This window comes from Pungitius pungitius, chromosome 4 (genome assembly GCF_949316345.1).
Source record: "Pungitius pungitius chromosome 4, fPunPun2.1, whole genome shotgun sequence".
Taxonomy (NCBI): domain Eukaryota; kingdom Metazoa; phylum Chordata; class Actinopteri; order Perciformes; family Gasterosteidae; genus Pungitius; species Pungitius pungitius.
In genome coordinates this window covers 25,540,962-25,680,956 of record NC_084903.1, presented here as the reverse complement: position 1 = coordinate 25,680,956, position 139,995 = coordinate 25,540,962, and the positions used below count along the sequence as shown (strand labels likewise).

At 48.2% G+C, this 139,995-nt stretch overlaps 9 protein-coding genes across 18 annotated transcripts; 5 read left to right on the top strand and 4 right to left on the bottom strand.

Moving 5' to 3' along the window:
• Positions 1-22,519: 22,519 nt before the first annotated feature.
• Positions 22,520-23,755, bottom strand: cebpa (CCAAT enhancer binding protein alpha). The gene has a single exon (XM_037454248.2). It carries the CDS (start codon positions 23,560-23,562, stop codon positions 22,726-22,728), a length of 837 nt encoding a protein of 278 aa, XP_037310145.2. The 5' UTR covers positions 23,563-23,755; the 3' UTR covers positions 22,520-22,725.
• Positions 23,756-25,770: 2,015 nt separating this feature from the next.
• On the top strand, positions 25,771-28,474 carry cebpg (CCAAT enhancer binding protein gamma). Its single transcript, XM_037454411.2, has 2 exons — positions 25,771-25,944; positions 26,982-28,474. The coding sequence occupies exon 2, from the start codon at positions 27,067-27,069 to the stop codon at positions 27,520-27,522; it is 456 nt and encodes a 151-aa protein (XP_037310308.1). The 5' UTR covers positions 25,771-25,944; positions 26,982-27,066; the 3' UTR covers positions 27,523-28,474.
• Positions 28,475-39,577: 11,103 nt separating this feature from the next.
• Positions 39,578-62,420, top strand: fhod1 (formin homology 2 domain containing 1). Of its 4 annotated transcripts, none has more exons than XM_062561965.1 (26): positions 39,578-39,930; positions 43,311-43,417; positions 44,566-44,630; positions 48,305-48,372; positions 48,449-48,554; positions 48,710-48,804; positions 49,171-49,282; positions 49,552-49,646; positions 50,035-50,178; positions 50,269-50,879; positions 51,882-51,959; positions 52,298-52,324; positions 52,921-52,971; positions 53,463-53,611; positions 54,309-54,443; positions 54,830-54,993; positions 56,294-57,049; positions 57,360-57,518; positions 58,173-58,355; positions 58,473-58,592; positions 59,524-59,685; positions 59,791-59,981; positions 60,069-60,261; positions 60,626-60,794; positions 61,200-61,376; positions 61,657-62,420. In XM_062561965.1, exons 1-26 carry the CDS (start codon positions 39,766-39,768, stop codon positions 61,737-61,739), a joined length of 4,365 nt encoding a protein of 1,454 aa, XP_062417949.1. In that variant the 5' UTR covers positions 39,578-39,765; the 3' UTR covers positions 61,740-62,420. The 4 variants fall into 4 exon arrangements, with proteins under 4 accessions (XP_062417949.1, XP_062417951.1, XP_062417952.1 ...); XM_062561966.1 differs by having other exon boundaries at positions 39,581-39,930; positions 57,363-57,518; XM_062561967.1 differs by lacking the exon at positions 52,298-52,324.
• Positions 62,421-62,869: 449 nt separating this feature from the next.
• On the top strand, positions 62,870-72,382 carry slc9a5 (solute carrier family 9 member A5). 2 transcript variants are annotated; one of them, XM_037486424.2, is made up of 16 exons: positions 62,870-63,339; positions 64,973-65,275; positions 65,607-65,770; positions 66,762-66,840; positions 66,918-67,095; positions 67,492-67,712; positions 68,055-68,257; positions 68,430-68,519; positions 68,851-68,921; positions 69,362-69,488; positions 69,569-69,660; positions 70,026-70,152; positions 70,504-70,653; positions 71,114-71,183; positions 71,443-71,562; positions 71,770-72,382. In XM_037486424.2, exons 1-16 carry the CDS (start codon positions 62,988-62,990, stop codon positions 72,321-72,323), a joined length of 2,901 nt encoding a protein of 966 aa, XP_037342321.2. In that variant the 5' UTR covers positions 62,870-62,987; the 3' UTR covers positions 72,324-72,382. The 2 variants fall into 2 exon arrangements, with proteins under 2 accessions (XP_037342321.2, XP_037342330.2); XM_037486433.2 differs by lacking the exon at positions 64,973-65,275.
• Positions 72,383-75,748: 3,366 nt separating this feature from the next.
• On the top strand, positions 75,749-100,552 carry plekhg4 (pleckstrin homology domain containing, family G (with RhoGef domain) member 4). 2 transcript variants are annotated; one of them, XM_062561964.1, is made up of 24 exons: positions 75,749-75,859; positions 82,736-82,870; positions 84,364-86,162; positions 86,396-86,572; positions 86,712-86,832; positions 86,926-87,019; positions 87,095-87,181; positions 87,298-87,414; positions 87,478-87,576; positions 87,648-87,917; positions 88,028-88,150; positions 88,617-88,808; positions 92,764-93,620; positions 93,706-93,955; positions 97,163-97,252; positions 97,375-97,608; positions 97,777-97,947; positions 98,044-98,224; positions 98,291-98,407; positions 98,536-98,677; positions 98,760-98,848; positions 98,933-99,081; positions 99,429-99,486; positions 100,165-100,552. In XM_062561964.1, the coding sequence occupies exons 3-23, from the start codon at positions 84,626-84,628 to the stop codon at positions 99,465-99,467; spliced, it is 5,136 nt and encodes a 1,711-aa protein (XP_062417948.1). In that variant the 5' UTR covers positions 75,749-75,859; positions 82,736-82,870; positions 84,364-84,625; the 3' UTR covers positions 99,468-99,486; positions 100,165-100,552. The 2 variants fall into 2 exon arrangements, with proteins under 2 accessions (XP_062417948.1, XP_062417947.1); XM_062561963.1 differs by lacking the exon at positions 75,749-75,859 and adding an exon at positions 78,117-78,514.
• A 2,729-nt stretch (positions 100,553-103,281) lies between these two features.
• On the bottom strand, positions 103,282-108,966 carry LOC119229932 (ras-related protein Rab-8B). 3 transcript variants are annotated; one of them, XM_062561961.1, is made up of 8 exons: positions 108,727-108,966; positions 107,675-107,735; positions 107,448-107,508; positions 106,113-106,190; positions 105,500-105,589; positions 105,291-105,356; positions 104,945-105,022; positions 103,282-104,020 (listed from the first exon to the last, which is right to left on the bottom strand). In XM_062561961.1, exons 1-8 carry the CDS (start codon positions 108,848-108,850, stop codon positions 103,934-103,936), a joined length of 645 nt encoding a protein of 214 aa, XP_062417945.1. In that variant the 5' UTR covers positions 108,851-108,966; the 3' UTR covers positions 103,282-103,933. The 3 variants fall into 3 exon arrangements, with proteins under 3 accessions (XP_062417945.1, XP_037346703.2, XP_062417946.1); XM_037490806.2 differs by having other exon boundaries at positions 104,972-105,022; positions 108,727-108,965; XM_062561962.1 differs by lacking the exon at positions 103,282-104,020 and adding an exon at positions 104,027-104,419.
• Positions 108,967-109,322: 356 nt separating this feature from the next.
• Positions 109,323-115,587, bottom strand: LOC119229927 (isocitrate dehydrogenase [NAD] subunit alpha, mitochondrial-like). The gene is made up of 11 exons (XM_037490770.2): positions 115,504-115,587; positions 113,490-113,555; positions 112,983-113,066; positions 112,797-112,911; positions 112,205-112,392; positions 110,562-110,695; positions 110,382-110,484; positions 110,200-110,264; positions 110,032-110,116; positions 109,801-109,953; positions 109,323-109,706 (listed from the first exon to the last, which is right to left on the bottom strand). The coding sequence occupies exons 1-11, from the start codon at positions 115,528-115,530 to the stop codon at positions 109,623-109,625; spliced, it is 1,104 nt and encodes a 367-aa protein (XP_037346667.1). The 5' UTR covers positions 115,531-115,587; the 3' UTR covers positions 109,323-109,622.
• Positions 115,588-117,544: 1,957 nt separating this feature from the next.
• LOC119198298 (calcium and integrin-binding family member 2-like) lies at positions 117,545-120,094 on the top strand. Its single transcript, XM_037455279.2, has 6 exons — positions 117,545-117,740; positions 117,980-118,014; positions 118,552-118,663; positions 118,797-118,944; positions 119,260-119,455; positions 119,574-120,094. Exons 1-6 carry the CDS (start codon positions 117,690-117,692, stop codon positions 119,593-119,595), a joined length of 564 nt encoding a protein of 187 aa, XP_037311176.1. The 5' UTR covers positions 117,545-117,689; the 3' UTR covers positions 119,596-120,094.
• Positions 120,095-121,618: 1,524 nt separating this feature from the next.
• On the bottom strand, positions 121,619-132,391 carry hsd11b2 (hydroxysteroid (11-beta) dehydrogenase 2). 3 transcript variants are annotated; one of them, XM_037453466.2, is made up of 5 exons: positions 131,989-132,388; positions 125,461-125,673; positions 124,226-124,411; positions 123,823-123,960; positions 121,621-122,936 (listed from the first exon to the last, which is right to left on the bottom strand). In XM_037453466.2, the coding sequence occupies exons 1-5, from the start codon at positions 132,275-132,277 to the stop codon at positions 122,503-122,505; spliced, it is 1,260 nt and encodes a 419-aa protein (XP_037309363.2). In that variant the 5' UTR covers positions 132,278-132,388; the 3' UTR covers positions 121,621-122,502. The 3 variants fall into 3 exon arrangements, with proteins under 3 accessions (XP_062417944.1, XP_037309363.2, XP_037309371.2); XM_037453474.2 differs by lacking the exon at positions 131,989-132,388 and adding an exon at positions 126,783-128,649; XM_062561960.1 differs by lacking the exon at positions 124,226-124,411 and having other exon boundaries at positions 121,619-122,936; positions 131,989-132,391.
• Between the last annotated feature and the right edge of the window lie 7,604 nt (positions 132,392-139,995).

Genomic DNA, 139,995 nt, shown 5'->3' with positions numbered 1-139,995 from the left:
CGATTGCCCCCCCTCTTCCTCATGCAATCTCAGCTGTTTTTCTTCCAGCTCTCCATCAGCCTCCATCACTCATCCATCACTACTTTCAACACACTTTGAGTGTGTGTTTGGGGAGTCAGCATTGTGACTAGTATCAGCACACAAGTACTTCTATACTTTAATAACATTTTGATACTCTTAGAATTTTACTTCAATAGTTGTCTGTGTACAACCCCTCACCTGTACACATGCATATCAGTAGAGGAATACATTATTATTCATATTTGTATACTGTATATTAATATTTCTACCTCAAGAACTTCAAATACTGCAAATAATGTGTGTTTGAGAATATGAATGTTTGGCTTCAGGAGATTGTTGTTGTGTTGTGTAACTCCTACATCTACTATTCACAGGTATTATATCCATTTTATTCACATATTACATCATCATACGCCTTCATCAAACCAATTGAAGACATAAATTGCAGATGTATATATATTATAGAGGTATATTGTATTTAATATACAGCTATATTATATATGCATATATACAAAACACATATATTACATCCATAACACACCTCTATTACATATATTCGATACAATTCAATTATTTTTCTTTTCTATAGCCCAAAATCGCAAATTACAAATTGACCTCAGATGGCTTTACAGTCTGTACCCTGACATCAGAACAGGAAAAACTCTAAATCCTTCAATGGGAAAAAAGGAATACACACCTACAGTATAATACATATTCATGTCACATCAACAATGTACATCTATTGCTCATATATATAGACTAGTACTCTTGGGGTGTTAAAGTTGTTCTTCCTCAGAAATATAATCAAAATGATTATGTAAGTATTTGTGCAGAGCCACATGAGGACCATGTGTGTTTTGTTGAACCCGTTGCCGTGGGAACCGGAGGCAGAGGGAGGAACGGTGTCAGCATGCAGACTAACGAGGTTTCTTTGTGGAACTTAACTAGGTGACGTCACTGGTGATGAGGTGTCACATGTTCCATAAATCACGACTCGTATCTGCTGCTCGGAGAGGACAGGAATGCTGAGAGTGTGTTTGGTGGCAAAGCTCCCAGATACACAAGCACACATCCATGCTGGGCTCTGATTGGCTGAGCATGAATAAGTCCCGCCCACAATGGAGAGTAGTCTCCATTCGCTGACTTGGTGTTGTAGGCTCTGAGTGCTGTGAGAGGAACTCGGGTTCCAAAGAGAGTCGATCCTCACGTAGCTCCATGTTTACGTGTGCAGACACACACACACACACTCACACACACTGCTCTGAATTCATACACGTGTAGTCACATGTCATTCTACACTCATACATGTAATTACTCAACACACATTGTTACATGCAGCCACACACACACACAGCTTGTGCTGGGCTCCAACTCAAACTGAGTGTGTATTTTTAGGCTGTGAGTCAACACACAGAACAATAAGTCCGGACCGACCGGTCTGCGGCTCCACGCCGATGACCCGCCGCCGCTCACACTATTGGAATTCTGGGAGATTACCAGACGATGGGGGGCGTTTAGAGCGTGCTGCAAATGATAGGCTGTCTGTGGCCAGCGCAGGGGCCCGAGGCTCTGCTGGAGGCCCCCGTGGGCCCGATGGGGCCCGATGGGGCCCGATGGGGCCCGACGGAGACACCGAGCTGCTTGTGATCCAGCGACATCAGCGAATTATGAAAACGCTTCCATTAGGATGGTGATGCTGAATAATATGACTGAATGAATTCTTCAGTGGCTCCCGAGCGTTGTCACAAAGATCCAAACCCAATCATCAGAACATCGGCCTGTGTGGCCCGAACATTCAACACAATGCAACACAAGCGGCACCAACTGTGGATTGTTTAACACACGCCACCAAAAACCATCTCAGCTGATAACAAACAGCTGATTTATGGTGAGTAAATTGGGCCAATGACAGCAGGGAGAGGAGCAGGGAGAGGAGCAGAGAGAGGAGCAGTCAGAGGAGCAGGGAGAGGAGCAGTGAGAGGAGCAGAGAGAGGAGCAGGGAGAGGAGCAGTCAGAGGAGCAGTGAGAGGAGCAGGGAGAGGAGCAGTGAGAGGAGCAGTGAGAGGAGCAGGGAGAGGAGCAGGAGCAGTGAGAGGAGCAGGGAGAGGAGCAGTGAGAGGAGCAGTGAGAGGAGCAGGGAGAGGAGCAGTGAGAGGAGCAGTGAGAGGAGCAGGGAGAGGAGCAGGGAGAGGAGCAGGGAGAGGAGCAGTCAGAGGAGCAGTGAGAGGAGCAGGGAGAGGAGCAGGGAGAGGAGCAGAGAGAGGAGCAGTCAGAGGAGCAGTGAGAGGAGCAGTGAGAGGAGCAGGGAGAGGAGCAGGAGCAGTGAGAGGAGCAGGGAGAGGAGCAGTGAGAGGAGCAGGGAGAGGAGCAGGGAGAGGAGCAGGGAGAGGAGCAGTGAGAGGAGCAGGGAGAGGAGCAGTGAGAGGAGCAGGGAGAGGAGCAGTGAGAGGAGCAGGGAGAGGAGCAGAGAGAGGAGCAGTCAGAGGAGCAGTGAGAGGAGCAGTGAGAGGAGCAGGGAGAGGAGCAGGGAGAGGAGCAGGGAGAGGAGCAGTCAGAGGAGCAGTGAGAGGAGCAGGGAGAGGAGCAGGGAGAGGAGCAGAGAGAGGAGCAGGGAGAGGAGCAGTCAGAGGAGCAGTGAGAGGAGCAGGGAGAGGAGCAGTGAGAGGAGCAGTGAGAGGAGCAGGGAGAGGAGCAGGAGCAGTGAGAGGAGCAGGGAGAGGAGCAGGGAGAGGAGCAGTGAGAGGAGCAGTGAGAGGAGCAGGGAGAGGAGCAGTGAGAGGAGCAGTGAGAGGAGCAGTGAGAGGAGCAGGGAGAGGAGCAGGGAGAGGAGCAGTCAGAGGAGCAGTGAGAGGAGCAGGGAGAGGAGCAGGGAGAGGAGCAGAGAGAGGAGCAGTCAGAGGAGCAGTGAGAGGAGCAGGGAGAGGAGCAGTGAGAGGAGCAGGAGCAGTGAGAGGAGCAGGGAGAGGAGCAGGGAGAGGAGCAGTCAGAGGAGCAGTGAGAGGAGCAGGGAGAGGAGCAGGGAGAGGAGCAGAGAGAGGAGCAGTCAGAGGAGCAGTGAGAGGAGCAGGGAGAGGAGCAGTGAGAGGAGCAGGAGCAGTGAGAGGAGCAGGGAGAGGAGCAGGGAGAGGAGCAGTGAGAGGAGCAGTCAGAGGAGCAGTGAGAGGAGCAGGGAGAGGAGCAGGAGCAGTGAGAGGAGCAGGGAGAGGAGCAGGGAGAGGAGCAGTGAGAGGAGCAGTGAGAGGAGCAGTCAGAGGAGCAGGGAGAGGAGCAGGGAGAGGAGCAGAGAGAGGAGCAGTCAGAGGAGCAGTGAGAGGAGCAGGGAGAGGAGCAGGAGCAGTGAGAGGAGCAGGGAGAGGAGCAGTGAGAGGAGCAGTGAGAGGAGCAGGAGCAGTGAGAGGAGCAGTGAGAGGAGCAGGGAGAGGAGCAGTGAGAGGAGCAGGAGCAGTGAGAGGAGCAGTGAGAGGAGCAGGGAGAGGAGCAGGGAGAGGAGCAGTGAGAGGAGCAGTGAGAGGAGCAGGGAGAGGAGCAGGGAGAGGAGCAGTGAGAGGAGCAGGAGCAGTGAGAGGAGCAGGGAGAGGAGCAGGGAGAGGAGCAGTGAGAGGAGCAGTCAGAGGAGCAGTGAGAGGAGCAGGGAGAGGAGCAGGAGCAGTGAGAGGAGCAGGGAGAGGAGCAGGGAGAGGAGCAGTGAGAGGAGCAGTGAGAGGAGCAGTCAGAGGAGCAGTGAGAGGAGCAGGGAGAGGAGCAGGAGCAGTGAGAGGAGCAGGGAGAGGAGCAGGGAGAGGAGCAGTGAGAGGAGCAGTCAGAGGAGCAGTGAGAGGAGCAGTCAGAGGAGCAGTGAGAGGAGCAGGGAGAGGAGCAGGAGCAGTGAGAGGAGCAGGGAGAGGAGCAGGGAGAGGAGCAGTGAGAGGAGCAGTGAGAGGAGCAGTCAGAGGAGCAGTGAGAGGAGCAGTCAGAGGAGCAGTGAGAGGAGCAGGGAGATGAGCAGGAGCAGTGAGAGGAGCAGGGAGAGGAGCAGGGAGAGGAGCAGTGAGAGGAGCAGTCAGAGGAGCAGTGAGAGGAGCAGTGAGAGGAGCAGGGAGAGGAGCAGGAGCAGTGAGAGGAGCAGGGAGAGGAGCAGTGAGAGGAGCAGGGAGAGGAGCAGGGAGAGGAGCAGGGAGAGGAGCAGTGAGAGGAGCAGGGAGAGGAGCAGTGAGAGGAGCAGTGAGAGGAGCAGTCAGAGGAGCAGTGAGAGGAGCAGGGAGAGGAGCAGGAGCAGTGAGAGGAGCAGGGAGAGGAGCAGGGAGAGGAGCAGTGAGAGGAGCAGTGAGAGGAGCAGTCAGAGGAGCAGTGAGAGGAGCAGTCAGAGGAGCAGTGAGAGGAGCAGGGAGAGGAGCAGGAGCAGTGAGAGGAGCAGGGAGAGGAGCAGGGAGAGGAGCAGTGAGAGGAGCAGTCAGAGGAGCAGTGAGAGGAGCAGTGAGAGGAGCAGGGAGAGGAGCAGGAGCAGTGAGAGGAGCAGGGAGAGGAGCAGTGAGAGGAGCAGGGAGAGGAGCAGGGAGAGGAGCAGGGAGAGGAGCAGTGAGAGGAGCAGGGAGAGGAGCAGTGAGAGGAGCAGGGAGAGGAGCAGTGAGAGGAGCAGTCAGAGGAGCAGTGAGAGGAGCAGGGAGAGGAGCAGGAGCAGTGAGAGGAGCAGGGAGAGGAGCAGGGAGAGGAGCAGTGAGAGGAGCAGGGAGAGGAGCAGTGAGAGGAGCAGTGAGAGGAGCAGTCAGAGGAGCAGTGAGAGGAGCAGGAGCAGTGAGAGGAGCAGGGAGAGGAGCAGGGAGAGGAGCAGTGAGAGGAGCAGTCAGAGGAGCAGTGAGAGGAGCAGTGAGAGGAGCAGGGAGAGGAGCAGGAGCAGTGAGAGGAGCAGGGAGAGGAGCAGTGAGAGGAGCAGGGAGAGGAGCAGGGAGAGGAGCAGTGAGAGGAGCAGGGAGAGGAGCAGTGAGAGGAGCAGGGAGAGGAGCAGTGAGAGGAGCAGGGAGAGGAGCAGAGAGAGGAGCAGTCAGAGGAGCAGTGAGAGGAGCAGTGAGAGGAGCAGGGAGAGCAGCAGGGAGAGGAGCAGGGAGAGGAGCAGTCAGAGGAGCAGTGAGAGGAGCAGGGAGAGGAGCAGGGAGAGGAGCAGAGAGAGGAGCAGTCAGAGGAGCAGTGAGAGGAGCAGTGAGAGGAGCAGGGAGAGGAGCAGGAGCAGTGAGAGGAGCAGGGAGAGGAGCAGTGAGAGGAGCAGGGAGAGGAGCAGGGAGAGGAGCAGGGAGAGGAGCAGTGAGAGGAGCAGGGAGAGGAGCAGGAGCAGTGAGAGGAGCAGTGAGAGGAGCAGGGAGAGGAGCAGGGAGAGGAGCAGTGAGAGGAGCAGTGAGAGGAGCAGGGAGAGGAGCAGGGAGAGGAGCAGTGAGAGGAGCAGGAGCAGTGAGAGGAGCAGGGAGAGGAGCAGGGAGAGGAGCAGTGAGAGGAGCAGTCAGAGGAGCAGTGAGAGGAGCAGGGAGAGGAGCAGGAGCAGTGAGAGGAGCAGGGAGAGGAGCAGGGAGAGGAGCAGTGAGAGGAGCAGTGAGAGGAGCAGTCAGAGGAGCAGTGAGAGGAGCAGGGAGAGGAGCAGGAGCAGTGAGAGGAGCAGGGAGAGGAGCAGGGAGAGGAGCAGTGAGAGGAGCAGTCAGAGGAGCAGTGAGAGGAGCAGTCAGAGGAGCAGTGAGAGGAGCAGGGAGAGGAGCAGGAGCAGTGAGAGGAGCAGGGAGAGGAGCAGGGAGAGGAGCAGTGAGAGGAGCAGTGAGAGGAGCAGTCAGAGGAGCAGTGAGAGGAGCAGTCAGAGGAGCAGTGAGAGGAGCAGGGAGATGAGCAGGAGCAGTGAGAGGAGCAGGGAGAGGAGCAGGGAGAGGAGCAGTGAGAGGAGCAGTCAGAGGAGCAGTGAGAGGAGCAGTGAGAGGAGCAGGGAGAGGAGCAGGAGCAGTGAGAGGAGCAGGGAGAGGAGCAGTGAGAGGAGCAGGGAGAGGAGCAGGGAGAGGAGCAGGGAGAGGAGCAGTGAGAGGAGCAGGGAGAGGAGCAGTGAGAGGAGCAGTGAGAGGAGCAGTCAGAGGAGCAGTGAGAGGAGCAGGGAGAGGAGCAGGAGCAGTGAGAGGAGCAGGGAGAGGAGCAGGGAGAGGAGCAGTGAGAGGAGCAGTGAGAGGAGCAGTCAGAGGAGCAGTGAGAGGAGCAGTCAGAGGAGCAGTGAGAGGAGCAGGGAGAGGAGCAGGAGCAGTGAGAGGAGCAGGGAGAGGAGCAGGGAGAGGAGCAGTGAGAGGAGCAGTCAGAGGAGCAGTGAGAGGAGCAGTGAGAGGAGCAGGGAGAGGAGCAGGAGCAGTGAGAGGAGCAGGGAGAGGAGCAGTGAGAGGAGCAGGGAGAGGAGCAGGGAGAGGAGCAGGGAGAGGAGCAGTGAGAGGAGCAGGGAGAGGAGCAGTGAGAGGAGCAGGGAGAGGAGCAGTGAGAGGAGCAGTCAGAGGAGCAGTGAGAGGAGCAGGGAGAGGAGCAGGAGCAGTGAGAGGAGCAGGGAGAGGAGCAGGGAGAGGAGCAGTGAGAGGAGCAGGGAGAGGAGCAGTGAGAGGAGCAGTGAGAGGAGCAGTCAGAGGAGCAGTGAGAGGAGCAGGAGCAGTGAGAGGAGCAGGGAGAGGAGCAGGGAGAGGAGCAGTGAGAGGAGCAGTGAGAGGAGCAGTCAGAGGAGCAGTGAGAGGAGCAGTCAGAGGAGCAGTGAGAGGAGCAGGGAGAGGAGCAGGAGCAGTGAGAGGAGCAGGGAGAGGAGCAGGGAGAGGAGCAGTGAGAGGAGCAGTCAGAGGAGCAGTGAGAGGAGCAGTGAGAGGAGCAGGGAGAGGAGCAGGAGCAGTGAGAGGAGCAGGGAGAGGAGCAGTGAGAGGAGCAGGGAGAGGAGCAGGGAGAGGAGCAGTGAGAGGAGCAGGGAGAGGAGCAGTGAGAGGAGCAGGGAGAGGAGCAGTGAGAGGAGCAGGGAGAGGAGCAGAGAGAGGAGCAGTCAGAGGAGCAGTGAGAGGAGCAGTGAGAGGAGCAGGGAGAGCAGCAGGGAGAGGAGCAGGGAGAGGAGCAGTCAGAGGAGCAGTGAGAGGAGCAGGGAGAGGAGCAGGGAGAGGAGCAGAGAGAGGAGCAGTCAGAGGAGCAGTGAGAGGAGCAGTGAGAGGAGCAGGGAGAGGAGCAGGAGCAGTGAGAGGAGCAGGGAGAGGAGCAGTGAGAGGAGCAGGGAGAGGAGCAGGGAGAGGAGCAGGGAGAGGAGCAGTGAGAGGAGCAGGGAGAGGAGCAGGGAGAGGAGCAGTGAGAGGAGCAGGAGCAGTGAGAGGAGCAGTGAGAGGAGCAGGGAGAGGAGCAGGGAGAGGAGCAGTGAGATGAGCAGTGAGAGGAGCAGGGAGAGGAGCAGGGAGAGGAGCAGTGAGAGGAGCAGGAGCAGTGAGAGGAGCAGGGAGAGGAGCAGGGAGAGGAGCAGTGAGAGGAGCAGTCAGAGGAGCAGTGAGAGGAGCAGGGAGAGGAGCAGGAGCAGTGAGAGGAGCAGGGAGAGGAGCAGGGAGAGGAGCAGTGAGAGGAGAAGTGAGGTGAGAGGAGCAGTCAGAGGAGCAGTGAGAGGAGCAGGGAGAGGAGCAGGAGCAGTGAGAGGAGCAGGGAGAGGAGCAGGGAGAGGAGCAGTGAGAGGAGCAGTCAGAGGAGCAGTGAGAGGAGCAGTCAGAGGAGCAGTGAGAGGAGCAGGGAGAGGAGCAGGAGCAGTGAGAGGAGCAGGGAGAGGAGCAGGGAGAGGAGCAGTGAGAGGAGCAGTGAGAGGAGCAGTCAGAGGAGCAGTGAGAGGAGCAGTCAGAGGAGCAGTGAGAGGAGCAGGGAGAGGAGCAGGAGCAGTGAGAGGAGCAGGGAGAGGAGCAGGGAGAGGAGCAGTGAGAGGAGCAGTCAGAGGAGCAGTGAGAGGAGCAGTGAGAGGAGCAGGGAGAGGAGCAGGAGCAGTGAGAGGAGCAGGGAGAGGAGCAGTGAGAGGAGCAGGGAGAGGAGCAGGGAGAGGAGCAGGGAGAGGAGCAGTGAGAGGAGCAGGGAGAGGAGCAGTGAGAGGAGCAGTGAGAGGAGCAGTGAGAGGAGCAGGGAGAGGAGCAGGAGCAGTGAGAGGAGCAGGGAGAGGAGCAGGGAGAGGAGCAGGAGCAGTGAGAGGAGCAGGGAGAGGAGCAGGGAGAGGAGCAGGGAGAGGAGCAGTGAGAGGAGCAGGGAGAGGAGCAGGAGCAGTGAGAGGAGCAGTGAGAGGAGCAGGGAGAGGAGCAGGGAGAGGAGCAGTGAGAGGAGCAGTGAGAGGAGCAGGGAGAGGAGCAGGGAGAGGAGCAGTGAGAGGAGCAGGAGCAGTGAGAGGAGCAGGGAGAGGAGCAGGGAGAGGAGCAGTGAGAGGAGCAGTCAGAGGAGCAGTGAGAGGAGCAGGGAGAGGAGCAGGAGCAGTGAGAGGAGCAGGGAGAGGAGCAGGGAGAGGAGCAGTGAGAGGAGCAGTGAGAGGAGCAGTCAGAGGAGCAGTGAGAGGAGCAGGGAGAGGAGCAGGAGCAGTGAGAGGAGCAGGGAGAGGAGCAGGGAGAGGAGCAGTGAGAGGAGCAGTCAGAGGAGCAGTGAGAGGAGCAGTCAGAGGAGCAGTGAGAGGAGCAGGGAGAGGAGCAGGAGCAGTGAGAGGAGCAGGGAGAGGAGCAGGGAGAGGAGCAGTGAGAGGAGCAGTGAGAGGAGCAGTCAGAGGAGCAGTGAGAGGAGCAGTCAGAGGAGCAGTGAGAGGAGCAGGGAGATGAGCAGGAGCAGTGAGAGGAGCAGGGAGAGGAGCAGGGAGAGGAGCAGTGAGAGGAGCAGTCAGAGGAGCAGTGAGAGGAGCAGTGAGAGGAGCAGGGAGAGGAGCAGGAGCAGTGAGAGGAGCAGGGAGAGGAGCAGTGAGAGGAGCAGTGAGAGGAGCAGTCAGAGGAGCAGGGAGAGGAGCAGTGAGAGGAGCAGTCAGAGGAGCAGTGAGAGGAGCAGTGAGAGGAGCAGGGAGAGGAGCAGGAGCAGTGAGAGGAGCAGGGAGAGGAGCAGTGAGAGGAGCAGGGAGAGGAGCAGGGAGAGGAGCAGTGAGAGGAGCAGGGAGAGGAGCAGTGAGAGGAGCAGGGAGAGGAGCAGTGAGAGGAGCAGGGAGAGGAGCAGAGAGAGGAGCAGTCAGAGGAGCAGTGAGAGGAGCAGTGAGAGGAGCAGGGAGAGCAGCAGGGAGAGGAGCAGGGAGAGGAGCAGTCAGAGGAGCAGTGAGAGGAGCAGGGAGAGGAGCAGGGAGAGGAGCAGAGAGAGGAGCAGTCAGAGGAGCAGTGAGAGGAGCAGTGAGAGGAGCAGGGAGAGGAGCAGGAGCAGTGAGAGGAGCAGGGAGAGGAGCAGTGAGAGGAGCAGGGAGAGGAGCAGGGAGAGGAGCAGGGAGAGGAGCAGTGAGAGGAGCAGGGAGAGGAGCAGGGAGAGGAGCAGTGAGAGGAGCAGGAGCAGTGAGAGGAGCAGTGAGAGGAGCAGGGAGAGGAGCAGGGAGAGGAGCAGTGAGAGGAGCAGTGAGAGGAGCAGGGAGAGGAGCAGGGAGAGGAGCAGTGAGAGGAGCAGGAGCAGTGAGAGGAGCAGGGAGAGGAGCAGGGAGAGGAGCAGTGAGAGGAGCAGTCAGAGGAGCAGTGAGAGGAGCAGGGAGAGGAGCAGGAGCAGTGAGAGGAGCAGGGAGAGGAGCAGGGAGAGGAGCAGTGAGAGGAGAAGTGAGGTGAGAGGAGCAGTCAGAGGAGCAGTGAGAGGAGCAGGGAGAGGAGCAGGAGCAGTGAGAGGAGCAGGGAGAGGAGCAGGGAGAGGAGCAGTGAGAGGAGCAGTCAGAGGAGCAGTGAGAGGAGCAGTCAGAGGAGCAGTGAGAGGAGCAGGGAGAGGAGCAGGAGCAGTGAGAGGAGCAGGGAGAGGAGCAGGGAGAGGAGCAGTGAGAGGAGCAGTGAGAGGAGCAGTCAGAGGAGCAGTGAGAGGAGCAGTCAGAGGAGCAGTGAGAGGAGCAGGGAGAGGAGCAGGAGCAGTGAGAGGAGCAGGGAGAGGAGCAGGGAGAGGAGCAGTGAGAGGAGCAGTCAGAGGAGCAGTGAGAGGAGCAGTGAGAGGAGCAGGGAGAGGAGCAGGAGCAGTGAGAGGAGCAGGGAGAGGAGCAGTGAGAGGAGCAGGGAGAGGAGCAGGGAGAGGAGCAGGGAGAGGAGCAGTGAGAGGAGCAGGGAGAGGAGCAGTGAGAGGAGCAGTGAGAGGAGCAGTCAGAGGAGCAGTGAGAGGAGCAGGGAGAGGAGCAGGAGCAGTGAGAGGAGCAGGGAGAGGAGCAGGGAGAGGAGCAGTGAGAGGAGCAGTGAGAGGAGCAGTCAGAGGAGCAGTGAGAGGAGCAGTCAGAGGAGCAGTGAGAGGAGCAGGGAGAGGAGCAGGAGCAGTGAGAGGAGCAGGGAGAGGAGCAGGGAGAGGAGCAGTGAGAGGAGCAGTCAGAGGAGCAGTGAGAGGAGCAGTGAGAGGAGCAGGGAGAGGAGCAGGAGCAGTGAGAGGAGCAGGGAGAGGAGCAGTGAGAGGAGCAGGGAGAGGAGCAGGGAGAGGAGCAGGGAGAGGAGCAGTGAGAGGAGCAGGGAGAGGAGCAGTGAGAGGAGCAGGGAGAGGAGCAGTGAGAGGAGCAGTCAGAGGAGCAGTGAGAGGAGCAGGGAGAGGAGCAGGAGCAGTGAGAGGAGCAGGGAGAGGAGCAGGGAGAGGAGCAGTGAGAGGAGCAGGGAGAGGAGCAGTGAGAGGAGCAGTGAGAGGAGCAGTCAGAGGAGCAGTGAGAGGAGCAGGGAGAGGAGCAGGAGCAGTGAGAGGAGCAGGGAGAGGAGCAGGGAGAGGAGCAGTGAGAGGAGCAGTGAGAGGAGCAGTCAGAGGAGCAGTGAGAGGAGCAGTCAGAGGAGCAGTGAGAGGAGCAGGGAGAGGAGCAGGAGCAGTGAGAGGAGCAGGGAGAGGAGCAGGGAGAGGAGCAGTGAGAGGAGCAGTCAGAGGAGCAGTGAGAGGAGCAGTGAGAGGAGCAGGGAGAGGAGCAGGAGCAGTGAGAGGAGCAGGGAGAGGAGCAGTGAGAGGAGCAGGGAGAGGAGCAGGGAGAGGAGCAGGGAGAGGAGCAGTGAGAGGAGCAGGGAGAGGAGCAGGGAGAGGAGCAGTGAGAGGAGCAGGGAGAGGAGCAGTGAGAGGAGCAGGGAGAGGAGCAGAGAGAGGAGCAGTCAGAGGAGCAGTGAGAGGAGCAGTGAGAGGAGCAGGGAGAGCAGCAGGGAGAGGAGCAGGGAGAGGAGCAGTCAGAGGAGCAGTGAGAGGAGCAGGGAGAGGAGCAGGGAGAGGAGCAGAGAGAGGAGCAGTCAGAGGAGCAGTGAGAGGAGCAGGGAGAGGAGCAGTGAGAGGAGCAGGAGCAGTGAGAGGAGCAGGGAGAGGAGCAGGGAGAGGAGCAGTGAGAGGAGCAGTCAGAGGAGCAGTGAGAGGAGCAGGGAGAGGAGCAGGAGCAGTGAGAGGAGCAAGGAGAGGAGCAGGGAGAGGAGCAGTGAGAGGAGCAGTGAGAGGAGCAGTCAGAGGAGCAGTGAGAGGAGCAGGGAGAGGAGCAGGGAGAGGAGCAGGGAGAGGAGCAGTGAGAGGAGCAGGGAGAGGAGCAGGGAGAGGAGCAGTCAGAGGAGCAGTCAGAGGAGCAGTGAGAGGAGCAGTGAGAGGAGCAGGGAGAGGAGCAGGGAGAGGAGCAGGAGCAGTGAGAGGAGCAGTGAGAGGAGCAGGGAGAGGAGCAGTGAGAGGAGCAGGAGCAGTGAGAGGAGCAGGGAGAGGAGCAGGGAGAGGAGCAGTGAGAGGAGCAGTCAGAGGAGCAGTGAGAGGAGCAGGGAGAGGAGCAGGAGCAGTGAGAGGAGCAAGGAGAGGAGCAGGGAGAGGAGCAGTGAGAGGAGCAGTGAGAGGAGCAGTCAGAGGAGCAGTGAGAGGAGCAGGGAGAGGAGCAGGGAGAGGAGCAGGGAGAGGAGCAGTGAGAGGAGCAGGGAGAGGAGCAGGGAGAGGAGCAGTCAGAGGAGCAGTCAGAGGAGCAGTGAGAGGAGCAGTGAGAGGAGCAGGGAGAGGAGCAGGGAGAGGAGCAGGAGCAGTGAGAGGAGCAGTGAGAGGAGCAGGGAGAGGAGCAGGGAGAGGAGCAGGAGCAGTGAGAGGAGCAGTGAGAGGAGCAGTGAGAGGAGCAGGGAGAGGAGCAGGGAGAGGAGCAGGAGCAGTGAGAGGAGCAGTGAGAGGAGCAGGGAGAGGAGCAGGGAGAGGAGCAGGAGCAGTGAGAGGAGCAGTGAGAGGAGCAGGGAGAGGAGCAGAAGTAATGACATGATGTACATCCAGGCCCTCATGGTTTCATCCACCTGGATGAAGCAGGAGGTGGGGAGAGGCTCCCAGGTGATGTCAGGACGGAGGGAGCGTTGCTCCTCTGGATCTCAGGTGTCAGGTTGGACCTTGGATCCTGAGCCCATCGTTGCTTTCTCAATGATCTTCTTCCACAGCAGGATCAGGAGGATGGAAACATGAAGACCGTTGTTATTAACTGGGACAATATGGCGTTTTATTGGCACTGGTACGTAAGTCTCTTCTTTCCACCTAATCCACCTTTCCTCAAGCCCATAGAGGAGGTGTTGTCTGCATGGAGGTGGGAGGGTAATGGCCCTCAGCCTCATGACCAGATGTCCCTCCTTGGAGCCATGGATGCATCACAGCTCATGATCCCACATACCAAGTGGTTTAATCCCAGCATCACCTTGGAAAATATCAGACGTGATGTTGATGACAACATGTGGTCCAACCCTGAAGATCACGCAGATTAGTCATTTTTGCTTCTTCTAGTCCCCCCTTTTCATCTGAGCTTTGTGCTGTTGTTCTTTTACTTCAGAATGAGCTCTTGTGTGTTTCATGGATATTTTGTTGTATCCTGCCATGTTTCTACTGTAAAGGGAAAAAACTGATTTGCTTTTACTTCAGAATGTTACTGTAAAGTGTAGAAACGGTGGGTTGCATGTTTTACATGAAAATACCTGTCAAACTGAAGCATAAACCTCATAAATGCAGTTTTCTTAATGTCAACAATAGCCAGTATTTTGAAACCTGGTGTACTTTGACTGCACGTACCTTGTGAAGTGTTTTTCTTTGACAGAATACTTTCATTCAGATGTCCAGTGTTTTCCTAAAGTTAGTGTGGGCAGAGAAAGATGCGTTTTATTTTGAAATGAAGAGTTGGTATATATTTAACAAAATGTGTTTTTGAGAAGAATATTTGGCCAATTGTGATTTGAAGGTGTGAGTCTGTGGAAACGTATAATAAACTGTAATGTGTCAACTAAATGACATGAAATGTAGTGTCCATATTAGTAGTATCATTGCTTTTAATGATCATATTAATGTGTGTGTCTGTGTGTAGGTGTGTGTGTGACTATCTCGGTCAGGAATGTAAACGCCCCTGTGGTTTGGCCCCGCCCACCTCAGACACAACCAGGTAATACTGAGGGATGACACCACACACACACACACACACACACACACACACACACACACACACACCTCCAGTCGTTATCATTCAGAGTTATGTGAGGAATGTGTGTGTGTGTGTGAGTGAGCGTGTGTGTGTGTGTGTGTGTGTGTGTGTGTGTGTGTGTGTGTGTGTGTGAGTGAGCGTGTGTGTGTGTGTGTGTGTGTGTGTGAGTGAGCGTGTGTGTGTGTGTGTGTGTGTGTGTGTGTGTGTGCGTGTGTGTGTGCCTGCGTGTGTGTGTGTGTGTGAGTGAGCGTGTGTGTGTGTGTGTGTGTGTCTGTGTGTGTGTGGTGTTAACGCTGATGGACCAACTCCCCTCATTACCTGTCTGGCTGTAATCCACACTGATCCTCACTGAGGCCTCCATCCATCTAAAGATTTACCTGCAGCACCTCCTCAGGAGCAGGAGGAGCTCTTCAGTCGATGAGGAGTCACACAGGAGGTGAGCTTTCAGCTAGCTGCTATTACCCAATCAGTGGGAAGAAGAAAACACACATTCATCTGATGCTGTTCCACAAAGTGTGATAAATATATGAGAAATAACCCTCATGGTCTGAGCGGCACACACTGCGTTAGCATATTAAACCTAGCTTAGCACAAACACTGGCCGCAGAGGGAAACTGCTAGCACTGACGTCCGTTTTTATCTCCTAGTTTAAGCCTTTGTTAAACTGAAGCATACTTTAATGGTGTAAAATGATCCTGTCATTACTTGATGTGTATTCTTACCCTTCAATCACATTATATACTCATGTGTATTATTCATATCCATGTATATTCATGTTGGATATTCATCTTATACATTCTTTTACAGTCATTTAAACTTTTCTTAAAACCTACCAGTGTTTCTTGTGAACATATATTTTGAAAAGGGAAAATTCCAAAAAGCGATTTTAGTCATAAAATGCTTAAAAACATGTATTTTTTTAACAGGAGGACGAATAGACATAAAGGTTTGACAGTTCATTCATATATTTATGATAATATTTAATATTATAGTATATGTAGAAAAACAAAAAGCTTCAGTTTTTGCACTCCACACCAAGCCGCCTGCAAAGCTACCTGTTGTTCTGTTGCCTAGCAACGGCCGTCCGCCTGTCTGAGGCAGCAATCCGTTGTAATGTGCGATAATCCCAAGTAATGACGAGGCGATAATAACGGAACCCAATCAGACGAAGGGCGGGGCCTAATCCACCTGTACCCAATTACAGCGTCTGCACACACACACACACACACAGTACACACACACACACAGTACACACACACACAATACACACACACACACAGTACACACACACACAGTACACACACACACACAGTACACACACACACAGTACACACACACTCGGGGATCTTTTTATTAGTATAATAATAATCATCATTCCATAATGAGTCATCACAGTCAACATGTGACTCACTTTAGACACCTGTTGTCATTCTGAACATTGGGGGAATGTGTCCTCTTTGTCTTCTGTGTCCTCGGTGACATCCATGCAAACATCTACTGCAGGACTTGGGTTCGATTCCAGATGTTAATACACTGAGCCGCTGGAGGTGAAAAATAATTGAGATTAAATGACCAAAGTTCTCCAAACATTCATCATTGGACCTTGTTGGTGAGACTGAACGAGTCCTTTTCAGTGTTCTCACATCCATCAGAACCTCCACAGGGACGCAGTGCTGATGAGGGGCCTCTCAGGCTCATTGGACCACCAATGTTCCCAGCGGGGGGGTTGTTCTGTGTGTGTGTCTGGAGGGGGGGGTCCAGGCATTCTGTGGTCAGTGCCGGTGGGTCACCAGAACCCGCCCCAAACATCTCTAACAATAACAGCCGGGGAGGACGGCGTGTTGGTGTTGGTACATTCCTGGGGTGTGTTTTCCTTCTCCTGTTCTCTGTCTTCAGGGGAGGTGGGCACTGAATGCTGTGGTTTGGTTGGCTGTGGGGGGGGGATATGGCAAATATCCGATTCTCCATCAAAACCTCGGACCAGTGTGAAGACAACTTGTGTTGTGTTTTCTACTTCTTTTTCCTCCCTCCTCCTCATTCCTCCTCCTCTCTCCTCCCTCCTCTCCCCTCTTGTTTTTCTTAAGGAGCCTCTTTGCCAAGAGCTGAAACAATAGCAAAGCTTTCCAAAGCCTCCCTGGCTTTAAACAATGCCATCAATCACAGAGAGAACAGCAAACACACACACACTCCTCACGAGGAGGAAGACGAGGATGAGGGGTATCATGGAAGAAGATGAGGATGAAGACATGGTTATAGATCAAGATGAAGGACAGATGTAGTTGCTTTAGTGAAACATGAAACTGTGTCTGTTACTATTGAATATTGAGTGTTCATTTTAAGTAGATCAATAACATTCATTCTTCTGCACAACATACTCAATTATATTTATAGAACCAGATGAAACCAACCAGCCTAAAGAACCTAAAACCTGCATAACCTTCTGGACGTGAAGCTCAAACTAAACTAAAGCAGAAATATGTAGTGATGTAGTTTCTTTGTAAGCTGCACCTTTGCATCATTTAAGTCGTTTCGGGGTTACAGCTGCCTTCAGGTTTTATTTTGCTTCTTATACTCAAAGAGAGACACAGACATTTCAAGTAAATGAATGTATTCATGTTCCAGAATGTGTTATCTATCTTCTTCTTTGAGAGAATGTGTCACCAACAGAAGAAGAAGAAAGAGAGAGTGTGTGTCTGCCTTCACAGGCCAACTGCTTACTCATGACCGCAGTGACCTGTCAGCCCCATTGCATGCTGGGAGGACATCAAGTCAAAGTCAGGCTTCCTCATTTTCTGGAGAAATGTTGCTGGTCAAAACACTTCCTGTTCAGCAAAGCAGCGCTGAGGTGGGTCAGTGACGTGATGACAGCCAGGTGACCAAGCTACGTGATGGAAGCCCTCATTTCAAACCTTTATGTTCCTTCACTGCACAGAATACTTCACTCTACTTTTAATTATCAGAGGGACTTCAGTTGTTTTCTTTTTAAAAGTGAGACTTTTACACAGTTGCACTTCCACAGTGAATTGTGATAACAAAGGAAACCGGTTGGTTCATCACACAAACAGCTGGAAACCTGCATGGGGATGATCTCACTTCTTCAACATGGCGTCTCAGAGTCGACACCAGATCGTTATCGGCAGAAACAAACTGAGAACCAGTGAACAGAACGGAAACCTGGCAGGCACAGAACACACTGCCTGACCCTGAAAGCATCGCGAGGCGTTCAGAGGGAAGCAGAGATGCTATCAGTCCAGCTGTTCTGGTCCCTCTGCAGCAGCAAAAATGATCCCTGCAGCCAGGAGGCGATTAACGGGATTCAAATCCTGAACCTTCATTCACACGCAGCCACAACTCATGACTTCTATAAATACATTATATTTAAATTCAAGATTGAGCTGCTGGAACAATCCACTTGGAGCCTGTGTGTCTCAATATGGCCGAACTAGAAGCTGAGACAGGGTTTTATTCAGAGATCCTGTGTTCAGTGAGGAGCAGAAGCTAAGACATGTTGGTAAGTGAAGCATAAGGGGAAGACAAGTGCTTTAAATATTTCACATTCCTCTTTGAGGGAGAAGATGCAGATGTGCAGATCAATTTCATTGAACCTCATTCAGAGAATCCAAGCAGCTGTAAACAGGACGCAGGTCAAAGTGGTCGATATCAACATCACACTTGTATTGTCATGGTTCTTATGGAGCAGGAAACGCTGACTGGGGGGTCTTAAGGAGACGGGGGCTGAGTGATGGAGAATTCACATGTTGAGAACATTATTGTAGTACTTATATGATGCCTCTGTTGACAAAAAGTGTGTTATAAATAAAGTCAAATATATCACTATATGGACATGGAAGGGTGGGTTTGTGAAAACATGTCGAAGGTAACGTTTCATTCATCTTCTGTAAGCTAAACAGAATCAACTAAATTGAGTAGTTTAGTTGGGAGGAAGTGGTCGACCTGAAGAGGTCCCTGAGGAGCTGCATGGAGGACGCAGCGTCACCAGGTGCTTGTGTTGAGGGTCTGCAGACATGCTGCTAGCTGAGTCACATGAGCATCCTGCTGCTATTTAACATGCAGCTTTCATTCTAACACGAGTGTTGTTATCGCAGCTTGGAACAAATAATACTAATAATTGTAATAACCCCTGCGTCCATGTGACATTTACGGGTGACTCTATTCTATCGGAGAGCAAACAGTAGAAGCTGTGGGCGGCCTTTGGGACTAAAGTGCTGCTCAGTCACCTCCGTGTGCTCCGACTCGCTGAAAAGAGCCAGTTAATCTTTAAACAGGGACAAACAGAGCAGGTCGACCCACTCCCCACTCAACACGTCAATGAAGAGAAGCACTTTGACTTTACCAACAGGACACGTTCTGCTGCTTGGGAGGAACAATGGAGGAGCTGCACAACACCACACGTTATGTTCACTCACTCCTCAGAGAGGGAGAGTCTCAAACTGTACGAATCACACCAGAAGATCCTGGTCCTCGCTGACCTTGCTGTTTAGGATCCTCCTAAGGTTTGTCCTGCATGTTGTTTGGATTCATTGAGGATTTGCAGTTCAACAGAAAGTCATAGTTGGGATATTTGTGTTCTGGTTTCTGCAAATCCAATTAACCAGATATCTAATCAACCATTCATCTATCAACTGACCAACCGACATACCTACCCACCTATCAACTTATCAACCTATGATCCATGCAACCCAACCATCAACATAACAACCAATAAACTAATCAACCGATCAACTAATAATTCAACATAACAAACAAATGAACCAATTAACCACCGACCCATCAATCAACCATTCAACTAGTCAACCTATTAACAACCACTCCACCCTTTAATTAACCAATCAATGGACCAGTCAACTTATGGGGGCTCAGAGGTTCTGTTGACTTCAGAATACAGACGTTGTACATGGGAGACATGACACGTGACACATGTCATTTAGATGACTCATCAATAAGTGCATTTCAACCGTAGAGATGCAAACTCAGAAGAACAAGAAACAGCTTCATCGAATAAGCCGATTTACAACTTGTTATAGATAAGAGCCACTATAAGTACAATAAAACGTGACGTCATGTGACGAGGAGAAAGCCTTCAGCGTGTGAACCTTAGATTGTGTGAGAAGATCTTTAACATTGGAGTCAGTCCAGACTGTTCTGGGCTCAGAGACAGACCTCTGGACACAACGAGGACATAAAACAGGAGGATAATGTCTTCCATCCAGAACAAGTCCACAGCCAAGACACACATACAACAGGTCGTCCAAGAAACTAATGAAAGACCTGTGTGTCTTCCACAAGATAACAGCACAGACACACTAGGAGAAACAAGGAGTCCGATGCTTGACAACAAGAGACACGTAGAGAGACACATGAGACACGTGGAGAGACACATGAGACACTAAGAGAGACACAAGAGACACGTAGAGAGACACATGAGACACTAAGAGAGACACAAGAGACACGTAGAGAGACACATGAGACACGTAGAGAGACACATGAGACACGTAGAGAGACACAAGAGACACGTAGAGAGACACAAGAGACACGTAGAGAGACACATGAGACACGTAGAGAGACACAAGAGACACGTAGAGAGACACAAGAGACACGTAGAGAGACACATGAGGCTCAAGAGACACTAAGAGAGACACAAGAGACACTAAGAGAGACACAAGAGACACGTAGAGAGACACAAGAGACACGTAGAGAGACACAAGAGACACGTAGAGAGACACATGAGGCTCAAGAGACACTAAGAGAGACACAAGAGACACTAAGAGAGACACAAGAGACACGTAGAGAGACACATGAGACACGTAGAGAGACACATGAGACACTAAGAGAGACACAAGAGACACGTAGAGAGACACATGAGACACGTAGAGAGACACAAGAGACACGTAGAGAGACACAAGAGACACGTAGAGAGACACAAGAGACACGTAGAGAGACACATGAGGCTCAAGAGACACTAAGAGAGACACGTAGAGAGACACATGAGACACGTAGAGAGACACATGAGGCTCAAGAGACACTAAGAGAGACACAAGAGACACGTAGAGAGACACAAAAGACACGTAGAGAGACACAAGAGACACGTAGAGAGACACATGAGAGTCACGAGACACTAAGAGAGACACAAGAGACACGTAGAGAGACACATGAGACACGTAGAGAGACACAAGAGACACGTAGAGAGACACATGAGAGTCACGAGACACTAAGAGAGACACAAGAGACACGTAGAGAGACACATGAGACACGTAGAGAGACACATGAGACACTAAGAGAGACACAAGAGACACGTAGAGAGACACATGAGACACTAAGAGAGACACAAGAGACACGTAGAGAGACACATGAGACACGTAGAGAGACACATGAGACACTAAGAGAGACACAAGAGACACGTAGAGAGACACAAGAGACACGTAGAGAGACACATGAGACACGTAGAGAGACACATGAGGCTCAAGAGACACTAAGAGAGACACAAGAGACACGTAGAGAGACACAAGAGACACGTAGAGAGACACATGAGGCTCAAGAGACACTAAGAGAGACACAAGAGACACGTAGAGAGACACAAGAGACACGTAGAGAGACACATGAGACACGTAGAGAGACACATGAGACACTAAGAGAGACACAAGAGACACGTAGAGAGACACAAGAGACACGTAGAGAGACACATGAGACACGTAGAGAGACACATGAGGCTCAAGAGACACTAAGAGAGACACAAGAGACACGTAGAGAGACACAAGAGACACGTAGAGAGACACATGAGAGTCACGAGACACTAAGAGAGACACAAGAGACACGTAGAGAGACACATGAGACACGTAGAGAGACACATGAGGCTCAAGAGACACTAAGAGAGACACAAGAGACACGTAGAGAGACACAAGAGACACGTAGAGAGACACATGAGACACGTAGAGAGACACATGAGGCTCAAGAGACACTAAGAGAGACACAAGAGACACGTAGAGAGACACAAGAGACACGTAGAGAGACACATGAGACACGTAGAGAGACACATGAGGCTCAAGAGACACTAAGAGAGACACAAGAGACACGTAGAGAGACACAAGAGACACGTAGAGAGACACATGAGAGTCACGAGACACTAAGAGAGACACAAGAGACACGTAGAGAGACACATGAGACACGTAGAGAGACACATGAGGCTCAAGAGACACTAAGAGAGACACAAGAGACACGTAGAGAGACACAAGAGACACGTAGAGAGACACATGAGACACGTAGAGAGACACATGAGGCTCAAGAGACACTAAGAGAGACACAAGAGACACGTAGAGAGACACAAGAGACACGTAGAGAGACACATGAGACACGTAGAGAGACACATGAGGCTCAAGAGACACTAAGAGAGACACAAGAGACACGTAGAGAGACACAAGAGACACGTAGAGAGACACATGAGAGTCACAAGACACTAAGAGAGACACAAGAGACACGTAGAGAGACACATGAGACACGTAGAGAGACACAAGAGACACGTAGAGAGACACATGAGAGTCACGAGACACTAAGAGAGACACAAGAGACACGTAGAGAGACACATGAGACACGTAGAGAGACACATGAGAGTCACGAGACACTAAGAGAGACACAAGAGACACGTAGAGAGACACATGAGACACGTAGAGAGACACATGAGACACGTAGAGAGACACATGAGACACTAAGAGAGACACAAGAGACACGTAGAGAGACACAAGAGGCTCAAGAGACACTAAGAAGACCTTTTTACTGTATTGACTGAGTTAATTTGACCATTTTCATTTAAATATTTTGGTAAATATAGATAGTTTATATGTCATATATGTATATTATATTATACATGTTACATAGTGTATGTACATGCACATATAAAAGGGAGCAAATATTAAAGGCAGGAATGAGCTGTGGTGCAGATTGAATTAACTTGAATCTGTTCATCTGATTGTCACTTTTAGATAAATGAGTAAATAAAACCTGCATTTATAATGAGATGTGTTAGTGTGAGCGCCTCCTACTGGCTGAACGCACACACAGAACAATTCACACTTCAAATAAACAAACCAAGCAGCAAAATGAGATGAAACAAGCTCTTTTATTATAATAATTCAGTTGTTTGGTATTTTATATACATATATCTATGTATACATAGATTGAGACGATAACTTTGACACAAACATGGTTTTAATATCTGTTTGTATAAAAAACAAAGCAAAGAGCACCTCATCAAGGTCAAAGGTCATCTCAGATCAGAAGGCATGTGTGTGTGTGTGTGTGTGTGTGTGTGTAGCAGAGACATGTTGCATAGGATCCTTTTCACATTGATGTTGTTTACAAAAGGTTGAGGACGATGTCCTGTCTTGTTTTCAAACAAATTGTCCACATGAGCTTCTTCTCCCTCTCTGTCCTCTGAAAACCAAACACAACCACTTCCCCTCTTTTAAAGGTCTCTACATGGATGTCTGGACATGAACGTCTAGAGATGAAGGTCTGAAGAATAATATGTGGATTTAAAGGTCTGGTTTTCAGACTGTTTTCCACCTTCGATGTGTTCGTTTTGTCACTTTGACATTTTGTAATTCATGATCTTTCCTATGGACACAAAACGTCAACTTTAAGGGAACAAAGCAAAAAAAGGCTCTTGTTTCTGAGATGAAGAACCACCATCATCATCATCATCCCAATCACAGTTTCTGTTGACACATAAGTACCATTTGAAGTGACCCCCCCATACCATGTGACAGAGAAAGAGACACAGTTTGTAAGGGGACAGGGTACAAAAACAAGCGCTCCTCTGAGGAGCTTCGGGGACGAGCTTATTGGGGCACAAAGAGACAAAGAGACAGGGAGAAAGACAGAGACACAGACAGACCCCAAAAGCATTATGTCCATCAGTCTGAGGATCAGCCAATGAGATGAAGATGTTTCTCATATAAAAACTCTCTCTTTTGTTCAGAAGAAAATGTTCCGGGTATTTTGGGGACTCGTGTGACGTTCCACATACGTTTGTCTCGTGCAACGAACACCAGCTGCCTCGGTCTCCTGTCACGCACGAGGACACATCAGAGAGTGTAAATCCAGCAGTGCACCGGCACAGGTCCGGTCCCGGGTCCCGGGTACCGGGCCCGGGGCCGCGCAGTAGTCCCTCAGCTGGCTTTGAAGGAACCGTCCGGCAGCTGTCGGAAGATCCCCCGTAACGTGTCCAGCTCGCGGGTCAGGTGCTCCACCCGCCGCCTCAGTCTGTCGTTGTCGGAGCTCAGCTCCACCACCTTGTGTTGCGTCTCCATGTTGCGCATCTTGGCCTTGTCCCGGCTCTTGCGCACGGCCACGTTGTTGCGCTCGCGCCGCAGCCGGTACTCCGGGCTGCCCTTGTCCACGTTCTTCTTGGACTTCCCGCCCCCCCCTCGGTGATGCTCCAGCAGCTTCAGGCCGCCCTGCTGCGGGAGGTGCTGCGGGTGGTGGTGCTGCTGGTGGTGGTGGTGCGGACTGGGCACTGGAGTCGGCGGGGGGGTCGGGTGTCCCGGCTGAAGGTGCATGGTGGTCTGCGCGCAGTGCGCGATCTGGTACTGGAGGGGCTGCTGGGAATGCGCGTGTGGGTGGTGGTAAGTGGGGGGCAGACCCGCGTTCACGTCCTCGTCGTCCCGCGGCTCCTGCTTGATGGCCACGGGTCGGATGCGCGGCGGGTTGTGCTCGTAGAGCGGCTCCAGTTTGGACTCCATGTAGTGGGGCATGTAGGGCTGCGGGGGCCCGCACGGACCCGACTCGTACTCCCCGGTCCGCAGCTTGTCCTGCCGGGAGCTGTGGTGGAACAGATCGGCCAGGAAGTCGTCGTTAAAGGCCGACGGGTCGATGTACGCGCTGAGGTCGATGGAGGTCTCGCTATCCCCGATGTCGCCGCCCGGGTCCGACGGGTCCCTGTAGCCGTGCGGCAAGCCGCTCATGGGGGGCCGGGGCGCCACCTCGTACAGGTTGGAGAGCTCCATGGAGAATCTAGAGCCGGGCGTGCATGGAGACGAGCTCCGTGGAACCGGCTTTGGACAAAGTCTAAATGCGCGCAAGGGGGCTCCGAGGTCTGCCGGGCACGCGCACCGAGGAAAAGAACCACTTTTACTTCTGATCCGGATCGAAGTGGATCGGCTTCCTGCGGGACCTGCTGCTGTGACCGGAGGGCTGTCAGAGCGGCTTTATATAGAGAGCGGGAGGGGCGGACACACACACTCACACACACACACTCACACAGACACACACACACACACAAAGACGCACACGCACACACACACCCACACACGCACAGACACACACACACAGACACGCACAGACTCACGCACACGCACGCACAGACACACACACACGCACACACACACACATACACACACAGACACACACACACGCACACACACACACACACATACACACACACACATACACACACACACGCACAGACACACACATACACACACAGACACACACACGCACACACACACACACACACACACACACACACACACACACACACACACACACACACACGCACACACACACACGCACAGACTCACAGACGCGCAGACACTCAAACTAGTCCCACAGAGAGCCAGGGGGAGGTTCTGGGTTCTGGGTCCATAACCCGGTCCACGGAAGTCAGATTAACCAAACACCCTGCGGGAGCGTTATTAACGTGTATTAACGGTTATTACTGGTTATTACGTCCTTGACTCAGAGGTTATGAACCCTGTGCTGTGAGTCCACGTTCAGGATGAAACCCGCATTCTTCTCTGTGTGAAGGGCTCCGTGCGGGGGGAGCGGGGCTCACACGCCGTGCGGGTCGGGAGGAGCCAGAGCGCCCTCTGTCGGCTGGGACCTGAACCCTATGGACACGAACTAAAGCACAACAACAAAGAATATGCAAGTTAGAAATGAAATGGATCTTTTACCTGGTTGTAATGTTACTTCTCACATTAAAGGGATCAGTTTCAGTGAACATCCCATAATGATTCAATGCAAAAGAGGCCATCAAACACACATTATTACTTACTCATATAATATTATATGAATATTAAACATTTATTCCAACAGTTAGTTAGCACTAGTTAGCACTGGTTAGCGGTTAGCAGAGGAGGAGAATCCCTCCAGCTTCAGTCTGTATGATCTCGTAGCTCCTCAGAGGGATCTCCTCAGGTCAGATCTGGGCTTCTTATAATCCTGGTTGCCGTTGGACTGCTTTCACAGTCTAAGCAGCTGCAGAGGTTCTCATATTCAGATAGATACACATTAGTGGCCTCATAAAAATGAAAACACTATTATTTTTACTGTCATTATGTTTATAACTTTAATATTATCAATATCATTATATTCACCAGGACCTGACTGTTAACTTTGCCCCCTCTGACTGTTGGAACCTCGGTGTGACACCTGACCCCCAACATCACAGCATCAACAGGATCCTGTAGGTCCAGGCTCTACAACATCAGGAGAATCCGACCCCTTCTCACTCAGAAGGAGGCGCAGGTACTGATCCAGGCTCTTGAAATCTCCTGGACTATTGTAACTGTCTCCTGGCAGGTCTCCCTGCTCCATTCCACCTCTGCAGCTCATCCAGAATGCAGCAGCTCCACTGGTCTTCAACCTTCCTAAGTTCTCCTACACTGTTCCACTCCTCCTCTCTTCACTGGTTACCAGTGGCTGCCTCATCCAGTTCAAAGCACTGGTTCTCACGTAGCATGCTGTGAATGGATGGGGTCCAGTCTCCATCCAGGACCTGGTGAAACCCTCCATCCCAACCCACACTTCCATTTTTGTGAAGTATATGTGTGATTTGTATTATGGCTTTGAGTTGATTCTTCACCTGTTACATCTTCATACAGTTTTCTCATTAATGCAGAGTATTTCCATTATTTTAAAGTGTACAAATGCATGCCATTGGACATCATATTATAACCATTACAAATACTAGTAGTTCTACATATACATTTTGTAAAATGTGTAGTTTAAGTGGTTTAATTGGACATTCACATGTGAATTCATGCATTTATGAACTAATTAAACAGACCTAATATTACATAAACATATCAACAGAAAAACACAGCACTTCCATTGGTGGAACCAGACGTCAGTTTTAGTGCGAATTGCATCATTCTCTCTCTTCTCGCTCATGATTGGTCAACTATCCCTTTGGCTGCCGCCTGCCGGCCTCTGATTGGCTGAGACCGCACATTACCGTACATGGTAAAGAAGATTTCGCAATCGTCTCCGCTCCATGTTCCAAACAAAAACAGTAAGAGCTCAAACTCGGACGGATTAAACTCCCGTTTTCTACGGTAACTTTCTCTTCTTTGACGGATGGTCGAGTCCGCCGCTGCCCCGTGAAGGTAAGCGGTGTTCTACTCGTATGTGGGAGCGAAGAGGAGCTAACGATTAGCTTTAGCGGCTCGTTAGCATCAGGAGCTAGCTGACGTTATCTGGCCGGCTCAACGCCTAGTGAGCGGACACGAGCGAGAAAAGTGAAAATGTACTTTTGCGTGGGTTGGGAATGAGATTAGACTCCTGAAATCGTTTGTTTGAACGTGTTGGAACGTCACGCTGAGTAAGATGACAGTACATCATCTGTTGGCTGCTTCCGGTCTACTCAAAGTTAGAAAAAGTGCTGTGACATATGGAATTGACGGAGTGCGAGGCGGCTCATCCGGGTCACTGCTTGGTCTGTGGCGGTAATGAGGTGGTCCGACACTATTTTAGCTTTCTTCTTAGCCCTCGCGTGACTGGAGTTCCCCTCTCCGTCGGCACAAAAACAGCCGATGATGATGATGCAACAGCAGGCAATCGCTGGAGCTCTGCTGGTTTCCACCCGGAGTGCTTTCCCTGCGCACCCGCTGCATAGCAACGCGTCGACCAATCACGGCGGCGCGGCTAATTGAGCCAATGACGGCGCTGCGCTGTGATCACGTAGGAGCTGTTCGATCTTTATTACGAATACACCGTGAAACTGATATTGCTCACAACAACGATCAGACGTCCACTCCGTCACTACATGACGTCACGTCGGCCAGGCATGTGTAATTGGCTTCAACGTCACACCAGGGTTTTTCAAATGAAAACGTAGATATACATGATCTAATTTAGAATAAGACATTGACTGATGGGACTGTCACTGCAGATATCCGGCAGTGGAATAAGAACATGGATCCATGTGTATATCCACATGCTGGGAGAGTTTGGAGGTAGTGGTGGAGAAGGAGGACGTTCCTGGGGTCAGCTGTGGCTCTGCAGGCACAGGAACATACTTTACCTTGCGGTAAAGAATAGTGACTGTTAACTGTTGGTAGAGGATAATGGTATTAAAGGGTCTGATGGAACATGTAGTAGCTTTACCTGGAGGTCACTAATGAATTGATTCGTTGTCCTCCAGGCTCCATCGAGTTGAAGGATCTTCTGCTTCCTGGTTCATCCTCTGAGGAGACTCAGACCTCCGCACCTGAAGGCAGCACATCCTGATGAGCCGGCCGTCGCAGGCGAACCTCACAACACACGAGCCCAGCGGTGCGAGCGTCATCCAGAACCAGGCCTCCTCCTCGGCATCCTGCTTGCAGCGGGTCTCCAAGCTCCTCCCCTCAGCTGGCGGCGGCAAGGCCCCGCCCCCCAGCAAGATGAAGAAACCTTCGGCAGAGAAGGACAGCGACGAGTACCGCCAGCGCCGCGAGCGCAACAACCTGGCGGTGAAGAAGAGCCGCATGCGCAGCAAGCAGAAGGCGATGGACACGCAGCAGCGCGTCAACGAGCTGAAGGAGGAGAACGAGCGGCTGGAGGCCAAAATCAAACTGCTGAGCAAAGAGCTGAGCGTGCTCAAAGACCTCTTCCTGGAGCACGCCCACAACCTGGCCGACAACGTGCAGCCGCCCGCCGCCTCCAGCCCCGCCCCCAACGCCGCCTCCGCCAACGGGGGGCAGTGAGGGGGGCGGAGCCAACGGGGATGTTTTGACCTGCCGCTGCTTTTCCTGTCAAGTCTTCCTCGCGCTCTTCTTCATCACTTTGAGTTACTTGCATTTAATCCCCCTCACGGCAAAAATGTTTCCCACAATCCTCCTGGATCCTTAAAAAGGCTTCTGACGTAGCTACACAGATCTTTTAATATAATTTATTGATTTCAGTCTTTGGAGTGAAAGCGAGTCCAATGAACTCGATGGAAGACAATGTTCCATCTGCTCATCACCAGTCCTTTGGGATCCTGCAGCTCCTGAGTTCTTAAAGAATCTTTTAACGCAGGTTGAAGAAGACAAACCTTCAGAGACTCCATCCCAAAGCCAAGCTCCAGTTTGGAGCCCTCAAAGAGCCCACGTGGTGATTAAATGTGACCTGATTTCCACGTGTTCGGGGGGGAAACGAGGTTCATTGATTTAATATAATATCATAGTCCTAGTATCTAATAAGAGTTGGACTTTGTACAGCTCCTCATTACTCCACCTCCACCTGGTGGTGGTGCTGCTTTAATTAAACCCAGCAGGCCACAGATGGAGCTGGGGGGTTTTCTTCAGGAGCTCCTCCTCCGTTGGGTATGTTGTTGTCTGTCTGAGTCCTGCTGCTCAGCACAAAGTTCTGAAGACGTTCTTTGAGGGTCCACTGGGTGGTTGTCCATCATCTAATAACAATGGCTCCCTGTGGGCTCGATGGAGGAACGTGGTGGTGTTTTCTACTCCTCCAGCAGCATGTTGGTTGGTGGAACGTTGTGGTTGGTTGTACCTTTTCTAGCGTGGTGTTTTCTACTCCTCCAGCAGCATGTCCCTGAGAGGCTCTGCATGATGTTCCTTCCGTCTGAATGTTGCTGGGCAGCATTTGTCGCTCAGCTTTTTTATATCACAGGAATCTGGGTAATGTGCATTGTAAATTAAAATTACAACATTTTAACTCTGTTTGTCTTTATTTCCCCGTGTTTAAGTCATGATTAGAACTTTAAGGACAGCTTCAGATCCAGGAGCTTCATGCGAGTGTGTTTTAGTGTACCAGGGGGTGTCTCTTCCCACAATGCTTTGCTCTCTTCCTCTCCACATACAGACATGGAAACATTAAAATGAGCGATGGTTTGTTTAGAATCCACCTCCTCTGAGAACCTGGCAGAGAGCTTCTCACAGCAACATCTGGAACACATGTTCTGGTCCTGGTAGAGCATAACGACACCAGTGTGTGGACCTGCATTCATCACTGAAACTTAAAACCGACTTCTCTGCCTTCTTCCTCCTCCTCCTCTTCCTCTCCGTGCAGCCCGTCTGTTCATGAGGATCATTTGACCTTTGACCCCCTGAAGTGTGTTCTCTCCGTCTTGGCTGCACTTTTCTTGTCTTCTACCCAGAAGACTTTCTGTTGCCATGACAACAATTATGTGGGGCTAACCCTGCCCATCAACATGCAGCTGCTTTAGGGTGTGTGTGTGTGTGATAACTTCCAGCTGTAATATCTACAGAAGCACAGATCGGTGACGTTGGTTCTATCGATCAATACGATCCGTGCACTCGGGGTCCCAGCCAGCTGTAGCTATGGATCTCAAGCAGGATACTGGTGACGTGGCTCCGTGAGGTCTCACCTGTTGAGATGCTCTTCCTCCTCAGACGTGAGGAGGACGAGGCCAACGGTGAAGGTGCTGCCTATCGATCAGCTCCACGTATCTGTAAGTAATCAGAGAGCGAGTGATTGACAGGTTCGGGCGTTGCTTGTCAGGAGGAATTCTGGGAGCAGAAGTTAGATCTTGAGTCTCCTGATTCCTGGAGGACGTGAAGACGTCACTTGGCAGGATTGATTCCACATTTCACAGCTCATAAACAAGATGTCCTCTCTGAGAGGACCTGGAGACACTTCATGTCCTCTCATCTCCCAGACCTCGTTCTGAGGTGACCCGTGTAAGACCATGTCCACTTGTTCAAAGCTGGGAACCTTGCTTGTGAGTGATTGGGTTCTTCTGACTGCATTTCCTGTGTCACATGGGACACATCGTCATGAGCAGATATGCTGCTACGTCTTTGACGTTATTAGTTTTTGAGTAGAACTTTGTTCAATAAAAGAATAAACATGAACTGAATGAAATGGTGAATTCCCCTGATAACCGCCCAAGAAAAGCCAATTCTAAATGGAACCCAGCATGCGCTGCATCTTTAAAATACTGTTTATGATTAATGGTTGGACCTTTTGGACCAAAGGCCGTACAATGGAGGTCAGTGTTTCTCTACTTGTGTGGCTCACACTTTATTTCAATTGTACACATTTTATTGCATTTTATCAGAGGTCATCAGAGGTCAACCATAGGAATACCAATATCTAAGAGAGAAGGAAGGCGTCCAGATGGACCAATCAGAATCCTGTATTCCACAGATGTTCTAAACGTTTGATGTGCTCACACACTAACTCACTCTGAGGAGGAGGAGGAGGAGGAGGAGGAAGTGAAGTGAATATGTGAGATTGCAGCTGGCAGTGTCCCAGTCAGACCAGTAGGACAAGGGGGTCGGCAGAGTGGGGGGGGTCCCTGAACGCCTCACTGGGAGACGCGGTGAGAATAATCAATAAACAGCTCTGTTCAGACCAAATATTGACCTTCTGACAGCAGAGGACACACGGACAGGAGGACACCTGACGCATGTCCCCTGATGGACGCAGCCATCAGTTCCCCATGGAGGACATCACAGATGGAAATGCTTCCTGTCAGCAGCGAGAAGCTCTGTCCAACGTTCCTGATCCTCTGTTATCGATCATCTATTCCTCAGATCAATAAACCAATGAGGACCAACTGGAACGTCCTTTGACTTCATATCGGTTACACACACACGGTGCTGTCGGGACTCTGGACTGGGTCGGAGGTGAGTCTCTCAGACTGATCCGTCAGACAAACAGAGAGCTGCTAACCTTTGACCTTCACAGGGAGTTCTGGTTCACCAACAAAGAGTCCTTCAGAGGCTCCTTAAGGGACCGTCTTTCATGACTTTGCACCCAAGCTACACATGTAGACATATGTGAGCCAATAGATAGGCTGGTTTGTGGTCATGTGACCTCCCTGCTCTGTAACTGCATCGGAGGAACCTGCTGCTGCACAGATGCATTATGGGATTGGATACTTGCTTCATCTCGTGTCTGATGTAGCGGAATCACAACTAGCGCTGCGGCTAGCGTTAGCATCGGGATAATGAAAGCACAATATCAGAACGGGTCATTTAGCTTTAATCCACAGAGACAATAAGAGCATTCAAAAATGTATATAAGAATTTATATCATATTTTTCAAATGCTAACACACTACTTTCAAATCAAACATTTCTGCAGTAATTATTATGAAATATAGAAAATCATCAAGTATTATCAGTCCAAGCTCAAAGCCGACCAGGTGTCTGCTTTGGTCTCCTCACCAAGCTTCAGACATACGTGTTGTGAACATGGTCTCAGCCTCAATCTGCTCAACAGCTACGTCAACAGGTAGCAAGGTAGCACACGTGAGATGGTACACGTTAGCTTTAGTACATTCAAACAAGGACAAATGTGTCGTTCTATAATGAAATCATGTGTGTTCAAACGTTCAATTCAAGCTGTAATGTTCTTTAGGTTGTAGATTTGACTGTTTGGCCCAAATGAATCTTGGTAAAGACCTAAATGCTTTTTGGACCCAGCAGAGACCACAGGGTCTGGGTTCAGGGCCGGATGACTGCCCAGGGACCTTTGAGCAACACGCGCTCATGTGACCTCTACTCGCCTGTCTGTCCTGACGAGTTCAGTGGTGAGAGATTAATATTACCTCATAGTCTCAGGGGTGTGTGTGTGTCTGTGTGTGTCTGTGTGTGTGTGTCTGTGTGTGTCTGAGTGTGTGTGTGTGTGTCTGTGTGTGTGTGTCTGTGTGTGTCTGAGTGTGTGTGTGTGTGTGTCTGTGTGTGTCCGTGTGTGTGTGTGTGTGTGTCTGTGTCTGTGTCTGTGTGTGTGTGTCTGTGTGTGTATGTGTGTGTCCAAGTGTGTGTGTGTGTGTGTGTGTCTGGGTAGCCATTCAGATTCGCCAGCCTGAGGTGGCGTTAATCCCGACCAATCAGGTGGAAGCAGGGATGGACGACGTCCAAGTGGAGACATGAAGGTCAGACTGGGTAAGGCAGCTCCTGCTCTCTGATTGGCTCACAGTTATTAACCCTCTGATTGGCTCAGTGTCACTGAACGCATCGCGACCCTCACAATCAATTCAATTCATTTTATTTTGTAGAGCCCAAAATCACAAATTATCCTCAGAGGGCTTTAAAGTCTGTACACATGCAACATCCTCTGTCCCCAAACCCTCACATCGGCACAGGAACAACTCCCCAAAACATGAAAAAACCCTTCAATGGGGGAAAAAAGGAGGAAACCTTAGGCAGAAGATCAGAGGAGGTTCTTTCTATCAGGATGGAAAGACTACAATGGATGTCATGTGTACAGAATGAACAATGTAAAATATGTACAATACGTTCAATTCCTCTAACAAATGATACAAATAATTTAGTGTACGGCAGGACCACCACAGGGACAACCTCCATCAGATAGATCCTCCATCAGATAGAACTATCATCAGATAGAACCTCCATCAGATGGAACTATCATCAGATAGAACCTCCATCAGATAGAACTATCATCAGATAGAACCTCCATCAGATAGAACTATCATCAAATAGAACCTCCATCAAATAGAACCTCCATCAAATAGAACCTCCATCAGATAGATCCTCCATCAGATAGAACCTCCATCAGATAGAACCTCCATCAGATGGAACTATCATCAGATAGAACCTCCATCAGATGGAACTATCATCAGATAGAACCTCCATCAGATGGAACCTCCATCAGATAGAACTATCATCAGACAGAACCTCCATCAGATGGAACTATCATCAGATAGAACCTCCATCAGATAGAACTATCACCAAATAGAACCTCCATCAGATGGAACTATCATCAGATAGAACCTCCATCAAATAGAACTATGATCAGATAGACCCTCCATCAGATAGAACCACCATCAGATAGAACCTCCATCAGATGGAACCTCCATCAGATAGAACTATCATCAGATGGAACCTCCATCAGATAGAACTATCATCAGATAGAACCTCCATCAGAAAGAACCATCATCAGATAGAACCGCCATCAGATAGAACCTCCATCAGATAGAACTATCACCAAATAGAACCTCCATCAGATGGAACTATCATCAGATAGAACTTCCATCAAATAGAACTATGATCAGATAGACCCTCCATCAGATAGAACCTCCATCAGATAGAACCACCATCAGATAGAACCTCCATCAGATGGAACCTCCATCAGATAGAACTATCATCAGACAGAACCTCCATCAGATGGAACTATCATCAGATAGAACCTCCATCAGATGGAACTATCCTCAGATAGAACCTCCATCAGATAGAACTATCATCAGATAGAACCTCCATCAGAAAGAACCATCATCAGATAGAACCGCCATCAGATAGAACCTCCATCAGATAGAACCTCCATCAGATAGAACCACCATCAGATAGAACCTCCATCAGAAAGAACCATCATCAGATAGAACCGCCATCAGAACCAGCATCAGGTAGAACGATGCTGGTTCTGATGAAAGAAAGAAAGATGTTGGTTCATGACAGTAATATGGATCCTATTTACAGTAATGAAGATGGCAGCAGGTGAGCGGTTTGATGTCATTGCTCCACAGATACCAAGTTGATTCTGTCGTGATATTTTCAGTACAAGCGTCGAATTATCGAATGTCAGTTCTTTTCCTTTCATAAATAGTAAAGCTGAATTATGTTACCTAAAAATTCAGCTTTACCTGTGCTTCTTTTTAGAGGCTCACCCCTCCTGATCACCGATTGGTCAGAACTGACAACTTGAGTAAACAATACAAATAAATCAATAACAATAATAGTAATGCTGCGTTGACATGATGTTTATTATTCCTGTGCATCACTGATTCTTCACATCAAACCAGACCTTCTCCATTAGATCTGATGATTAAATATTCTTCTTCTTATTGGGCGGCGTGTTGTGGTGATGTAACATCGTCCTTTAACCCTTCTCCTCCTCCTCTTCTCCTCCTCCTTCTACCTCTCCATGTCCTTCTCTCACTCCGTCTTCTCCTCCTCATCCTGCTTCTACCTCTCCATGTCCTTCTCTCACTCCGTCTTCTCCTCCTCCTCCTGCTTCTACCTCTCCATGTCCTTCTCTCACTCCGTCTCCTCCACCTCCTCCTTCTACCTCTCCATGTCCTTCTCTCACTCCGTCTTCTCCTCCTCCTCCTGCTTCTACCTCTCCATGTCCTTCTCTCACTCCGTCTCCTCCTCCTCCTCCTTCTACCTCTCCATGTCCTTCTCTCACTCCGTCTCCTCCTCCTCCTGCTTCTACCTCTCCATGTCCTTCTCTCACTCCGTCTTCTCCTCCTCCTCCTGCTTCTACCTCTCCATGTCCTTCACACACACACAGACACACACACACACAGAGTCACCATTAGTGCGCTTCTTTGTGTCTTTAATGGCGATGGAGCTGCAGTGACTCCGCTGGTCGTTGCATCAGCAGGTTTTGAAACTCCTCCTCCGGGGAGCGTGGAGGCGGCGAGCAGGTCGAGACACACACACGCACAGACACACACCCTTACACGAGGCAAGCAGTCCATGGGGATCACTGGGGGGGGGGGGCGGTTGTTGAGCAACAGCAGCGAGCCGAGCCGGTCGAGCGCCACCCTTCACCCAGTTGGTCTGCTCTGTGATTGGCTGAGGATGTCGGGGGAGACGACCCCCTCTGAGCGTGACCAACGCACACTTAGATTGACACGGGTTAGTATTACTGTACAACCTCAAGTTTTTCTGTATAATCCAAAGTGGTACTCTACAAAGCAAAGTATTACTGTACAAAGTGTCACTGTACAATCTGAAGCAAATACACCAACACGTACAGTATGTTAAGCTCTGCGGATCTTCTGAAGAAAGCAGCTTGGTTCAAACACACCAAACCAGCTGGAGTTTAAGGTTTCAACTTTACTGGAAATACTTTCATAATAAAACTGGTTATACAGATTATTTCTGTTTATTGTCTTTCATTTGTTGCATTCTTCGTCTGCTGGTCGTCTGTTGACCCGTTGACCTGTTTACATGATAACCTGTTGACCCGTTGACCTGTTGACCTGTTTACATGATAACCTGTTGACCCGTTGACCTGTTGACCTGTTTACACGTTGATGTGTTGACCCATTGACCTGTTTAAATGATAACCTGTTGACCCGTTGACCTGTTGACCTGTTTACACGTTGATGTGTTGACCCATTGACCTGTTTAAATGATAACCTGTTGACCCGTTGACCTGTTGACCTGTTTACATTTTGATGTGTTGACCCATTGACCTGTTTAAATGATAACCTGTTGACCCGTTGACCTGTTGACCTGTTTACACGTTGATGTGTTGACCCATTGACCTGTTTAAATAATAACCTGTTGACCTGTTTACACGTTGATGTGTTGACCCATTGACCTGTTTAAATGATAACCTGTTGACCCGTTGACCTGTTGACCTGTTTACATGTTGACGTGTTGACCTGTTGACGTGTTGACCTGTTGACCTGTTTACACGTTGACGTGTTGACCTGTTGACCCATTGACCTGTTTAAATGATAACCTGTTGACCTGTTGAGCCGTTCATGTGTTAACTTTTACTGCACGTCGTGTTTAGCTTCCCATGCTCACTTGTTAAATGGATGGGGACAGAATCCAGTACGGACAGGTACGTGAGAACAGACGGACACACATGGATAACGCTACCGTAATCTCTTTATATTATTACTCTTATTATAATTATAACACGGGTAGATGAAATCCAGCGTTCTGATTGGTTAAGAGCGAGTCACAGGGTGCATTATTAAAGCAATGAGGTACGAGAAGAAGGGGGGGTGGGATTTTGCAGGCCATCCATTACTCGTCCTGTCCTCCCCTCACAGCTTCGAACCCTCCCAACCCCCTTATCTCATGCTCTGTGTGTATTTTTATCTTCTCTACAGAAACCGATACAGCGGTTGTGAAACAGCTGGCGAGTCAACTTGTCACTGGACGGGCGGTCAAACTGCCGGCTCAGCATGACGGATGCTGGAGGTCAATGAAGCCTTGTCCCGGTTCTTCTGCTCGCTGTGACCACTGACCCTCCGACATGTCTCCTAACAGAGATCCATCATGTCCACCTGGCTGCTCAGCTCTACCAGTCTGTGTCTCGGACGGGTTCTTCTTCTTGTGAGCACCAAACGCATTCCTCACTGTGTTTGACCACTGGGCTTAGACCTGTACCGCCTCGTGGGCCATTTGCTACCGGGCCGCACAGAAAGAATAAACTTGTAAAATAAAGGATTTTCTAGCAATTACATACCCTTGTCTCTGTCACGTGATGATTAGCAAAAAACCTAAGCCCACAAGCTGTGTGGAGAGCGTCTTTGGAAACCGGAAAAGGCTCCTGAAGAAACAGAAGAGCTACAACTTCAAAAAGAAAACTAAATTTAAAAGGAAGTATTAGGAGTCATCCTGAAATTGCGTGTTTATCGCTCTGCGTTATACCGATGGATGCGATCATATCTTCATTTCGTCGTTTTATCCGGCACAAGTCTGGTCTGCATAATGTTGTCTCACATGAAACCCATCCGTGAGGCCAAAAGGATTGGGACAACTATGATCTCCTGAAGGCTCACTGGAACCATAGAACCTCCTCCATTAGGAGAAACACTACAACCAACATACAACATAGACAAACACTACAAGCCCTTTGCAAAATCAACATGAACCTAGTAGACAAGCACTAGACACATCTAGAACCTAGAACCACCATGTCCTTCTTTTGTTACCACATGAACCTCATGAACAAAGACTGGAACCTCCTGTGTTACTACTGGAACGTAGATGACAAGGACTACAACCACCTAGCACCTCCTGTGTTATAATATACACCTTATGGAAAAACACTAGAACCTCCTAGGACCTCCTCTGTTGTCACAAGAACCTCATAGACAAACTAAACACACCTATAACCGGCTCCGTTATCACAAGAACCTTGTAAAAAAACACTAGATCCATTTAAAACCGTCTTTTCTTCACTGATGAGATCCATTTACTCTGCGTAATTCACCATTTTGAAACATTCTTCTGTGGGCCGTTTGAGGACATTTCAGCTTCCAACATTTGACACTTTGCCCAAAACAACAGCGGTGGACAAAAACACCACAAACTGGGATTTGAGGAATAATAACAAATAATATCAAGGTCATCAGCTGTCAGAGGCATGATGGGACACCTGATGGAATATCTGACGGGACACCTGACAAGACACCTGACGGGACACCTGATGGGACATCTGATGGAACACCTGACGGGAGACCTGATGGGACACCTGCTGGAACACCTGACGGGAGACCTGATGGGACATCTGATGGAACACCTGACGGGAGACCTGATGGGACACCTGATGGGACACCTGCTGGAACACCTGACGGGAGACCTGCTGGAACACCTGATGGGACACCTGATGGGATACATGACAGGACACTCGACGGGACACCTGACGGGACACCTGACGGGACACCGGCTTGGAAGGAATGAATCAAATAAGGTTATCAGTTTGGCCTTTCTGTGCATGTACATGTGTGTGTGTGTGTGTGTCCGTGAGTTTCATCACGTTACTTAAGCAACACCCTGGTACCTGGACTCTAGAATGTAGAGAAACATCTCCTCCTACTGGATGCTTTAAGAACAGCTGAACTTTTAAACCAGAATCAAATGTGAGTGTATTCTAACAGAGTGAATTAGTCAAATGTAGGGATTAGGACTAGTTTGTACATTAAATATTAAGTGATCTTGTCTCCTGGTATCTTTTTATTTTTATCTTCTTGTCTGCTTATTGTCATCTCTCAATCTCCTTGTGTGTCCGTCTGTGTCTCCTTGTCCTCGTTTTACCTCTTCTCTTTCTCCTGGTGTCTGTTTCTTTGTCTTCTCTCATTGTCTTTCTATCTCCTTGCTTCTCTGTCTCTTTGTCCCCTTGTTTGCTTGTCTCTTTGTCTTGCTTTGTCGTTGTCTTCCTGTCTCCTTGTCTCTATCTACTTGTGCTGCTGTCCTTCAGCCATCAGAGGGCGGTGTCCTCAAACAAGCTGCTCGGCTCTCTTTCTTCTTCTTTGTTGCTTTTGTAATTGTTAACAGCTGCAGCTCAAAGTTTCCCTTCATGATGTCATACTCTTGCTTCTCAAGTTGTTCCCATGCCGACTGGTGGCACGCCCACCACCACCAGTTTCACCCAACCGGATGTTGAGCGAGGCTTCCTTCAAAATAAGAGTTTACTTTATGGATTCCACGTGTTCCCACATTACAGCAGCAAAAATAAGTCACAGATGGAGAAAGGACCTGAAAAAACTAAAATACATCAGAGGAAAGTAAGCTGCAGATGTGGAGCTCTACTGCTCCCTCTGACTCATTAAACTCCTCTGGAGATCAGGGGGTTTAACCTTTATTAAACAGGCTGCTCTTATAGTTAGGGCTGGCTCAGGTTAGTCTGGACCAGCCCTTAGTTGAGCTGCTTTAGGCCTGGACTGCTGGAGAACTTCTTAGGACACACAGCTCCTCTCACTCTCTCCTTCTACAACAATCCACGTTTCATTAATGCACATCACTAATTCAGCTTCGTCCTCAGAGTCTCTTCTGCTTTCTCGCCTCGCAGGTCTCTAGATCGTGGTTCCGTCTGGACTCTGGTCCTGACTCCTGCCGAGGCCCTGCTGATACCTACTCCTACTATCATCATCATCATTATTATTATTACTAATTCTATATGAATCATATTAATATTACTGTCATCATATACCAACATGACCCTTTCCTGACCCTTTACAGAAGCTTCTGTGGATGGAGGTTCTACCTGATGGAGGTTCTATCTGATGGAGGTTCTATCTGATGGAGGTTCTACCTGATGGAGGCTCTACCTGATATAGGTTCTATCTGATGGAGGTTCTATCTGATGGAGGTTCTACCTGATGGAGGTTCTATCTGATGGAGGTTCTACCTGATGGAGGTTCCAACTGATGGAGGTCCTACCTGATGGAGGTTCTACCTGATGGAGGTTCTACCTGATGGAGGCTCTACCTGATAGAGGTTCTATCTGATGGAGGTTCTATCTGATGGAGGTTCTACCTGATGGAGGTTCCACCTGATGGAGGTCCTACCTGATGGAGGTTCTATCTGATGGAGGTTCTACCTGATGGAGGTTCCAACTGATGGAGGTCCTACCTGATGGAGGTTCTACCTGATGGAGGTTCTACCTGATGGAGGCTCTACCTGATAGAGGTTCTATCTGATGGAGGTTCTATCTGATGGAGGTTCTACCTGATGGAGGTTCCACCTGATGGAGGTCCTACCTGATGGAGGTTCTATCTGATGGAGGTTCTACCTGATGGAGGTTCCACCTGATGGAGGTCCTACCTGATGGAGGTTCTATCTGATGGAGGTTCTACCTGATGGAGGTTCCACCTGATGGAGGTCCTACCTGATGGAGGTTCTATCTGATGGAGGTTCTACCTGATGGAGGTTCTACCTGATGGAGGGTGTCTCTGCCGTACACTTGTCTTACTACTCGTCACATGAACTGAATGTATTGTTCACCTTTTACGTTGTTCGTGTGTCACATGACGTCCTGTAGTGAGTCCATCCTGACAGACGGATCGTCCTCTGTGTCTCACTCAGGTTTCTTCCCTTTGTCCTCATGTGAGGGTTTGGGGACACAGGATGTCACATGTGTACACACTGTAGCCCTCTGAGGTTAGTGTGTAATTTGGGATTTGGGGCTTTACAAAATAAAATGAATTGTAAAAAAGAATCAAATTAACATGTGCTTAGTCTGGACCAGTAGACAATGACGTGGACACTTTGTACAAGCTTCCATCATGCTTTTATAATGATTCTGATGAACAGAAGTTTTTTGACTTCCTGCCATCAAATGTCATGTGATCATCTTAATAATCACATTGACTCTTGTTGCTGCCCACGCGGCGTTTATCTTGAAAGGTGTTGCCGGAAGTGTGTGTGCATATGTGTCGCTCCACCGGTCCGGTCTCTCTCGGAGCTGCGGCTCATTCCTCCGCCCGTTGTTGGACGCACACGCACGCGCACGCCTTCCGCCGAGCTCAGTCGCGGTTGCTGGGCCATGGCCTTCGTCGTTTGTCGGGTCCAGTACCTGGAGGACTCGGATCCGTTCGTCTGCACCAACTTTCCCGAACCTCGCCGACCTCCTACGGTGCCCGTGGAGGAGAACCTGCCGCTCGGGGAGCAGATCGCGGGGATCCACAAGCTGCTGGAGGCGCCTCTCAAGGTGTGTGTTTGTGTGTGTGTCACCATGTGAGTGCGGCTCACCTGTGCAGGTGACACGTTTACACAAAGCAATGCGGCGACATAGTAAAGCTGTGATGTTTCTATTGGGTCAACGAGTCGGTGCTTTGTGCATTTGAGGTTATTATTGTGTATTCCACATTAGAAAGCCCACACAAAGGGCCACATGTCAGCTCATGGATCCATGGATGTGTTTGCATCATCCGCTGGTCTGAAAAGCAGCACTGGTGTGTGTGTGTGTGTGTGTGTGTGTGTGTGTGTGTGTGTGTGTTGAAATGGGGTCCAAACAAGCTGCTTCTTGTCCAGTGAGTCACTGACCCGTCACAGCTGTGATGTCACAGGTAGACTTGAGAACCGGCCAGTGGAAGAACACCTTCCTGCTCGGTCACGTGACGCCATGAAGACTCAATCATCTTGAAAGGATCAGGTTCTGAAAGGCAGGGCTGAAGGGGGCGCTAGTGAGACTGCAGGTACGCTGCCTGTGTACTTTGCTCCGGTATTATCTGCAGAATGTTTTTGTTTACTTCCAGTTTGCCTCTAACTATCTCTAACTCAATGCCCCCCCGCTGACTACATGGAAGCAGTGAGGAGTCATGTGTATCATGTTGGAGGCCGAAGGTCACTGAAGCAGATGCCGAGTCAGGAGTCCGTCTCCTTCTTCTCTGGAACACAAAGTTGCCTCTGGCCTGGTGTGAGGCGTTCAGGGTCCCCCTGGAATCTCCAGGATCTGACAAAGACCAGACTCTAGATTTCCTTCCTCCACCAGCACCTGTTAATTGCTTCCCATCATGCACTGGGGTTCAGGTCTACAGAGAGAGGTGAAACAGAGGCCTAAATGTTCTGCTTCTCCTGCTGTTAGTGAGGAGGAGGAAGAGGAGGAGGAGGAGGGTGGAGCTGTAAACACAAGATAAGCAGGACGGATGTAGTCAGCAGCGCGTTGATTAGGGGTCAAATCTGCTCAAAATGACATTTGAATATTCGCTTTACAAAAACCACATATGCATGTGAGGATATGGGATGGCGCCGATGTGGAGTCCAAATACATCGACTCTGGGTTCATGGGCCGTTCAACTGCCCTTAACGTCGTTGGAAAAAATGACCAACCTGTTAAACAACCTCATCCAAATCTCTATGGATGGAGTGACTGTGAACTGGAAGCGTTTGAAATGCTCCAGAAGAGTGTGCAGAATGAAGTGGGACAGATGCTCATCTACGTTGGTTCGTGTGGGTTGCATATACGGCACCCACATGCTTTGATTTCATCAACACCGATGGATTGAGAATGTCAGCGTGTCGGAACCAGGGATTCTGCTGTGGCCGCACATAAAAGCCTGCGTTGAGGTGGTAGGAAAAGGCAAACTAGCCAAACCAAAGACTGAGTCATTTGAAGCTCTGACGGATCGCTGTGCAGATCCTCTCTTCATCACGGAAGTGGCCATCTTCAATAGCGTAGATCGAGAAGTGACTCCATGCTGCCCTTTCTCAGTGAGGACAAACTGATAAAAGGTAAGCATAGACATACTTATTTCTTTAAGCATTGCAATAAAATCACCTTCTATTTTGGCTTTAAATGTGTCTTGTGACATTTTGACAATTTCAAATGAGTAATATGTTGGATAAATAGGTGAAAATAGAACACATCACATAGAAAAATAGATTTCTTTGTAGAGCTTTTGAACAACTTTCTCTGTATTGTGTATAGCGCGCACACAAAGGCTCAAACTGGTTCGACATGTTTAATGCACCTGTCGCACCACCGACACCTACTGACCATTCCACCAGATCTACTGCCTAGAATGTAGCTGGTGTCACGCTGTATGATGCATCTAAAGCTCAATGATCACTTCCTTCTCACAAGCCCTTAGGAAACATAGTAACTTATTACACTGTAGCTGCCTACTGAGCTACACATACCTTATATAAATGTTTATATGTATATTAAAATGACCCTCCCTCTTCTAGTGTAACAAGAACATTAATTTATCAACTGGTTTTGGTGAATTTGCTAAAGAAAGATCCAATTCAATATTTGTCAATATTTGCAGGGCTCATAGGACGATTTCTGAAGGAAAACCCCTTGAGGGAGGCCACCTCCACACTGAAGCTCCTCCATGTTGATTTTCAGGACCGTAGTCTTCACAAAGACGTTTACTAGACTGACACCTCTGTAAATAAACGTAAGTCTTCCAAGAAGATTTCAGAGAGGCAGGTGCTGGAGATCAAGATGGAGGCTCTTGATCTCCCTGACTGAGAAACCATTGAAAAAGGGTCCAGTGCATCACCAACTGGTGAGAAGCATGCCCATGACCCAAGACGCATGGCCGTGTCCAAGGAGCTGTGCGTGCCTCAGATGAGAAGAATGTTACACATACTTGTTGAGGCCAAACATGTAGACGAGTGCGATGACATCCTCCGAGAGTTCAGTTAGTTTTGTGACTCAGCTGCTCTTCAAGCTAACTTCAGACAAACCGGGTGGAGACCCTCCTGTACGAGACAATGGGGTCACACCATCATTTTCCAGAGTGTGGGGTGTTGTGAAGGTGCTGCTCGTCCTGTCTCAGGACAGGCCAGTGTTGAGCGTGGATTCTCAAGCAACAAGGAAATGATTGTAGAGAATCTGAAGGAGAAGTCCCTGGTAGCTCAGCGGCTCATCGCTGACCTTGTCAGATCTGTTGGGAGCGTAGGTGGAGATTACCAAAGAGCCAGGCAGACGTCCACGGATACCTGGATGAAGAGAAGAGACGGAAGGAGAGGCAACATTGACCTGAAGAGAGGCCCTCAAGATGAGCTTGATGATTTGAAAAAGAAGAAGGCAAGAATGGAGACTGATATTAGCGCCCTTCAGAAATCAGCAGAGGAATATGCTGAGAATGCAGAAGAAGGTATCTGCTGGAGATTGAAAAGCAGATCGATGCAAAGCTTGCAGAAATGAAACGTTGTGAAAGCTGGGAAGTGACCGTTCAGTTAAGGTCCTGTAGACACAAGAAAGCACTTCTTGTTGCTCTGATTACAACACAGGTGTGTGTCCGTCAAAACACACAAAGAGAGTATTTGTAATGCAAATGTTTTATAAACTTGTTTAAATGTGAATTAGTTCTTGTTTTATGGTTAGTGTTAGTTGTTCTCAACGTTATGGTAAAATATCTTATTGATGTTATGTTGAGTGCATATAAATGTTTGTTCTTCTATTCAAACTGTTGTCTCTCATTCATTTGTATTTATATACAAACCTCCGGTTGTCTTTGCAACAAGTCCATTCATCCTTTGATTGCCATGCTTTTGAATTATTCAGGATTTAAATGTTTCAAAATGTTATTGATCTGTAGAACTTATGATGTCATGATGGTGTTTTCTGTCCTTCAGTTGGAGGACTGCACCATTCAGTTGTCTCCACATGGAAACTATCTGGACCTTGAATTGTCTCTGGACGAGCAGAGAGATGACCTGGAAAGCTTCTACCAAGACGTGACGTAAGAAGACCTTCACCTCTCTCACCTGTCTCTGGGTTAGACTCCATGAATAGGGCCTGGACTCCTTGGGGGGGGGGGGGGGGGGGGCACTTTAGGATACTTTAGGATGGGCCTGGGACTCTTTTAGGATGGACATGGGACACTTTAGACAAAGATCAAAAAATGTAACTTGATTAATCGCATTTTGCAAAGTTCAATAATCCATTCAAAACTAGTGTCTTGTTCACTTTTATTTCATATTAATGTTTTGAGAACAACATACGAGGCGCACGTACAGCGACATACAGGATCTGTGTTTTATCTTTGTTAGTTCGCTAATAGCAGCGCTAAAGCTGTTAGCCAGACTAAAGACATTTATTCACTCACGTGTTGCTGCGTGTGTGTTGCTGCGTGTGTGTTGCTGCGTGTGTGTGGTGCTGCGTGTGTGTGGTGCTGCGTGTGTGTTGCTGCGTGTGTGTGTTGCTGCGTGTGTGTGGTGCTGCGTGTGTGTTGCTGCGCGTGTGTGTTGCTGCGCGTGTGTGTTGCTGCGTGTGTGTGGTGCTGCGTGTGTGTGTTGCTGCGTGTGTGTGTTGCTGCGTGTGTGTGTTGCTGCGTGTGTGTGTGTTGCTGCGTGTGTGGTGCTGCTGCGTGTGTGGTGCTGCTGCGTGTGTGGTGCTGCTGCGTGTTGCTGCGTGTGTGTGTTGCTGCGTGTGTGTGTTGCTGCGTGTGTGTGTTGCTGCGTGTGTGTGTTGCTGCGTGTGTGTGTGTTGCTGCGTGTGTGTGTTGCTGCGTGTGTGGTGCTGCTGCGTGTGTGGTGCTGCTGCGTGTGTGGTGCTGCTGCGTGTGTGGTGCTGCTGCGTGTGTGGTGCTGCTGCGTGTGTGTTGCTGCTGCGTGTTGCTGCGTGTGTGTTGCTGCGTGTGTGTTGCTGCGTGTGTGTTGCTGCTGCGTGTGTGTGTTGCTGCGTGTGTGTGTTGCTGCGTGTGTGGTGCTGCTGCGTGTGTGTTGCTGCTGCGTGTTGCTGCGTGTGTGTGTGTTGCTGCGTGTGTGTGTGTTGCTGCGTGTGTGGTGCTGTGTGTGTGTTGCTGCATTGAGGCACGTGGTACTTCTGGCCTGTAGTACTTGAGGCCTGTAGTACTTGTTGCTTAGTATCTGTGTTCTTTGTCTACAGGAAAGGGAAGAAGCCCATCATGATCCTGAGGACTCAGCTCTCCGTACGGGTCCACTGCATTCTGGGTAATTGCATCCTTGATATAATCAAGTGTTTTCACTGGTTCCACAAACATGTTTTCTATGACTTCACTGATGATGACATCATCATTGTTTCTCTAGTCTCTGATCATGTGACATTGCAAACAACCAATGGGTGCTATGATCCACAGGAGGAGGAGCTAGTAACGTTAAGAGCTAACCAGCAGAGGTTCATTAGTTACATTACATTTACCTCTTTTATTTACAAGAAGTGCATTCATCCAAGAGGGAACAGACCCAGAAGTACAGAGAGGAGGAGACGAGGATGAGCAGCAGGAGGAGGGAGGTGAGAAGAGGAGGTGGAGGAGGAGATACCGCAGTAGAGTGCTGGTCGGATCCTTCCGTCTTCCTTCCTGCCTCCCTCCTTCTTTGTGCTCCTTCCTACCCTCCCTCCTCCCCCCCTGGCATGACCTCGCCTTTCCGGCACCAGAGGGGATTTCCCAGCCGCTTCCTCTTTAAAGCCATTTGTGAGTTCTGAGAGAGGCCTCGAGCTTCTGTGTGAAGCAGAGACCCGACTCTGCTGTCCTCCCTCCTGTCTCCAGGTTCTTGTGCTGTGGTGAAGGTCACAGCAGAAGAACCGATTCCTTTCTGTGATTAGTCATGTTGGTTCATGCCTTTGTTCTCACGGTGCGTTCAGGGGATCAGTCACAACTCGTGAACAACAGCTACTTAGGAATGAAAAAAAAGGCCAACTGTCATTAATGTCGTTTTAGGATATTTATTCATTATATTTGATATAATGCGTGTTGATATTGTCATTTAATTGATGTATTAATATGTTAAATATTATAAAAGAACTAAAGAAAAAAGTTGAAATATATTATGTCAAAAAATATTTAGGGGGAAAGAGTCAAAACACGTAAAACAATATTGGGTCAAAACAGGTTTTGGAAAAACAAGTCAAAATATTTTGGAATTTCTTTTGAAATATATAGGAAAGAAAATATTTTGAAAAAAATGACAAATCTGTTGGGTCAAAAAAATCTTTTTAAAATAAATATGTAAATAAAATAAGTGAAAATCCGTTATAATTCGTACTGTGAAAGGCATTAATCTCTGAATGCAGCAGTCACATGAACAGGGACCGTTTATGGTATAATACACACGTCTGTGTTGACTAGTTTTTATATTACAGCCATTGAAGGAGTTTAAACATGTCTTTCCTCAGTAAACATAAATCTAAAGACTACATTTTACAATAAAGGTGTCATAAATATAATTCTTTCCATCATATCGATGCATCTGTGAAGAGATGTTAGTCTTCTTGTATTTATCTGATCTAAAGAATCTCAAGGGAAACTTTCTGCTGTCACGTTTTATTTTTAGATATGAATCACTGAACTTGTGGACTGTGGTCAAGTATTTAGGGACAGACCAGCAGCCGGTGTGTCCTCTCAGGGACAGACGGTGTTTGTAGGGGGGGGTGTGCGGGTATCCCGTCCTCTTTAATGTCTGTCAGTTTGTTGTGGATAGAACAGAATACATTTAAGTCAATGCTCCGTTTGTCCCATGGAGCCATTCAAATGTCTTGATCTTAAAATTTCCAAAGATCCCAAATGTGTGGACGTGTCTCTGATGATGCAGCAGAAACATTTCCATTCAAAGAAACTGGGTCTGTGGTTTGGATATATTACATTAATGTAAATAGTTGAGCTCAAATGCTGAAGACAAAGGAACATGTCCTCTGGGTTTGTGTGTTTTTAAATTCATTTTCAATGTGTGCATGAAACCTGAGACGCCTCACTAAATGTCTCTGGTTTGGACGTGAAGTGAAACCGTCACCACAGACTCCTGGACCACAGCGGACAATTAAACCTACGCTGCTCACACAGGACTCGTACCACAGGCCGGGGTTCTCTGGTCCTGCCGGAGGTCCCCAGTTAAGTGAAGTCCAGAAATAAAATCCCAGATCAGTTTTATGCTGCAGTCCTCGGTCTCACCTCTCTGATTCAGGTGAGACATGCCTCGTCCTCCTGTGAGATGTTTGGACAGTCCGTCCTCGTGCTCCTGAGAGCAGGTTCTTCACAACCTCATCATAAGTGTTTCTGAGACCTTCTGTCTGCTGGTAGTGTACCAGTGAACCAACACACAAAGACTCTCAGCCATAAATCATATGTCCCTCATATTACTTTACTGGTAGCATTCCCCTGTGGACAGACAGAGGTTGATGGTCCAGCTTCAGGGTGTTTTGCCCTCAGAAGGTCTTTTAAATGACAAAATGAAATGAGTTCCCACTTTAAATAACTCAGAACTTCAGCCTGATCTGTCCTGAAACCAGTGGACGAAGTCCCCAAAATGTGTCTGCAGTAGAAATATGAATAGCTTTAGTGTACAAATACTAGTAAAAGTACTGTATTCAGCAGTTTACTCAAATAAATACATATTTATTTTAAAGAAACCATGTAGAGTTAAAACCTAAATGGCACCAGTTGATGAACTCTACCAGATTCCATCTGTAGCCCCTTGACACTATAAACCCTCACCATTAATGTGTCTCTTAATAATCAGTATTATGTAATAACTGCAGGATCAATGAATCATCTAAACCTCCTGAAGGTTTCTGTGGTTCCATCTGGTCCGTGATGACGTGGACCACAACATTTGCTCCTTCTGCCTCATCGTCTGGGACCTTCTCTGACGTTGTTGTCCTGCTGGAGATCTTTGCCAATAAGGGCTGGTGTTTAGAACGGGACGTATATGAGATATTCCTTGTGTTAGTCCCACGATGTCACTGCGTGGTCATCACCCCACAGCGTGAGTGACCTCCATCAGCTGCAATCTCACAGCAGACAAACTCCTCCCAGGTTCTTTGCCCACTTTGACCGAACGTGGGCCACTGCCGATCCGTACGGGGGGGGGGGGGGGGGGGGCGCTTGTGTGTGTGTGTTTACGTTTGCTCTTGTTTTGATTTAGATCTAAATAATCTTCTCATGAACTATTTAAATGTTTGTTTATGCACTTCCTGTCAGAACCAGAGAGATGAAAAACGTCTCTGAATTCCTTCACTAACAAAGTTGTTTTCTTGGTGCTAAAACACGGAGAAGCTAAGGGAGGAAGACCATGCTAACCCAGTGACCTGAAGAGGAGGACCACTGATACTCTCTTGATGTGCTGCTGGTGTTTGCGTGTCACTTTCTGTTCAGTTTTTTTGTTCATCCACTATTTCTTGTGTTGAATCCTCTTTTCTTCTCCTATTTCTTCTTGCATTGTAGGAGCAGCCTGAGGTGTTTCACTCATTTTGGGTTCCCTCTCCTTTTTGTGATCGTGAAGAACTTGTTTGTTCTTCAGCTCCTCGGCGAGTACACTGTGTGTTTCCTCTGAAGAGCAGAATGAATCAGGGGTCACGACCTCTGATAAGAACCAAACAGGAAACGGTTTCATTCCTTTCTGGAGAACCTCCCTCCCCCCTTCTTCAGCTCCTGGAGCCTCTGGTGGTCTACTGGAGGACGGGATCTGAGAGTTTCACCGGACGGGACTGGTTCACTTACTGAAAAGCACTAATACTCTAATAACCAATCTTGGTCCAGTCTTTGGTTCTTATGACTAGTACAGAAATACAGTTGAATTTGGGCCTCTAAGGCGGAATCCATCTTTGGTTGCGGCTCAGAGAAGGAGACCTTCTTGAGTAGACATGTGAGGTGACTTCCTCTTTGTTTCAGAGAAGCTGTATAACTCCCAGGGTCCAGAACTCCGACGGGCCCTGTTCTCCCTCAAGCAGCTCTTCCAGGTGAGGGTCCTCTGGTAGAAGCTTTAGGTCCCCTTGGTGGACCTGCTGTGACCTTCTCCTCTGCTCCCACCTTCAGGATGATAAAGACCTGGTTCCAGAGTTCGTGGCCTCTGAAGGTTTGACTTGTTTTGTCAAAGTCGGAGCGGAAGCGGACCACAACTACCAGAACTACATCCTGAGAGGTGAGACTGTCCGCTTTAGAAGCTCCGTCTTCCAGCAGAATGCTCTTCACCTGAGAAGCAGACTCGTCAAGCTCAGGTCTGAGATCAGGAGCCACAGCCAGTGGAGTCCGACTCTGATGTCCCCCTGTGTGTCTGTCCCCCTGTGTGTCCCTCAGCCCTCAGTCAGATCATGCTGTTCGTGGATGGTATGAATGGAGTGATCCACCACACGGAGACGATCCGCTGGCTCTACGCTCTGACAGGAAGTCTGGTGAGTCCTTCGGATCGATGGGTTGGTTGGTTGATTTAGTCAAACAGTCATGTGACACTTTGAAACACTGAAGTTCTAGAAGCTTCTTTATTGATTTCATCACAAAACATGTGTCAACTGATATCAGTTATTGATCTCTCACCAGAACGGTCACATGACCCAGTTCAGAGGACAGGAAGTAGAGCGAGAGTCAGTTTATCAGAGCAGAGACGCCACCTGGTGGACGTGCAGGGAAACCCATAGGGAGACATGTGCAGGGAGACGTACAAAGACACACAAGCACACACCGTCTCCTTGTCCACTCTCCCACTTCTCCTCTGCTCCCTTCCTCCCGTCTCCTCTCCTTGTCTCCTTTCCTCTCCTCAGTCTCGTCTGGTGGTGAAGACCTCCCTGAAGCTCCTCATTGTCTTTGTTGAGTATTCAGAGACAAACGGTCCCCGACTCATCGAGGCTGTGAACGCTGTGGACACACACAGAGGTGAGCGCGCACAATCTGACCCCTGCAGTGTGTGTGTGTGAGTGTGTATGTACTTATTGTGTGTGTGTGTGTATGTACTTATTGTCTGTGTGTGTGTGTGTGTGTGTGTGTGTGAGTGTGTATGTACTTATTGTGTGTGTGTGTGTATGTACTTATTGTCTGTGTGTGTGTGTGTGTGTGTGTGTATGCACTTATTGTGTGTGTGTGTGTGTGTGTGTCTGTGTGTGTGTGTACTTATTGTGTGTGTGTGTGTGTGTGCCCGCACGCAGGAATGAAACCGTGGAGTTACCTGATGGAGGTGCTGGAGGAGAGAAACGGTTCTGACACAGAGCTCCTTATGTTTACCATGACGCTCATCAACAAGGTAAACATAGTGTAAACAAACAGTCTACCATGTAAACAAACTATGTAAACAAACAGTCTACCATGTAAACAAACTGTGTAAACAAACTGTGTAAACAAACAGTCTACCATGTAAACAAACAGTCTACCATGTAAACAAACAGTCTACCATGTAAACAAACTGTGTAAACAAACAGTCTACCGCGTAAACAAACAGTCTACCATGTAAACAAACAGTCTACCGCGTAAACATACTATGTAAACAAACAGTCTACCATGTAAACAAACAGTCATCCATGTAAACATTCTATGTAAACAGTCTTTCATTTAAACAAACAGTCAGTATAAATTGTTTAATCTACGTGTGTGTGTGTGTGTGTGTGTGTGTGTGTGTGGGGGGGGGGGGTCAGACCCTCTCCGTGCTCCCTGACCAGGACTCTTTCTACGATGTGACGGACAGTCTGGAGCAGTTGGGTCTGGAGACCATCATCCACCGACACATGAGCAGCGCAGACACACAACCAGACCTCAGGGCCCAGTTCACCACCTACGAGGCAACAACAACACATTTAGAGTTTGTTGACATCTTTATTGTTGATTTATGTTTACGTCTCCACCTGTCTGTCCCCGTCTTTCTGTTGCAGATCTCTCTGAAGCACGAGGACGAGGAGCTGGATGACTCCTCCCCTCACCCCCGCAAGGAGAGAAGAAAGGTGGCCACCAGCGAGCAGGAGGGACGGAGGAGTCGCTGCCTGTCCAGTCAGAACCTCCCGGGCCGCTCGTCGTCCTCGCCTGGCCCATCGCCCTCCCCCACCACCTCCCCCACCCCCCCCGTCGTCCTCCCCACCCCATCCCCCTACACCTCCCCCACCCCATCCCCTTCCACCGCCCCCGCTGTCCTCTCCACCCCCCCCACTCCCTCCACTCCCCCCTCCACCTCCCCCACTCCCCCCGCTGTCCTCTCCACCCCCCCCACTCCCTCCACTCCCCCCTCCACCGCCCCCACCCCCCCCGTCGTCCTCCCCACCCCATCCCCCACCCCATCCCCTTCCACCACCCCCACTCCCCCCACCTTCTCCTTCCTCAGCCCCACTGTGGGGTTAGCAGGCAGCGCATCATCGTCCCCCCTGAACTCTGACCCTGGATGCCCCGCCTCAAGTCTGTCCGGATCCCACACAGGGTCTCCGCTGCCCCCCCGCACGCCCCCCAATGGCGCTGTGACTGCGGAGCAGGAATCTGGACCCCCGACCAGCTCGTAAGTTCCATGAACCATTGGCTGAGCTTAATTTCGTTCCTCAAAACGCCCCATAATGACAAAGTGAAAAAAACATTTTGGAAATGTATTTAAACTAAAGAACAAAATGATAATGTGTACATAAGTATTCACAGCCTTTGCCATGACGCGTTGAGCTCAGGTACCTCCTGTTTCCACTGATCATCCTTGAGATGTTTCTACAACCATCCCGCTATATTCCGCTGATTGGTCATGATGTAGAAAGACACACCCCTTCTATATCAGGTCCCACAGGTACAAACCAGGCCATGAAGTCTGAGGACTATCCGTAGACCTCTGAGACAGAATCCTATTGAGGTACAGATCTGATGAAGCTACAGAAACATTTCTGCAGCGTTGAAGGTCCCAACGAGCACGATGGCCTCCATCATCTGGAAATTGAAGACGTTTGGAACCACCAGGACTCTTCCTAAGGTCGGCCGTCCAGCCTCACTGAGCGATCGGGGCCTTTATCAGGGAGGGGACTTCACCGGGCAACACCGTCCCGACAGTGAAGCTTGGGGGGGGACAGCATCCCGCTGTGGGATGTTTTTCAGCAGGAGGAACTGGGAGACTAGTCAGGATGGAGGGAAAGACGAATGCAGCAATGTACAGAGACAACCTGGATGAACAGCTGCTCCAGAGCGCTCTGCTTCCCTGACTGGGGTGACGGGTCATCTTCCAGCAGGACCATGACCCGACACGAAAATAACAAAGGAGTGGCTTCGGAACAACTCAGAGCATCGTCCACTGGCCCAGCCAGAGCCCCCACCTGAACCCAAATGACCTGAAAACGTTCACCGACTGGAGAGGGTCCACAAGGAAGGGTGGCAGAGGATCCCCAAATCCAGGTCTTCATTCCCAAGAAGACTCATGGCTGTACCAGCTCTAAGGGGCAAAGGGTCTGAATAATTATGACACTTATGTGATGTCAGGTTTTCTTTTTTAATACTTTTTTCTACATTTCTGTTTTTTTCTGTCAAGATGGGGTGCGGAGTGTTGCAGCTCTTCCTCAGACTTGCCTCCCCAGGAGAAGTTGAACCAGCAGCCCCTCAGCATCAGGTCGGAGTTTAGAGAGAGAGAGAGAGTGTGTGTGTGTGTGTGTGTGTGTGTGTGTGTGGTCACCATGGTGACGTAGCTATGTTTAAATCGGTTTCTTGTATTCACTGATGAAAAACAGTTAGTCCAGTTAAACTGGAATACAAGTATTATAATTATTTCTGGAGGACGTTTACTATTGTTTAATCATTGGATCTTTTCCAGTTTGTTTTTGGTTGGAATAATCTAAACTCCATCATAACATAAATGACATAAAGATTTCCTCTTCTGCCTCCTCCATTGAGTCTCTCCTTCCTTCCTTCCTCCCTCCTTCCTTCCTCCCTCCTTCCTTCCTCCCCCAGCTCTTGGGAGGCTGACTCCCTCTTCTGGTAAGTACACGCCTCCTCGTGCTCCTCTTTGTGCCTTCTCTTCCTTCCTCTCTCTCTCCTCCTTTCTCTTCTTCCTTCTTTCTCCTTATTTTGATGCAATATTCCTTCCTCATTATTCATCTTCCTCTTTAATAGTTCATTTATGGTTATTTGATGGCCCTTTAATGGTTCTCCCATGAGCTATTGGATGTAGTTTAATAGTTCTTTAATGGTTATTATAAGACGAGTAGATGAAATCCAGCGTTCTGAGTGAGGGTCTACTTTATCGATCCATCATGTGCCTGTTTACATCCACCTGAGCGTTCATATCACTGCGCACGTTTTATAGATCAGTGGCGATCCTTCACCTCCCATCTTGTTTTATTCTCTAGACCTTATTGATTGATTGATTGATTGGTGCTGAGCAGCGTGTTGGTGTCCCTCCTCTCACACACAATAAGAGAATAATCAATACAGTGACATTTAAACTCAAGTTTACACCTTTTTGTTTCAGTAAAAGGTTTCTCTCACTTCTGTGAGATCTGTTCCTAAACTCTGTATCAACGTGTGTGTGTCCTCTTGTGTGTGTGTGTGTGTGTGTGTGTGTGTCTCTGCAGCTCAGATGACTCTAATGTAAATCCAGACAAGCCAGTTCTGAGGAGGTTTGAGTAAGTAGAGCTGCTGCCCCACTGCATGCTGGGAGCTGGAGGGTGGACAGACTGGCTGTTCTGCTTGTGTGTGTGTGTGTGTGTGGGGGGGGGGGGGGGTGTGGTCCTCTTAGTTCCTGATTGATGGGTGCGGTCTAATTGTTCTGATTGTTTGAAGCATAGAAGAAATGAAGCTGTACATAAAGGTGTGATTCTTCATGTCCGTCATGACTCATCAACCTGACGCTCTGTCCGTCAACACGTCCAACTTCCTGTCTGTGTTTTATTGGTCCCCCTCGAAGAATCATTTAAAAGCGTTTTTTAAGTTGTCCTCTGTCTTTTTTAGGGTTAATCTAACCGCAAGAACATTTAAATGAGACTTCTGACATGAGGACATGTTGGCAGGAATATCTCGTTAATCCAATGAACTGTGATGAAGCTGCATGTGAAGGAGCTTCTGAGGGTGTCGACCATGTTGTCTCTGTCTCACACTGCCCCCCCCCCCTCTACAGAAAACCCTTCTTGCGCACCTTAGCAGCCACTCAGTGGGAGAAGAAGAGAAGAAGCAAACACCTCAGCCAGTCCAGGCTGTCCTCGTCTGATGACATCACCCCTGGGGAGGAGGGCGGCAGCGTCCCGGTCGGAGAGCGACCTCCTCAGAGTACGGCCCGCAGATGGAATCACACCATGTCTGTTCATTTATTCAGAACATATTAAGTTGCCATCCAAGCAAAGTTGACAGTAAAACATTATAAATGATGTCATTTAATGAGAAAAGAGCCCGAAAATCCCCTCCGTTGTAAACGGGACAAAGTGGACAAAGCCTTCATATTCAGGCTTTTACGTCTCCTCTTGTCCTCTGTAGTCTCACCTCAAGCAGTTTGGACACGAACAGAAACTCTGACTCCCAGAAGGGTCGGGGTGAGACTTCTGTTACCCACAATGCTCAGCGCATGTTCAGTTTTGTCTCTGCTCAGCTCCAATGTGTCAAACACAAGAGGCATCATCTGTGGTGATGAAGCGTCTCCTACTGGAGGTCAAAGGTCACTGCTGTCCTAAACTACACTATACTCGTACTACATGAATACTAATAGGTGCTATTATAAGTACTGTATTAGTACTATATATAGTGATTGAATACTGGATGACAAGTACTTGTTGAAGTACTATTAATACTTTAGTAGTAATACATTGACACTATATAAAACCTATGTGAATGTTTTTTTTATTTGCAGTTACAAGAATCAAAGTAAATTATTTTGATAAAATTCTTCATTTACCGACTTTAAAGGCTTTAAAGCCCGTTATTATGTTATTACTAATTATATATTATTACTAATGCGATTACATTTTTGCAGCATCTACGTTCCAACAGCAGAGCAGCACTCTGTCCACCGACCAGAAGCTTCTGTTGGACAAGACGTCCAGCTCAGGACCTCTGAGCGCCGCTGCTGCTCCCAACACCACCGAAGAAGAAGCTCACTTCCTGCCCGGTGAGCCTGGTCTGCAGCACACTACACACAGTACATGGATGCAGTATTGGCAGTGGGGTAAAACTATGTTTACAGAATGCCTTTAAGGGGACTCACATCAGGAAGAACGTTTTGTACTTGTTGGATGTAGAAGAAAAGATTTCTATTGGCTCTAAACTGGCGTTGAGGAGGACCAGGTCCTCCCACCACAACATCCAATGTGTGTCTCCTAACATCAATGTAAACATAAGGAACAAAGCATGAGTGGTGTTTCTCTAACTCTCATCAGACCTGTGTCTGGTTCCTGCTTTGCCCTCTGACCTCTGACTCCTCAAACAGGACGAGACCGTGACTCCCTGAAAGAGCTTATGATTATCCAGGCCTCGTGTGTTGCTGTTTCCTCTCAGGTGGAGATCTGGGAGGACGTGGTCGTGTGTTGGAGCGTCTCTCCAACTTCACTACGCGCTCAGTGGAGCCGCCCAATGAGAGCAGAGCATCGCGCAGGGCGGAGCTAGAAGGGCTGGAAGGCTCCGCCCAGGCAGCACTGGCCCGCCTGGCAGAAGAACAACAGGTCCGAATGTCTCTGGCTGCTTCTCGTTGACCTCACTGCGTCTCTTGCTGCTTCCCGTTGACCTCACTGTGTCTCTGGCTGCTTCTCATTGACCTCACTGTGTCTCTTGCTGCTTCTCGTTGACCTCACTGTGTCTCTGGCTGCTTCTCGTTGACCTCACTGCGTCTCTTGCTGCTTCTCGTTGACCTCACTGTGTCTCTTGCTGCTTCTCGTTGACCTCACTGCGTCTCTGGCTGCTTCTCGTTGACCTCACTGCGTCTCTGGCTGCTTCTCGTTGACCTCACTGCGTCTCTTGCTGCTTCTCGTTGACCTCACTGTGTCTCTTGCTGCTTCTCGTTGACCTCACTGCGTCTCTGGCTGCTTCTCGTTGACCTCACTGCGTCTCTGGCTGCTTCTCGTTGACCTCACTGCGTCTCTGGCTGCTTCTCGTTGACCTCACTGCGTCTCTGGCTGCTTCTCGTTGACCTCACTGTGTCTCTGGCTGCTTCTCGTTGACCTCACTGTGTCTCTTGCTGCTTCTCGTTGACCTCACTGCGTCCCTGGCTGCTTCTCATTGACCTCACTGCGTCTCTGGTTGCTTCCCGTTGACCTCACTGCGTCTCTGGCTGCTTCTCGTTGACCTCACTGCGTCTCTTGCTGCTTCTCGTTGACCTCACTGTGTCTCTTGCTGCTTCTCGTTGACCTCACTGCGTCCCTGGCTGCTTCTCGTTGACCTCACTGCGTCTCTGGTTGCTTCCCGTTGACCTCACTGTGTCTCTGGCTGCTTCTCGTTGACCTCACTGCGTCTCTTGCTGCTTCTCGTTGACCTCACTGTGTCTCTGGCTGCTTCTCGTTGACCTCACTGCGTCTCTTGCTGCTTCTCGTTGACCTCACTGTGTCTCTTGCTGCTTCTCGTTGACCTCACTGCGTCTCTGGCTGCTTCTCGTTGACCTCACTGCGTCTCTGGCTGCTTCCCGTTGACCTCACTGCGTCTCTTGCTGCTTCTCGTTGACCTCACTGCGTCTCTGGCTGCTTCTCGTTGACCTCACTGCGTCTCTTGCTGCTTCTCGTTGACCTCACTGTGTCTCTGGCTGCTTCTCGTTGACCTCACTGTGTCTCTTGCTGCTTCTCGTTGACCTCACTGCGTCTCTTGCTGCTTCTCGTTGACCTCACTGCGTCTCTGGTTGCTTCCCGTTGACCTCACTGCGTCTCTGGCTGCTTCCCGTTGACCTCACTGCGTCTCTGGCTGATTCTTGTTGACCTCACTGCGTCTCTGGCTGCTTCCCGTTGACCTCACTGCGTCTCTGTTCTCCTTCATCAGACCCGTCACCTTCGTCAGCAGAGCAGCGTGGACCTGGAGAGCAACACCCGCCGTCTGGAGATGACCCCGATCCCCCCCCTGGGTCCCGGAGGCCCGCCCGATGCCTGGGACCAGCTGCAGCCCAACGCCGCCGCCTTGCGCATCAAAGACCTGGATTTCTCCGACCTGCTGGATGAAGAGGACATTGATGTCCTGGACATGGACTCCTTGTCCTCGTCCACCTCCTGCTTCTGTGGGGTCCCTCCTCCTCCTCCTCCTCCACTGGGCCTAGGTGTTCCTCCTCCTCCTCCTCCTCCTCCTCCTCCTCCTCCTCCTCCTCCACCGGGCCTAGGTGTTCCTCCTCCTCCTCCTCCTCCACCGGGCCTAGGTGTTCCTCCTCCTCCTCCTCCTCCACCGGGCCTAGGTGTTCCTCCTCCTCCTCCTCCTCCACCGGGCCTAGGTGTTCCTCCTCCTCCTCCTCCTCCACCGGGCCTAGGTGCTCCTCCTCCTCCTCCTCCTCCACCGGGCCTAGGTGCTCCTCCTCCTCCTCCTCTACCGGGGGATCCACCCCCCCCTGCCTCTCCCCTCTCAGCTGCGTCCTCTCAGAAGAAGAAGACGGTGAAGTTGTTCTGGAGGGAGCTGAAGCAGGCCGACGGGCCTCAGCGGGGTTGCTTCGGTCGGGGGACGGTGTGGGCATCACTGGACAAAGTCTCCGTGGACACCACCCGACTTGAACACCTGTTTGAGTCCAAGGCCAAGGAGATGCCCGTTGCCAAGGTAACGGGGGCGTTTCAGCTGAGGGGGCGGTGTTGTGGGAAACACCGAGCAGATTTCTTAGCACAGACAAATACATATAGAAATAATGCAAAGCTTTACTGAAGGCCGTTTCGATGTAAAAGGAACAATTCCTCATTCATTAATGATAAGAAAAGCTAAATGAATGAGTTCAGTGTGGCTGCGAAGCAGAGCATTCTTCTTTTTCTACAGATGTCTCCCCCCGGCTCCCCCACCCCTCAACTTATCTCTAACCCTACGTCTCTTATTTAACATCATAGACCTGCTTCATAGATCTGGTAACTTGTCCCAGCAGAAAGGACCTGAGACAAAGAGGTCTGAGATTCTGGTTCTGGACTCAAAGAGGAGCAACGCCATCAACATCGGTATGACTGTGTTACCGGCCGTCCACGTCATCAAGACCGCCATCCTCAACTTTGACGAATATGCCATCAGCAAGGAGGGTATAGAGGTAAGGAGTACTTCCTGTCTCTCACTAGCTGTGTCTCCTTTGGTGTGCTGCATCTTCAGGAGGACCTGGCCTTCTGGTCTACGTTTGCTGAGTCCTCGGAAGACCTAGGCTGAACCAAGCGGTCTCTGAAAGGAGACTGTCGGGTCTAAGGGAGAACTTCCTCTCCTCCACCGCTCAATGTATTTCAGGCTGAGAGAAGAACATTTTACGCTCAAATGAAATTCAAAATAAATCTGTTAAGCCCAGAACTTTTAGCTAAAAGTAATGTTTTAATCTTAAACCAGAGGACATCAATCAATAAAGGCATTAATAAACAGAACAATGAATACATTAATTAACTTGTATGCACAGACTTTGTTTCTTGCATAGGAAGCTATTTTAACTGTAACCTGTAACCTTTGTAAGATAGTACTAAATATCGTTCTCCTTCAGCGCGATGCTGCTTTCTACATTATACATATATTTGGCTTACAAATTACAAACTATACATTAAATGTATAGTTTGTAATCACACCAGAGCACAAAGTGTTTTTGTTCTTTTGTAACGTTATTAATTAGAAAAGTTCATAACTTTTTCCCTTCTTGTTAATGGACGGAGTTCAAGTAAACCTACAGTTGCACCTCACCTTCCCCCCCCCTTTCTATCCTGAGCAGAAGATCCTGACCATGACCCCCACAGAGGAGGAGAAGCAAAAGATCCAGGACGCTCAGCTGGCCAATCCTGAGGTCCCTCTGGGGACAGCGGAGCAGTTCCTGCTGAGCCTGGCCTCCATCAGTGCCCTGGCCCCCCGCCTGCAGCTCTGGGCCTTTAAACTGAACTATGAGGCTCTGGAGAAGGTGAGGTCCATGAGATGGATCTGACCCGGTCCAGTCTCATCCTAAGTAACACAGAGGCCCTCTAGGTCTGACAAATCAGGGAGTGGTGTTTCCTGAGACTTGGGTCTGTCCCTGCAGGAGATCGCTGAGCCCCTGTTTGACCTGAAGCTGGGCATGGAGCAGCTCTCGTCCAATCAGACCTTCCGGAGGATCCTAGCCACGCTGCTCGCCATCGGGAACTTCCTCAACAGCTCAAACGTGAGGATGAACCCTGTTACGATACATACACGAGTAGACAAAACTGTTGGTACCCTTTCGTTAAAGAAAGAAAAACCAACAGAAGCCACTGAAATAACTGACATAAGTAATACTAAATCAAAATGTATGAAAAAATAACTAGTGAGAGACATGCTGTATCATTTTGTTCAAAGGTATGACAAACAAATTAAATAATGAAAAAGGCCTGGACAAAACTGAACTGCAACCCTAGAAAAGATTAAAAATAATTTGACCACTGGCATCGAAGGCGTGTTCTCTAATTAGCAGCACAGGTGTCACTCTGCCCTTTTAAAGGGTGAAAAGTAGTCCCTGTGGTATAATGAGGACCACACTGAACATGCACCACAGAAAGCTACGAGTTATCTCAGCACGATGCAAGTCTAGGCCTATAAGACATCTCCAGCAGCTTGATGCTCCTGGGAACACAGGTCCTCATATGGTTCAAAGGTGTAAGGTCCACCGCACTGTAGACAACCTCTCAGGACGTGGAGAAAGAGTGAAAGTGACGTATAATGCAAACAACTTCCAAAGAGGGTAGGGGTGAGCTCCAAGGTACATCAGACCTGTTTGAGCCATCATGGGTTACCATTCTGTTTCTTTAAATAATTTGGCATTTGAACTACAATTCAAATGCAAATAAATATGAATTACTACTCTTGTCAGTTTCAAGTTATTTCATTGTTGGGTTTTCTTTCTTTAACCTAATAGTACAATTAGAATCCTTTTGACGACTTCACATTGTCCTCTAGGGTTCAGTTAACATGTGAAGGACAGACGGCGTGTCCTCCCCTTCTGTTTGTGTGAGAAATGAAATCTGATCTGTAGTTATCAGGAACCGATCGCTTGAGCGGCCTCAAAGGACCTGTTGTTCGTCCAAACACAGATTACAAATCAGTGTGTCTGTGTTTAGGCTAAAGGCTTTGAGCTGGGTTACCTGGAGAAGGTGGTGGAGGTGAAGGACACCGTCCATCGTCAATCCCTGCTGCACCACACCTGCAGCCTGCTGCTCGAAAATTACCCAGAATCCTCGGACGTGTATTCGGAGGTCCCAGCCATCACCCGCTCAGCTAAAGTACTGTGTCCTCTTCGTTATTGATCTCCAACACGTGTCATTGTTCTGATTGTATTCACTGAGAACTTCTGAATCACTACTTCTGAGTGTCTCCGTCTCGTCCAGGTGGACTTTGACCTGCTCTCAGAGAACCTGATGCAACTGGAGAGACGCTGCAAAGCATCATGGGACAACCTGAAGGTGGTGACTAAACACGAGACAAAGGTGGTGCTGAAGAACAAGCTGACGGAGTTCCTTAAGGACTGTACACAGAGGATCCTCATCCTCAAGGTGGTCCACAGGAGGGTCATCAACAGGTGAGATGCGGAGACACCTGAGAGACGCAGGTCTCCAGTGTCTGGTTCAGAACCACCGACAGAACCTTTCTGCCGCTTCTCGTCCAGGTTCCACTCATTCTTGCTGTTCCTGGGCCAGCCCTCCTCTTCCGTGAGGGACATCAAAGTGACCAGCTTCTGCCGGATCATCAGCGAGTTCTCTCTGGAGTACCGCACCACCAGGGAGCGGGTCCTGACCCTCAAACAGAAACGGGCCGCTCACAGAGAGAGGACCAAGACACACGGCAAGATGATCACTGAGGTAACGCCCTGGACCTTTGTGGAAAATGTACCTCAGCACCTCTTGGCACCTCCTCCGTGCTGTACAAGTCCAACCGAAGATACTAGTCTAACGGATAGACGGTACTAGTCCAATCCATAGAGGGCACTAGTCCAATGGATAAATGGTACTAGTCCAACGCGTAGAGGGTACTAGTCCAATGGGTAAGGGGTTCTAGTCCAACGCGTAGGGGGTACTAGTCCAACGTCTAGAGGGATGGTGTAAAGGTCCAACGCGTAGGGGGTACTAGTCCAACGTCTAGAGGGATGGTGTAAAGGTCCAACACGTAGGGGGTACAAGTCCAACACGTAGAGGGTACTCCTCTATCCTCTTGTCCACTTCTCAGACGGAGAAGTTTTTGGGGGCGGTGCCTGGCGAGGATGGCTCCTCCCCTGTCTCAGGAGAGGCGGGTCCATGTCAGGAAGAGGAGCATGAGAACATGAAGAACCTGCTTATCAGCACCGACAGTCTGATGATAGACCAGAAAGGCCTGAGACGGTCCAGAGTCGTCCGCAGTAAGTCCACGTTCTTTCTCCAGGACCATTACCTGGTTCCTCAACACAGTCTCAGTAAACACGTCTCCAAAGTCTGTTTACAGACGTTGTCCTCTCCATGTATTAGTGTTAAACAACAGACTGAACCTCCTCATGTCCTTCTCACATGTTCTCTACATGACATCCTCAGTTTCCGCCTCATAAACATGAACATTAGACTGACTGAGGACATGAGCATAGCTGTTTTGAATGGCTGCGAGGGCAGCGGTTCTGATTGGGCAGATATTAAGTTCAATAAAGCTTTGCAAGGATTAGTGTCTGATAAACTGGACCTCCTGGATCAGGATGTTACCGGAGCACAACTGGTCCTCACCAGACTGTTGTTCTGGTTCTGGCTCAGATTTTGATTGTAGCTCTGATCCTCAGGTCCTGGGAGGGTGAGTCCGTCCCAGATGTTTCGAGCCAAAGAAGAAGGCATTGGCTCTGCTGACGACGCCACGGACGAGATCATGGACCGACTCGTCAAGTCGGTCACCCAGAACCCATCGGACAGACCCTCCAGCCCTAAAGCCCGAAAGCGGTCCCGTCTGAACAGGAAGTCAAGTGAGAACTAATTTGGATCTGGTTCAGACTGAATCTGAATGTTTCTGTCTCTAAGTCTCTGGTTTAACAGGTTCCGACTCTGTGTCCAGAGTCCACAGCAGCTCTGTGTCCACAACAGACTCGTATCTCACATCATGTTTGTACATCCTCATTAAATCCTCTGAGAGCAGATACACATAACTATGAACCCTAGAGATCTGGTCCAGATGGACCCTGGAGACCTGCAGGACAGGAGCACAAGTTGTTTAATGTGTTATAATAATGATTTTGTGTGTTTCAGTGAGGCGGACTCTGAAGAGTGGACTCACTCTGGACGTGGTTCAGGCTCTGGGACTCAACAGCCAGACAGCAGACCAGGTCTGATCACTGGAGACTGATCCCCGACCAGCTGAGAGACACCAGGACAACCAGAGCCGACATGTGTTTATTAATAATACTGTTGACATAGCAGACACAACAACACAACGACACGTCCCTTTTAGTTATTTTGATAAAACACTATTTTCTTCTTCTTCAGTTTGAAATGTGACCTCGGGTTCATCCTGGTTTTACTTCACATCCACACTCGAACTTGGATCACAAAGTTTGACAAAAATTCGAGCAGTTCTTAGATGTTTTGATCTGAACAAGAACTTTATTTATGAAAAAACCTTCTAAGACCAAGACGTTAAACGCAAACACACACTCATTTAAGAGAATTCATATTTGTAGAGATGTTTCTTGTCACCAAATCACTGGTGGGTTATAAAGCGTTTGTTTATTTATCTCACAGGTTACTGGTTACTGGTTCTGGTTCGTTTTCTGATGGTTTCCTCCTTCTTTCAGCGGCCTGCAGTTAAAAGTCTTCAGTTTTCATTTGAAGCGCCAGATAAACATTTGACTGTTATAATAAAATGGTTTTTAATAAAGAATGACAGGTTTTCATTTGTTTCGGAAGCTTTGAAGAAAGAAATGATCTATAAAAAGATGTATAGATTATATTTTATTAAATGTGTATACTTGACCAATAATAAAGAATGAATTCTAATTGATCAATGTACTATATATGTAGTAGTATTAATTTCATTGTAAGTTATTGGACAGCATGCATTTTTACATAGTAGAATATTATAATTATATAATATAATAATTATATTATATAATAATACACTACAACTATAATTATAAAGAAAGGTATTAGTACACAGTATTGGTAGTATATTACATTATTTAGTGTTCGCATATTTAAGTATATTAGTGGTATAATTGGTATTGAACAGTTTTGGTACAATGATATTATTTGTACTGTAAATATTACATATTTTAATATAGCATAGGCCTAATTCTTAACAATTAAACTCCTGAAAGTAAAGTATTATCATTATACATACTACAGTATGATGGTAGTATTGGTATAGTATTGTACCGGGTCCTCTACCTGCAGGGTCCCGTCTCTTTAAACCGAGTCACATGTCCCCGGTGTCCCCTCCTCCTCCTCCTCCGTGTTACCGGAGTGTGTTGATGTTGTAAACCGGCGGCCGGCCTCCCTCCTCGGCCCCGCTCCCCTCGGTGTGTCGGTGTGTGTATATAAAGGTTCCGGAGGATGTGGTCCCGCTGAGCACCGGGAGGACCATGAAGCCGTTCGCTGTGATGCTGCTGCTGCTACTGGCCGCCGCGGACCTGTCCGGTACCGGCGCTCCGCCGCTCGGGGGGCCGGGACTCGGCTTCTCTCCGCCGGTCCCCGCCTCCCCCTCCGCCCCGCCGCTCCTCCTCCTCCCGCAGCCCCGGGCGGAGTACGGGGCGTCCGATGTGGCCGTGGCCCGGTCCGCCGTGGAGGAGCCGTCCGGTCCCGGAGAAGGGGAGGAGGACGGGAACCCTCATCATCACGGCGGCGGGTACCGGGTGGTCCAGTGGGAGTGGAGCTACGTGCAGACCCCCTACATCATCGCCACCTGGCTACTGGTGGCCAGTGTGGCCAAGATCTGTGAGTACTGGTCTCCTTACTGGGACCGGAACCACACCGGGACCACACCGGGAGTTCTGGATGTGAAACTGTTTGATAAATCAGTGAAAAAAAGTCTGAGTTTCAAAAAGAAGGAGACTGATGGGTACTGGCCTCCGGTACTGGTTTTAGATTCTGGTCTCTGTCACGGGTCTTTGGTACTGGTCTCCGATTCTGGTTTTGGATAGGTACTGGTCTTTGGTACTGGTCTCCGATTCTGGTTTTGGATAGGTACTGGCCTCTGGCACTGGTTTTAGATTCTGGTCTCTGTCACTGGTCTTTGGTACTGGTCTCTGATTCTGGTTTTGGATAGGTACTGGTTTTAGATTGTGGTTCCACAGCTCGGTGTGATGTCATCAATATATCAATGACGTCATAGAAACCAGCAGCACGTCCTGCATCTGAACTGATGACATCATCGTACATAGTCTGCAAACATTTGTTCTTTATAGTGAATCAACTTTAAGAGACAAAGCAGCAGGGATCCTTCTGTCTCCTCTCATGTCTCCTCTGTCCTTCTCACCTCTCAAGTTTCCTCTTTCCTTTCATGACTCCTCTCCTCTTTTCTAGTCTCTCCTATGTCCTCTTCTTCTCTCTAGTATCCTCTGTCCTCCTTGGCTCTTATGTGTCCCCCCCTATCTCTGTCTGTCCTTGTCTTTCTGTCTCTCTGTCTCAGGTTGGTTATTGTTGGGGGGACTTGGTTCACACTGAGTGTCCTTCAGGTGATTCACTTTTTTCTGGTCATGTGATCAAAGATTCCTTGAATATGTGCATATTGTTTTTTCTGCTCAGAAAAACTGGATCAATTTACAGACTTTTATTTTGAAATGTTAGTTTAGCGGCAGATGAATCCACATGTGTGTGATGAAGATTCTGATGATGAAGAAGACAATGAAGGTGGTGCTGATGATGAAGATGCTGAAGGATCATGTTTTGATGGAGCTCTGTGAGAGGAGGATGTGGTTAGAGAAACTAAATGTTCATCCTGTGTGTGTGTGTGTGTGTGTGTGTGTGTGTGTGTGTGTGTGTGTGTGTGTGGGGGGGGGGGGGGGGGGGGTTGGTAGACCGTGATGGTCACATGTCGGGGTCATGTCACTCGTCATGACAACCGTATGGAAAATCAACCTGTTATTCATCATCCATGGGATGACAGCTGATGACTCAGCCTTCTAAAAGGTGTTTGAACTCACTCTGACATCATGGCAGCCTTTCATCTCCTCACTAATACGTTAATGTGGATCCATCCGCCGCTGAAAATAGTCCTCATCGAAGTAATCACGTTAAACTACAAAGAATCAATGAAGAGAGCAATTATTTCATGTTTTAAAGATGTACGGCCTCAGCAAGGACCAATGAGACGCTTCATGTGTCTCCAACAGTTTCCTGTTTGCCCTCTTCTGTGTCCTTTCTTCATCTCCTGTCTCTTGTCTCCCATGTCTTCATTGTCTGTGTCTTATCTCTTCATCGTCTCTCCTTGTCTCCTGTCTAATCATCATCTGTCTCCCATCTTTTTATCTTATGGCTCTTGTCTCCTGTCTCTTATCTCCTGTCTCACATGTCTTCCTTGTCGGTCTCCTGTCTCCCATGTCTTCATCGTCTGTCTCTTGTCCTCCAGTGTTTCACTTCTCTCAGCGGTTCACCACGGTGGTCCCGGAGAGCTGCATGCTGATCCTGCTGGGTCTGGTTTTGGGCGGGGTGGTCCTCATAGCCAATAAGAAGCAGCTGTACCAGCTAGAGCCCGCCCTCTTCTTCCTCTTCCTGCTGCCGACCATCGTGGGCGACGCCGGCTACTTCATGCCGGCTCGCCTCTTCTTCGACAACCTGGGGGCCATCCTGACGTACGCCGTGGTGGGGACGCTGTGGAACGCCTTCTGCACCGGCTTCTGCCTGTACGCCGCCAAGCTGCTGGGGGTCATAGGTCGGTCCCGGCTGCCTCAAACGGCAGATATATGGTGTCACACCCAGTGTTTATGAGCTACGGTTCCTTTAAGATCAGGCCACGCCCACAACGCTCAAACTCTCTCCATTCGTTTGAAGACTCTTCTTCTCTCACAGAAAGATCTCATTGTTGAACAAACATCAAACATCCAAACCTCACACACATCAAAGAATAGTTTTATCGTCTCTTTGTGAATGACCTCAGAGGCCCGATGATGTAATGATGACCTCATGATGACACCTTGATGTGCGTGTGTGTGTGCGCGTGTGTGTATATGTGTGTGTGTGTCTGTGTGTGTGTGTGCGATTAGATGAGCGCGTACAGGCCAACCTGATGGACTTCCTGCTGTTCGGGGCTCTGATCTCGGCCGTGGACCCGGTGGCCGTGCTCGCCGTGTTCGAGGAGGTCCACGTGAACGACACGCTCTTCATCATCGTCTTCGGAGAGTCGCTGGTCAATGACGCTGTCACCGTGGTGAGTAACACACACAAGCACACATGTGTACACACACGCCTCGTCACGTAAGGCATGTTGCTAAGTTGCTGTGGCAACAGAGAGGCTTACAAGGAGAATATTGACCATCAGTCAACTCGGGCAGTATTATTCATGGTACCTTCAGGACTCTGTGAGCACACAGACCAGCACATGATGGTCCAAACTACCAAACCAGTCCACATGGAACCCATTGGAGAAGACATGGGGGCCTCCAGATCTCCTCAACTAGAACAGATTAAAGGTCCAGAGCAACAGAAGCACCACCTTATATCTGTGTCTCATCCTCTCGTCCCCACACTGACGGAGCTTTAAGTCACTATTTAAGATGTAGGTCCATAGAAACTGTGGTTACATGAAGAATATGGAAGTGGTTCTCCGCCTGTTCACCACCGAGACGTCTAGCTCTCATAATGAGACTCTTGTGTTTATTAGAAACCTAAGATGTTTTTAAGGAACCTGAGTCCTGGATCAACTACACCTTATTAGCGCAACACCATTTAAGATGGCCCCCGGCCGTCCACACTTTCCACACACAGTTGTTAGAGTCTGAAAGGTCCTCCGTGGTCTGTGCACGCCGACCGGAGGAAACCGCAGAAGGTCCCTTTGACCTTCCTCCTCCACCACCAGATGTTGGATGAAGAGGAGGCTTGTTACCCAGTTAGAGAAAGATGAGATTAGAGCGTTTTGAGCAGATTAACTCTTTCTAATCCTTAGCAGCACTCAAACGAGACCCAGCTAATCCCACCAACAAGTGGACCAACCCGAGAGCGGGGAAAACTCCCAGAGAGAAGAGAGGGGCGGGGCTTTGGGGTTGAATGCTGATTGGACACCGTCTGCAACTTTCTACAAGCAGACATGACATTAAACGGATGAATGGACATCACAGTTTAATATGTGACTTCGTACATGTTCCTGAGTCGTCATGACAATGGTCCTCTCAGCAACAGTTTAAAGTGTCCCTGATCTCCAGGTTTTATATAAAGTCTACATCTCCTTTGTGGAAGTGGGAGTGGACAACGTTCAGACGGCAGATTACTTCAAAGGAGTTGGTGAGGTCACACAAAGAAACACAACCAAAGCAGGTTTTACTCTTCTTTTTCGCCTCACTCCTTCTCTTTCTTCTCAGCATCCTTCCTCATCGTCAGCATCGGCGGGACTCTGGTGGGTCTGGTGTTCGCCGTCATGCTCGGCTTCATCACTCGCTTCACCAAGAAGGTTCGGATCATCGAGCCGCTCTTTGTCTTCCTGCTGGTCTACCTGGCCTACCTCACCGCCGAGCTCTTATCCCTGTCCGCAATTCTATCGTAAGTCTCGCTGACCCATCAACACCAGCAAGACCAGTACAATAAGCAGGACCAGTACCGATAGTGCAAACATATGGATCACCACAACCAGTAAACCCAGTACAACCTGCACAACCAGACAGGACTTTGTGACCAGTCTACCAGAGGGACCTCAATGACAGACTATGGCTAATGAGCTCTCATCTTTCTAATGAAGTGCAGACTGGTAACTACGGTTTGTTAGTTGGTTGCTATGGTGTACCGACTGGTTGCTAAGGGTTATTAGTTTGCCGTTGGTTATTTTCTTACTTACTTTGGGTATTTCGCAGACCGGTGTCCTCCACGTGGTTTTGCCCAAACTAGTTTCAGGCCTCTTCTCACCTGCGTCTCCATCCCCACACGTCTGTCTCTCCTCAGAATGACCTTCTGTGGTATCGGTGCCAACAAATACGTGGAGGCCAACATCTCCCAGAAGTCCCGGACCACAGTGAAGTACACGATGAAGACATTGGCCAGCATCGCAGAGACAATCATCTTCATCTTCCTGGGCATCTCAGCAGTGGACAAGTCCAAGTGGGCCTGGGACACCGGCCTGGTGTCCTGCACGCTCGTCTTCATATTTGTCTTCAGAGCCGCAGGTTTGTCACCGTTTGGCAGCTGTTTCCATAGAAACGGAACAACAAACATCTGCCTGTGATCAAGTTGGGAGGAAACTAAAGAGAACGATGTTTAAGTGAAATGTTCTGTCCAGTGTCTCCACACACATCTGGTTTCCAGGCAACCAGCATGATGGACTTTTTGTCCTTGGTGACATTTCAGCTCTAGATTTTGTGATGCTGGTCACTGATGTTTACTGTTGAAATGTCACGCTAGTGTCAGAGGATTTAACCTTTGACCTCTCACAGATTCACATTCAGATGCAATTAAAAAAAAATCCAAAGTCTTCTGATTGGGTACCGGTCACCGCCCCTTTGCTCCAGGTGTGATTGGTCAGACCTGGGTCCTGAACCGCTTCCGCCTCGTCCCGTTGGACAAGATTGACCAGGTGGTGATGTCATACGGCGGCCTGCGAGGTGCTGTGGCGTTCGCCCTGGTGGTGCTACTGGATGGCGAGCAGGTCAAGGCCAAGGACTACTTTGTCGCCACGACGATTGTGGTTGTCTTCTTCACCGTCATGTTTCAGGTAGGACGGGATCCCTGATTGAGTGTAGCACATCGGAGCTTCATTTTCATGAGGAGAACTCAACCTTCGGGGCTCTGGAAGGGAAGGGAGAGCTGCAAATATCAACATCTCAGAATTATGACTTCATCATCATCATCATCATCATCGTCTTCATCACATGTTTCTCCATCAGGGTCTGACTATTAAACCTCTCGTTGACTGGCTCAAAGTTCCTCGTTCCACCAACAGGAAGCCGACGATCAATGAGGAGATCCACGAGAGGGTAAGTGTACTACTACAAGTACTACAACTACTTCTACTTCTTCCCCTCCTTCTTCTTTTTCTTCTCCTTCTTCATCTTCTCCTATTTCTTCTTCTTCTTGTTCGTCTTGTACTGCAGATGGAAGTCACTGCCTTGTCCAAAGGCAGATTCCTACTGAGTATAATAGATTCCAACCAGAAACTCCTTCTGTGAGCTCATAGCTGCAGTGACCTTTGACCTTTGAGCGTCACAAGTCTCCTTTAGAATCAGGATTTAAACCTACAACAAGTTCTCCCAGGATGTACATTTCGGTCACTGGACGTCTCTGCTGATGTTGTTGTTGTCGTCTCAGGCCTTTGACCACACCCTGGCAGCAGTGGAGGACATAGCAGGACTTCAGGGATACCACCACTGGAGAGACAAGTGAGTCCATCATCATCATCATCATCTTTATGGAGGTCTTTACAATTTTACACAGGGGGCATCCTTTGACCTCTGACCCCCCCTCTCATGATAGACGTCATGTGATCAGAATGAACAATACGGAGTTACATCAATCAATTGTTCATTTGATGAGTATTAAACAGAATAATGAAGATATATATATTATAATATTTAATATCATCAGACACCAGTTCAGTAACTGTAACACCAACCTGTTTCCTCCGAGATGTTTATTCATTATACATACAGTATATTTATATACATATTTAAACTCACCATTTGCACTTAGTAATGTGTAAGGACACACAGTGACCAGTAGGTGGAGCTTTATTCCTTCACCACAAAGACACATGATCCATGGAGACTATCAAACATCATCATACTATGTATATTTAAAGTATGAATATGTCTCCTCTCAGGTGGGAGCAGTTTGATAAGAACTACCTGAGTAAGCTGCTGCTGAGGAAGTCTGTGTACAGGAAGAGTGAACTGTGGGAGGCTTACCAGAAGATCAACATCCGAGACGCCATCAGTGTCATCGACCAGGTGAGCATCACAGATCTGTGATGATGCTTTGGAGTGGAAGATGTACTGAAGAGTGTGTGTGTGTGTGTGTGTGTGTGTAGGGGGGGAACGTCCTGACCTCAGCCAGACTGTCCCTGCCCTCCATGGCCAGCAGAGCCTCGTTCCCCGAAGTCACCAATGTCACCAACTACCTGTGAGTCACATGACTGTCCCCATGCCTTGTTGTTGATGACATGGGGGCACTGGATGAATTTAGAAAGTAACCATGGTGATGTATTGTTTGCTCCAGGGCAGGCTAAAGATGAGTCCTTAAATAAGCTGATCTGATCCCAAACAAACGTGTTTGACAGTTGAGGGCGACATGTATAAAGTCCATAAAGACGTTTCTGAATGGGATGAAGAAGCATTTCATAACTTTCCCTGATCAGTTGCTGCTCAGCGGGTCACACGAAGTCAAGATGCGCTTTGTCACTTATCCTGAATTCCTTTATTCTACTTTTGTGCGGCAGCCCCCTGGCGGGTTGTTGTTGTTGACTCGTTGTTGTTGTTGTGTTCCAGGCGTGAGAATGGCAGCGGTGTGTGTCTGGACCTCCAAGTGATCGATAATGTGCCTGGAGCCAAAGTGGAGGAAGAGAGCGAGACGCATCACTTCCTGTCAGGGAACCTGTACAAGCCCAGGAGACGTGTAATGAACCCTCTCACCGACACACTCACATCTGCTGTGGCTTCTTTGGGGTTCAATCCCTCCCTCAGGACATTCTTTGGGTCATTGGATTTGAGTCTTTGAAGAGGTGCAGGGTTCTATGAGTAGATTCCAAGGTTCCTTAAATAAACTCCAGGGTTCCTTGAGTAGAATCCAGGGTGGAACAGTCTTTGGTGGACCCTAGTGGACCTTGAGGAGGAGGCAGGGTCCCCTTGAGGAGGCCGTAGCAGCAAAAAAACACTTTACTTTCTAAAAGTTTGAAATGGTGATTAGAAGATAAATGTGTTGTGGCTGTTGGTAGTGGGTCACGTTGTTGTTGTTGTTGTTGGGTAGTACCAGTCCCACTACAGCAGACACTTCATGCCTCTGGGGGAGAAGGAGCGCCAGGACCGAGAGGTGTTCCAGAGGAACATGAGGAGCCGCATGGAGAACTTCAAGTCCACCCGACACAAACGCCACAAGAAGGACCGCAACCTCAAGAAGGCAAGCACCACGAGTACTGCAGTACTGGGTGTACTGATACTAGCACTAGTACTAGTACTGCAGTAGTGTGAGTTGAGATAGTAGTGGTAATGCTACTGCTATTTTGCATTGTTGTACTGATCCAAGTGGTACTAATGCTACCACTAATCCACTTGTACTTCTGATAGAAGAAGTAGTACTAGTGCTAGTAGTGGTAGTAGTAGTGGTACTTCTATCACAAGTGATGTAAGAACAGTAGTACTTGTTGTGACTTTTAGTCCTCAAACTGGCTCATTAATAACCCTTCAATGGCCTTCATAGTAAAGATGATTATTCATAATTGAGCCGTTAAAAGTGTGTGGACCAGTTCTCCCAGTCGCCTACTGGTTCTGCGGGTCCTGTCCTCACAGACGGGGTCCAGCAGCAGAGGCTCTGTGGTCTGACGCTGACCTGAGGTTTGTTGTTTGTTCCTCTTCCTCAGCGCCGAGGATCTGACTCCAGAGAAGAGGGCGGAGACAAGCCACGCCGCAACGTCAGCTGGCACGACAAGAGTGAATAAACATGCATGAAACATGCAACATACATGCATCATACATGCATCATACATGCATAATACATGCATCATACATGCATAATACATGCATAATACATGCATAATACATGCATAATACATGCTAGAGAGTCGGAGGGTTCACTCCGACTCTCTAGCATGTATAAGCATCAGACCAACAGCTTCTGCTCATGTTATGAATAATACATTTAAAATGTGTGTGTGTGTGTGTGTGTGTGTGTGTGTGTGTGTGTGTGTAGACCCGGTGGTGGTTCCTGTGGAGTCCGAGGAGGACAAAGGACATTCAGACCCTGAGAAGGACGAGGACGTGGGGATCACCTTCGTAGCTCGTCAGGTGGAGACACCAACACAACGATCAGGTGAGAACACACGTTCCCTTTGAGAGAAGCACCATGGCGGCAAATCACCGTCAAATCCGATTGGATTTGAGATTTCATACGGACCGGTTTGGACCGGTTCCACTATGGTTACAGAGGGGTCGCAAGACGGACTTTTGCTCTTGAATTTTGACAGTGATTTGCCGCCATAAAGCACACCCTCACACACCTGTCTGTGTCCTCCACCAGTCCCAGCCGCCCTGGATGGCGGTCAGAGTCCCCCCCTGCCCCCCTCCTCCCCCCACCTTCCGTGGAAGGGCAGCGTGGGCTCCCCCCCCCCCTGTGTGTCCGTGGAGGCCACCAAGATCATCCCCGTGGACCTCCAGCAGGCCTGGAACCAGAGCATCTCCTCCCTGGAGAGCATCTCCTCCCCGCCGGCCCCCGCCGAGCCGCTGCACCCGCGGGTCAGTGCCCTGTCCAGAGTGGGAGGGGCCCGCCCGGCCTCCTACACGCCACCGGGCAGCACCTCCTCCATCGGAGCTCAGGTGGCCCAGGGTTCCTTCTGCTTCCTGCAGAAGAAAGAGGAGGAAGAGGAGGACGAGGTAGATGGGGGGGCTAGAGCGTTGCAGGAGATGCAGCCCCTCATGTCGCCTCTGAGGCCTCCTGGCTCCTTGCCGCCCCCCCCGCAAGGCTCCGCCCCCGGCTCTGGGAGGAGGAGGAACCCTTGCGTCTACCTGAGGAGCCTAGTGGCAGCGCCTCCAGCTGTCAGCGAGCCGCACAGTCGAGGGCCCACCCAGCTGTGACCTCTGGTCCCAGATCAGCCCCCACCAGCGGAGCGGCAGCTACACACACACACACACACACACACACACACACACAGGGCCAGCGCTAGCCATTTGGGTGCCCTAAGCACAAATGCTTGGTGGTGCCCCCCCCCAACCAACAAACCAACCAACCACCACCACCAAAGGAATAACAACCATTCAGAATGTCTTAGTTAGGTTCTCTTTATTCCCCAAATAACTTCTAAACATAAATAATTTACATAAACAAACATGAAAAGAAATAAATTATATAAAAGATAAAATTATAAATACCAAATACCACCACAATTACTAAAAACACAGATTTGGAACTGAACATTGTAAACGCAGAAAGTATTCAAGTATATAACCGTGTAAGTAATAATGTGCACATTTCTTCAGTAAGTACAAATAATAATAATAAAGTGCAAACTGCACAGTAGAATTTTACTTTACCATCTCTATAAAAGAGACCATTCTGCTATCCGATAGAACAATATTACAAACATTTTCACTACCATCAGTTGTCAAAGGCCCTACAGAGGCACACGCCTGCATTTCCTAGCTGCAAAATCAGCTCTCAGGTCACATGACAGTTTCTGAGCCACGTCCCATTGATGCTGATGACAGCCAGACCACTTAAACGTTCCTGGCGAGTACCGAATACGACCCACGGCGGTCCGTGCGGACATTATGAGGCGAGTACATGTGGGCAGCCGGCCGCCCGGTGACCGCTAGCAACGGTCCTCACGAGACAAAGTTCGGGGACCCCTGATTTAAAACATTGTCTTAGCTGAGAGCGACGCGCGAGCATCATCCCGCTGTCTCTTTTTTCCGCCCCCGACTCTTGATGCCTTTTCGAATCCGTTTCAAAGCTGTCTGTCACATTTGAGATTTGAGGCATAATGGAACAAACCACTGGGAGGTGGGGGGAGGGGGGCCGCACAGGAGGTTCCCCTTTTTCTCCACTAATTTGGTCTAGGCCTATTACTTTTTGACTTTGTATTGATTTTGCATATTAGCATGCTTTAGACATATTTTATTTGTTTTTTATACTAGTAGCCTACTGTGATGATTTTTCACGTCCCAGATTTTTTGGTGCCCCCCCAGGCACTTGGTGCCCTACGCGCAGCGCGTGATGTGCGTGTGCGGAGCGCCGGCACTGCACACACACACACACACCTGTAGCAACACACCCCTAAACACACCGTCCAATAGGAGAGCAGCTCTTACTACCCTCACCTCCATTTACCATGAAGTGGTCATGTGACTGCAGAGGTCAGAGGTCACCACCACATCTCCAGTATCACCGTGTGTCACCATGGCAACAGGTCCCAGCTTTTCAACCGTCAGTGTCACTTCCTGTCAGCTGACAAGCTGTTGGGTTGTTTTCCATATTATTCTCACGATTTGAATCATTACTGTAAAGATCAATAAGATATTGATTGTTATGATAATTTGGGTTTTTATTTCTATTGATTAGTTTCCAGATGTCAGCTCTGGTTACTCCTCCAGGTATCGCTGTAGTTTATTGATGAGGAAGTTGTGATCATGGGATTATGTTGTGATATTGATTCTTTCATGGAGCCATTTCTGTGTTTGTAAACTATATTTAAGGTGTCACTGAGCTTGTATCAAATCTACAATTGTAATTTATAAAACTGCAAATATATGAGATCTATTTTATTTGGTAGGAAAGTCTGTAAAAATAAGCATTTTAGTGTGTGTTTGTTGCGTCTCCCAACAGCTTTGATTATGTCTCTTAATTTACCAAAGAAACCATCAACGCAACAACAACAACAACAAACCAACAATACAGCAACCCTAAAACCACCGCACAAACAACACAACAATACACATAGCACAGAATAACAACACAAACACATCCATAATAACACCATCAACACAACAGCAACACAACACATCGTTGCAGAACCATAATAATAACAACAATAAAAACCTTGTCAATAATTCACCAACAACACAAAAGCTCTACTACTGCTTGTGCTGCATTCAGGGAGTGTAGGACAAAAGAGACCCGCAGAACCGTTCAGTGTAAAGTTCTGAGCTGAAGCTGGTTTCTGTCGTCATCACTGGGTCCCCACAAAAAGCCAATCAGATTCCACCATGTGATTCTGGTTAATTGCATAAAAAACACATTTTATGTCCATCAAGATCATCTTCATAATAACCTGATGATGTTTGACATGTAAAAGGCCCAATCTAGTGAGGACCTTTAGACCGTAGGAGGGGCGTTCACTGACCTGTGTCTAATCCGACAACTGAACGCTGGTTGCAGACGTCTAACCATGTAACACCTTGACCTCCAGACAAGGGAACAGGAAGTGGAAATCTGCTGAGTCATGTCTGGTTTTCTGTTGTGACTATTTTAGTTGCAGTCTCATTCTCTGATGTTTAGTTGAGTTGTATTTAAAAAGAAATTCTACCTTGCTTACATTTCAACTGCGCTAGAAAGCCCTGAGATCAGATTCACCGTATCGGATTGGCAGGATGAGTATGAGAAGGCCCAGGTGACTTGAACGCATCGCACAGCATCAGGAGTCCGTCCCTGTGACACAAAGCTCAGACTGCAGCAATAAGATAATATTCATGTGTCTGTGACCTTTTTCCTCCAGTTCTTTGTGTCTAATGTGTCAGATGCTGGACTCAGAATCTGGTTTCCTCGGCAACATGCTGAGCTGCTGTAATAACAGCCGAGGCCTTTTCCCACATCGCTCAGCTGGCGCCACACCAGTTGTGAGGTGGGGTTACTGGTTTGTCTTCACCACAGAGACCAAAAGCAGTTTGATCCAATCCCAGCAGTGTCTGCGACTGGCCTTGAGGAGAATAAAAAGAACCTTAACTTTGTTTCTGCTGTGTCAGCTTCTCACCCATGTGTCAATAAACGTGAGTATGTTGATCTGAATGCGTCTGTGTCCTTGAATTCAGCACCAGAACCTGAGCTATGCACAGGAAGTCTCTTACTTTGGTTATAATATATCTGCAGGACATTTCATCCCATCAAGCAGTAACTAAGTACATTTACATTTTTATGGATAAAGATGATGCTTGTAACGGCTGCTGCGACATTGAAGTGATGAATGCATTAATACCACAATAATAAATATTATGCATGTTATTCTGCATAGCGAGGACTTAAAGAACATGTTGATGCTAGAACTTGTTGTAATATTAGTACCTTTACAGACACGGAATATGTGAGTTTTACTGTAGGTTGAACAAAAGGAGAATAAATATTTTCGATATATTTAATCCTTTACATGGACATGTTTTTAAACCTACTGAAGGGAATGGAAAATAAAATAAAAGTACAATGGTCAAATCAAATAGAAATAAATAAATCAATGATGGCGGCCGGAAGTGACGTAGTTTTGTAGTAACGGGCAGCGGTGCGTAGAGACAACGAACGCGTCTGTTTAATGTCAACATGCTAGCCTCGGCCACCAGGCGTTAGCTTCTCTAAGCTAATGCAGTGCATCCTCATTGCTCAGCGGTAATGGCTGCTTCACGCTTGGGTGAGTAAATAGTGCTTATGTAACCTCTGTGAACCCTTTTGACTAACTTTATGTAACACTTAAATGTTAGCATATTAGCTTACCTAGCTGGTGCTAGTTAGTGCGTTAGCATCGAGCTAGCTACGAGCTTATGGGGGGTGTGATATATATATATATTTATATCACTGTAGTCTGCTGCCAAACTGCGGTTTTGGCGGGTTTGCAGCTAACATTAGCTAACGGAGTATGTTTCTTTAACGTTAACTCCTATAACGATAAGTTAATAACAATTTAGGCTAGTACAGTAGCAAGTACCACATTGACCTCAGACATAGTACAGTCTAAAGCAGGGGTCCCTCTGGCTGAAGGTCCAGCTGTGATAGAACCCCCCCCCCCCCCCCCCTGCAGACACTGGATATGTTTCACAACTGTTGTCAGATATGTGGCTGCTGACCCCTCAGCTGTTTGAGCCTCTCAGAGTTTTTCCCCTGAATCATCCAGTCAGACCCCCCATCTGTCACCATGACAACGCAGACCGACGCTGTTCTCAACAAGCCATCACCAAGCTTTAATGCAGCTGTAGGAACAATCAACTTTTTGTTGTGATTTAATCTGAATTAATTGTTAAAAATGATGCTGATATAGAAATGCAGCGTAGGGCGGCAAAGTACGAGCCCAAATCTCAATGAACTTTAGGACGTTATGTGTCACTCATTAACTTTATTGGGACACGGCCGAGCCCAGCTGAGACAAGCAGGAAAAGCATATATTTTGGGCAGATATCTTAATTTACAAATAATACCGGGTACATTCCATGTTTCAAAAGACACCAAATAACATATTTTTTTATTGTGGGTCAAGGTGGGGCCACGTCCCATTGCCCTCTCTGGACCAGCCGCCACTGGACCCATAGCATATTTCTTTTTTTTGTTTTGTTATCCGGTTATTATTCCTTCTCCAATAATCCGTCCTGGACCCACAGGGGGTGTGTGGCTGTTTTCATGGAAACGGGATTGCCGGCCAGCCGCCCCAGAATGCACCCATTCAGTGAGGGCTTATCTCGCCTCTCTCGATTGGCCGGCTGTAAATTGTTCTGCGAGGTGTGAAACCTGCTCACATTCCTCTGTGGCAAGTTCTGCTCTAAATAGACGTGATGTCATCCGGTTATTGGACACAAAACAGAAACAGTCAGTCAATAGTGAATCAATCAATCAGTCAATAAATCAGTCAATGGGAGACAATAATGATAATGTCAAAAACATGAATCAATCAGTCAAGCTGTTTTTAGCGGTGAATGAATCCACATGTGGTGCTGTGTGACGGAATAGGAAACTACACAGTGATGATGATGATGATGGTGGTAATCTTGGTCATTTTTGATAGTGATGATCACACCCCCCCCCCCCCCTCCATATTCAGCAGTCTTTTGAAGAGGGTGTTCTAGGACATTGAAGCTGGACTCGGGTTGTGGGGTTCAGGAAGGCCTCACGGGAAGCCTGGCACAAACCTCAAAGGTCTGGATCCAAGGCAGACTCCATGAAGGCCTCTCAGACCTCAGAGGTCACACCTAGCATGCTAGCAGTGGATCTAAGGTGGTGAATGTGTTGACGGCTGCATGTTAGCATTTAGCTCAAAGCACCACTTTAACAGAGTATTCAGATTCATACCAAAAAAAACTCAGTACAGTTTAGGGGGGGGGTTCACAGTCCAGAACCTCTAAACTGTATTCAACTGTACTGACACACTGTGGTCCATTGGTTTGACATTTTGAATCAATTGGTCCCAGTATAAGTGATGTAGACAGTGTGGCACTATGTTCGTTCTTAATGATCTTATCTAAACTCTGAAGCCTGGTGTGTCATTGATGTGTGTACACACACACACACACACACACACACACACTAATCGGCTCCCTGAGGGACACTGATTATCATTCATGAATTCAAGTTTTCCCTTGTGTCCTCCCCCTCTGACAGCACCAGAAACCCTCTGGGGTCAAAGGTTACCTCTGTGAGGAGGACCACCTGACACCTACCATTAGGAGATACTCCAAGGAGCTCATCTCCCCGGAAACCGTTATCAACTACCTCATTTGTTTCCACCATCAACCATGCCATAATAATGGTGTTCATTCATTTAATAACCGTAACTATGGAGACACTGTATGGAAAAATATCTGCACTATTTTAGGACTTTAGAGGGGTACCTTTCAGACCATTATGGGATGCAGACAACGGTTCCCCCGATGATGTTCATCTCCTGCCTTTAGTGCCCAGCTAGTGCAGTAAAACATGTTTCCCTCTGAGAGGAACCAGTCAAGGTGTTCACATGTTTACTTCTGCACTATGGCAACATGTAAGTCCGTGTCCAAAGAAAAGAATGTTCTGCACGCTGCTGCCAGCAGTGTGTGTTCGTGGGTGTGTGTGCTTTTGGGTGTGTATTACCAGCTGTTTGGTAAAGACGTGCATGCTTCAACGAGAGGCCGACAGACAGAGCAAAGTGGGAGGAGCTGTCTGAGCCTCCAGGCTGATATTTAGTCAGGAAGCTTCTCTGTGAACACAAGCTGCTTCTTACTGGAGCTGTACGGACTCCATCTGCCTCCATCTTCCTCCTTGGTGTTTTGGTTAAATTACTCCTGAGTAGTGTTGGAGTCGTACTCTGGTCAAGCTGCAGAGGGTGAGTGCCTGCAGCCTCCTGCTGCTTCCTGTGACTGGACCTGTTGGGTGGTGTTAGCTAAGCTTAATGAATCTCTGGTGACGTCATGCATGTACATTAGTTGTCAAACAGTGGTTCAGTGACCTGAGAGAGACCCTTTGGACATGGGTCTCAGGTCCTGGAGATTATTCTGTGGTTTTTGTCCTGGAGAAGTTTATTTTGTGGAGTTGAACCAGTTTGCTGAGTTAAAAGGAGCAGATATTTTTACTAGACTTCAAAGACTAAAGATGGAGTTGAATCTTTGACTGGTATGAAACATTTAACATGCTGATGAAACGAGTCCAACTGTTTCACGGATTGTTTCAACTCTATTGTTCAATTTCTCATCAATGCAATTATCTAATAGCCTCGCATAGCCTCACACAGCCTCACACAGCCTCACACAGCCTCAGACAGCCTCAAAGCCTCACACAGCCTCACATAGCCTCAGACAGCCTCACACAGCCTCACACAGCCTCGCATAGCCTCACAAAGCCTCACACAGCCTCACACAGCCTCACACAGCCTCAGACAGCCTCACAGCCTCACACAGCCTCACATAGCCTCAGACAGCCTCACACAGCCTCACACAGCCTCGCATAGCCTCACAAAGCCTCACACAGCCTCACACAGCCTCACAAAGCCTCACACAGCCTCACAAAGCCTCACACAGCCTCACACAGCCTCACAAAGCCTCACACAGCCTCAGACAGCCTCACACAGCCTCGCACAGCCTCACATAGCCTCGCACAGCCTCACACAGCCTCACATAGCCTCACAAAGCCTCACACAGCCTCGCATAGCCTCACACAGCCTCACATAGCCTCGCACAGCCTCACAAAGCCTCAGACAGCCTCACACAGCCTCGCACAGCCTCGCATAGCCTCACACAGCCTCACACAGCCTCGCACAGCCTCACACAGCCTCACATAGCCTCACAAAGCCTCACACAGCCTCACAAAGCCTCGCACAGCCTCACAAAGCCTCACACAGCCTCACAAAGCCTCACACAGCCTCACAAAGCCTCACACAGCCTCGCACAGCCTCACAAAGCCTCAAAGCCTCAGACAGCCTTGCATAGCCTCACACAGCCTCACATAGCCTCGCACAGCCTCACACAGCCTCACATAGCCTCACACAGCCTCACATAGCCTCACACAGCCTCACACAGCCTCGCATAGCCTCGCACAGCCTCGCATAGCCTCACAAAGCCTCGCATAGCCTCACAAAGCCTCGCACAGCCTCACAAAGCCTCACACAGCCTCACAAAGCCTCGCACAGCCTCGCATAGCCTCGCACAGCCTCACAAAGCCTCACAAAGCCTCACACAGCCTCACAAAGCCTCGCACAGCCTCGCATAGCCTCACAAAGCCTCACACAGCCTCACACAGCCTCACAAAGCCTCACAAAGCCTCACACAGCCTCACAAAGCCTCGCACAGCCTCGCATAGCCTCACACAGCCTCGCACAGCCTCAGACAGCCTCACATAGCCTCACACAGCCTCACAAAGCCTCAGACAGCCTCGCATAGCCTCACACAGCCTCACAAAGCCTCGCACAGCCTCGCATAGCCTCACAAAGCCTCACACAGCCTCGCACAGCCTCGCATAGCCTCGCACAGCCTCGCACAGCCTCGCATAGCCTCGCACAGCCTCGCACAGCCTCGCATAGCCTCACACAGCCTCGCACAGCCTCGCAAAGCCTCGCACAGCCTCACAAAGCCTCACACAGCCTCACAAAGCCTCGCATAGCCTCGCACAGCCTCACAAAGCCTCACACTGCCTCACAAAGCCTCACACAGCCTCACACAGCCTCACACAGCCTCACAAAGCCTCAGACAGCCTTACACAGCCTCGCACAGCCTCGCATAGCCTCAGACAGCCTCACATAGCCTCACACAGCCTCACAAAGCCTCACAAAGCCTCGCACAGCCTTGCATAGCCTCAGACAGCCTCACACAGCCTCGCACAGCCTCGCATAGCCTCACACAGCCTCACACAGCCTCGCATAGCCTCACACAGCCTCACACAGCCTCACAAAGCCTCAGACAGCCTCACACAGCCTTGCACAGCCTCGCATAGCCTCACACAGCCTCGCACAGCCTCGCACAGCCTCACACAGCCTCGCATAGCCTCACACAGCCTCACACAGCCTCAGACAGCCTCGCATAGCCTCACACAGCCTCGCACAGCCTCACACAGCCTCGCATAGCCTTGCACAGCCTCACACAGCCTCACACAGCCTCACACAGCCTCAGACAGCCTCACACAGCCTCACACAGCCTCGCATAGCCTCACACAGCCTCGCACAGCCTCACACAGCCTCACAAAGCCTGACACAGCCTCGCATAGCCTCACACAGCCTCGCATAGCCTCAAATAGCCTCGTGTGTGCGTTGTGTATCTGTAGTGTTATGTGTGTGCGTTGTGTATCTGTAGCATTCTGTGCGCGATGTGTTCTTTGTGTATCTGTAGTGTTGTGTGCGTTGTGTATCTGTAGTGTTGTGTGCGTTTTGTATCTGTAGTGTTGTGTGTTGTGTATCTGTAGTGTTGTGTGTGTGTGTGCGTTGTGTATCTGTAGCGTTATGTGTGCGTTGTGTATCTGTAGTGTTATGTGTGTGTTGTGTATCTGTAGCGTTGTGTATCTGTAGTGTTATGTATGTGCGTTGTGTATCTGTAGTGTTGTGTGTTGTGTATCTGTAGCGTTGTGTGTTGTGTATCTGTAGTGTTATGTGTGTGCATTGTGTATCTGTAGTGTTGTGCGTGTGTGTGCGTTGTGTATCTGTAAAGTTATGTGTGCGTTGTGTATCTGTAGCGTTATGTGTGCGTTGTGTATCTGCAGTGTTATGTGTGCGTTGTGTATCTGCAGTGTTATGTGTGCGTTGTGTATCTGCAGTGTTATGTGTGCGTTGTGTATCTGCAGTGTTATGTGTGCGTTGTGTATCTGTAGTGTTGTTATCAGTCTCATGTTTTTCCTCCACACTCACTTCCTCTTTCACAATAAAAGCCTCCATGGGGGTTCCTGTGCATGTTTCCTGAGGACGTCCTGTTGCTTCTAAAGAACCTGAGGCTGTGTGCGGTGGGCTCGGGGTGTAAGTCACGTGTGAGGGACAGCTGGCCTGCACACTACGTCTCCCCTGGGCTCCAAAGGTCGTGACCTCTGTTCATGTGGACAGCAGAGCACGTGTTCCAGCAGGATCCGGTCCACTGTTGACCCGGTTCCCCGCTGCACCGTGGTCTTCCAAACCGAGCGGGAACCGGTTGGTCCCTGAGCCGCCACTTGAGTGGTTGGTGGATGAATCATGGCTCTCTGGGGAGGCAGAGGAACCAGCAGGACCTGAGAGATTGGATTAGTTTAATCCAGGGGGAGTCAAAGAGCAGCAGTAGGAACATGTCACCCTCTAGAGACGTGTTGATCCGGTTAGTCTGGTCCCAGTAATACTGAGTATTTATATTTACTCCATCTACATTGGTAGTTTGCTTAAAGCACCACAAGGTGCCTGATCACTTTTAGTCTACGTGTCTAGCGGATCATCTAGATGTTGACCTCTGACCTAACTAATGAGAGCTCAAGCTTAATAAAATAAAGTGTTTAATGGCAGCAGGATAACTAGGTTACTATTCAGCAGGCCTCACAGTGGTTCTCCCATGGGACCTCGCTCGGCCAGCTTTCACCTGCCCCCCCTCCTAACTGTGCCGGTCCCAAGCCTCAGTCTTCCCACTTTAATCCTCTTGTTGTCTGTGACTTGTACCTCTATTTTTCAAATTGGACCCTTTTTCAGTGGTTACAATGGTAGGGGTCTCGCTGCAAGAAGAGCTGAGGCAGAAAGTGCAGGCTGATGTTTTTACCTGAGCGTTGTCTGGCAGCATGAAGACGGGGTCTCCCAGGCACACCTCTAGGGGTGTGACTGATGGATCACGTGCTGATGAGGCGTGTTGGCTTCTGTTCAGACGTGCAGCAGCTGACTGGAGTACAGTAACATCCATGTGTGGACTAATTATAGCAGAGGAGGTGGCCAAACTCAGCTGTGTGTTGGTCTAAATGCTCACTGGTGCTGCTCGGTGTTTCTGGGGAAGAAACAGAAGACATTTTATTGAACCTGAATTCACACTCGTGAAGGTTTGACGTAGCGGTCAAATTAGCAAAGTTAAATGACTAAAGTGCCCTGAAGCTACAAGCTCTTCATATAGTCTTTACCCCACAGGACTCTGAATCTCCTCCCTCTACCGGCTCTTCTGGGACACGTCTCAGACTGTCCTCCGTCAGGTCTGTGTGGAGGAGAGCTGCTACAGCAGTGAAGGCCGTTGATTACTGCTGTCTAACGGACATTCAGTGAAATGTGAGTATCCCTGGATCGTTCTACTTTCTACTGTCCTGTCTCTAGAAGCTTCCGTCCTGTCTCTGGGGGCTACCCTCCTGTCTCTAGAAGCATCCGTCCTGTCTCTGGGGGCTTCCGTCCTGTCTCTGGGGGCTACCCTTCTGTCTCTGGGGGCTACCCTTCTGTCTCTGGGGGCTACCCTTTAGTCTCTGGGGGCTACCCTTCTGTCTCTGGGGGCTTCCGTCCTGTCTCTGGGGGCTACCCTCCTGTCTCTAGAAGCTTCCGTCCTGTCTCTGGGGGCTACCCTCCTGTCTCTAGAAGCATCCGTCCTGTCTCTGGGGGCTTCCGTCCTGTCTCTGGGGGCTACCCTTTAGTCTCTGGGGGCTACCCTTCTGTCTCTGGGGGCTTCCGTCCTGTCTCTGGGGGCTACCCTCCTGTCTCCGGGGGCTACCCTTCTGTCTCTGGGGGCTTCCGTCCTGTCTCTGGGGGCTACCCTCCTGTCTCTAGAAGCTTCCGTCCTGTCTCTGGGGGCTTCCGTCCTGTCTCTGGGGGCTACCCTTCTGTCTCTGGGGGCTTCCGTCCTTTCTCTGGGGGCTTCCGTCCTGTCTCTGGGGGCTACCCTTCTGTCTCGGGGGGGTTCCGTCCTGTCTCTGGGGGCTACCCTCCTGTCTCCGGGGGCTACCCTTCTGTCTCTGGGGGCTTCCGTCCTGTCTCTGGGGGCTACCCTTCTGTCTCTGGGGGCTTCCGTCCTTTCTCTGGGGGCTTCCGTCCTGTCTCTGGGGGCTACCCTTCTGTCTCGGGGGGGTTCCGTCCTGTCTCTGGGGGCTACCCTCCTGTCTCCGGGGGCTACCCTTCTGTCTCTGGGGGCTTCCGTCCTGTCTCTGGGGGCTACCCTTCTGTCTCTGGGGGCTTCCGTCCTGTCTCTGGGGGCTTCCGTCCTGTCTCTGGGGGCTTCCGTCCTGTCTCCGGGGGGTTCCCTTCTGTCTCTGGGGGCTTCCGTCCTGTCTCTGGGGGCTACCCTTCTGTCTCTGGGGGCTTCCGTCCTTTCTCTGGGGGCTTCCGTCCTGTCTCTGGGGGCTACCCTTCTGTCTCGAGGGGGTTCCGTCCTGTCTCTGGGGGCTACCCTCCTGTCTCCGGGGGCTACCCTTCTGTCTCTGGGGGCTTCCGTCCTGTCTCTGGGGGCTACCCTTCTGTCTCTGGGGGCTTCCGTCCTGTCTCTGGGGGCTACCCTTCTGTCTCTGGGGGCTTCCGTCCTTTCTCTGGGGGCTTCCGTCCTGTCTCTGGGGGCTACCCTCCTGTCTCTGGGGGCTTCAGGGATAAAATCCCAGAGCCATGTGTGTCTGATGCTGCTCTGATGCAGATGTGAATCCTTCTTAACTCTCCTGGCACAGACAACTGTCCTAATGATTGTTGTGTTGCTGATTGTGTTATTAAGTCGCCACTGAATACAACATCGTAAGTTACAGCCTGACACAAAAGATCCGTATCTCTTCTTTCTGTCTCCTCTTCTTCAGCTGCAGTACCGTGGTCTGTTCTTTCTCCATGGAGGCTGACCTCTGCGCCTCCGTGAGACTGTTGTTCAGCTTTGTCCTCTGAACCACGCCTACTGCGTCCAGGAGACTTCTACCGGTTGGTTGCTCCTGCTGCTGCTACTCCTCCTCCCTGAGAGCACAGCGCCTCCTGCAGGCGAGCCGCGACGGCTGCTCCTGTGCAGAGCGTCGGCCTCCATGTGGAGCACCAGGAGATGTCTAAGATAGCCCTGCCGTCATCTTCAGCATGGCCTGGGTGGACTCAATCAACAAGGAGAGGGAGCAGCGGGGGCCGCCGAGACTGGAGCGCTGCCTCGTCTCCACCCACGGGAACGTCTTCAGGGTCCCACAATTCATCAGTGAGCGCTCCCTGAAGGAGGAGAACGCGTCCCCTGTTAAGGATGGAGACACGTTGATGAAAACCTCTCAAGATCTGGTCAGAGATGTCGGCTCCTCGAGACAGGAAGTAGAGCCTGTCAATCAGCCCAATCTAACCCAATCAGCAGCGAGTGATGACACAGAGGACTCAGAGGGAGAGTACGTGGAGCTGACGGAGCTGCCTCGCTTCTCCCCACAGAAGGGCTCCTTAACCCAGTCCATCAGTCTGCAGCACCGAGCCAGGACCAGCACACACACCACTCACACACACTCTGCTGCTGCACACACACCTCACACACACTCTGCTGCTGCACACACACCTCACACACACTCTGCTGCTACACACACACCTTACACCGCTCACACACACTCCTTCAGGCCTGGTGTGGAGGTCAGCTCCCACACCCCCACTTTGGGGTTTTCCTGGCTCATTGAGGAGAACCTGATCCCGGACTCAGGAACAGTCATCCTCCCCACAATCTCCTCCACCTCCTCCTCTGCTCCTCCTGAAGCTGTGGGTTCCATCAGCTGGACGTTACTGGAAAACATGGAAGGTACTGATTCAGGCATAAGTTTGAAGTTAAACACTGAATCTGAAAGTAGCACAGATCTGAGTGAGGAAGAGGAGGAGGAGGTAGAGCCCGGGGGAGAGTCAGAGGAAACCAGGGAGGAGAGAGAGATGATGAAAAAGCAGAAAGGGAAGCATGGCATGGTAGTGGAAGTGGAAGTCAAGGAAGAAGAAGAAAAACAGCTGGAAGATGCAAAGTGTAGGCAGGATGGAGGTTTACTAAATGAAAGTGAAGACACAGAGGAAGAGTTGGATGAGGAGGAAGACGAGGAGATAGAAGTAGAAGAAGAGGTTCAGGTGACAGTTCACAGGCAGAGTGGAGGTAGAAGGGAGGAAGAGCAAGTGATGAAAGAAGGCGAGGAAGAGGAGGAGACACATCTCAAGGACCCTTATTCTGAAAATAATAAAGAACATACACACTCTGTGGACTCTTATTTTGAATGTAATAGACAACCCAAGCAGTCTTCCGACTCTTATTGTGAAAATAAGACAAACCAAAGACACCCTGAGAACTCTTCTGAAAACAAAACATTACAAACACTCTTTGAGGACTCTTATTCTGAAAACCATACACAACAAAAGCACTCTGGGGACTCTTATTCTGTTAAAAATACAAAACACAAACCCTCTGAGGACACTTGTTCTAAAAATGACAGACTTCAAAAACTCTCTGAGGACTTTTATTCTGACAACTCACCGAGGATGGAAGCAGACTCACTATGGTGCAGACCTGGGGACAAAGGGCCTGAACAACAAGATGAGAAAAATCAGGAGCAGGGTGAAGAGGAGATGAGCTGCGAGGTTGGTGGAGGACGAAGTCCAAGGCCTCAGACCAAAGGTACAGAATCGTGTTTCTTCTCCTCAGTTCTACTTCCCTCCTGCTTTTCATCCTTCTGTTGATATCTTCATCTGATTGAATCACTTTCCACCTCCTCCTCAAAAACCTGTTTGGATGTAGATAACATGGAGTGAGGACAGGTTAAGGACTATTATTAACTAGTTAGTGTGAGGACAGGTTAAGGACTATTATTAACTAGTTAATGGTCAGTGACTAGTTTTCTTTCTCTACAGGCCTCAGCAGACCTCCTGTCCAGTCTCATGCCCCCCTGTCAAACGGTCCCAGTCTAACAGAACCAGAATCATCGCTGGACCAGTCAGCTGAGCCAGTGGTGCCAGTACAGCTCTCCCAGTCCGCCCAGTCCAGCTTCTACACAGAGCTGCTACGCTCTGGAGCTCTCTGTTTACCTGGTGAGAAAAACCTGTAGACCTGAATCAAGAAGAGTTAGACCCAGAACTGACCTAGAATTAAATCCAAACCAGATCCAGTTCTAATATCTGATCCTGCTAGTCCTTGAATGCCTCATGAGGTGAGATTGGTTCCGTTCAGGGACCAGAGACCGGAGTGGTCGAGTTCTGCTGACGGTCTGCACCACGAGCTCCGTGTGGTCCAACCCCGACTGTGGCAGCGCCGTGCTGTGCCTCCTGCTCTACTACTGCTCCACCCTCAGGTAGCCCCCCTCCCCCACACCTGCACTCGCACACACACTCAGGTTACCATAAAGGGGTCGTCCTCCTCTGACATCACTTCCTGTGTGAAACAGGAAGGAGGTGGCAGCCTCGGGGCTGACAGTTCTGGTGGACGCCCGCGCAGCTGCTCCAGTCCCGGTCCTGTTCTCCGCCCTCAGGTCCCTGCAGGTGAGTCTGAAACTACGCCTCAACGTGGGCCCCATCATGTTCTGATATTAAACTGTCCCCTCCTGGGCCCCTCAGGACATCGTCCCCGGCTCCGTCCACTCCGTCCTCCTGCTGCTCAACAAGGACTCTTCTATGGGTCTCCACAAACATGCAGCAGCACAGGTAAAGCCCGGTCACATGAGCACCTGGTCACATGGTCGCCCTGAACATTGACCTGCAGCAGGGTCCGCGTACGATCTCAGCACAGAAACATTCAAAGGTTGTGTGTGTGCACACAGGTGGAGGTGCTGTTTTCTCTGAGGGCTCTTCAGAAGCACGTGGCTCTCCAGCAGTTGTCTGCAGAGTTCGGAGGTTCCTCCAGCTTCAGTCAGAGCAGCTGGCTCTGCTTCAGATCGGTAGGTCCTCCACCTGCAGACACACACAACGTTTAACAGTGACTTAGTGTATCGTTTGTTTAGCGATTGGAGCAGCTGACCATTCAGTGTGAAGACGTCATCAAGCTGCTGCAGAAAACCGTCACCGTCCTGCAGACCACACCTCTACCTGCTGCAGCGGAGGTAACGCACGCAGACACACACTCGCACACACTCATGTCCCACTACCTCCACCTTCTCTCTTTCCTTCCCAGGAGGCCGAGCTGCTGTTGTACGGGTACCAGACCATGATGCGCAGCGTCCTTGCAGACAGCCGATTGGTGCAGCTGCAGAAGGAGGGCGGTGCTTCGCTGTCTCGCCTGCGCAGAGAGGAGGGCGGCGTCGGCATGGCTTTGGAGGCGGTGTCCGTGCTGTACGAGCAGGTGGACGAACTGCTGCATCTTCTGGTCACTCTCTCCAACGCCAGGACTCAGGAGCTGAACTTCATCCTGGACTTCAAGGGGCTGGAGGCGGGCTTCACCGAGGTCAGTTTGAGCACGCTCAGTACGTGTGTGTGTGTGTGCGTGTGTGTGTGTGTGTGTGTGTGCGTGTGTGTGTGTGTGGTGGATCATTGTTAGTATATTTATACCTACAGGTGAGCTCCTGGCTGCAGGATGTAGGAGAAGCTGATCTGAAGACTCTGAATGAGGCAGAAGATTCTCTGGAGCTCCTTAAAAAGAAACAAGGAGACTTCAAAGAATTTCACACTGCTGCTTACGTAAGACGCACACACACACGCACACACACGCACACACACGCGCACACACACGCACACACATGTACACACACACGCGCGCACACACACACATGTACACACACACACACATACACACACACGCACACACACACACATGTACACACACACATGTACACACACACACATCCTGTCCAGCTGCTTGCATGCATTGACTTGGTGGGCGGGGCTACCAGCTGTCACTCACAGAGAGTCATCTCAGGGAGACATGTCCTCATGAGCAGGAGCTGTTGACCACTGTCCTCATCTTGTTGAAAGTAAAGATGCCAGAAGTGAGATCTGGAAATTCTTTGGGTACCAAGTACTTATTATTTTACCCTTTTTTTTTTGTTTGACTGTTGTTGACATTGGACGTGTAGCGTGAGTGTGTGTGAAAACATGCAGAAGTGTAATGATGATCTGTAATGATCTTCTCTCCTTCTCTCCTCAGGAGCGCTGCAGACGAGGGGAGGAGTTGCTGAGTCGCCTGGATCGTTGGGGTCACATGACGTCAGCTGACCTTCGTGTCTATGAGGTCAAAGTTCATTCTTTCCGGGCTCAGCTGCAGGACTTCTCCCAGCGGGTCAACACCACGGGTCAGAACCTGGAGCGGTCCCTGGAGCTCTACAGCTTCTTGGACCAGGTATTGTGGGATGACATCATGGTGATGTCACTGTGTGATGACATCACAGTCTGTCGTTCATTGGGTGGATTTATTGATGCGTGTCATCAATGACTTGATATATTTCATATTACAGAGATTAGAATAAATTAAATCCTTCACTACTGAACCATAGGTGATGGGATGTCGTCATGGTGACAGAGACTGACCACAGATTTAAACTGTCCTCTTCCACTTCCTCCTCTTCCTCGCCTGCTTGTTCTTGTCCTCATACTCTACCTCTTATTCATCTTACTCTAACTCTTCCTTCACTTCCTCCTTTGATCATGTGACCATCTACTGATCACAAGAATCAGATATTTTGCTTTGAAATCAGAATCAATTTATTCTCAATCTGACATTTTAGTTGAATCTTCTGTCCTCATTATGTACAATTAATGATTCTATTGACAGTATTAATAATAATGATAATAATATTTTTGTAATGATAAAAACATCAATGATAATATTATATCTACAGTATTATTAAGAAGTATTCATAATAACCACTAATAATTATTAGTATGAATAATGCTATTATTACATTTATCACTAATAATAAAAAACAGTAACATTAGTATAAATTATAAAACTGTCAATGACAATGCGTTAATAATAGTAATAATGTTACTATAAATAATCATGTAATATTTATAATAAGACAAATAATTATATTCATATTTGCATCGTTTTTTTTAATTATGTCCAAAGTGCAGAGAAGTGACTCTGAATTAATGTGAAGTTTCCACCCGGATACACTGAGCTGCTCATTTATTGACCTGACACACACACACGCACAGACACGCACGCACAGACGCACACACACGCACAGACGCACACACACGCACAGACGCACACACACGCACAGACGCACACACACGCACAGACGCACACACACACACACACATGCACTTACAGCATGAAACTCTTTGTCTTCTAGAAACCTCGTATGAACATCTTTGATGGATCAGGATTTCTGTTCTAATGTGAAACTCCCTCAACCTCCTGAACTGTTTGTGTGTGTCTGTGTGACACAGAATGTGTGTCTTTGTGTGTGATGTCTACGTATCATTCCAGTGCCAAGTTCTCCCTCCTTCTTCTTTTCACTTCTTTCAATAAGTCTTTGTTGCCGTGGTGACCCCCCTTCCCTTCCCCCTCCTCCTGGGACCGCCCATCTGCCATTCAGTGAGTGAATGAGAGGGGTGGGGGGGCGGTGTGTGTGTGTTTGTGTGCGTGTGTTCGGCTCCTCAGACACACTGCAGCGCTTCAGCAGAACACACAAGGTACGATACACTGCTACACAAACACACACACTCCCAGCTTTAACAGTGTAGAGTTTTGTGGTTGTATGTGTGTGTGTTTGTGTAGCCGTTATTCAGTTTGTTGTGTTGTGGGCTTCAGTTTGACTCCTGAGGCGAGATTTGCTCCTCTTTTTTGTGTGTGTGTGTGTGTGTGTTGCTGCAGTGCAAAGTGAACACAATCTTACTGTCAATCTGTTCTTCTCTGTGAGGACAACAGGGTTCAACTCTAAATATCGTTGTTGTTGTTGTTTGGGCTCAGAAGGAGGTGTTGGTCCACATGTTGTGTTTGGAGCTCTCAGGGAACGTTGTGTGGTCAGGAGAGCAGCACTTTGCCTCGGGAGGTTTCCACAGTGAATAAGTTCAACGTGTAAAGAACAAGCTGCTGAGGACTCTGCTTCTCTGTGGTCATCACCAGGTCCCATAGACGGCAATCTAGATCCATCTAAGTCTCTGCTCCCATAGACGTCTATGAGGAAATGACTCTACTTCTGTGTAGTGACCAGCAGGGGGCGACTCCTCTGCTCCCATAGACGTCTATGAGGAAATGACTCTACTTCTGTGTAGTGACCAGCAGGGGGCGACTCCTCTGCTCCCATAGACGTCTATGAGGAAATGACTCTACTTCTGTGTAGTGACCAGCAGGGGGCGACTCCTCTGCTCCCATAGCCGTCTATGAGGAAATGACTGTACTTCTCTCTTGATTTATTCCCTCAGTAAACATTGTAAACATGAGTTTATGGTCTCAGTCTCTAGTTTCAAGTCTTCTTCAATGCAGCATGATGTTCATTTAGTGAACGATGGTCCATTTAGAGTCAAACAGACCATGAAGCGGAGGATGCTTTAGGGCGGGGCTACACAGTGATTGACAGGTCTGCAGAAGTAAGGAGTAAAGGAGTGAGGAGGAGTGAAGGGGAGTAAGGAGAGCTGATCTCCATGTTGTTGTCTCTGTGAGGATGATCCTCTTCCTGTGTGACATCACAACGACCCCTCCTCTTCCTCTGTGGTGACCTGGATCCAGATCTGGAGTCCTGCAGGGTCACTGTCCCTGAAACAAAGAGCCTGTCTGCTTGGTCATCCTCCACCTCATCCACTGTCCTCCTCCTCCTCTTCCTCTCTCCTTATCCTTCTTCTGCTTAATCTCCTTCTCCTCCTCTATTCTCCGTCCTCTTTCCTCTCCTTCCTCTGTCCACCTCCTCTTTTCTCTCAGTCATTCTAGTCCACTTATACAAACGGATAATGGAGCAGCAGAGGTGGAGAGGTCCAAGCACACTTCATCATGTCACTGCTCCTCTTCCTCACTGGTCTTCATCAGGACCTTCTTATCCTATTAGAGCTCAGACGTGATCTTCATCGGGTCACTGCTCCTCCTCACTGGTCTTCATCAGACCTTTCTCATCTCATCAGTGGGTGTGAGAGCGGATCAGGTCTCATCAGTTACTGGATCAGTGAACCCAGCGGCTTTCTGGGAAACTCTCCACATGGTCAGTTGTCCGACAGCTGACCTCCAGTCAGGGAAAACAAACCATCTGACCACTGTAACGATGAAGATGAATATTGATTATGTGAGGACCCCGTTAAGACATTATCATTCATATCAGATCAATTGTTGGCTTTATTGTAGTTGAAAAAATGCCATGTCCTGAGAGCTTTGCCTGTGTTTAGCCACGCCCCCCCTCACACTGGATCAATAACGTGTGTGTGTGTTTTAATGGTGATGTGTAAGTTGTCTCTGAATCATAGATGAGGCCTCTTCTCTTAGACCACACACACACAAAGTGCAATTTCATCAAATAAGCCGATTTACAACTTGTTAAAGATAGGAGTCAGTTTAAGGTCTACAGTTTGTTAGTGTTTTTAGTCGAGGGACAGAATAAAGAGGTGTGTCTTTAGTTTGAAGGGTTTGACCAGGTCCTGGATGGAGACTGGACCCCATCCATTCACAGTGAGAACCAGTACTTTGAACTGGATGAGGCAGCCACTGGTAACCAGTGAAGAGAGGAGGAGTGGAGCAGTGTGGGAGAACTTAGGAAGGTTGAAGACCAGTGGAGCTGCTGCATTGTGGATGAGCTGCAGAGGTGGAATGGAGCAGGGAGACCTGCCAGGAGACAGTTACAATAGTCCAGGAGATGACAAGAGCCTGGATCAGGGACCGTCCCTTCGACGTGGAAGTATGACGTGAAGTCCGATCCGAGCCAACAAGCTTTCAAACGGGCTAACGGCGAGCACCAGGTACCGCTGGAAGCGCCGTGATCCAGACGCAGTTGTTGTGGAAGCTGTCTGCGCCTCCGGATGCTAGTTAGTACAAAAACACGACTCTGTTTGATCCGACGTGAGTAGAAGTAGAGAGAGGCGTATGATGCCAGGAACAATGGCGGAATGTTGATCTGTTTCAGGGTGATAAGCCACGCCCCCTCTCTGTACGCGGTACACGCGATATGACCACAAATGTACGTTTAGAGCGTCACTATTTGGGAGTAAGATGTTCAATACATTTTATGTTGTATAGCCCAAAATAGCAAATTACAAATTTGCCTCAGGGGGCTTTACAGACTGTAAACATGCAACATGTGTGTTATTACATATTTAATTGGGTTACTGTGATGTCATGTCATTAACCCACGCCCCTCTCCCTGCAGGCCTATGGCTGGGCCATGGAGGGTATGCGTCACCTAGCTGGTGTGAGTATGGAGGACTGCATGCTGCCCGACAAATGCCAGTCAGTGATTGGCTGCCTGGAGGAGTTCCGCCTCCAGCACCCACAGATCCCAGAGGAGCGTTTCCAGGAGATGAGGGCGGAGGCCAGTGAGCTGCAGGGGGAGCGAGGCCTCCGTCAGTGGAGCTTCTCCTGGTCCAAGTGTCAGGAGACCAAGAAGATGTTTGACAGGAAGATGGAGGCGGCACTCAGGACGCGGGACTCCGCCCCCAGGCATCGCTCTGACTCCACCGACAGCAGAAGCTCTGTCTCCTCCAGGAGAAAGCTGTCAGGACTCTGGGGGGTCCACAAGACCTCCTCCTTGTCTTGCCCCTCTAACGAGGACAGCAACATCTCCTCACCTCCTCGGAGCATCTTCTTCTCGCCCTCCTCCACCTCCTCTTCAGCCCCCCCCCAGCACACACCTCTCATCCAGCGATTGTTCCACAGCTTCTCCTCTCAGGAGTCAGCGGACCAGGCGGACCCCCCATCCTCTAGTCCGAGCCTCCCCCGCCTCAACTCCTCCCTCTTCTCCTCCGGCAGACGGAAGCAGCTCAGGAAGACGCAGAGCTTTGACTGCCCCCCCACCCCCGAGGCGCCGCGGGTCGGCCCGTGCACTCGCGCCCTCAGCGAGCCGCTCTGCAGAGGCAACACGGGCGTGGTCATTCGGGGGCTGGAGGTCAGCAGCTCCGAGGCCGCCAACCGCACGCTCTGCCCCAGGGCGGCCGGACCGCCTCCACGCAGCCCTGAGACCCCCTGGACCACTGGGGGCCCCAAGACGGACCCCCGGCCCAGAGGGAGGTGGGTAATAAACTTCACAGGGCTTAACACACGTTTACTTCATTCATCACAGTGTCAGAGTCACTCGGGTCTGGTGTCTCTGCAGTAAGCTTCGTCACGTGGTGGAGGAGATGGTGACCACAGAGAGGGAGTATGTGCGCTCCCTGCGTTACATCATCCATCACTACTTCCCTGAGATGGACCGAGCCGACCTTCCTCAGGACCTCCGGGGCAAGCGGTCTGTCGTCTTTGGGAACCTGGAGAAGCTCCTGGACTTCCACAGTCAGTTCTTCCTGAGAGAGCTGGAAGCCTGCTGGAGACACCCACTGAGAGTCCCTCACTGCTTCATCAGACATGTAGGAACCACACTGAGTCCCTCACTGCTTCATCAGACATGTAGGAACCACACTGAGTCCCTCACTGCTTCATCAGACATGTAGGAACCACACTGAGTCCCTCACTGCTTCATCTGACATGTAGGAACCACACTGAGTCCCTCACTGCTTCATCAGACATGTAGGAACCACACTGAGTCCCTCACTGCTTCATCTGACATGTAGGAACCACACTGAGTCCCTCACTGCTTCATCAGACATGTAGGAACCACACTGAGTCCCTCACTGCTTCATCAGACATGTAGGAACCACACTGAGTCCCTCACTGCTTCATCAGACATGTAGGAACCACACTGAGTCCCTCACTGCTTCATCAGACATGTAGGAACCACACTGAGTCCCTCACTGCTTCATCAGACATGTAGGAACCACACTGAGTCCGTCACTGCTTCATCAGACATGTAGGAACCACACTGAGTCCCTCACTGCTTCATCAGACATGTAGGAACCACACTGAGTCCCTCACTGCTTCATCTGACATGTAGGAACCACACTGAGTCCCTCACTGCTTCATCTGACATGTAGGAACCACACTGAGTCCCTCACTGCTTCATCTGACATGTAGGAACCACACTGAGTCCCTCACTGCTTCATCAGACATGTAGGAACCACACTGAGTCCCTCACTGCTTCATCTGACATGTAGGAACCACACTGAGTCCCTCACTGCTTCATCAGACATGTAGGAACCACACTGAGTCCGTCACTGCTTCATCAGACATGTAGGAACCACACTGAGTCCCTCACTGCTTCATCAGACATGTAGGAACCACACTGAGTCCCTCACTGCTTCATCTGACATGTAGGAACCACACTGAGTCCCTCACTGCTTCATCAGACATGTAGGAACCACACTGAGTCCCTCACTGCTTCATCAGACATGTAGGAACCACACTGAGTCCCTCACTGCTTCATCTGACATGTAGAAACCACACTGAGTCCCTCACTGCTTCATCTGACATGTAGGAACCACACTGAGTCCCTCACTGCTTCATCAGACATGTAGGAACCACACTGAGTCCCTCACTGCTTCATCTGACATGTAGGAACCACACTGAGTCCGTCACTGCTTCATCAGACATGTAGGAACCACACTGAGTCCCTCACTGCTTCATCAGACATGTAGGAACCACACTGAGTCCCTCACTGCTTCATCTGACATGTAGGAACCACACTGAGTCCCTCACTGCTTCATCAGACATGTAGGAACCACACTGAGTCCCTCACTGATTCATCTGACATGTAGGAACCACACTGAGTCCCTCACTGCTTCATCAGACATGTAGGAACCACACTGAGTCCCTCACTGCTTCATCTGACATGTAGGAACCACACTGAGTCCCTCACTGCTTCATCAGACATGTAGGAACCACACTGAGTCCCTCACTGCTTCATCAGACATGTAGGAACCACACTGAGTCCCTCACTGCTTCATCAGACATGTAGGAACCACACTGAGTCCCTCACTGCTTCATCAGACATGTAGGAACCACACTGAGTCCGTCACTGCTTCATCAGACATGTAGGAACCACACTGAGTCCCTCACTGCTTCATCAGACATGTAGGAACCACACTGAGTCCCTCACTGCTTCATCTGACATGTAGGAACCACACTGAGTCCCTCACTGCTTCATCTGACATGTAGGAACCACACTGAGTCCCTCACTGCTTCATCTGACATGTAGGAACCACACTGAGTCCCTCACTGCTTCATCAGACATGTAGGAACCACACTGAGTCCCTCACTGCTTCATCTGACATGTAGGAACCACACTGAGTCCCTCACTGCTTCATCAGACATGTAGGAACCACACTGAGTCCGTCACTGCTTCATCAGACATGTAGGAACCACACTGAGTCCCTCACTGCTTCATCAGACATGTAGGAACCACACTGAGTCCCTCACTGCTTCATCTGACATGTAGGAACCACACTGAGTCCCTCACTGCTTCATCAGACATGTAGGAACCACACTGAGTCCCTCACTGCTTCATCAGACATGTAGGAACCACACTGAGTCCCTCACTGCTTCATCTGACATGTAGAAACCACACTGAGTCCCTCACTGCTTCATCTGACATGTAGGAACCACACTGAGTCCCTCACTGCTTCATCAGACATGTAGGAACCACACTGAGTCCCTCACTGCTTCATCTGACATGTAGGAACCACACTGAGTCCGTCACTGCTTCATCAGACATGTAGGAACCACACTGAGTCCCTCACTGCTTCATCAGACATGTAGGAACCACACTGAGTCCCTCACTGCTTCATCTGACATGTAGGAACCACACTGAGTCCCTCACTGCTTCATCAGACATGTAGGAACCACACTGAGTCCCTCACTGATTCATCTGACATGTAGGAACCACACTGAGTCCCTCACTGCTTCATCAGACATGTAGGAACCACACTGAGTCCCTCACTGCTTCATCTGACATGTAGGAACCACACTGAGTCCCTCACTGCTTCATCAGACATGTAGGAACCACACTGAGTCCCTCACTGCTTCATCAGACATGTAGGAACCACACTGAGTCCCTCACTGCTTCATCAGACATGTAGGAACCACACTGAGTCCCTCACTGCTTCATCTGACATGTAGAAACCACACTGAGTCCCTCACTGCTTCATCTGACATGTAGGAACCACACTGAGTCCCTCACTGCTTCATCAGACATGTAGGAACCACACTGAGTCCCTCACTGCTTCATCTGACATGTAGGAACCACACTGAGTCCGTCACTGCTTCATCAGACATGTAGGAACCACACTGAGTCCCTCACTGCTTCATCAGACATGTAGGAACCACACTGAGTCCCTCACTGCTTCATCTGACATGTAGGAACCACACTGAGTCCCTCACTGCTTCATCAGACATGTAGAAACCACACTGAGTCCCTCACTGATTCATCTGACATGTAGGAACCACACTGAGTCCCTCACTGCTTCATCAGACATGTAGGAACCACACTGAGTCCCTCACTGCTTCATCTGACATGTAGGAACCACACTGAGTCCCTCACTGCTTCATCAGACATGTAGGAACCACACTGAGTCCCTCACTGCTTCATCAGACATGTAGGAACCACACTGAGTCCCTCACTGCTTCATCAGACATGTAGGAACCACACTGAGTCCCTCGCTGTGCTTGTTGTTGTGTGACAGAAGGACCAGTTCAGTCTTTACGCTCTGTACAGCAAGAACAAACCAAAGTCCGACGCCCTGCTGGCCCTCCATGAGAACTCCTTCTTCAGGGTGAGAACGTGTCTCACTTCTTCTACCTGAGTTTACCAGGTGCACCGAATGCACTGCAGCCTTTCTTTTGTTGTCATAACCCAGTGATCTTTGACCTCTCCTCTCTGCCCCCCTCCCTGCAGAGGAAGCAGGTGGAGCTGGGCGATAAGATGAACCTGTCGTCCTACCTGCTGAAGCCGGTGCAGAGGATGAGTAAATATGCTCTCCTGCTCACTGACCTCATCAAGGAGGTGGGCGTGGCTCAGGAGGCCCAGGAGGCGCAGCTCATTGCGCTTCACGCCGCCACCAACATGGTCAAGTTCCAACTCCGCCACGGCAACGACCTGCTGGCAATGGACGCCATCCGAGACTGTGATGTAAGTGAGGGTTAGCTGTCCTCTTCCTCCTCAACCTTCCTCTTTTTCCTCCTGTACCCCCTCCTCACTCAGTGACTCATGATCCCTTGTCTGTGATGTCATTCCAAAGAGCAAAGTGTTGCCTTCAGTGTCTCCGTGATGGAGATTAAACCAAGTGTTTGTCTCCAGGTGAACCTGAAGGAGCAGGGTCAGCTACTCCGTCAGGATGAGTTCACTGTCTGGACCGGGAGGAGGAAATGTCAACGCCACATCTTCCTGTTTGAGGAGCTCGTCCTCTTCAGTAAACCCAAGAAGATGGAGGGAGGCCTGGACGTGTTCATCTACAAACACTCCTTCAAGGTTTGAACCCCCAAGGAAGCTTCCTTAGACTATGGAGACACGACCGTGAAGTCTCACTATGGGTGTCTGACTGAGATGTTCTTCTTTGTCCTTCAGACAGCAGACGTGGGTCTCACGGAGTCTGCAGGAGACGACGGTCTTCGCTTTGAGATCTGGTTTAGAAGGAGGACGTCCAAGAACCAGACCTTCATCCTTCAGGCCGCCACATCGGAGGTGAAGCACGCCTGGACCACCGGCATTGCCCGGATCCTATGGACGCAGGCCGCCAGGAACAAAGGTAGGACCAGAGGTCTTTGTCATCACCTGAGACGTCTTCCTCCTCTTCATCATCTGTGTGTTTCAGAGATCCGTCTGAAGGAGATGGTGTCGATGGGAGTCGGCAACAAACCGTTTCTGGACATCCAGCCGAGTGATGCAGCGATCAGTGACCGAGCTGTTCACTACATCATGAAGAGCAGAGGTAACCCTTTCACAATCAAGGTGCATGATGCACATGATGTGGATCATGCAAAGCAGTGGGATTCTGTAGCAGCAGTGAAGGATCGGAGCTGCTGGGTTATTGATCCCTTGATATTGATTGGTGTTCAGGTGCCAGAACGCGGGCGTCCATTGCTGTCTCTGTCTTCGACCACACTAACCCCTTTAATGGAAGAGCGGTGACCTCTGACCCCTCAGCATTAGGGCCTTCCTCATCCGGCTTGCTGGGACCGCTCAACCTGCACATGTACAGGTACGATGGTGGTGCATGGAGTAGAGAAGGTGAGACCCCCAACCGTGTGTAATGTACGACGCACTGTCGCCTCCCCCTGCAGTCAGAACCTCTCCCCCTCTCCTGCTGCTGAAGGCTCCTTCATCACCTCCTGCATTGAGGAGGAGGAGACCAGCAGCCAGCCCTCCATGAGTAAGGCTGAACAAGAACAAATTAAGAAAATGTCTAATGTAATAATGATTTTAGAATTGAAAATATGTTTGTATTCTCTCTCAGCTACAGAGAGTTCTGGCTCCTCCTCTCGGTGTCTTTCCGGCTCCACCGGGTCGGACAGCGGCTGCGTCTCCTCCCACCTGACGGAGGAGCAGAGCCACGCCCCCAACCAGCCCTTCTCCAACAAGCAGCACCTCAACAGCGTCTCTCCTGTGAGTCTGGTTCCTTGTCAAGGACTGGTTGTCCAATTGTGTAGTCCACATCAAAGGACCAGTAGGGCTGGTAGTCCACATCAAAGGACCAGTAGGGCTGGTAGTCCACATCAAAGGACCAGTAGGGCTGGTAGTCCACATCAAAGGACCAGTAGGGCTGGTAGTCCACATCAAAGGACCAGTAGGGCTGGTAGTCCACATCAAAGGACCAGTAGGGCCAGTAGTCCTCATTAAAGACTGGTGGTCGTTATCAAGGACTCAGCAAGATGTGGACTCTGTGGTTTCTGTCTGTCTTCGTCCCTAACTGTCTTCTCTAAGTCTCTCCGTCTCAACCTGTCTGTCCTCAGAAAGCAGCTCTGGTCATCGGTCCTTCCACCATCGTCTGATGAGCTCACCTGAAGGACAGTAAGTGACCACAGTTTGACCTCAATTCATCCTCATGTTGTAATGATTCCACTCGATAGAAATACAGCTGAAATCATTAATCATCATTATTGATTAGTCAATTGACAATAATTAGCCTATAGTTCTTTTTAAGTTTCTTAAAGCTCCGCATGATAGAAAAGATGCAAGATGAGTTTTATCCTAAAACATTAATACATGAACCACCATCAAAGCTGAAGAGGAGAGGAGCCCCCCATCTGGAGTCCTGCTACAAGGGGGGCAGTGACAGTGGGGGGTCTAGACGGACCAGACCGGGGCAGCAGATGCTGGCTCCCTGGGGGGGCAGGAGGTGGAGCAGTTGGATCTGGTGGGGCCTGGATAGGGGTCTGGAGGGGTGTGGGGGACACTCACAGTCACGGACACAATTAACTTGGTACAGAGAGCTGTGACAAGTTCCATCACATCAAACAGGAAGTGATGCAACACGCTTACCGTGTGAGTTTGGCCGGTGCTTTACTGCACCGTTGTTCCATCTTCTGAAAGGAGCCAGTTGAGGTGGTTTAGGATGCCCCCTGAGCGCCTCCCTAGGGAGGAGATCCAGGCGAGGAGGCCCCAGGGAGGACCAGGTGGAGAAGAAGGAGAAATGAGCCGATATGTACTGAGCTCCCCCTGATTTCCATTTGTCTGTCTATCTCACAGGTTCCTCCTCCAGTCCCCACGGGTTCCTGATGTTTGGGTGTCAGACGTCCTTAGCAGTGTTCATTTGTTCACAAGTTCATGTGTTCATATGTGCAGGACTTACATGTGTTAGTCTGTTTCAGTAGATGTTTTGTAGCTGCTGTTAGTTTGTTGTTCTGATCCAGGACCAGTTGGACTCACTGTACATGTGTGTAAATAAATGTCACTTTTCTCACTTCAATAATAAACTTGACTATCGTTTCTCTGTTGTCTCCTTCTCCTCTTATAAATCTTTTCTCTTCTTCCCCTCTTCTTCTCTTGGGAGCACTAGAGAGGTGTGGTGCGTCCTCTGATCTGCAACATTCATGTACATATACTAAATTCTATTTAATTTATTTTGTAAAGGCCAAAATCCCAAATTACACACTAACCTCAGAGGGCTACAGTGTGTACACATGTGACATCCTGTGTCCCCAAACCCTCACATGAGGACAAAGGGAAGAAACCTGAGTGAGACACAGAGGACGATCCGTCTGTCAGGATGGACTCACTACAGGACGTCATGTGACACACGAACAACGTAAAAGGTGAACAATACATTCAGTTCATGTAACGAGTAGTAAGACAGATAGAACCTCCGTCAGGTAGAACCTCCATCAGGTAGAACATCAGATAGAACCTCAATCAGGTAGAACCTTCATCAGATAGAACCTCCATCAGGTAGAACCTTCATCAGGTAGAACATCAGATAGAACCTCAATCAGGTAGAACCTTCATCAGATAGAACCTCCATCAGGTAGAACCTTCATCAGGAAGAACCTCCATCAGCTAGAACTTCCATCAAATAGAACATCAGATAGAACCTCCATCAGGTAGAACATTCATCAAATAGAACATCAGATAGAACCTCCATCAGGTAGAACCTCCATCAAATAGAACATCAGATGGAACCTCCATCAGGTAGAACCTCCATCAGGTAGAACCACCATCAGATAGAACCTCCATCAGGTAGAATCTTCATCGGGTAGAACATCAGATAGAACCTCCATCAGGTATAACCTTCATCAGGTAGAACCTCCATCAGATAGAACCACCATCAGCTAGAACTTCCACCAAATAGAACATCAGATAGAACCTCCATCAGGTAGAACCTCCATCAGGTAGAACATCAGATGGAACCTCCATCAGGTAGAACCTTCATCAAATAGAACATCAGATAGAACCTCCATCAGGTAGAACCTCCATCAGGCAGAACATCAGATAGAACCTCCATCAGGTAGAACATCCATCAGGTAGAACCTCCATCAGGTAGAACCTTCATCAGATAGAACCTCCATCAGGTAGAACCTCCATCAGGTAGAACCTCCATCAGGTAGAACCTTCATCAGGTAGAACCTCCATCAGATAGAACCACCATCAGCTAGAACTTCCACCAAATAGAACATCAGATAGAACCTCCATCAGGTAGAACCTCCATCAGGTAGAACATCAGATAGAACATCCATCAGGTAGAACCTCCATCAGGTAGAACCTTCATCAGGTAGAACCTCCATCAGATAGAACCTCCATCAGGTAGAACCTCCATCAGGTAGAACCACTGTAAAACTAAACCTTAAGTGTTTCCTTTTCTTCCTCAAGGCCTCGTGGAGATGTGACCTTTGGAATCAGCCTCACTCTCATTTCATCATGTGCTACGTCCTCGTTTAGTGATGAACGAATACTTCATGTCATGAAAAAGGTAAGGTGCTTGTAGACGTATTTCTTCAATCAGAAATTCTAATAATACTTAATATAAATATTTTAAATCCAAAAAATAGGAATTCAAAACTAAAATGTAAAAGAAATGTATTTTCTTGGGAGACAAAATAAAAAATAGAAAAGGTTCAATAATAATATATTTATATTGCGATGAGTGACTTTTCAGACTAAAATGTTTCAGTGTTTGTACTTTTATTAAAGTAATTTCTACTCTCATGGCCCCAAGTAGCACACATAAATACACAATAAAATGCATCTGTTCTATTATTGATCAATTGATTCATTTGTCTCGGTCCCTCGCCCCCCAGGAGCAGGATTCACAAACGTTTCATTAGCGTCTAATCAGCTGAACTCACTTGTGTTGTTGTCGTCCCTCTATTCTTCTTTTATCCTGATTGTGATGCTGGACTAAGTGGCTCATCCTGGTATCTACACATGAGACCGTTGTCCCACAGCTGGTGTCTCTACACTATCTTGTCCTAAACCGTTTGTCCTCCTAAGTGTCATGATGACACCTGTCTTTCCATATCTTTGCAACCTTGCTTAGTTGGCGTCTCACCATATATGTCTATGGGCTTTTTGTTAGCTTCTCCATTCCCTCCGTTAGACTGAAACTACATGGATATATAAATATATATCTCCAATTACTCTCAAACTGATTATAACATGATCAATAAGGACAATTAGAAACATTTTCCCTCAACAATCTCTTCCTTCTTACTAATCTTTTTTTGTACTTTCCATCAAAACACAAGATGAACTTCGGGTTAAATACTAAGGAAACTATATGTTGACTTTATTTGTGGAGACACAATCAATTTTCAATTTTGCTTCTCTGCTCAGTCAGCCTCAAGAGGCCTATAGCCGGGCCGGTGATTGACGGGTGCCGGGCCGCGTCCGCCACCACATCTCTGGGGCCCACTGCGGCTCCCAGAGCGACCACTAGGGGGCACTGCAGGGGCCCTGCTGGTGGTGACGCTGTTAAAGGCTGAGTGAGTCACACAAACTGCACCAGTTAAAGTAGAAGCAGGAAGTAGCTGCAGCTGATGCTGTTACAGCTACTTACTGCTACCATCCATCTCATAGGAACATCTCTGGTCGTCATGGAAACGGGCCTCTAATCTTTAGGCGGTCAGCAGCTTCTTGTAAAATGAGATATGATCAGTTTCACAGAACTGCAGTTCAGGTTGTGAAACACAAAAGTCCTTCTCTTCATTAGTAAAGTGACATAAAAGGACCCTGTTCCACCTCAATAAAGTACAGCCAACCTTATTGCTTTATAGTATTAGGGGCTAATGGGCGTTAAATGTCCATTGATTATTTCATTAATTTAATATACCAACCCAAAAATCAATCAAATAAATTCAACACAAACAAAAGTCACATTTCAATAAAATCTTTTAAGACATTACATATTTTAGACATTCTTTGATTCATATAAAAATAAGAATTCAAACATTTTGATAAACAGAAATCTTATGAAATGTTTACAAAATCAACTCTTCATGTTAAAGAAAAGGGAAAAATACAAAAATACAGAAAGGTATCAAAAACTTGTCAGACAGATTGAACACTCAGTTTTACAGGAGACCTGAACGCAGCATTCCGATTCAAAGATATGTTTTTACCGTTAATTCCTTTAGATTTTTCTTATATTGACAATTACAGAACGGAATAAAACAATACTATGAAAACTTTGGTTCAAAATAAATTAAAACACTATATTCCTATGTTCCGTTTTTTTGTTGTTAAAATGTGTCAAAATGAGTATCTCTAAATGTACACAATATGTATATATTATTTATACATATATATCAGTAACAATCAGCTCCGTGAAATATGCAATACTTTGGTTAAAAGGTTTTAGAATTAAACATTTAAAGAGATTATGTAAAAACTCAGTGAGACATTGTGACCTCAGTGCATTATGTGATCTTCGTCGTCGTCTTCATCACAATGACGAAGAAAAAAACGTTCTTCCTCATTTTGTTCTATGCTTTTGGTCTCCTGCAACGAGGAACTAGGGGAGGAGCTACAGCAGTGAACACCTGAAGGTCTTCTTGGAGCGAGACTGTGTGATCTTCACTGACCCCCCCCCTGCTGACGGGCTGATGTCGGTCTGCAGGAAACAGAGTTCAAAGGTCAGCCAGTCTCCAAGAGGAGGAACTACAACAGATATCTGACTCTCAATGATGCGCTTTACTAAAAAAAAAGATAAAAATATACTCTTTTCATAAGAAGCTATACACTTAAGGATGATACTTAGATTTTTTCCTATTTTATACTTTAAAAAACACAACGTTGATGAAAAACATCAAAATTTTGTACTGAAACTATACTTTGTAGGATAAATAATGCTAGAACTACTACTAACTCAAATTTTTTTGTCGCTGAAACTGAAGATCTACTTTCTGTAATTTATATCATAAAAAGTCAATCTTTTCAAAGTTATTGGTCGCCTCAACTAACGTTTATCCTAATAAAACACTCCCATATCGCTCACCTGTCTGTCTCTCACCTGTCTGTCTCTCACCTGTCTGTCTCTCACCTGTCTGTCTCTCACCTGTCTGTCTCTCACCTGTCTGTCTCTCACCTGTCTGTCTGTCACCTGTCTGTCTGTCACCTGTCTGTCTCTCACCTGTCTGTCTGTCACCTGTCTGTCTCTCACCTGTCTGTCTCTCACCTGTCTGTCTGTCACCTGTCTGTCTCTCACCTGTCTGTCTCTCACCTGTCTGTCTCTCACCTGTCTGTCTCTCACCTGTCTGTCTCTCACCTGTCTGTCTCTCACCTGTCTGTCTGTCACCTGTCTGTCTCTCACCTGTCTGTCTCTCACCTGTCTGTCGCTCACCTGTCTGTCGCTCACCTGTCTGTCTCTCACCTGTCTGTCTCTCACCTGTCTGTCTGTCACCTGTCTGTCTGTCACCTGTCTGTCGCTCACCTGTCTGTCTGTCACCTGTCTGTCTCTCACCTGTCTGTCTCTCACCTGTCTGTCGCTCACCTGTCTGTCTGTCACCTGGCTGTCTGTCACCTGGCTGTCTGTCACCTGTCTGTCTGTCTCTAGTAAACTCACCATCTTCCTGTTCAGTCGAGTCATGATATCTCTGCCGAGTGTGAGGAATCCCTGTTGATGGAATCAGATTATTGATTAAAGACGTGTGTTTGTTGTTTACGTGTATGACGTTGTTTACATGTATGTTTACATGTACTTTGTTTATGTGTACTTTGTTTACGTGTATGACGTTGTTTACATGTATGTTTACGTGTATGACGTTGTTTACATGTATGTTTACGTGTATGACGTTGTTTACATGTATGTTTACGTGTATGACGTTGTTTACATGTATGTTTACGTGTATGACGTTGTTTACATGTATGAAGCTGCGACTCACTTCTTCCACGTTGATGCTCGACTTCGCGCTCGTTTCCAGGAACTTGATCCCGTAATCGATTGCCAGCTGATCAATGCAACAAAAAGTCAAGACAACAATAATGTTCATAATTCAGAATATTAAATAAGAAAAGTAGTTATTAATCGGATTAGCAATGCTACATATTCATATTTGAATAATAATAAATCAACCTGATGGCAGTAACAGACCTTCTCTCCTCTCTCCTTGGACACTTGTCTCCTGTCGTCCATGTCACATTTGTTTCCCAGGATCATTCTCTCCACGTCTGAAGACGCATGCTGACAACAAACAGGTCGTTACTCTCAAGCTCACATGACCTGCCCGTAGTCCCATGTGGAACTACGTTCTTTTACTTCACACTAACAGGAAAAAGATCAGAATCATCTCGCAATGAAAGCTCTGCCCACCGACCAATCAGAGCTCAGTTCATGGGGCCATGTGATTCATTAACAGCTGTTCTTCCTTGACATCTTCATCTTTAAATTTGTGTGTAATATGTTCTGCTCGGCTGACATGAGATTGTTTGCAATTGGTCGGATGCTGGTAGCCCCGCCCCCTTTGATGTGATCACGCAAACCGTTTTACCCTAAAGAAGCTCAGGAAGTGTATATATATATACACACACATATATACACATACATATATACACACACATATATACACGCCTGCAGCCTGAATATTTACAGTGAATCTACGAATAGAATCAGAAATGCTCGCCGGTAAAGATCGCAAAATACAAGTGTGTGAATCATCTCATGTGACCTCAGGATATCATGTGACGTGGTCGGGGGCGTGGCCTACCTCCTCGATGTTGCGTATCCAGTTCCTGATGTTATCAAAGGACTTCTCGTTGGTGATGTCGTACACCAGCATGATGCCCTGGAGGGAAAAAGACAGGAAGTGATACAAAGCTGTGAGTAAACCCACAGTGGATGTGAATATTGATCAAATGTTCTGAGGTAATCAGATCAATAAAATGATTTCTACTATTATTACACATGATTACCATCACCTTACAGTGTGTCCCTATGAACCTGAGGCTCCCCAAAAGTCACCCTTTGCTAAGTGGGCTCTTTCCTGTCGGCACCAAAGTGAGAGCATCCTCGGGGGGGGGGGCAACGGGGCGTCACCCAAGCTGTGTACAGTAAGGACGGGACCCTGCTCACTGCGTAACAGGTTCAAAGAATTCCAGCAAAAATATTAACAAAAAGTTCTTGAGAAACGGAAAATAAGTTTTTTCAGGGGTCAAAGGAGAAAAGGGGCTCCATTGGGTGGAGGTCTGGGACAGGGCCTGAGGGGGGGCAGAACCTCTCTTCATGAGGATCACACTACTCAGCCTCCCTGGAAAGGTCTACTCCGAGGTGCTGCCCCATAGTGGAACCAAGAGGAGCAAGGGTCATGGGGGGTGGGGGGTGTGCTCATACAGTCCATCGGTTTTGTGGACCTGGACCAGGCAAATGACTGGGATATTGTGGGAGGTGCTGCAGCAGGACGGGGTGAGGGGGCCCCTAGGTGGGAGGCGTTTCGGGGGGAGGGGGGGGTCGGCCTTGGCCAGGCTGCGTCCTGTCAATCAGGGTATCGAGGCGTAGTCGGGGGGGGGCTCTACGGTCTCATTGCTGCTTTTTGCAGATGACGTGGTCCTGATGGCAGCTTCAGTCTGTGGCCTGAAGCGGTTGGGATGAGGATCAGAACCAGAATCTGAGGCCATGCTTCTCTGCAGCTTCCTGCCTTCAGGCCCGTAGACGTGGTGAAGACAACTGGCTGAAGGTCAAGGCACCAGAAGGGGAGGAAGGGGATCTAAGTGACTTAAGGTGGACGGTTGTTGGTGCTGCTGTCTACTGGGATTCAAACACACAACCATCAGGTTAACCCTGCAAATGGAGCATTCTTCTTATTTCTAACCTTGTCAATGTCTTACCACTTATCTGATGAATAAAAGTGAGTTTTCATTTGGGTGACAACTTTTGAACATTTTTATATAATTTAAAGTCATGTGACCGTGAAGGTTCATGACAATGACTGAATCCAGTGGTTCCCAAAATGGGATCTTACAACGTGACAAGAAACGTTTGGGAGTTGTGATTGACAGCTCCACTGGCCAAAAGCAGACCATAAGCAGGGGGGGGGGGGGCTTACCATGGCGCCTCTGTAATAGGCAGTTGTGATGGTCCTGAACCTCTCCTGGCCCGCTGTGTCCCTGCAGGACATGAAGCAATCAATCATTTTTTTTTTTTTTTTTTTTAAACGAGCAGAATAACAAAGCCAAGACGTAACACACCATACATGTTTGAGATCAATAGTATTGATCAGCATCTATTGAACCCCTGATTGTCATTGATGAGGCTGTTTTGGATCAAACTCACCAGATCTGAAGCTTGATTTTCTTTCCGTCCAGTTCGATGGTTCTGATTTTAAAGTCGATTCCTTAAACACAACAAAACATGTGTTAGTGAAACATTATGACATCACATCTGTGGATCCGCCTCCAGTCTGTGACGAGCTGTCACAAATGTTCATGTGACTCATGAACCGAAAGACTGATGTTACCACGGCAACCGGGCCCGATGCAATCTGACCTGATGCAAAGCATGCTGGGTATTTAACTTCAACAGTCTGATCTGATGCAAATATGAAAACACATTAAATTAAATTGATCTGATTCCTGATCACATGGTTGAATCCAGCCTTGGAGGTCTCTCTTGGTTAACTCCACCCACCCAGGGTGCGTTAGTTTTGGTACAGCTGCCAGCTGACTTGGTGTTTTCCTAACAGGAAGTCACGTTGCTTCCTGCCTCTGAAGAAGCTGCGGATACGGAGTGTCAAAGTGTGACAGCTCCGTTTCCTGCCCACCGAGAACACGACGTGACGTTCTTCATCAACCAGTCAGATTCATGATGGACCTCATTCTGGAATCAAGAAGTGAAACGTGGATCCGAGGAGGTCAATGACCTCCACCTCCTCCTCCACCTCCTCCTGCTGTATTAATGGGTTTCTGTAAAGGAGCAGCTTTGTGTTCCTATAAATCCTGAATAATTAGTTTCACATTGCTGACATTCAAGTTGAGAGAAGACGCGCCCAGCTGACCACAGAGCGTCCTCTGTCCAAACAAAGCAGCAAAGGATTGTGGGAGCTCATCTCATCCAGTTGCAGCAGCGGAACTGGGAGAAGTCCAGCAGACACCAGAGGAGGAAGAGGAGGAAGAAGGAGCAGGGATGATCAAACAAACAAACCAACTTTTAGTGTGACCACTACACCATACGCACCATATCCCACTCTGACCTTTGACCCCACGATCACTTCCTCAGCAGCACGTGGGACAAATCCTACTAATAATGACCACCTTGTCTCTTTGTGTCGGCTGGTGCGCTTCCTATTACTGGGTCACGTGGGTAGCAGCAGGCTGGGGAGGACTCACCGATGGTGGAGATGAAGGTGGTGTTGAAGGCGTCCTCGCTGAACCGGAAGAGGAGACATGTCTTCCCGACGCCGCTGTCCCCGATGAGCAGCAGCTTGAACAGGTAGTCGTACGTCTTCGCCATCTTCCGCCCGTCCGCGGTGCTGCTAACCGAACCCCGCCCGCTGGGTTCGGGTCTGGTTCTGGTGAAGGGAAGCAGGAAACTGTCCGTCTTCAGGGGGCGCGACTACACCGCCATACATCCGGTACGAGCCTTTCACAATAAAATAATCCTCGGATGGTTTACTTTAGTAAAAGTATAAATACAAGTTTGTTCCTTATTTCACATCCTGCAAATTCATTTTGGCACAAAAGCAGAATTCCTTGAATATAAACGAATCTCACCACCAATGTGCATGAATCTTTATTCTCTAAGTTACATGTTTGCCTGTAGAAACAAACTTTACCACGAGGCTTCTGACCCAATAGTAACTTCAACTGAAGTCATGAGCTTTTATTTTGAAGGTAAGACCGCCGGGTTTCTGGTGTCAGGCAGCTTCCTGCTGCCTAATAAAATACACATCAAATATTCTTCATGAAACAAGACGCCTTGAGTGTAATGTTGTCAAACAGCTGTTTTAATGAGTGAACAGAAGCAGACTTTATTTTATATATTTATGAATTCATATATAGTTTCTAAAGAGCAGCAGGAGACCAACAGGAAACAATAAATACATAAGTAGTAAGTAAATCACCGTTAAAAATGAACGAACATGTGAAAAGCAAAGCAGAGAGCTGAAGCTCTTGGTCATGTGACGTTTGTGCACATCTGAGCTGTGAAAGTTGCGCGCCCCCCCCCTCACGCCTCATGGAGACGCTTTATGGGGACACAGGTCCATTCAGAGGCTCCTGCTGCTTCAGTCCAGGTCCTGGACACGATGGCAGATCTCAGCTGTAAACTCTGAACACTTTGAGTTTCCTCCCAGATCTCCAGTCAGAACCTGAGACACAAACATCTGCATCAGACACTTTCCTCCATCTTCTCATGCGCCTCCTTTTACCTTTAATCCTCATTAAGCCCCCCCCCCGACGCACCTTCTTGTCCCTGATGGTGTCGAAGCAGGCCGTCTGGATCTTGTTGCCGTAGTCATGGTGGCCCATGTGACGCAGCATCATCACGGCGCTGAGCAGCAGGGCGGTGGGGTTGGCCAAGTCCAGACCGGCGATGTCGGGGGCGGTTCCGTGGACCTGCAGCATGGAGACAGGAAGTCATGTGAGTGCCATGTGACCCTTTGTCATCGAATGAACCCACGAAGAAGAACGAACCGATTCAAAGATGGCGACTCCGTTGGCTCCGATGTTTCCGCTGGGAGTCACACCGAGTCCTCCGATGAGACCGGCACACAGGTCACTGGACACAGACAGGCGTTACTGACAGACAGGCAGGGAGGGACAGACAGGCAGAGAGGGACAGACAGGCAGGGAGGGACAGACCTGAGGATGTCTCCGTACAGGTTCGGCATCACCAGGACGTCAAACTGCGTGGGGTCCTGAACCATCTGGAGACAGAGCAGCAGAGGTTAGAGGGGACGGGGGACAGGATGGGGAGGGGACGGGGGACAGGATGGGGAGGGGACGGGGGACAGGATGGGGAGGGGACGGAGTGGGAGACTCACATTGAGACACACGGTGTCCAAGTACATCTCTGTGAACTTTATGTCTTTGTAGCCTTCTGCCACCTCGCGACACTTCCTCAGGAAAAGGCCGTCTGACATCCGCCTGGGGGGGGGGGGAGGGGGGGTTAAATCCTGCTGCAGAAGGTCTCAGCGCTGTGGTCCATTACAAAGATGTCTCACATGATGTTGGCCTTGTGGACGGCCGTCACGCTCGCCCTCTGGTTGTTTCGTGCGTACTCGAAGGCGTACTCAGCGATGCGTCTGCTGGCGTCCTCGGTGATGAGTTTGATGCTCTGGACGACGCCCTCAACGATCTGCAGACACAGGAAGTGGTCATAAGTGAAAGGAGACAGGAAGTGGTCATTCCAAACGAGGAGGGAGAGGAACAACGGGAATGAAGACGGACATCATAACCATCGGGGGGCCAGAGGACAGGAAGTTACATCACGTATGCACAGGCAGCGCTACTGACATCATGTGAAGCTCACTGAGGAACACGGGTCAGTACTGAGGAACACGGGTCAGTACTGAGGAACACGGGTCAGTACTGAGGAACACGGGTCAGTACTGAGGAACACGGGTCAGTACTGAGGAACACGGGTCAGTACTGAGGAACACGGGTCGGGACTGAAACCCACCAGTCACACCTGGTTTGGTCCCAACACACCTGAACGCGCTCAGCTCTGTGCTGACGACTTCCTGTCCAGACAACAGGAAGTCCTGAAAAGATGGAACGTTCTCTCATCACAACTTTGATTTGGACGGAAGCTGACTGGACCGAACCGGTTCCTCCTGCTTACCCTGAAGACAAAGACGAGGGTCTCGTCCTCAACAGATAGCCCACCTACAGGTGAGGAGGGCAGGTACACCATCACCATCACGTCTCAAACGCCATTCAAGTATCATCAGTCAGCTGTTGGACCTCTAATCATGTGACAGGTTCACTTTAGTTACATTATGATGCCTTCAGGCTCTGCTTGGTGAAAGTGAGAACATACCATGTTGTGATAGGTTCATGTGTCAAATGTAGTTTGATTTTTTTAGCATATAAAATAGATATTAGATGAATCATTATCTTTTTTACTTCATAAGATGCTGCGTTCACACCAAAAGCAAATTATTTATGAGTGGATTCCATGAAAAGTCAACGCGACAGAAAGGAAGCAAATAATTCGCCCGCGCTGTCTTGCGAAAGCCAATCAGCGTTGAGATGCCTCGCTCATCATCAGCGTCAGTTTGTGTGTGAACGAGCGACGCTGCAGGCGACAGCCATCAGACCGACGCACTTCCTGGAGGAGGCGGAGCTGATGATGCCATCAACCCAAACACAACGAGTGGGAGTCACACAAAAGACAACTAGTGGGTATTCAGTTAGAGCTATCGACATAAACGCAGTAAGCTAGGCTAAGCTAGCTGCTAGGCTAAGCTAGCTGCTAGGCTAAGCTAGCTGCTAGGCTAAGCTAGCTGCTAGGCAAAGCTAGCTGCTAGGCTAAGCTAGCTGCTAGGCTAAGCTAGCTGGAGGTGGAATTCTGCCTCCAAGATGATCAAATGTCTTGTTTTGTGTTAAAAATAAATGAGAAAGTGATTACTCATTAGTTGTAAGATTTAGTCTTTTCGCTTTTGATGTGAACGCAGCATTAGAATATTATACAGCATTAAATAGAAGGAGAATATTTTATTTCCTCATCATTTTGTGTTTTATGTAGAAAAAGTAACTTTAAGTAATAAAAAGCATATTTTTCATATTTAAAAGTAAAAATATTGAACAGACTTTAAGAACTAGAAGCACGTATGTGGTATTGTGACGTGGTCAAACATCTCACCACGTGTTCGATGCCGCTGTACTCGCCCTCCGTGTTCTCCCGGATGGTCACCAGGTTGACGTCGGTGTACGGCGTCTTGTAGCCTTCGATGGAGATGCAAGGTCGCACGTTGGCGTAGAGGTCAAAGGTCTTCCTCAGCAGCAGGTTCATGGAGGGGTGGCCGGCGGCGATGGGGGTCTTCAGGGGTCCTGGAGGAGAAGACTTGAGAAAATCCATCTCCTCTTGACGACTAGAAGCAGAACTTCACAGATGAATCACTCTGCTTTTATGAAACTGAAGTCGAGTCTATTTAGTGAAGCAATAAAATCTATAAATCAGTGTGAATATTAAACAAAACGTAGTCATAGATATTAAGACATGTGAATCTTCTCTGCTGTTCAGATTGATGGTGAGAAGAATCTTTGATGACGTCATAGTTCCACTCGGTTTCATGTTGGTTGACTCAAGCACTCGTGATGTGTTCAGGGACAACAATAGTGACGTTCTTTGGAATTTATGAATGTAATTAAATGTAGTTTTGGAGATGGTTTTAACTCCGGTTTGATCAACCAGCTTCTTTGTGGAATTCAGGTCAGAGGAAGGAGGTCCTCACCCTTCAGTCCGATCTTGCTGCGGTCCATGGACTCTTTGGCATCAGGAGGAATCATCCACCTGCCACCCGGCCCTTTGATGGCCGTCACGTTCCTCTCCTCCCAGCTGATGGGCGCCTGCAGGCAGAGACACGCAGGTTAAGAGCCAGCTGCTCATCACATCTGGATGAAGGTGTGTGACCTCTCACCTTCGCGGCCTCAAAGATCTTCATGACAGCGGTAGAGATCTCTGGTCCGATCCCGTCTCCGGGGATCAGTGTGACCGTCTGGATCTGTTGGTCATTCAATAGTATGAATATAATATTGAAACTAAAGTCACACCAAAGTAAATAAAACATTACATAATTAAAACAGAATGATGTATATTGAAATTTTACAAACACAATAATGATCACAAATGACAAAATAAAGAATGCATCATCCAGACGCCTCCGCATGCTGTGCTCCAAACAACCGAGACGCGCTAATTTCGTCACTCGAGTTGTGGAGAAAGCTCTTGTGTTTGCGCGCGCGTGTGTGTGTGTGTGTCAGTAGGTGTGTGTGTGCCTGCGTGTGCGTGTGTGTGTCAGTAGGTGTGTGTGTGCCTGCGCGTGTGTGTGTGTGTGTGTCTGCGTGTGTGTGTGTGTGTGTCAGTAGGTGTGTGTGTGTCTGCGTGTGTGTGTGTGTGTGTCAGTAGGTGTGTGTTGGAGACTCACCCCTCTGGACAAGGAAGCTGAAGACAGACAGGTTCTTCTGGTGGACTGCGCCACCACTTGAGACAGCTGGAGTGGACAAAAAGGTCATTTTTAACTATATTAAAATGCATTTTCTTTTCGTATTTAAGGAGAGCAACATTCAAACACCCCCCAATCGATTCATAACGATAGATTCCAATAACTGTTTATTCCAATCAATTCAATCAGTATAGTATCACCATGACATTTGGAGGATAAAATGATTGCGTTTTTTGAAAGATTGTTATATTATATTATTATAACCAGTGCCGGCGCTCCGCACACGCACATCACGCGCTGCGCGTAGGACACCAAGTGTCTGGGGGGGCACCAAAAAATCTGGGACGTGAAAAATCATCACAGTAGGCTACTAGTATAAAAAACAAATAAAATATGTCTAAAGCATGCTAATATGCAAAATCAATACAAAGTCAAAAAGTAATAGGCCTAGACCAAATTAGTGGAGAAAAAGGGGAACCTCCTGTGCGCTGACTCTCCCTGTCACAGTTACCTCTGCTGAACGAAGCTTTTCAAAGCTCAAACTAATCAAAACGTACCTGCGCTCATCAATGGGTCAGGAACGTTTAAGTGGTCTGGCTGTCATCAGCATCAATGGGACGTGGCTCAGAAACTGTCATGTGACCTGAGAGCTGATTTTGCAGCTAGGAAATGCAGGCGTGTGCCTCTGTAGGGCCTTTGACAACTGATGGTAGTGAAAATGTTTGTAATATTGTTCTATCGGATAGCAGAATGGTCTCTTTTATAGAGATGGTAAAGTAAAATTCTACTGTGCAGTTTGCACTTTATTATTATTATTTGTACTTACTGAAGAAATGTGCACATTATTACTTACACGGTTATATACTTGAATACTTTCTGCGTTTACAATGTTCAGTTCCAAATCTGTGTTTTTAGTAATTGTGGTGGTATTTGGTATTTATAATTTTATCTTTTATATAATTTATTTCTTTTCATGTTTGTTTATGTAAATTATTTATGTTTAGAAGTTATTTGGGGAATAAAGAGAACCTAACTAAGACATTCTGAATGGTTGTTATTCCTTTGGTGGTGGTTGGTTGGTTTGTTGGTTGGGGGGGGGCACCACCAAGCATTTGTGCTTAGGGCACCCAAATGGCTAGCGCCGGCCCTGATTATAACTGTACGTATGCAACCCCCCCCCCAAAGTCTGTCAGACTGGGCACCATCACCACTCAAACTCTGTGAACCTGTTTGCACTAAAAACGATGCACTGAATCTGGATTCAATCTGATTACCTAACGTATCAAATGCCCATTGTGTTTATAGTCTACATACATTTAAATGCACTAATCAGCCTGTATAATGTGTACATGTCACATCAATCTGCATGTCCCATATTATATAACTTATTAAGATACTTATTATCTGTATACTTGTACTGTTGCACTTCTGCTGCTAAACTGCATTTCGTTGCTCTGTACTTGTAAAAGTGTAAAGACAATAAAGTTGAATCTAATCTAATGTCATACATGCACAGCGGACTTCTTTCAATTATACCGAATTAATTCATTCTTCTTTGGAAATATTTAACGAACTTACTTTTCTACGAGTTGAACCAAACATACGAGTTGACCTTAAATATGAAGACTCGTTAAAACATTGTGTTTTAGGGGCTAACTTACGTCACGGAAAGCTACGGTTTCTCGGCACCGGTTTAAAACGGTACCGGGGGGTTCCTTGGTCCAACATGGAGTAACGGAACTCTATCGTTTTAGTAAAAACGGTTAAATAAGTGAAAAACCTCGGTTCGCTCAGCTAGCTTAGCTAAACGCATCCCACTGAAGGACACGCACCTAGCTAACATGCTAACATGCTAACGGTGGCGGAAGGCAGGCTGAGTGACTCCCGGTGGCACCGGAAACACACGGAAACCCTCCGCTGTCCCACGTGAATCAAATCTATCGGGTTTAAACCGTCCTCCGGGGTTTTATCCGCTTTATTGACCATGTTCTCTCACCATTGACCTCCACGCGCTGCCTGCCATCGTGCCTTTCAATACGGTCAAAGATCCTCTGATCAGTATCCGCAGGAGGTCTCACTCTGAGCTGAGGACAAGACAAAGATCCTCTATTTAAAGTGAGAGGACTTACTCTGAGAGACAAACACTGTGCGTTAATATACTGTGTGTTTGTATTAGTGCTGTAAGCGTTGTGGGTAACGATTACCATTTCTAATCATGATTGTTCCTAAAATGATATAATTAATTAAGAAGTAGTGTATTGCGCACTTATATTTATGCAAACACTGTAAGTAAGATGTTTGATCAGTATTCCCTTTACGCAGTAGCAGTTAAAACATTTCTTATAAATTTCAACTAAAATGAATTCAATCAAATCAAATATGAAACCAAAGCTAATTGCAATTGACAGGGCAGTGAGGTTTGTTATAGCAAACATATTAAATTATAACAGGCACCTTCTGATCAACAGCAAATGAACGTCTATAAATCAGTTTTTTTTTTTGTACAGGTACCAGCAAAAATATTTTCTTTTCATCAGGGTGCAACATAAAGCGTCTCCTTTCAGTAATTGTGATATTTGTGACAAATGTTGGTACGTTATGAGACGCAGTGGGGAGGGAACTAGGACCCGGGGGGGACTCATGTGAGGGAACAACCTGGGGGAGAACGGCTCTGTCACCTGAATAAAGAGTTACAATTAAGAGCAGCTTACGTCTTACAACTGGTTAATATTTACTTATTTACTACTGATTCAAGTCTCTCTGGAAAAGATTTAAAATGAAATGTTAATGGTTACGTTTATTTATCAATAACAACATGAATAACAACTCTTATTATCAAATATGCATATAATAATATATGATATTTATTTATATATAAACATTTTACATTTCAAAAAGCCTTGAATTGAATAAAGAAATCCGATCACTTTAAAGCTACGCTGTTAATATTATTATTATCATTACAAGTATGGTTATTACGTATTGTAGCGTTCCGTGCCAATAAGGAGCCAGGTTTATAATGAATTGGGTTTATTATTATATATATATATATATATATATATATATATATATATATATATATATATATATATAATATTATTATATATTATATCTTCACACCAACCAAACACAGGTCTTCCAGCACACCCGACCCCAACATTCGCGCCCAAAACCCCCGGAAGGGGCGGCACCCCAACCCTGGTCCACGCAACACTAACAGTACCAGAACCATATACATTTTGGAACTTCAGACACGCTACAGTATTATTACTTTCATTTATCACACATTTGGTATCGTGGGGGTTAAATATCCATGTGACGTTCTGATTGATATGTTCAGCTGTTTCTGTATTTTTCAGCACTGAGTGACACAAATGGCTTTAAATTGTAAATGATCTTAACTGTGGAGATGTGATTGGTCAGGGCGGCCCTTAGTGATGCCACTACCATCAAAAGTCAGATTACAAATAAAAGTCCTTTCACACAGTTTGAACATTTTTGAATCTTTTCTGTCATATGAACGGAATGTATTGTACATGTTTTACATTGTTCATTGTGTCACATGACACCCTGTAGTCTGTCCATCCTGATAGACGGATCCTCCTCTGAGTTGTTCCTGTGCCGATGTGAGGGTTTGGGGACAGAGGGTGTCGCATGTGTACCGACTGTAAAGCCCTCTGACTTAAATTGGTAAATTTTGGCCTATACAAAATACAATCAATTTAATTGAATTTCATTGTAAAATTGAAAGAGCTGAAATAAACTAATGCTGCAATGAACGAACTGTTATGAAAATAGTATTGTTATGTTTAAAAGCATGATTACGATAAATATTACTATTTTATTAGTATTGTTGCTTTTCAATGTGTGCATTGTTTATTTGTATTGTTATACTTGTCATCATAATTATTATATCATCAGTATCATCATGTGAACGTTTCAATGTGTTTATCTCAGTCATTTGCACCATTTTGACATGGATGGACTTTAATCCGAGGAGCCACTGAAGGCACCACGCTGGTACCCCCCCTCCCCTCCTATAAATCACCCTCCTCCCCTCTGCGCCGAATCCGAAGGCTGGGACCCGAAGGACACAAAGGAGCAGAACCTCGTGGACGTGGTGAATGGGCTGAAAGCGACCTGAGACCAGCGGTGGCGTCCGTGTGATGGGAGCCGAGCAGGATGGGAAACAAGCAGACGACCTTCACCGACGAGCAGCTGGAGGCCTTTCAGGTGTTGGAACATGACGCATTACCACTAGGCACGATTACTGTTATCCTGTGATGATGTCACGGCATGGAGCAGATTCCTCTGCACATCCATCACTGTAATTGAAAGTCGGAGGAGGTGCTGGCCGGTGATTGGCCGCCCCCCCCCCCTCCTGCACCCTGCTGCCGCTGCATGTGATGCTGTGAAAGCAGATCCTCCCAGAGGAGCAGCTGCACATCTGTGACGTCTGTGTTTGTTTACAGGACTGCACCTTCTTCACCAGGAAGGAAATCCTGAGGTGAGGTCACCAGAATGAGGCACCTTCATAACCTGAGAGGGAGGGGGTGGGGCTACGGGTCAGCTGACTGAGCTTAAAACCCCCTGGGTGTTACTTCTTTGACCCAAAGTGATGTTGACGTGATGAGTGACAAAACGTCAAATAACATCCACCAGGGAAAGTGATGTTCTGATCCAAGGTCAGTTATTAATTAGAAATTCTACATCTTAAAAAGAAAAAGACTTAAGTTTCAGCCGTTTGGTGCTTTAGAGAAACTTAAAACGTCTGTTCTCATGAATTAAAATGTATAATTAAATTACCAATGATCAAAGTATTGATATCACCTATTTATACCGAAGCCCCGCCCACTGTAGTGCAGCAAGATAGCCAAAGGCTACAAAAACACACATCTCTAATGTGAAATGAATTAAAACATGAAAACATTGAACAGAAATATTAAGAAACATGTTGTTGTCCTGTTGATGGATGATAAAGTTCATCCTGAAAGGAACATGACCTCGTTAGTGGAGCTTTTATTGTCACACGATCAACCTTAAGGTTACATGGACGATATCGTGAACTCGCTCCTCACCTGGTGCCTCTGGATTACACCAACAACCCCGACATCAGGGTTCCTCCCACGCTCATTGTCACTATGCCGGAGTTCAAGGTAGGTAATCTTCTGTTGACCTGTGACCTTTCACCTGTGATCCTTTACCTGTGATCATCACCTGTACCGAATATGATTAAACATTTTTCTCAGTCAGTTAAGACTGCTCCTGTGATTGATTAACCTGTGGCAGGAGAACCCGTTCAGAGACAGAATAGTGGAAACGTTCTCTGAGGACGGAAACGGGAACCTGAGCTTCAACGACTTCGTCGACATGTTTTCTGCTCTCTGTGAAACTTCACCCAGAGAACTCAAGACCATCTACGCCTTCAAGATCTACGGTGAGACAAAGGTCAACAGGTTATGTGTCGAATGGTATGTAGGTTGACAGGTTAACAGGTCGATAGGTTGGAGGTAAACAGGCAGACAGGTTGGCAGGTAGCCTTCAAGCTCTACGATAAGACAGAGGTCAACAGGTGATAAGTGTTCAGGCAGGAGGTTGGGAGATAGGGAGGTAGGTAGAGAGACATCTGGGCAGAGAGGTAGACTAATAGGTAGACAAACTATTAGACAGACAGGTGGACAGATGGGTAGACAGACAGTTGGACAGGCAGACGGACAGCTAAGTCTGTCCTCAGCGTGATCTTGTGCTCCAGACTTTAACAGGGACAACTTCATCTGTAAGGAGGATCTGAAGAAGACCCTGAACAAGCTGACCAAAGGAGAGCTGACCCCAGAGGAGGTAACACTAGTCTGTAACAAATCCATGGAAGAGGCCGACCTTGATGGGGACAGCAAGCTTTCCTTCTCCGACTTCGAGAATATGGTCTCAAAGGCTCCGGACTTCCTCAGGTACTATCTAATGCCAGACGTGAACCTGTAGGGCATCTCACAGTGAGACATCCATCCCTCTGGAGGACCTTTGTCGTCTAACAGCTGGAAGTAATCATGTCTCTGCTTGTGTCCGCAGTAACTTCCATGTACGGATATGAGACATTTCGGCAGCAGAGGACGAACGTGCCACCTCGTCTTCAGGCATCCTCCTGAGAACTCAGACCCACCTCAACTCAGTGCCTGTCCTTTGTGAGGGTCTTATTCTGCTCTGGACTCAGAGGGCAAGCAGTAAAACCCCTTTTCCTCTAAAGAGGTTTGAATGGGGATCATTTTATACAGAGAGAGGAGCGATCTCCACCGAGGATCTCTTGGCCAACGGGGCTTTTCTGACTTCCGTGCTTTGCAGAAAGGTCGGATCCATCGAAGGGATTCATTATCAAAAGCACAGTTTTAAAGGGCAACACGTGACGAGCTCTGCAGCGGGTCTCTGCTCGTTACAGCTGTTCGCTTCCTCGTTCTGGTGCTCAGCGACAATCAAAGTAAACTGTAGTTCAGTTGATGGAAGGGCTCTTTGTCATCTCACCTGTACACGGCTTTGATTAATCTCTTTCCCCGAAGCTTTGTTCACTCATGAAATAAATAAATAAATAAAATATACTTCTGTTTCTTTGTAAAACCTATTCTCCAAGAAACTGATCCAGGTGGATCTGTAACATGAGTCCACTCTGGAGACACTACTTCTGGTGCTCCAAGCTTCAGGTTTCCTCCAAATGACGCCAGAAAACAGAATGGTGGTTTTAAATTAAGACAGTAGACATATTTTGTCCTTAAACTTCATGTTTTTGATAATCATCATAATAATAATAATTGATGAATGATGATTTAGTTACAGGTTATGTAATAAAATTCAATAAAAATACAAAACATTTCTTTGAAGTTCCAAAGTTACAGTTACAGGAATCAAAAGACCACAGAAGGAGACAGGAGACATTTATTTTACAGTGACACCGGGCGGCGGGAGGTGGGACTGTCACACCATCATTATTTAATACAAATATGAATGAATACATCAATGAAGCAACAATTAAATTCTATTCATTTTATTTTGTATAGCCCAAAATTTCGCAAATTAACGCCGCTTCTGATACAGAATGTTAAACACCACTTGAATCAACATTGTTATCCCTATATTTAATATTGTATATTAGGTAATTCCAGTCCCATGGTGTAATGGTTAGTGTGTGAGTGAGTGTGTGTGTGTGTGTGTGTGTGTGTTACAGCTGAACTCAGTGACTCTGCAGCTGGAGTCCCACTGAGCTTTGAACAATGTAAGTTATTTCCATTACTGGGTCCAGAGCTGCTGCTGCCAGGGGGACAGGGGGGTCCGGGCTTTTACACAGACCATATATTTTAATGTAGGGGAACATTTGGACTTCCCCCTTTGACCCCCCTTCCCCCTCTACCCGGGTTGGAGGTGAAACACTCTCACAGTGGAGGCAGACGGCTCGGCACACAGATCCTGGATCAGATCCAGCACGGAGCGTCTGAGGACACACAGCTGGCCTCCGAAGAGACGGGTTCCTAGAGACCAGAGAGACGGACCAGAGAGACGGACCAGAGAGACGGACCAGAGAGACGGACCAGAGGGACGGACCAGAGGGACGGACCAGAGGGACGGACCAGAGGGACGGATCAGAGAGGTGGACCAGGAAGACTGTAGAGAGACAGTAGAGAGATGAACCAGAGGGACACACCTGGGAGACGGACCAGGAAACCAGCATCGGCGTTGATCCTGGTTCCTGGTTCCTTTCACCAGGCTCATTGGGCCTGTTGGACCTCAGAATCCCTGCCGTCAGGGAGTCCTTCATGTTGGAGTCCAATCTCCAAAGACTTGGCACAATTCATATTTGATGCATGTGTTATAAATTATTTTTTTACTATTAAAGTCTCTCCTGATTGAAATATATTTAATAATAATAATAATAATATTTTAATTCCAAAGGGCTAATCATCAAACAAAAACCTCACACATTTTTCCTTCATTATGACACAGATTATTCAAAAAGACCTCATGCTTGTAGAGATATGACCTTTTTATCGTGACCTAAATGTTGGCTGTGTCTCAGTGAAAACATTTTTTTAACAAGAAAAACCCAAATAATAATAATGATGTTATTCAGAACGTTTTAAAATGTCGCGTTTATTTTCATTTATGAGAAAAATCTGCACTCAAACATCCGAAATCTGAAAAGCTCAACTTTATTTCCAAAGACAAACCAAGTGAACCATTAACATCATAGTTGTGGCGTTGTTTTTTAAATTTTTATATTCATTTAATACAAAATTCACAGTTTGAGAGATTAAAATGAAAGGAGACATAAATAGTTTGATTAAAAAATGTAATGTAGACAGAATAAAAACAGAAAAAATAAAAAGGTTCATAAAAGTGCAAACGTATTAAAAAATATTGACTTTCTAACATCGCTGTTTACGACTGAACTACAATAAATAGAGCGTATTGATTTGTAACTTGAAAGTACAACTTTAATTTGAGTATTGAATCATAAGGAGAACAGGAGATACTTAATGTCTACATCTGTTATTTGTGCTTTTATTGTAACGCTCAGAAGTCCGAAAATCTAGATGAAACAATATTGAAAATATTTTGGTCGTGACAGTAAAACTAATTAAATAAACTTTTGTTTTGAAAGGATTCTTGTTCCTGTCACCTCTATGCAGACAATAAACTCAGTGTAAATATTTGAAATATGTTCTTTAAATACGTCGTTATCTAAATGTATTGGTAAATGTCCCAAATATTTATAATGACGACATCTCTAAAGCTCATTGGACCAAATATCATGTGACACATGTGAGGACCGAGGACATCATCAAATGCTGATGTGAAGAGATCTGCTATCGTTCCTCTCTCTGTGTAATGAAGGCACGTGAAGTCAGCTGATCTCGCTGACGGGATGGCTGACCTTTGACCTCCCAGTTGAAAGCCCTTGACCCCTTGAGCAGCTCATGTACAGAAGGACAGCTCTGGTCCTGCTGCAGACCAGCTACTTCAGCTTCTTCTCGTCCTCCACCTCCTCCTCCTCCTCCTTGTTGTTGTTGTTGTTGTTGTTGTTTAGGCCGAGGTCTGGGTCAAAGCCCGGCGGGTTCCTCAGGGCGCGCGGCGCTAGCCTCTTCTTCAGGAAGAGCTTCTGGAGGAAGCGGCTGCTGAGGCTGAGGGGGCAGTAGCTGTGGATGAAGTACATGAGGCCCACGCCGGGCCCGGCGAAGTAGCGCGCCCGCGGCCTCGGCGCCAGCAGCGCCCGGGCGATGGTGTCGGTCACAGGGCTGAGGTCGGTGTTGGCCTGGCTGGCGTAGCGGTGAAACAGCTCCTTGGTCTCCGTCAGGTAGTCCTCGCCGTACTCCTCCAGCAGCGCCGGGGGCAGGGTCCGCAGCAGCTGCTTGTGCTGCTGCTCCCAGTAGGCGCGGTTACTGGACTGACCTGCGGGGGGACACAGAGCCATGTGGTTGCCACGGCAACGGGACTTCCCAGCATGCATTGTTTCACCGTGCCAACTCTCCAGCTGGGTGAACTCATCCGGTCTAGACTCTGAGTCTGAGCTGGGACCAGAACTTTAAGGAAGAGCTCCACATCTTCTGTTTCCCCGATTGGAAGGAACCGTTTTTCTATCAAACCAACCGGGTCTTTACTCACATCCAGCACCAGAACCACCACAGAACTCACAAGAGGGAGGGGGCCACTTGCTGCGGATCAATGACGATCAATAATGTTCTGATGGGATGTTTCTACGTCTTAACATGTGTTCAGCAGAGATCATCTGAATCTCTAATTTGATGTCACCCACATTTCTACCTGTGCACCTAAAGGTGCCAGGTCGGTCCTCCACGGCCCCACAGGGACCAACAGGACTCTCACGGTTAACAGGAGAGAACAACCTGTCTTCTCATACAACCAGATCGTTAAGTGTGATCAGGTTCATTCCCATTTGACTCGATCAGCTGCTGATGGCCCGATGATGTCACCACACCCAAAATCAAATGGTTTAAAGAAACATTTATCGTGCCGTCAATCATTGGAATAATTTCCCACTGAATATACGTACAATGAATAGTCTCCTTCAAGTACTATCTGAGAATGCACAATTTAACACATATTTACTGTATGAATGAAATAATGAATGAAATACTGTAATAACTTATTCCGAAATATTTCTGATGATGTTTACAATGACACAAGGTTTTACTGCTTTTAATTTATCATTGAAGCTTAGTTCCTCCCACTTTGGGGACAGTTTATGGGGATCCCTTTATCTCATGAGGAGGACACCGTTTACACAGGGAGGTGGTGTAGAGGTGGGTGGTGTTACCGGTCTTGAAGGAGGAGGGCAGGATGGTGCACACTTTGACCCCCCAGGGCTCTAGCTCGTGTCTCAGCGTGTTGACCAGGAGGTTCAGAGCTGCCTTCGACGCTCCGTATGCTGCTAGGCAGGGAAACGGCTGGTCACCTGAAACACAGGTATGGCAGAACCATGACATCATCAGGACATCACCCACACTGACCAATGGGCTTCAGCTCCTCAGTAAACATGGGTTTATGGTCTCAATCTCGAGTTCAAAGTCAAATAGACCATAAACAGAAGACGCTTTAGGGCGGGGCTACACGCGGATTGACAGATCACTAATAGACCATAAAGCCTCAGTCCATATTTGGTCACATCCTGTTCACTTATTTTGTCCGTCCTTAAACCTGTGTGTGTGCCGCTAACACACCGGCCGGGCTGGAGATGGTGATGATGCGACCTTTGGCCTGACGCAGTAGCGGCAGGAAGCTCTTGGTGACGCTCAGCGTGCCGAAGAAGTTGACGTCCATGCAGCCACGGAAGTTGGACATCAGAGAGAGCTCAATGTCTCCAAAGTTCACACACACACCGGCATTGTTCACCAAACCCCACAAACCTGAGGACACACACAAGAGGAAGAGGAGGAGGAGCAGGAGGATGAAGAATACTTTTCCTGATGTGTGTATTTGATGTTTGTGTCTGTCTCTCTGTCTGTCTGTTGGCCTGTCTGTCTTTCTCTCTGTCTCTTACTGCCGTTGTCAATGAGTCGCACTTGCCCTCATCACAGGCCTCCGACCCACAATCCCTTGCTCTGTTGTTGTTACGAGCCACTGTGGGATCTTTTGTTTTGGTGGGAAGTGTTCCAGAGCCGAGGAGAGATAACAAGGATCAGGGCAGTGAGACACCTGGAGGAGACGCCCAGGTGACAGAAACAAGTCAAACCTGTCTCAGAAACACTATATGGGAATAAAATAAAAAAAGTCTAACACCCTTCATGTTCCACGCGTTTTGAATTTGACTCATTCATTGATCTATTAAATCAATGTTGTTGTTTTTTTTTCAAAAGTTGATCTACCTGACATTGATTAAAATACGTTTTTTTTCAAGCTTATTTCAATCGTGTTTCTTTTAGTTGATGGATTTCTTTTTCTCTTTAGTGTTATTATTTATTGAGGTGTCCTGTTACATTTCTCCAGTGCAATACGGCCATCGTTTTGCCTTTGAATGACCTTAGGGGGGGCAGGGGGCAGATTTTAAAGCCAATCCTCACACGTTTAGGCCTTAAACACGAGTGGCCAAGAAAGCTGTCGATCATTTCCGTACGGGTTTAGTCGGGTCCAATGGGATCAGATGATTTAGAAAGAGAATGAGGCAATTTGGAAGATTATTCTTAATTACTCCTCATTTAATCCTCAGTTGTCCTCAGTCCTCAGTTTCCTCCACATAAATGTATTGCTCCGTCTGTCCCCAGTTACTCCTGTTACTCCTCCTAAATCAATTCAACAGTTATTTAGTTGTTTCCATTCCTGCCTCAGTGGTTTTCTTGGAAAGTCCTCATTGGCTGGTGTGTGCAGTGGAAACACACTGGCGCTGTGGACAGTGAGCCGAACCACGGAGCGCTTTAAACAAACATGTGGCTGCTCGGCTCCAACAGGCACTCGTTACCTTTGAGGCCCAGCTTGGCCTTGGTGTCCAGTAGGGCCTGGTGGACCTGCTGTTGCTGGGTGATGTCCACCTGGAGGAGGGTGAGGCGGGGGGAGCAGCTCCTCTCTAGTTCTCGAGCTCCCTCTCCTGAGAGGTCCAACACTGTGGCGAACACCTCAAAGCCGAGATTGTCCAGGTGCTTCGCCGTCGCGGTCCCAAAACCAGAGTCACATCCTGCAGGGACACGAAGACCGCCTCATCATCATATTACAGTGTAACAACAATAGATTATCATCACATATTACAGTGTAACAACAATAGATTATCATCACATATTACAGTGTAACAACAATAGATTATCATCACATATTACAGTGTAACAACAATAGATTATCATCACATATTACAGTGTAACAACAATAGATTATCATCACATATTACAGTGTAACAACAATAGATTATCATCACATATTACAGTGTAACAACAATAGATTATCATCACATATTACAGTGTAACAACAATAGATTATCATCACATATTACGGTGTAACAACAATAGATTATCATCACATATTACGGTGTAACAACAATAGATTATCAACACATATTACAGTGTAACAACAATAGATTATCATCACATATTACAGTGTAACAACAATAGATTATCATCACATATTACAGTGTAACAACAATAGATTATCAACACATATTACAGTGTAACAACAATAGATTATCATCACATATTACAGTGTAACAACAATAGATTATCATCACATATTACGGTGTAACAACAATAGATTATCATCACATATTACGGTGTAACAACAATAGATTATCATCACATATTACAGTGTAACAACAATAGATTATCATCACATATTACGGTGTAACAACAATAGATTATCATCACATATTACGGTGTAACAACAATAGATTATCATCACATATTACAGTGTAACAACAATAGATTATCATCACATATTACAGTGTAACAACAATAGATTATCATCACATATTACAGTGCTGAAGGGTTGTAGCAGGCGTGGATCCTTCGGGCTCTGGAAGGATGCAGACCACAGCAGGGTTGGTTCGGTAAATAGTTTTACTTTTCGTGATCACACTCAAACAGGCTTTCGACGTCCCACACGCTCGTCCAGCGACTCTCCCCCAAAATGGTGAAACACAATCATTAATTTCCCCAGCTGAGGCCCATTGCCTCCACCTGCCACCGGTCCCTGAGCCACTCCCCCTCTCTCCCATCTGCAGCCGAGCCAACACTACGCCCAGCACCACCTTTATAAATCCTCAAACACTCCCCGACGTGACAATGGGAACGAACCTACCCAGCCAGCAGGAGCTTGAAAGTCTGTGATTCCGTAAAGGGGGGGGATTACAGCGTTCACCTTTCACCTGCTTGGCGACGTCAGCCTGCTCCTGCGGAGGCTCTGATTGGTTCATTGCACAGCAGTTGTTTGGATAGCCAGCAGGTTTGGACATGATCTGGCGTCTGTGCTCGGCCGCACGAATCAATCAGCCCGAACACAAACTCAACCGAATCATCGTTTGGATTTATTGCCCCAATTCATAACATTCTGTGTTTCGGACTCATTGTGCTGCCAGCAAACAGGCCAACTGTCAGTCAGAAAGCTTGTTAGCTCACTTTTCTGTGTTCTAATCAGTGGAATAAAAGGATGAACTAAATGTCAGGGAGGGTCAGATCGGTGCTGTGCTACATTAGATAAACGTCCTTCTGGAGGTGAGCTGCAGATCAGAAGCGCGACACCAGAAGCTTTTTTAAGGAGCACGGAGCTTAAAGAGGGGGCTAATGCCCCCCCACTCATTCCCTTTCCCAGAAGTCTCTGCAGCTACAACCTGATTTCCTTGTGTTGTCCACGTTGCTGCTGCGATCCTGTGAATAAAGGAATATCTTATCTGTCAGCCTCTGGACTTCGGAGACGGGGGTTCTTCTCCATCAAAACAAACCAGTCGGGGGGCTGCTGTTGCCACGGGAGACGTGTTCCGTTATGCAATGAGGGCTCTGAGGGCTCTGAGGGGCCCCCTCAGATGGAGAAACAAACGTGGATTGCAGGTGCAGAAAAGGTCAGAACACATCTGTCTCTGGGTGGAAGCCAGCTGCAGCTCCATCTTCACCAGAGCCGGAGCTTCATCAGGACTCCGGATGACTGATTTGAACAAGTGCATCTGCATAAGGGCCCCCATCGGGTGACATGAGGGGTCACGAGCTGACAGCTGGTTCTTTTCTTAACCGTCCTCACTGTGTCTTTGTGACCTCATAGTGTCTAACCTCTCATTTATTTATGACCTGACAGAGAAGAGCTTCTGCAGACAATAAATAATCCAAATATTTACTGCTCAGCAGCTGCGTTAAAAGATGCGTTAGGAGGCCTCAAGCAGAGCTGTGTCCAGCTGGAGGTCATCACAGCTCCAACAACATCACTTCCAGAGGGATGAGGTCATTTGAAGATGAGGTAATGAGGGGATGAGTTAATGAGTCAATGAGGGCACACACTGTCCTCATGATTTCATTTTCATGATCTTAATGTTATGATGGTGTTCTCATCTCGTTCTCATGATGCAGAATGACTGTCATCGTTTGGGAGCATGTGGCCTTGTGAATGAATGGTTCGCCGCACATCCTCGTATGATGATGTCATTCCTCCCTGCCTGAGTTCTTCTTTACCTGGATGTGTGAGGTGTATGAGTTTTTGTGATGTTGTTCTCATGATGTTGTTCTTGTGATGTTGTTCACGTGATGTTGTTCTCATGATGTTGTTCTTGTGATGTTGTTCTCGTGATGTTGTTCTTGTGATGTTATTCTTGTGATGTTGTTCTCATGATGTTGTTCTTGTGATGTTGTTCTCATGATGTTGTTCTTGTGATGTTGTTCTCATGATGTTGTTCTCATGATGTTGTTCTCATGATGTTGTTCTCATGATGTTGTTCTTGTGATGTTGTTCTCGTGATGTTGTTCTCATGATGTTGTTCTCATGATGTTGTTCTCATGATGTTGTTCTCGTGATGTTGTTCTCGTGATGTTGTTCTCATGATGTTGTTCTCATGATGTTGTTCTCATGATGTTGTTCTCACGATGTTGTTCTCATGATGTTGTTCTCATGATGTTGTTCTCATGATGTTGTTCTCGTGATGTTGTTCTCATGATGTTGTTCTCGTGATGTTGTTCTCATGATGTTGTTCTCACGATGTTGTTCTCATGATGTTGTTCTCATGATGTTGTTCTCATGATGTTGTTCTCACGATGTTGTTCTCACGATGTTGTTCTCACGATGTTGTTGTCATGATGTTGTTCTCATGATGTTGTTCTCACGATGTTGTTCTCATGATGTTGTTCTCATGATGTTGTTCTCATGATGTTGTTCTCGTGATGTTGTTCTCATGATGTTGTTCTCGTGATGTTGTTCTCATGATGTTGTTCTCGTGATGTTGTTCTCACGATGTTGTTCTCATGATGTTGTTCTCATGATGTTGTTCTCATGATGTTGTTCTCGTGATGTTGTTCTCATGATGTTGTTCTCGTGATGTTGTTCTCACGATGTTGTTCTCATGATGTCCTTATCATAAACTTGCTCTCTGTTGTGTCTCCAAACATTCAAAATGTAAACTTCTCCTGCTCTCGGTCCTAAGGCAGTAGAATCATGTTCTTGGAGACACGGTTCTCATTGCTTCTTTGCTTGGAAACTTGTGCCGTCGTCCTACTGAGAGCAGAGGTCACGTGACCTGGAGGAGGAGCTAACAAGGAGAGATCTATTACACAATGCTGGCTATAGTCAGTGTGAGCAAAAACTCACAAGAAGCTGCTACAATATGCTGAGCTGTGATTGGTCTGTATTCCCATGGAGAGAATCCTCTATTGACATGAAGCAACTGGAAGTACTTTAATACAGAATACAGAGAGCAAGACATTTAAGTACAGAGAAAAAAAGTAATTCATTAGACAGAGAGTGTGGGTAAAAAAGAAAGCAGATGTATATTTATGAAATGAGGAGGAAAGAAGACAAAGAGAGACCAGGGAACGTGAAGAGGAATGAACTTAGTGTGATTTGTGTTCTGGTGCTTTTCTTGCATTGCAGCTGTGTAACTAAACCTTTGGACCAGAGACGTCTCCTGAGAGATCAGCCGACCGAAGCTTGACAGAAAATAACTGCGACAATGCGAGGGATGGCCTTTCTATCTTGAGGGGTTTATTCCCAAAGGCCCCGCCCACTTCCCTCCCTGAGCCGCCATGATGAAAGGACTCCTTTGATCTCGCTGAAACGTTTCAGTATTGTTGTTCTTAGCTAATTGATTCACAGTATTACAGGATTTACATTTGGTTCAATTAGCATTTCTAAGAGGTTTACTGGGGCCTTTTTCCTTTTCTATCCTTAGCTCCTATATCCACAATGACCTCACGCTGACTTCCTCCGGACCCAATTAACGCTGGGCTCTGGACCCAGCTTCACTTCAGCTCTCACGAGCGGGACGCCGTCCAGACTGTAATTGGACCTGATGCTTCGCTCTTTGGACGGACCAGTGGGAACGACCAGTAGGAAAGACCAGCTTGACGGACCAGTAGAAGTGGCCAGTAGGACGGGGTTGACTTATGCTTTGGACGAGTTATGACTTCTTATTATAACCAACAAAGCTCTCTAAGAAGTCTTGGGATTCATCATCAGTTGTAACAGATACTGAAAGGAATTAGAATTGATTGACTGTGGATGTATTCATTCTAGAACTGTAAATCAGCAATTTGTAAGATTTACCAACAACAGTTTTGATCACTTCCATGTGAAAGATACTGAGGAAAAAGCATGAATATTATACTGGATCTTCTGCACACAGACATCATTTGAAGAAACTGATGAATCAATCAGAAGCTTATCAGGAGCGTGATCGATGATCCAAGTGTTCATTAGTTGGGCTTTGAGTTTTCTCAGAGGAGCTGGTTAAACATGACAAAAGGTTTATTACAGTGTTAAAGTATTATATCCTCAAACTCGCTTATCTTCACTCAGCAGTGTGTCAACCTGATTGGAGATGTTTGTGTGACCCAGATCTCCTTGCTGCTTGGGAGGCCAGAACCACACCTTGGTCCAAAGTCCTTCAGTGTTCATTTACATGAACCCGAGAGGAGCTGATCCCGCAAAGGCCCATGGGAACTGTACTTGTTGGATGCTGAGCAGGTAGATATTTTAGATAAAATTGTAGCTTGTACTTTCAGTGCTCCACACCTGCCCTTTGGGGCCACAAGGTGACGGAGCCTCTACTTCCTGAGTCCATCTATGACCCCCACCTGCAAAGGTCCTTACACACCAGGTCGGCCTGTGATGTGGATCAGGACTGGAGTCTACAGTGACAAACTTCAGTGGAACCACGCTAATGTTTGTTAGCAATGTAGCATTACAATACTTTGACCTTTTATTGACATAACTATGAAATATTTATATCTGTTAGATATGCTAATATATGGTTAAAGTTGACTTTTAAACTCAGGGCTTCTTCAAAATGAAAGTCCATTTGGCCTCTTTCTGTGAACCAACATAAGAATTTTATTGTGATTTATAGCATGGATTTAAATGGTGGATTATTATTATTATTGTTTACAAATGAGTGTGAAACTTTGTTCCACATTAAAGATGAAGTGAAGCCTTCTGTTCATCATGAAAGTGATGAAACCGACCATCCAATGGGTTCTGGGAGTTCAATGAAAGACTTGCTGCTATTTGGATTTTATCCAAAATGCCAAATATTTGCATACGTGATTTGAACTGAACCACCAGGTAAAAGAACAACGGCCGTCTCCATGGTGACAGAGACAGACTCCGCCTCTCAGGTTACCTTAGGTTATGAGGCCGAGCCACTCGACGCGATTATCTCATTAACCGAAACACACACACACACACACACTGACACACACACAGTGACACACACACACACACACAGTAACAGCAGATACACACACACACACACACACAGACTGCAGATACACACACACACACACACACAGCAGACACACACACACAGTGACAGCAGACACACACACACAGTGACAGCAGACACACACACACAGTGACAGCAGATACACACACACAGTGACAGCAGACACACGCACACAGTGACAGCAGATACACACACACACACACACACACACAGTGACAGCAGACACACACACACACAGTGCAGTCGGATAACAGAAAGTTGGTCACTACGCTGCGATCGTTCTGCCAGCGGTCTCCTCTCTTATTGTGAAGGGGAGTCCCCCCCCCCCCTCCCCCTGTGTGATCACACACTCAGATCAGCCCCGTGGTACGGTGGACTTGGAGCGGGTTCAATGAGCCGGTCCTTGTCTCACACCAAGTGGGATGGAACCTTTCGTCTTCTTGCGGAGACACTGAAGTTTAAAGCGAGACGTGAGAGGACATTCTTTTCTCTCCTCTTTCACGCCCTCAGACAGCGACAACAAACAAACACAAGACCAGTCTACATCGACTCCCCCCAACGCCCGAGAGAGTGGGCGGGGCCTCCTCCTACCTGTGATAAGGACGGCCTTTCCGTGGGCTGGCAGGGCGGCGCCGGGCGGAGCCGGCCCGGGCTTGGTGGCGGAGTAGAGGCAGCAGGCGAGGCCCAGCAGCGCCAGCAGCAGAGCGGCCGGCAAGCAGATGGACCACAGGCGCTCCGCCAGCACCGTGGCCCCCAGCCACGCCACCAGGGGGGGGGCGGCGCCCAGGTGGGACGCCAGGAGCCGCTTCATGGCGCCGCCCACAAACACAGCCAGGACGCCCAGGTATATCCAGAAGGGGAAGGTGTAGTCGTCCATCATCGAGGAGATACAAGGCACCTGGGTTACCTGTTGGTCTCTCTGTCTGTCTCTTGTCTGTCTGCCTCCTCAGATTGCAACACAGGAGGGAGAAATGGTTCCTCTCTTGGAGTCTTGTCCTCTCCGTCTTTCTTGGTGTATATATAGAGGAGAGCTGCAGGGGGGAGGGACTACAGGCTGCAGCCCTGCATCTAATCCCCCCCCCTCTCCCCCAACACACACACACATACACACAGTTAAAGTTATCAAACAAACTACAACTCCTTGGCACACGAGTGGATTGAGGGTTGTTGCTGATCAGCCTGCCAGAAGGATTCCTTTGGCCGTGAGGTTGATGCCCAATAAAAGATTAAATCTGTTTATCTGTAACCTTGAACAGCTGAGAGAGCTGCTCCGTGTCTCTGTCAAGGAAATGCTCTTTAACCCCGTCTCCCCGTCAGGGAGGACAGCCGGTGAGTCTCTCTGCCACAAAGTCATGCTCTGCTGCTTCTTTCTTCGACCTCCGGTTCTTCAAAGAGAGTCCAAAGCTTCTTTTGTTAAAGTGTAATTCTGTGTAGTGACCAGCAGGGGGCGACTCCTCTGCTCCCATAGACGTCTATGAGAAAATGACTCTACTTCTGTGTAGTGACCAGCAGGGGGCGACTCCTCTGCTCCCATAGACGTCTATGAGGAAATTACTCTACTTCTGTGTAGTGACCAGCAGGGGGCGACTCCTTTGCTCCCATAGACGTCTATGAGGAAATGACTCTACTTCTGTGTAGTGACCAGCAGGGGGCGACTCCTCTGCTCCCATAGACGTCTATGAGGAAATGACTCTACTTCTGTGTAGTGACAAGCAGGGGGCGACTCCTTTGCTCCCATAGACGTCTATGAGGAAATGACTCTACTTCTGTGTAGTGACCAGCAGGGGGCGACTCCTCTGCTCCCATAGACGTCTATGAGGAAATGACTCTACTTCTGTGTAGTGACCAGCAGGGGGCGACTCCTCTGCTCCCATAGACGTCTATGAGGAAATGACTCTACTTCTGTGTAGTGACCAGCAGGGGGCGACTCCTCTGCTCCCATAGACGTCTATGAGGAAATGACTCTACTTCTGTGTAGTGACCAGCAGGGGGCGACTCCTCTGCTCCCATAGACGTCTATGAGGAAATGACTCTACTTCTGTGCAGTGACCAGCAGGGGGCGACTCCTCTGCTCCCATAGACGTCTATGAGGAAATGACTCTACTTCTGTGTAGTGACCAGCAGGGGGCGACTCCTCTGCTCCCATAGACGTCTATGAGGAAATGACTCTACTTCTGTGTAGTGACCAGCAGGGGGCGACTCCTCTGCTCCCATAGACGTCTATGAGGAAATGACTCTACTTCTGTGTAGTGACCAGCAGGGGGCGACTCCTCTGGTCTCATAGACGTCAATCAAAACATGACTCTACTTCTCTCTTGATTTATTCCCTCAGTAAACATTGTAAAGTTTTTTCACACACACATGAAGTCACACACGAATGAACACACACACACACACACACACACTCACAGTCACACTAATGATCAAAACCTCTGCAACACATTCGTAAACAGACTTAAGAATATAAGACTGTTTACATTACATTCTAATCTTATTTATTGTATAATCTCAACCCACGAATTACCATCATACCAACATTTGATTTAAAGACGGACCGTGATGGACGAGTTCCCATCGGCCCTGGGCACCAGGACAGTGGCCCACCCCCCAGGACTCGGACGTCTGCTGCGAGGACATCAGATAAAGCGGATTTCATGGTCACACGCGACGAGGACATCGTGTAGCTCGTTATCGGCCCGTCACTCACATCCAGGTTGCGGATCCATCCGCCGCTGGAAGTAGTCCTCACCGTCCTTGCCAGAGATGTTCAGGTTGTGCTCATCAGCTGGTTAGCTAAGCTTAGCATGAAGGCTGTGTGCGGCTCCAACTTGTTGAACCTGGATGAAGAGGAGGAAGAGGAGATGGCCGAGGAAGAGTTTATGGTTGACCTCCAAACATTCACCTGAAACAAGTGCAGGTGTTTGGTGCTCATGAGCAAGGCATCGCTGCCTGAGTGCTGTGCAGTGTCACATGACTTTTCTTCCTCAACAACACCACTGCTTCTGATGCAAAGAAGTGTGTGTTCATGTGTGTGTGTGTGTGTGTGTTTTTCAGTGTCTTTATAATCATCCTCATTGTTGTCACCTTCTTTCTATTCTTCTTCATCTTCCTCCTCCTCTTTATGTTTCTTATCTTAATATTCGTCCTCCTCCTAAAGTTCCTCATGTTCATCTTTCTCCTCCTCCTCCTCCTCCTCTTCCATATGTACCTCATCTTCCTCCTCCATATGTTCTTCATCCTCCTCCTCCTTCTTGTGTTCCTCCACCTCATCTTCCACTTCCTCCTCCTCCTATTCCTCCGCCTCCTCATCCTCCGTATCCTCTTCCTTATGTTCCTCACCTTCTTCCTGCTCCACATTATGTTCCATCTTCATCTTCCTCCTCCTTATGTTCCTCCTCCTCCTTTTGTTCCTCCACCCATCTTCCTCCTCACCTTCCTCCTCTTTATGATCATATTCCTCCTCCTCCTTCTTAAGTTCCTCATGTTCATCCTCCCCTTTCTCCTCCTCCTCCTCCTCCTTATGTTCCACCTCCTCCTCTTCTTTATCCTCCTCCTGTTCGATCGCTCTCTTATCTCTGTTTCATGTTCCGTGTCGGAGACGGTTGTCTCGTGTGGACATGTGGGACCCACATGCAGGGTAACTGGTCTCCTGCAGGGTGGAGGTGGCTTCAGATGAAACAACAGAGTCTCAGTTTCAGTCCAATCTGTTCGTCATGTGGTCGAAGCACGAGAATCCGCATCAGGGTTTTCTACCTCGGAGGGAAAATATGTCGCCAAAGATAGACACAACCACAGCATTCATGGTCCTGAAGAACAAACACACACACAGACACACACATAACTCGTCCTCTGCTGTGGGGGGCCACGGCCACAACGCCCATCAGTTAGCTTGATGCTAACTTGAGAGACATGGATGTCTCCACATCTCTAGTTGCCAGAAGGTACCAGCAGTCGTACTTCCTGCTGGTACCCGAACACAACACCTGCCTTTCCAGCTGCTCTCCATTTCCTGATGGTGAGACAAAGCTCCTCAGGACAGAGAAGGTTGGATTCAAGGTTGTTCAAAAAATGACCTTCTGAAATATATTACTTTGATGACCTCTGTGGAAAACGTTAGGGGGTCAAGGTAAGATGGTTCGTAGAGTTGATGAGGAGTTAGGAAAGGACAAGGCGGTGTTTAGTGATGGACTCCACTTCCACTGAGCTGCCTAGTTGTGATGGAGGAGACACATGTTGGTGACGTCCCAAAGAAGCCTCTAAGATGCCTTCATGTGTCGTTACAGTGTGAGGCACGACACAACCAAACAGCTTCAACGTGACTCTTCATTAACATACATGAGTCACGCTAACGGTTACTCACATGATCTGTGTTTCTACGTCATGATCACTTTTTCTCGTAAACGGGTCCAATGATACGTCACTACTTAATTATTGTGAAACGGAATCATCTCCTTTCCTTTGGTAAAGGATGCTCCAATGGAAGTAAGAAAGCATTGAGGCTTAGCATTCCTTAGCATTAGAGAATAGAACAGCTCTAATCATGGCACCACTTACTACTTCATTTCACTCAGTGAGGAACCTTCCTGAGAAGAAACACTTCCAATCCAGCCCTGATAACAGTTCCACAGAGACAAATAAAGGACAGGAAGTGAAGACAGTGAAGACTCCAGGCAAATAATAACAACACTTTACGATTCCACCTTTGGAAGTGCGGTATCATTCTAGTAAACACATGCTTTTTAAAGGATTTTGTAATAATATGAATGTTAAAACCTCTCTTCACAAACTACGTTTGTTCCAACAATGTATTTTCATTTCCACTGGAGCCTTTACGTTGGATCTTACTTTATCATTAATAAGCATTAATAGTGCACATCTTTGTCAAATAATACTTTTAATGTGAAATGGCCTGATCATAAACACACCATCACAGGGTCGGGGGTTCGATTCTCAGCTCCTCAAGTGGAAGAGCAGCTCTGTGTGGGGAGAGGAGACCGGTCCGGATGTGAACACTCTGACCTGGTTTTGGACATGATTTGGGTGAACGTGTGAACGGGGGGGTGGCGCTGCTCTGCGGTCAGTCGTGTTTGGGGTCTCATTAGAGGATGGCGTGACACGAGGACCTCCTGCGAGGACACAGACCTGGTAGACACGCTGACGCTTCAATGATCACCGGTAAACAACACAAACAATAAATAACATAACAATGTGAACCCATGTCCTGCTGATCCCGGATCAGATCAGGAGCCTGTGCCTACAGTCTCTCATGGTTCAGATATTGCAAAAGAGTTTTGGTGGTCGTTACAGGCCCAAACGGTTTTACTTTGTAGTTTTCATGTCTCTCGTGTCCCTGGGTTAACTTCACTTCCTGCCTTGTCCTGTCTTCCGCTGTGATTGTCTGCTGTGTCCATGATTGCGTCTATTAGAGGTTTGAATCACTTGCTTCCATCACAAAGTCACTGCAGACTCGGAGGGCCGAGAGCTTCGTCAGCACTATCTGGTGATAGCAGTGTGTCCTTTGATGTAGTTGACCTTCCTCTCTCACTCTCTCCTTCTACAATAATCCACATTCCATTAATGTACATCACTAATTCAGCTTCTTTCCTGGGAATTGTTTGTGTTTTCTCGCCTAGCAGGTCTCCGTAGATCTTAGGTCCGTCTGGACCCTGGTCCTCTGACCTTCTCCCCAAGGTTTCTTCCCCTTTTCCACATTGAAGGGTTTTCATGTTTTGGGGAGTTGTTCCTGAGCTGATGTGACGGTTTTGGGACAGAGGATGTCACATGTGTACATACTGTAAAGCCCTCTGAGGATAATGTGTAACCAAATGAAATCAATTGAATTGATGAAGAGGACACATGTTCATCCTCTCATCCTTGCTTCATACATGTTTGCCTTAAATCTTTTCATCACAAGTGTAACGTATCCTTCTTGTCTTTGACATCGGAGCCGAGAACTCCTGTGAGCCTCATGGAGTAGGCGTGAAGTCTATCCTGAGGCGCTTCGTTAATCCTCAGGAGGAACCCCTGTTGTGTTGTTGCTGCTGCATCATCTCGTTAAGACTTAACGAGCTAATGAGGGTTAAGTGAGCGCCAACACAAAGCGATCTTTGTGTTGTGGTGTCTTCCCTGAGGGATCAGACCCTCCTGTCTCACACACACAAAGTAAACACAGGAATCTGTCAAATAATCAACAGATGAGCCTTAAAGCCTCTGATGACCATTTACTCGCCCCCAAGCGACACGTCCAGTGTTTCCACCAGTCGTGGATTCAGAAGGTCAAAGTTCAGCGGAGAAGCCGTCCTCCAGCAGGAAGGAGCAGTTATGTCATTGGGTTGGCCTGTGGGCGAGTGCTGTTAAACACTTCCTGTTGTTGTTGGTGTAGTTGTGACCACAAATCCCCTAAATCCCTTCTGGGCTCGTGGTTGCCGTTTGTGACAAAGTGAAACAAACACAAACATTGAAGGAGTTTCACTTCTCACACAATCCAGTTGACCAGGAATCTACTCTCAACTCATGGTTCTTCTGGTTCTCCATTGTGGATTCATTGTAGATCTTTAGTTGGGTCCTTGCTTACCTTTGTCTCATCCGGTTTTGTACTCTGTTGGCACACAGAATGTAAACATAGAGATTTACAGAAGTTGGAATTACTTCATTGAGTTATGTTCTGTGTTCCATCTGATGAACTCTGTGGATAATCTCAGTTCCCAAACAGGGTTTGGATTAAAGGCCATTACATAAAGAAGCGTTGTTGTTCTGGACCGCAGTGCAGATACTACCTCCCATGGCTGAGCCGATAAACAGGTTGGCAGGAGTAACTCAAGCCGAGGCGCACTAAGATGGGAGACAGCTTTAGCAGGATTGAAGTAAACCTTTCCAAAACACAGTCTGACCTGAACGAGGACAAAGCCCATCAGGTGCTGCCCCTCATCAACACCTAGCTTTGATCACAGCTTGGGCTTCGGAGTAATAAGGCTTTAAATACACAAACCTGACAGCAGGGTCATGTCCACCAGCCAGCGATCCAAACAACAAAGAAGAGGTAGTAGTTAGATCATTTGCTTTTTAGTTTGGATTATTTCTTTATGACTATTTAACATGTCCTGTCCTTTAAGAAGCAAAATAAAATATCCCCAAAAAACATCAACCAACCTGCTCTTTTGACGTCTTCTGTCCTCAGTCTGAGAACCAGCTCGTCTTCCTCAGAGACGGAAAAGGAAACACAAAAGTGTAAGGTTCTACGTCCCTGATCCGTGATTTAATAAAACCATAAATGCATGCATGGAGAGAAAAAACATACTCACTGTATCTGTCAATCAAGCCACGTGACTTGAAGTTGGACTTCAAGAATGTCTTGGAGACATCAAAACCTGGATGACCTGCAACTTCCTGATGCTTAACTCAGACAAAACAGAAGTTATCATGATAGGCCCAGAGCGCCTTCGAAGTCAGCTGTCACGTGATACAGTCTCTATGGATGGAATTGCTCTGGTATCCAACAGCACCGTCAGAAATCTTGGAGTTCTCTTCGACCAGGATGTGTCCTTCAACTCTTATATAAAGAAGACTTCAAGACTGCCTTTTTTCACTCTTACTATCAATTATCAATTCCTGTCATTATAAACCAATGTTACTAGCTTTGCTTATTCCCTAAATTTGTTGTTCTTTACAGTTTTTATATACAAATATTTTTATATGTATATAGAATCTATTAGAACATGTATATATTGAGACACCTCCTGCACCTATGGACCTAGTCAGCCCCACAAAACTTCACACAATGAATTAGTTTGGATAAAACGTGCCAGTTTTGCATCCTGGTTGTGTGTCCTCACCACCGTCCTGTGTGCGTGGCAGCTGGGTCCTGATGTTAACTTTAACACGACAACGTTATATACAGCGTGAGCATGTAACTAACTAGCTAGCTAAACATCCCAGGTGTAGCATCACTACAGAAGCCTCGTATGTGCGTCTTCCCTTTCACGGCGCTCCGTGGTCTGGTTGTGAGCTCAGGCTGATCTGGGTCCAGCTGTTTCACCTCCAGAGTTCTTCTCTCGTAGGGAGTTCAGGTCGGGTCTTCTCAGAAGGACGCTGCCGCTGGTCACTCTTGTTCTGTTAAACGGCACGTCGGAAACTCGCTCTGACGAGGGGCGCCGAAGGGCAGGCCCAAATCTCGATGTGTTTTATAATGTCACTTATTAACTTCATCAGTGATTGGCTGACTGCTTCTTAGACCCGCCCCTTTGGGACACGCCCGAGCCCAGCTGAGACAAGCGGAGAGGACGTGCAGGAAATTTATTTAAGCAGTATTTAAGCAGATAGCTTGATTCACAAATATTGCTAGGTATATAATCCATGTTTCAAAAACACAAAGTGACACATATTTACTATATTTCAAATGTACTTTTAATACTACTTAAAAAATACATCATATTTTTTTGAGGTTCAAGGTGGTGCCACCTCCCATTGCCCTCTATGGACCAGCCACCGCTGGTGCTTTCCCCGTGGATGGTGGTTATATCTGATGACTCATTGCATCCCTGTTCCATGTTAGGATGCTCTTTTCATACATGTTCTACATCAGGTGGGTCAGCCTTCATG

Bases quoted from the DNA above. Each gene is read 5' to 3' on its own strand.
- hsd11b2 (XM_037453466.2), bottom strand. From the start codon at position 132,277: ATGATGGACGACTACACCTTCCCCTTCTGGATATACCTGGGCGTCCTG. The intron at 123,961-124,225 runs GTGTGTTAGCGG...CCTGTGTTTCAG, and splicing joins CACCATCTCCAGCCCGGCCG to GTGACCAGCCGTTTCCCTGC. The intron at 122,937-123,822 runs GTAACACCACCC...GTCCCCCCGCAG, and splicing joins GCCCTCCTCCTTCAAGACCG to GTCAGTCCAGTAACCGCGCC.
- slc9a5 (XM_037486424.2), top strand. From the start codon at position 62,988: ATGAAGCCGTTCGCTGTGATGCTGCTGCTGCTACTGGCCGCCGCGGAC. The intron at 65,771-66,761 runs GTGAGTAACACA...CCTGATCTCCAG, and splicing joins TCAATGACGCTGTCACCGTG to GTTTTATATAAAGTCTACAT. The intron at 68,258-68,429 runs GTAGGACGGGAT...TTTCTCCATCAG, and splicing joins TCTTCACCGTCATGTTTCAG to GGTCTGACTATTAAACCTCT.
- plekhg4 (XM_062561964.1), top strand. From the start codon at position 84,626: ATGGCCTGGGTGGACTCAATCAACAAGGAGAGGGAGCAGCGGGGGCCG. The intron at 93,956-97,162 runs GTAGGAACCACA...GTTGTGTGACAG, and splicing joins CTCACTGCTTCATCAGACAT to AAGGACCAGTTCAGTCTTTA. The intron at 98,678-98,759 runs GTACGATGGTGG...CTCCCCCTGCAG, and splicing joins CTCAACCTGCACATGTACAG to TCAGAACCTCTCCCCCTCTC.
- LOC119229927 (XM_037490770.2), bottom strand. From the start codon at position 115,530: ATGGCAGGCAGCGCGTGGAGGTCAATG. The intron at 112,912-112,982 runs GTGAGAGGTCAC...CTCTGCCTGCAG, and splicing joins AGATCTTTGAGGCCGCGAAG to GCGCCCATCAGCTGGGAGGA. The intron at 110,485-110,561 runs GTGAGACATCTT...CCCCCCCCCCAG, and splicing joins GTCCACAAGGCCAACATCAT to GCGGATGTCAGACGGCCTTT.
- fhod1 (XM_062561965.1), top strand. From the start codon at position 39,766: ATGGCCTTCGTCGTTTGTCGGGTCCAGTACCTGGAGGACTCGGATCCG. The intron at 48,373-48,448 runs GTGAGGGTCCTC...TCCCACCTTCAG, and splicing joins CCCTCAAGCAGCTCTTCCAG to GATGATAAAGACCTGGTTCC. The intron at 60,795-61,199 runs GTAAGTCCACGT...TCTGATCCTCAG, and splicing joins ACGGTCCAGAGTCGTCCGCA to GTCCTGGGAGGGTGAGTCCG.
- cebpa (XM_037454248.2), bottom strand. From the start codon at position 23,562: ATGGAGCTCTCCAACCTGTACGAGGTGGCGCCCCGGCCCCCCATGAGC.
- cebpg (XM_037454411.2), top strand. From the start codon at position 27,067: ATGAGCCGGCCGTCGCAGGCGAACCTCACAACACACGAGCCCAGCGGT.
- LOC119229932 (XM_062561961.1), bottom strand. From the start codon at position 108,850: ATGGCGAAGACGTACGACTACCTGTTCAAGCTGCTGCTCATCGGGGAC. The intron at 105,023-105,290 runs GTGAGTCGCAGC...TTCCATCAACAG, and splicing joins CGAGCATCAACGTGGAAGAA to GGATTCCTCACACTCGGCAG. The intron at 104,021-104,944 runs GTGACAGACAGC...TGTTTCCTGCAG, and splicing joins TACTAGAGACAGACAGACAG to ACCGACATCAGCCCGTCAGC.
- LOC119198298 (XM_037455279.2), top strand. From the start codon at position 117,690: ATGGGAAACAAGCAGACGACCTTCACCGACGAGCAGCTGGAGGCCTTT. The intron at 118,945-119,259 runs GTGAGACAAAGG...CTTGTGCTCCAG, and splicing joins CTACGCCTTCAAGATCTACG to ACTTTAACAGGGACAACTTC. The intron at 119,456-119,573 runs GTACTATCTAAT...TTGTGTCCGCAG, and splicing joins AAGGCTCCGGACTTCCTCAG to TAACTTCCATGTACGGATAT.